Here is a 144,179-nt window from a genome sequence, read left to right on the forward strand (position 1 = left end):
ACGTCCATTGATGCAGTAATTTCAGTAGGTATTCTATTTTACTGAGATAATGACTTTTGTGTTTTTATTGGATGTAAGCCATAATCATCAACATTAACAGAAATAAACACTTGAAATAGATCACTGTTTGTAATGACTCTATAAATTTCACTTTTTGTATTGAAGAACTGAAATAAATGAAATTTTTGAGGATATTCTAATTTTGTGAGAAGCACCTGTATATAACTTACATGCATTAGCAAATTTATTCATTTTATTTTATAAATACAAAGTGCAATAATATTTATCATGACAATGTTAAAAATACAAACCCAATAAGCAAAGAATACATGTTTATGTGAGAAAGTCTCATCTTTAAAGGGAACCTGTCATGTCGGATAACACTCTTTACCTGTAGGGTTAATCTGCAGGTAAATAGCCTTATAAAGGTTCCCTGACACATTATTGAAAGTGCAGATCCCGGGAGTAGATGAACTTTATTCCTCGCAAGGGCCACTAGGTTTCATACGCACAGGCATGCCAGCCTGGCTACAGTCACCACTCACAACAGTGTGAGCCGTGACTGCAAGCACAACCTAACTATTTGACTGACAACTGGCTGTTCAGTGCATCAGTGAAGAGCTAACTGTCAGTTAAAGTGCCTAGACGTGCTTATAGCGCCTGCTCACAGTTCTATGAGTGGTGACTGTAGCAGCCCCAGCATGCCTATATGACTGAAAGCTGGTGGCTCCTTGGAGGAATAAAGTTGATTTTCTCCAAAGAGCCGCACTTCCAATAAATCAGCAGGGCATCTTTCTAAGTCTATTTACCTACATAATAATGAGTGGGTGCAACCCAAATATCTGAAGACCTTGCAGTGTTTCATTGGATTTGCCAACTACTATCATATATTTCTTGAAAATGTTCCCAAGATTGTCAAACCACTTACTGACTTCAAGTGAGGGCTGCTGAGCAGTAAGGGGGCTGCATTAAAGTGTGGGGCTGCAGAGAAGTGTATAGCTAAACATCCTATCCTACTAATATTATAAATGCGAAAGTTTGTGAGTATGTATGTTTGTTACTCTTTCACGAAAAAACTACTGGACGGATTTGCATGAAACTTTACAGTAATATAGATTATACATCGGAATAACATATAGGCTACAATTTGTAATGATTTTATGTAATTTTGGTCGTAATATAACGATACATGTCAATTAAGTAGGAAAAAAATCTGGCCTCTGAGAGCTCTCTTATATACACACATACACAGGTGATATTTAAATGGCTGATTTACAGCAGTCAGAAGAGATTGATAATACAATAATTTGCCCATAGTGGATCATTGTATAGTGAGGTCACAGTTGCCGCCTGTCCACAGTCAGAATACAGGGGTGATCATATACCGGGGCCAGGTACATGTGTGGCACAGGGGGTTCACACACGACCCCCAGAGACTGACATTTCCTTGAAACTTTGGCAGCTGTCAGTCATGAGCTCACCCTGATACATTACACTCTGGAAACAGCTGAAGGGAGAAGGATAATTTATGACATTTTCTCAGACTTAAAAAAAAAAAAAAAAAAAAAAAAACCACAGAAAACAGCCCATATGTCAGGAACAGGTTACTAGGGAACTACACGTCCCAGAACGGCCTGCACACGCCCACAGCCCGGGGGGAGTGTGAGGCTTCCTCCTGCACGTTGCCCGGGGGCACCGGGCCGTCATTGTCCTCACACAGGGGGTCCCCGCCGCCATTGTCCCTCCACATAACACCCTATAATAAAACATGCGCTCACCTGCGCCAGCTGCTGCAGCCGGGAAAGTTCCGAGTGCCTCACCTGGGCGGAGGGGAAGTGACTCACACACGGGGAGGGGCAGTAACCTGAGCGCGGCTCCATGGACGATGCACACACTCCAGCCTGACAGCACCGGCAGCAGCGCTACACAAATGGCGTCCTCCCCTCCTGTGTGCAGCAAAGCCCTGTGTGTGTGCAGTGCAGCATGTCACCCACAGCACCAGCAGGCTGCTCTCAGCTCCCACAGAGCACTGGGAATGGTTGCTATGGGTAACCGCGCCACAGCTGCTCCTCATAGACCAGTCATATACAACTGATATCGTCTGTACAGCGATCGTAATATAACTAATTAGATTGTTTTAGTATTTTGTTTGAACTTTATTAAGTACCTATTTTGTAATTAGTACTTATAAAAATGCCGCGAAAGCGTAAGTCTAACATTTCGCAAAGCTCTAACAAAGCCCGAGCTATGAAAATAATTAGACGTGATGAAACGTCTCAACAAGCCGAGCAACGAAGGCCTGAGCAGGCGGTGCGTTGTGCGGCACATAGAGCTGCAGAGACTCCAGAACAATCCCAAGCCCGACGTGAACGGAATGCGGAGTTTTTGGCATCTCAACGAGCTGCTGAAACTCAAGAACAGTCCCAAGCCCGACGTGAACAGCATGCGGAGTATCTGGCGTCTCAACGGGCTGCTGAAACTCCAGAACAGTCCCAAGCCCGACGTGAACAGCATGCGGAGTATCTGGCGTCTCAACGGGCTGCTGAAACTCAAGAACAGTCCCAAGCCCGACGTGAACAGCATGCGGAGTATCTGGCGTCTCAACGGGCTGCTGAAACTCCAGAACAGTCCCAAGCCCGACGTGAACAGCATGCGGAGTATCTGGCATCTCAACGGGCTGCTGAAACTCCAGAACAGTCCCAAGCTCGACGTCAGCAGCAAGCGACTTACATGGCGTCCCAAAGAGCCACTGAAACTTATGAAATGGCCGAATCTCGCAGACGCACTGTTGCTGAAAGGGCAGCACAGCGACATCAAACATTTACAAGAAATACATGGATATTGTTTAATAAAGCTGCATTTGAGTATGACGAGACTCTTGATTATGAAACTCACAAGCTTATAAAAATAGAAGCAATGACCATAGATTGCAAATATTGCGGAGCTCTTAAGTGGAAAGAGGAAGCAGCTGGTATGTGTTGTTTGGGCGGGAAAGTAGCTCTTCCTTATATAGACGAGCCAGTTCAACCTTTAAAAGAGCTTTTCTCTAATGAAACTGATGAATCTCGCCTTTTTCTAAATAATATAAGAAAATACAACATGTGCTTTCATATGACGTCTTTTGGAGCAGATCAAATTGTCTCAATGCCAGGGTTTTGCCCGACCTTTACAATACAAGGTCAAGTATACCACCGTATCGGTTCTTTAATTCCTACGTCCATTTCGCAACCACAATTTTTACAAGTTTATTTCATAGGTGACGAAGAAGAACAAATCAACAGGCGTACTGAGTGCGTGCAAAGTGTAGATAGAAACATAGTTAAAAAATTATGAGTACTTCACGACCACAACATTTTGGTGCATGAATTTAAAACGGCTAGAGACAGAATGATCAATGACGATCATTTCAAAGTAGTGATTCACCCAGACCGTGTACCACGTGGTCAACATGAGAGATGATTCAATGACCTACTACAAATGAAATAGCTGCTGTAATAGTTAGTAGCGAACAAACTATGTCTCGGGACATCGTTGTGCAGCCGCGCGATGGCATGCTCACTAGGGTTCCCGATACACATAGATTCTATGACGCTCTCGAGTACCCAATAATTTTTTGGAAAGGACAAGAGGGGTACAGCATTGATATTCCTCAGATAAATCCAATTACCAAACAAGCAATGCCAAGCAAAAAGGTGTCCTGCAAAGATTTTTATGCCTTTCACTTGATGGTCCGTCGCAGCGATTTTAATTTGATGCTTAAGTGTAGGCTCCTACTTCATCAGTTTCTGGTCGACATGTATGTAAAGATGGAAAGTGAGCGCTTAAGGTTCATTTCTTTAAATAAAAAAAAACTGCGCGCAGAAAATTATATTCACTTGCAAGATGCAATAAGAAATGATGCGGATTTGGATCCAAATAACTTAGGTCAGATGGTGATTCTCCCGTCATCATTTGTAAATAGCCCGAGATACCTACACGAATACACACAAGATGCGTTCACATACGTACGTAATTATGGGAGGCCTGATTTATTTATTACAATGACTTGCAACCCCGCTTGGCCAGAAATCACCAAAGAGCTTATGGCTAGTCAAAATTCAACTGACAGACATGACTTAACAGCTCGAGTATTTAGAATAAAAGTACAGAAGTTGATAGCTCTACTTACAAAAGGTAACATATTTGGTGATATGCAATTCTTCATGTACTCGATCGAGTGGCAAAAGCGAGGTTTGCATCCGAACCAAAATTGCATCCGAACCAAATTGACAAAATCCAAACCCAGAAACCGATCAAAAGCTCTATGATACAGTGACAAAGAATATGATTCACGGGCCATGTGGTACATTCAATTCTTCATCGCCATGCATGAAGGAAGGAAAATGTACCAAAAAATATCCGAGGAAGCTTTTAAAAGATACTCAAACCAATGACAAAGGTTATCCTTTGTACAGACGCAGAGCACCAGAGAATGGTGGATGCACGACGATTATAAAAACCCGTAGAGGAACACAGGAAATATTGGTGGACAATAGCTGGGTGGTCCCATATTCTCCACTCTTATCAAAAATTTTTAATTCTCATTTAAATGTAGAGTTCTGTAATACGATACAGGCGATAAAATATATTTGTAAATATATTAATAAGGGTAGCGACCAGGCTATTTTTAACATCCGCCAGCAAGGGAATGTTAACATTGACCCAAGAGATGAGGTGCAGACCTTTAGAACCGGCCGATATGTTAGTAGTAACGAAGCAGCGTGGCGGATCTTAGGTCTGCCTCTGCACGAGAGACACCCAACCGTCACTCATCTCGCGATTCATTTACCCAATGGCGAGAGGGTTTACTTTACGGAAAATTATTTTAGAGAGAGATTAGAAGCACCACCTAAAACTACACTAACTGCATTTTTCCTGTTGTGCCAAAGTGATACGTTTGCAAAAACATTACTTTACATTGACGTGCCTCGCTACTATACTTGGAATGTGGCACGGAAGCAGTGGAAACGTCGTTTACAAGGAACACCTGTCGATGGCTGGCCAGGTGTGAAGGCAGGAGACGCTCTAGGTCGCATTTACACAGTGCACGTTAGCAATTTTGAATGTTATTGCTTGCGTATGCTGCTGAATGTAATAAGGGGTCCAACCAACTTCTCGGATTTAAAAACATTTGAAGGTCAAGAACTTGCAACTTTTCAGCAGGTGTGTGAGAAGATGGGGTTGTTGGTAGATGATAACTACTGGGATACCACCTTAGAAGAGGCCGTGCTATGTCGCTCCCCGGCGCAAATAAGAGAGCTGTTTGCCATATTGATATGCACTTGCGGTTTATCCAATCCTCTACAACTCTGGCACAAGTATAAAACTGCGTTATCAGAAGATATCATGCACAGATTTGAAAGAATGGATCACGTTAACGATGATCTCTGTTTCAATGAGGCATTGGGGCTTATCGAGGACAAAATATTAATAATTTCTGGAAAGAAATTGTCCGATTTTGGTCTACCCTCACCGCGGCGTAGAGGAGAGCTGTCGAACGAGTTGATAAAAGAGCTAAGCTATGATACCAAAAAGTTAGACACTCACGTTTGCGAAACTGAGCCACGTTTGCTACCTGATCAAAGAGAGATTTACCACAAAATAGTAGGACGAGTTGAGAATGGTGAAGGCAGACTTTTTTTCCTTGATGCCCCGGGTGGTACAGGAAAAACTTTCTTGCTTTATTTACTTTTAGCAAAAATTCGTAGAGGTCATAAAGTTGCATTAGCTGTGGCTTCCTCTGGAATTGCTGCAGCATTGCTAAGCGGTGGACGGACGGCACATTCAGTCTTTAAATTACCTCTTAATCTGGTGAACGAAGAAACCCCATCGTGTAATATCAGCAAGAGCAGCGCCCGTGGCCTCCTGTTGCAACAGTGCAAACTAATCGTGTGGGACGAGTGCACAATGTCAAACAAATGCGCCATCGAAGCTCTTGATCGTTGTCTACAAGACTTACAGAGTAAACAAACAATAATGGGTGGTGTGGTTGTTTTATTGGCTGGGGACTTTAGGCAAACTTTGCCTGTCATCGAGCGAGGCACTGCAGCAGACGAAATTAACGCATGTCTGAAATCCTCATATTTATGGACCAAAGTTGAAAAGCTGCACCTCACCTCCAACATGCATGTCCAGTTATTCAGTGATCTAGAGTCGGGCGCGTACGCTGAGAAACTGCTCGAGATCGGTGAAGGTCGAATCTAAACTGACGAAGAAGGTATGGTTCTATTCACTAACCAATTTTGTCATGTTGTGGATTCGGAAGATGCACTTATTGCTCAAGTTTTTCCAAATTTGCAACAAAACATCCACGATGAAAATTGGCTATGTGAAAGAACTATACTAGCACCAAGAAATGAAACAGTTGCGAAAATCAATAAAATTATCTTGGACCAAGTAACCAGCAATGCAACAACCTACAACTCCATCGACACAGTTGGGGAGGGTGCAGCTTTGCTGGGAGAAAAATGGTCCAATGGGTAAAAGTGGTTTTAAACTAGGATCTGGAGGGGGAGTGTAGTTGTGCAAATAAAGAAATAAATGGAGTAGACAGAGAGAGTGGGACAATAGGGGGTCAAGGGAAATCTCGGAGGGGCTGATATGTGCAAGGAAAGTAGGGAGGTGAATAGGAGTATTAAATGTGCTAATAGTATTAAATGTCTGCTGGAAAATGCAAGAAGTCTTGCAAATAAAATTATTGAATTGGAGGCTCTTATGTCAGCGATGGATTACAATGTGGTTGGCATTACGGAAACCTGGCTAGACCAAAGCCATAACCACCAACAAAACACAAACACCCAGAATAAATTCCTTTAATTGAAATAAAGACACAATTCTTTATTGTTCTAAATTAAACTATACTTACCGTCACGCCCATTCCAGCTGAAGCCAACGATCTCCTGCAATAAAATTAAAATAATAAACCAACATCATCCTTACCTTTCCATGGTTCCCACGACGGCTTCAGCTCTGCTACATCGAGCTTCAAACATCTGCCCCAGCTGTCTGCTTAACCTCCGCTAGAGACTAAAATTATGGGGAACCCCACGCCAATTTTTTTTTTTAATCAATCCTTTATTTTAACACTAAATGACAAGTACAGTAACCAACACTGTCACTGTACTTCTTATATATGTGACTGACATGTTTCTATCTATCTAATCTATGTGTGAAGCTCTATTCTTTCTGTTCTAAATTTTCGGGTACCTCTGCTGAATTGCCGGCCGGCTTTTTTAAAGAGACGGTGCATGAAAACACTATTATTTTTTTTAATAAATCCTTTACACTAAATGACAAGTGCAGTAACCCACACTGTCACTGTACTTCATATATATGTGACTAACATGTTTCTATCTATCTAATCAATGTATGATTCTCTATTCTTTCTGTTCTAAATTGTTGGGTACCGGTGTATGCCGCTGCTGAATTGCCGGCTTTTCATGTTTCACTGTGAGCACTGTTCCCATCGATTTGGGCAATCACTGTAATGCCACAACCACCATGGCTGTGGCATTACAGTGAGTGGCAGACAATCCCTGCATGATTGGTGCTCTAAATAGCGCCAGACATGCAGGACACGCTTTTGGTGCACGAACAGTTATCGAACATAACCTCGAACAGCCGAATTTTTTGCAAATCGTTCTGGTTCTTCGAACAACTCGAACACCGCCCGAAACAGCTCGAATTTGAGATTGGCGAACAGTTCTAGTTGAACACCGCTCATCTCTACTCCTGGCTTTTGACCTCAGACTCCTGACTTATCCACCTCATGATGTGTCCACAAGTAGTGAATAGTATCACATTACAACTGGCCATACATATGTCTTTTTTTGCCATTATGGATTCTGTTCACACGCTCTGAAAGGTGGGGAATCTGATGCACATGATTCAGGATCTGACTAAGGCATGTCAGAGTCTTGAATCCTCGCAATATCAGTTGCAGGGTCATATAATTAGTTTGATGAAAACTTCCTATTGCCCTGCACTTATGCCAGTGGCTGTGACATATACGTATAGTTGGTCTCTTCCGAACTGGTAATGTCCCTTCCTGATAAATTTTCTGGATAGAAAAAACAATTTAGGGTGTTCAGGGAGAGCTGTAGGCTCTGTGACCTCGGTCTTCAGGGGATTAGTTCCAGCGGATGGGAATAATCATGTCTCTACTGCCAGGAGGTCCTCAGATGTGGGTATATTTTTTTTGTCCCCACAAGCCCCAGAATGGTGTTCTGTTGACACATTTTTTGATGCATTAGGTTTGATCTAGGATATCGCAGATAGGATCCAGGTTGCTGAGGCAAAGGTCATGAACCTGGCACAGGTGGGCCAAATTGCTGAGAACTACTGCACTGAGTTCTGGCAGTGGTCCACTGAAGTACTATTGAATGATGCAGTTCTCAGGTGCCAATTTTGCAAAGGTCTTTCCGAGACTCTTAAGGATGGTTTAGTTCTTCACGATTCTCCCTGTTCTCAGGTGGAGGCCATGACCCAGGGCATAGGAAGGACCTCATAATCCATGAGAGATGTGGTGAGCAGCAGGGTGCCAATTATACACCTCTGGAGCAGGTCTATTTACCAGAGGTGGAGCCATTAGAGGTGGTAGTTGCCAGTTTTCAAGCTGCGGAGAAAAGACATAGACAAGGTCTTGAAAGCTGTCTACACGGTGGTCTCGTAGGACATTTTTTAAAGGACTATTCAACTCGCCCTTAAGTGAACAAGATGTCGGGAAAACGCCGAAGTGGGGTGATAGTCGAGGAAGTCATCCAGGCTTCAATGTACATTTTTTCCTGTGATAAAGTACTGTTTAATACGTTTCTGTCCTTCCAGAACCAGGTATTGCCAGCAATGGCTTTCATAGACTGCAGTTCTGCAAATTAGGATTATGGACAGTTAGTTTGGAAAAACCCAATCAAATATTTTCTATTGACAAAACACCGCTACTTCAGAACTTTACTAAACGGGTAACGGTGAAATTCATGCTTCAAGTGGGATCACTTCACTCTGAATCCATCTCCTGTTCTGTCTTGGATAATTTACTTCCTGATTTTTCCATGGCTGCTAATTCAGAATCCTGCTGTTGATTGGTGTCAAAAGGAGATTGTTAAGTGGAGCTTCAATTGTTATAAGAAATGTTTCAGTTCTGGGCAAATATGTTCCGCTAGTCTGGAGGGTCTGCCGGGGTACCTGAAAAACTTCATAGATGTGTTTTCGAAATTACATTACCTCCCCATTGTCCTAATGATTGTGCTATTGATCTTGTCCCTGGTGCCAAATTACCTAAAGCTCGCCTTTTCAATTTGTCTGAGCCTAAACATACCGCCATGAAATATTACGGAAACAAAAGTTTATGGAACGCTCATATCTGTTCAGGGGGCACGAAACTTCTGAGCGGGCCCCTAACCAGGTAACCCTGATTACAGCTATGGTGGCACATCTTTATAGTGGATGTAGGAGAACCTCAGCAGATGACCGCACTGTTACTGAAAATAATCTCTATACAAAGACCAGCTCTGATATTACCACCGTACAGTGACATATATTGATAGAGACCAGTCCTGCAGAACATATAAGAGATCACAGCACAGTTATATATAGTAACTTACAGGTGACTTTCTTTCTGATTAAATTGTTCACTTTTCCCGTCTTTTCCATCTGGCCCAGACTGACACAACTCCTCGATCCAGGACTCAGAATCTCAGGTCTGCAGAGATCACAACGAAGACACATTTGACTCCTTACATTTCAGGCACTGTCGTCATCTATTCCCAATCTGCACAAACTCCTCATCCTGCTGATACCCCAATACTGAGCCTCTGTTGCTGTATGTGTCCCTATTACTGCACCTGCTGTGTGCCCTCTAGATGGTAAAACAAACCTCTAAAATATAATAATGCCGTGTGCAAGTGTCCTAGAAAACAGTGCCCACATTGTGCCCCCTAGAAAGTAATAATGCCCTCTGTGTGCCTCTTTGACAGTCACAATAACCTGAGTTCCCCTATAATGATAAGTGCCCACTTAAGATTTAATAATGTCCTGAGTCCCCCCATGTACAGCTCCCCTCTACACAGTATGATGCTCTCCTATACATAGTATAAAGCCCCCTCACTGTATAGTACCCCCCCACAGTAAACTGACCCCTTAGTAGCACACTGTACAAAGACCCCAAATAATCTCCCACACTGTATGATGGCACCCACACTGTGCAAAGACCCCACATTATCTCCCACACTGTATGATGGCCCCCACACTGTGCAAAGACCCCACATTATCTCCCACACCGTATAGATAGCCTACATATAGTATAATGCATCAGATAGTCCTCAATATAGTATAATGCACTCCCCATAGTCCTTCATATAGTATATTACACCCCCATAGGCAGAGTCTGTAGTAAAATGCACCCCCCCAGGCAGAGTTTTTAGTATAATGCTCCCCCTCCCCATAGGCAGAGTCTTTAGTATAATGCATCCCCCCCTACCACATAGGCTGAGTCTTTAGTATAATGCTTCCTCCCTCCAAATAGGCAGAGACTTTAGTATAATGCCTCCCCCCTCCCAATAGGCAGAGTCTTTAGTATAATGCTTCCCCCCTCCCCATAGGCAGAATCTGTAGTATAATGCTTCCACCACTACCCCATAGGCAGAGTCTTTAGTATAATGTTTCCCCCTCCCCATAGGGAGAGTCTTTAGTATAAAGCTACCTCCTCCCCATAGGTGGAGTCTTTAGCATAATGCTTTCCCCCCTCCCCATAGGCAGAGTCTTTAGTAAAATGCTTCCCCACCTCCCCATAGGCAGAGTCTTTAGTATAATGCTCCCTCCTCCCCATAGGCAAAGTCTTTAGTGCGATGCTCCCCCCCCTCCCTATAGGCAGAGTCTTTAGTATAATGCCTCCCCCCTCCCAATAGGCAGAGTCTTTAGTATAATGCTTCCCCCCTCCCCATAGGCAGAATCTGTAGTATAATGCTTCCACCACTACCCCATAGGCAGAGTCTTTAGTATAATGTTTCCCCCTCCCCATAGGGAGAGTCTTTAGTATAAAGCTACCTCCTCCCCATAGGCGGAGTCTTTAGTATAATGCTTTCCCCCCTCCTCATAGGCAGAGTCTTTAGTATAATGCTTCCCCCTTCCCCATGGGCAGAGACTTTAGTATAATATTTTCCCCCTACCCCATAGGCAGAGTCTTCAGTATAATGCTTCCCCCCCCCAGATAGGCAGAGTCTTTAGTATAATGCTGCAGCCTCCCCATAGGCAAAGTCTTTAATATAATGCTCTCCCCCCTCCCCATAGGCAGAGTCTTTAGTGTGATGCTCTCCCCCCCTCCCTATAGGCAGAGTCTTTAGTATAATACTTCCCCCCTCTCCATAGGCAGAGTCTGTAGTATAATGCTTCCACCCCTACCCCATAGGCAGACTCTTTAGTATAATGCTCCCCCCTCCCCATAGGCAGAGTCTTTAGTATAATGTTCCCCCCTCCCTATAGGCAAAGTCTTTAGTATAATGCTCCCCCCCTCCCCATAGGCAGAGTCTTTAGTATAATGCTCTCCTCCCCCTCCCCATAGACAGAGTCTTTAGTATAATGTTCCCCCCTCCCTATAGGCAAAGTCTTTAGTATAATGCTCCCCCCCTCCCCATAGGCAGAGTCTTTAGTATAATGCTCTCCTCCCCCTCCCCATAGACAGAGTCTTTAGTATAATGCTCTCCCCCCTCCCCATAAACAGAGTCTTTAGTATAATGCTCTCTTCCCCATCCCCATAGGCAAAGTCTTTAGTGTGATGCTCCCCCCCCTCCCTATAGGCAGAGTCTTTAGTATAATGCCTCCCCCCTCCCAATAGGCAGAGTCTTTAGTATAATGCTTCCCCCTTCTCCATAGGCAGAATCTGTAGTATAATGCTTCCACCCCTACCCCATAGGCAGATTCTTTAGTATAATGTTTCCCCCTCCCCATAGGCAGAGTCTTTAGTATAAAGCTCCCTCCTCCCCATAGGCGGAGTCTTTAGTATAATGCTTTCCCCCCTCCTCATAGGCAGAGTCTTTAGTATAATGCTTCCCCCCTTCCCCATGGGCAGAGTCTTTAGTATAATGTTTTCCCCCTACCCCATAGGCAGAGTCTTCAGTATAATACTTCCCCCCCAGATAGGCAGAGTCTTTAGTATAATGCTCCCTCCTCCCCATAGGCAAAGTCTTTAATATAATGCTCTCCCCCCTCCCCATAGGCAGAGTCTTTAGTGTGATGCCCCCCCCTCCCTATAGGCAGAGACTTTAGTATAATGCTTCCCCCCCTCCCCATAGGCAGAGTCTGTAGTATAATGCTTTCACCCCGACCCCATAGGCAGACTGTTTAGTATAATGCTCCCCCTTCCTCATAGGCAGAGTCTTTAGTATAATGCTCCCCCCTCCCTATAGGCAGAGTCTTTAGTATAATGCTCCCCCCTCCCCATAGGCAGAGTCTTTAGTATAATGCTCTCCACCCCCTCCCCATAGACAGAGTCTTTAGTATAATGCTCTCCCCCCTCCCCATAAACAGAGTCTTTAGTATAGTGCTCCCCCTCCCCATAAGCAGAGTCTTTAGTATAATGCTCTCCCCCCTCCCCATAGGCAGAGGCTGTAATATAATGCTGCCCGCCCGGCAAAAAAGAAATAAACACAGTACTCACCTCTCCTCCTGGTTCCCTCGCTGCTCCGAGTGCCCGGCCCACACACATCTTCAGCACAGCGGGCCGGGCACCAAGTGATGACGTCAGAGACTTCCGTCACAAACAGGGGACTGATGGCAGAGAGAGCGTCGTGCTCCCACTGTCATCAGTAAACTTGCGGTGGTGACGGACGGGCCTGACGCTGGCACCAGGGACCCCCCTCCTGCTCAAGGGCCCCAGAGCGGCCACCAGGCAGTGCAGGGACAGAGTCTCCCTGCTCTGCCCAAAGACAGTTACACTGGCGTGGCTCCAGGTGGGCCCCCTTTGCCCCCCCCAGCAGCTTTGCCACTGATTAGAGGCAAACACAATGAAAAGTGGCAACAATTGACCCACAGTAGAAATTTTATAATGGCACAGCAGCAGTCAGGCATGGGCCATGCATGAGACAGGGTTTGGGCCAGCATTTACAGCTTTGAATTTCATTTCAAATTAAGACGAGATGGGTGAGGGATCGGAGTAGGCCTGCTGTGCTGGGAGCGCTGATACCTCATGCAACAGTTCAAACTGTTTTGATGCTCAGTCACACTCAGGTGGCACAAATATCAGCTTCATAAACTACTATTATTCGAAAAATTTAAGGATAGTAACACAGGTAGTTGACTGATCAATTGACCCATAGTAGAAATTTTATAATGGCACAGCAGCAGTCAGACATGGGTCATGCATGAGGTATCAGGGTCTGGGTCAATATTTACAGCTTTGAATTTCAGTTCAAATTAAAAGGTGGATGAGGGACCGGTGTAGGCCTGCTGTGCTGGAAGCCCTGATACCTCATGCAACAGCTAAAATTGCTTTCCTGCTCCGCCACACTTAGATAGTAGAAAAATTAACACAACTGAGACCGAGATCTGCCTGATGTGCTGATAGAGGGTGGAGTAGGGTAAACACAACAAACTGCTGGACTGTGAATGGGGTAAACTGTTTGGGTAAGAAAACAGGGAAAGACCAATGGAAAGGACACCATTGTAGGCATTTATTACAGGCCACCTGGGCAAAATGAAAATATGGATGAACTCTTTATGCATCAGATGGCCAAATTATCAAAAAAAAAATGACGTAGTGATCATGGGAAATTTCAACTATCAAGACATTTGTTGGGAATCTCTCTCAGGCAAAAGTAACAGGTCCAGCAAATACTTTTCCTCTCTTGCTGACAACTTTATCTTCCAAAAGGTAGAAGAGAGAACTAGAGGATTCAAAAATATCTTAACAAACTAGAACTGTAGGCAGCAACTAACAAAATGGTTTTTAACAAGGAGAAATGCAAAACCCTACATCTAGGCACAAAAAATGAAAAAAGCATATGCAGAATGGGGGGAATAGGGCTAAGCAACAGCACATGTGAAAAAGACTTGGGTATACTAATACATCACAGACTGAACACGAGTCAACTGTGTGATGCAGCTGCAAAAAAGTCAAAAACAATTCTGGGTTGCATTAACAGAAGCATACAATCTAGATCACGTGAAGTAATTATCCCCCTTTACTCCTCTTTGGTCTGGACTCATCTGGAATACTGTGTCCAGTTCTGGGCATCATGTCTTAAAAAAGGTATGAATAAATTGGAACAAATTCAGAGTAGAGCGACCAGGATGGTGACCGGTCTGAAAACAATGTCCTACGAGGAATGGTTAGAGGATTTGGGAATGTTTGGCTTACAAAAGAGACTGAGAGGAGACTTAATAGCTGTTTACAAATATCTCAAGGGCTGTCACACTGTAGAGGGATCAGCTTTATTTTCATTTGTACAAAGAAAGACTAGAAGCAATGGGATAAAACTGAATGTGGAAGATACAGATTAGATATTACAAAAAACTTTTTGACAGTGAGGGTGATTACTGAGTGGAACAGGCTGCCATGAGAAGGGGTGAGTTCTCCTTCAATGGAAGTCTTCAAACAGAGACTGGACAGACATCTGTCTGAGATGGTTTAGTGAATCCTGTATTGAGCAGGGGGTTGGACCAGATGACCCTGGAGATATTCTAATATTCTATTATTCTATGATTCTACTAATAGAGGATGTGGCTTGGCTACCATGGCTTCAAGAAGCACAGGGAAAAAGGGTAGAAGGATAGCTTGAGCCTTGCTAATTGTGGACACGAGGGTCAGTGGGCGCTCTTGTCCTCTGGCCTGGCTGTCTTTAGAAAGACCGCATGGACCAGGGCTCATCCCACTAAATGCCCATACTCCTTTCCCGAGGGCAGAATACTACTCAAACAACACAGGGTGAGGGTAACACAGTGGGGTGATTTTTATTGGATCACCAACACGCAATAACATAGTATTGTCCCAGCAAGTACATAAGATGGTGCAAATGACAGAGTCTCACCCTTCCTCTTGCTCGCCAGGAATTAGAACATCTGAGACTTTGGGGCTTTCAAGGTCAACTACCCCAACCAGTAGCACCCCGCTTTTGGCAAGCACCCACAGTGAGGAAGTAGCAGCAAGCTTAGGAAGCTGACAGAGTCCATTGAGGTATGTGGCCAGGTGACCTGATTGTCCCAACCTGGGTTCTACAAACATCTTCATGGTTCAGTGATGGGCAGTGGATCAAGTCTTTGTTCCTCTGGTTGGAGCTATGATGCCTTGGCTGCTGTCCTCTAGAGTCACCCTGTAGAAAAAGAAAGGTCCCTTTTTATACCCACAGCTGTCCTTCAGGCCATTATTCACAGGTTTGGAGGGAGGTGGGAGGAGGTAATCTCTCGATAGGCGATGTGGGGCCATTACATTATAGGGAAGGCTATGTGGGGGCCATTATATTATATGCAATGCGGGGGCCCATTACATTATATGGAAGGCAATATGGGGCCAATTATCTTATATAGTCCTGCTCATCATTATATTATATTGAAGGCAAAATGGGGGCCCATTACATGATATGGAAGGGTATGTGGGGCCCATTATATTTTATGCAATGCGGGCACCTATTACATTATATGGAAGGCAATATGGGGCCAATTATCTTATACAGTCCTGCTCATCATTATTGGCACCCATGAAGTTAAGTATATAATGTGGAATATTTCTTGAAAAAAATGAATCAAGTGAAACTGTTTTTTGTATAGAGCACTAGTGTTAAATACAAAAGAGCAAATGATAAACAATAATTTAAAACAAAAAACAATAGGAGGGAAAAATAGAAAAACATAAAGCGTGCTGTGTCACTGGTATTACCACCCTTTACATTCATTTAGTATGGAAACACATTTTGATTCGCCTGTGGTAAATCACAAAAGAGATTCACCTATGATTAATTGTCAGTGCCCATGTGGCATGAATTAGCCAATAAATGATGACTTCAGTGTTTTAAAAAGCCACATGGTAGGCCCTGTTTCTTTGTCACAATGGTGAAGAAAAAGTAGCTGTCTGAGGAGATCAGAACTGCTATTATTAGCAAACACAAGACTTACAAAGAGTATAAGGCCATCTCCAAAGACCTTGGTATCCCAGTTTCAACAGTGCGCAATGTGCGAATGGTGGAAAAAACACCACGTCAAACATCCAAAGACCTGAAGGCCATCCTGCAACAGTCTGGAGTCATGGTTTTAACACGTATCATGCACACTAAACCAAGCAGAGCTTTATGGGCAAAGGCCAAAGAAGAAACCATTGCTGAAGAAGAGGCATAAAAAGGAACAACTGATCTTTGCCAAAGAGTACCCTGACAAGCCGCAATCGTTTTGGGAAAATGTTCTGTGGACAGATGAAACAAAAATAGAGCTTTTTGGCAATGCAAAGCAACAGTTTGTATGGTGAAGGATCCATAATGCTGTGGGGTTGCTTTGCTGCGACTGGTAATGGAGACCTTGACCTTATCACAGGAATCATGAAATCAGAGAATTATCAATATTTTATTTTAGAGCGGAATGTCCTACCCAGTGTAATAAAACTTGGTTTGAGTTGAATATCATGGGTCCTCCAGCAAGACAATGACCCAAATCACACATCCAAGAGTACATAGGAATGGTTGAGAAGGAAAAAAATGTCCTGTTTTAAAATGGCCAGAAATGAGTCCTGACCTCAATCCCATTGAAAATCTTTGGGGTGAGCTGAAATCTGCCATTGGGAAAAAGAACCCTGCAAACATTCAAGAGCTTGTACCAACTGCAAAGGAAGAGTGGGAGAGTGGGAGAAAATTCCAGCTGAAATGTGCAAGAAGCTTATAGATGGCTACAAGAAACATTTGGAGGCTGTCAGCAATGCCAAAGGGTCTGCAACCAAGTATTAATTAGAGGGTGCCTTTATTGCTGCACATGCTGTTCATTCTGTTTTGTCTTTGAAATTACAACATGGAAGTTGAAAAACAATGTTTTAATGTTGTATTACTTTGGACCACTAGTTAAAAAATCCTGAGCATATAACTTTGGTACATCTACATTTATTTCTGAAGATATTGCATAGTCTATGAAAAAAATGTATTGGTGCCACTAATGGTGAGCAGCACTGTACAGAAGACAATGTGGGGCCCATTATATTATATGGAAGGTGATGTGGGGCCCATTATACTATTCGGTAATCTGTGTGTGGGCCATTATGCTGTTTGGAGGGCTAAGTGGGGGGCATTATACTGTTTGGAGGGCTATGTGGGGGCCATTATACTGTTTGAAAGGCTAGTGGGGGCCATTATACAGTGTAAAGGTTTGCTTGGGGTTCATCATACTTTCACATCATATTGTGTAGAAGTCTGTGTTGGGGTCACAGTTGGGGCATCATACTGTGCTGGTGTCACCATACTTTGCATATACAGTAGGTTCATCATACTGTGTATCTGCATGGTGATATGTAGGAATTTACTGTGTGGCTATCATACTGTGTTTGTGGGCCACTTTTATTGGCATCATACTTTATGGGGGCAATTAAAGGGGAATCTAGGATTTCAATAGGAGGAAAATATTACCGATAGTGTGTGTTGTACAACTGCAATAGTGAAAGAGATTAGTAAAGTAGTCTCAGATTGAGGCCACATTCACACATTGAGTATTTCATCAGTATTTTACCTCAGTATTTGTAAGCCAAAACCAGACGTGTGTGAAAAATGATGAAGTGGTGACGTGTTTCTATTATACTTTTCCTCTGATTGTTCCACTCCTGGTTTTGGCTTACAAATACTGATGTAAAATACTGACCAAATGCTTCTCAAAAATTGTTGGTAAATAGTCATTGTTTCAGTATTTTCTATAACAGATAAAGTAATGGTTTATTTGTTTTTTAGAAGCTCATTTAGGGTATGTGCACACGATGCAGAAATGAAGCAGAAAATTTCTGCATCATTTCTGCATCTCCCTGGCAGAAAAAACGCATGCAGATTGTGCATGCGTTTTTCCTGCAGAATACATGCGGATCCACATGCAGATTCACATGCGTCTCCGCATGCAGATTGACAAGCGCTTTCCAGGCGATGTTAGCATCACCTGGAAAGTGCTTGACAACTAGGTCACACTATATAAATCCATGCAAACAGCATGGATTTATACAGTGTGAACCGAGAGAGTGTATATACTTACCTCCGATGGCCCGCGCTGTCCTGCTCACTCCGTTCTCCCGGCTGCCGGCAACTTTGAATTGAAAGACCTGCCGACGTCAGCGTCACGTGACCCGTCACATGACTCTGACGTCACCGCAGGTCCTACAACTCACTGCAAGTGCCGGGAACCAAGCGGGAGCGCTGCGCGGGCCGACAGATGGTAAGTATATATATATTTTTTATTTTATTCTTCTTTTTACAGCTTTTTTAATGGTACCTGGGTGTGGATGAGACTCTCCTCTCCTCCACACCCGGGTACCATCCGCACATTAGAACGCACCAATTACGCAAGTACAAATGCTGTCTTGCGGAATTGGCGCGTTCTAATGCAAGTCAATGGCGGCGAAATCGCCGCGTTTCCGCAAAATTAATTGACATGCTGCGGATTTTTGACCGCAGCGTTAACGCTGCGGAAAAATCCGCGTCATGGGCACAGCACATGCGGATTTCCATTGGGGAACATTGCTGCCCTTCTACCATGCGTTTTTCATGCGTTTCCGCGGCGTTTACGCAACTGCAAAAACGCCGCGGAAACGCATGAAATACGCATCGTGTGAACACAGCCTTACAGGTGATATTCCATTTGGCTACATTTCCTGTTGCCACCTTTTAGAAGAAATAGCTACATTAGGAAAATATACATATTTACCACACTTTAACCCCTTCTTGACATCTGCCATACATGTATGGCACATGGCATGTCAGAAGCGGGTGTATGGAGCAAGCCCACCCCATATCCGGCAGCTGATGGCTGTATATTACAGTCAGGACCTACTGCTAACAATCACGGGTGGAGCAGTGCTCCACCCATAATTGTTAACTTGTTAAATGCTGCTGTCAATCTCTGGCAGCAGCATTTAACATGAGCCAGCATGCGTGCGCGTCATTCTCTTCACCCGCGACGTGATCACGGGTTGCCAAGGGGTTCTCATGACAGCCCAGGGTCAGTTGAAAACCCATGTTCCTTCCATTACCAAGCTCCTTTGAAACCCTGCCTGTGGCTGGGCTTCAAAGAAAGCTGTGATTTCTGCTATATGCAGCGATATGAAAAATGTGAAAAAAAAATTTAAAAATCTAAAAGTTCAAATCACCCCACTTTTCCCCCATTGAAAATAAAGATATTAAAAAATACGCATATTTGGTATCATCACATTCAGAAAAGTCAGATCTATCAAAATATAAAAACAATTAATTCGATCAGTAAACACTGTAAATGTATAAAATTCAAGAACGCCAAAAATTACGCAATTCCACAGAAAAAAGGCTGTAACAAGCAATCAAAAAGTTACATCTATCCCAAAATGGTGCTAATAAAAACATTGTCTCATCCAGCAAAAAATAAGCCATCAAATAGCTCCATCAGACAAAAAATAAAAATGTTACGGGTCTTGGAAAATGTTGACACAACTCAAAACATTTTTGTTTTGCAAGCTTCAGATATTTTTTTCACCACTAAAATAATAAAAAAGATGTTTTGGTATGTTGAGTGTTGCCATAATCATATCAAAGAGGTGAATCATATTGCATGGTCATTTTTACCACAAAATGTACATCGTAAAAACAATTCCCAAAAAACAGTGCCAGAATTTCGTTTTTTTCACAATTTAACCGCACTTTGATTTTTTTCCCATTTTAATCTAGACTATGCGGTAAAATTAATGGTATCAGTCAAAAGTACAAATCGTTCTGCAAAAAACAAGCTCTCAGATGACAATGTAGACAGAAAAATAAAAGAGTTATGGCTCTGGGAAGGAGAGGAAAAAACGGAAATGCAAAAAATGGACATAGGCCGCAACGTGAAGAGGTTAACTTTGCAGATAATTTCTATTTCATTAATTTAAAGCCAATTCTGCTTTTTGGTACTTACTAATTGCATTTGTTATTAATGTAAGAAATTAATAAAATCTTGAATGTTTTTATGTTCTGGCTTTTTCAGTCATAAATTATCAACTAAAATGTTATATCTAGTAGCTCAAATATAAGGTAATATTCAAATAGGCAACATATTCACAAATTAATGATTATACAAGTCTATTAAAAAATAATACTCAAAAATAGCTTGTTACCGTAGTTTTGTTTTCAAAGTAAGAATGACAAAAACTGCATTGAATATTAATTTAGTGGACATGTAGAAAGGAAACATTTATTCTGCTTAATTACAAAATACATTTTTCAGTGCCAGAAAAAGACCTTTACTAGATACAAATAGAATTTAGCATAGCAAAATCTATAATTGTGCTTATTTCAGTGTATTTTTCAAACCATCAGTCTAACACAGATATACTGCTGATATATAGACAGTGATTTAATTTTACCATATTTTCTTCTAAAAGAATAAATACTCTTTACTGTAAGAAAGGATATTATTTTAGCATTGTATATTATTGTAAGGCTTTTAACATGTTTAAGTTATTGATCTTAAATTAAATGTCATATATTTAGTTATTTGGAATATATTCAGTGTTTAATAATTGTTAAAACATTTTCCCAATCATTGCATGAAATAGTTTTGTTTGACTATATTTAATGTTAAAGTTTAATGCTCTGATTATTTAAAAGGAATTTAAAAAGTATTTATAGCAACCAGGTTTTCAAAATGTGCAATTTGGTTTCTGCAATATTGATGTTCTTCAACCTGTGCCCCTTCAACTTTTGCAGCACTGCGACTTCTATCATTTCAGTTTAGGCCATCTCCACATGTCAGTGTTTGCAGTACGTGTGGCATCCGTTTTTTTCACGATACCTATTATAACTTATGTTGCTGTGCACATGTCCGTTTCCTTACACGGACAGTGTGTCCATTTAATCCACATGGAGACATGTCTGTTTTTTTACCAGCAGTGTCGGATGACAAGAGCCAATACAAGTCTCTGGGTCTGTGTAAAACACATACAGCACATGGATCGCAACCATGTGCCATCCGTGTACTGTTAGTGTTTAACATTCCAAAGTGTAGAAGAAGCTTTGCAATTTCATTCTTTCTTTTACCATACTGGAAAAACACAGTTGGCACACAGGTGACTCACTGATAATACACTGATCCAAAACACTGATGACACCAGTACTGCTTTTTCCTGTATGGGTTTTAAACAGACGAGTGAAGGTGCCCTTAGGCTATGTTTTGGTTAGTTTCTATCAAAGGATACCTGATTAAAACAACTGATGAAAACTAATACACACTAACTCATGAGAGTTCTTCAGTTTTTTTAATTCAGCTATCTTTCAGATGTTCATCAATAACGATACTGTGAGAAAAAAACAAAGTAACCAACTAAAACAATAAGAGTTAAACATGACAGGCAAATTAACATAAATATTGTCCATATTCACATCTAGAGAGAACTAAAGAAAAAAATCAGTGAATTAATGCAAGTGTAAACAGCTAGGATTTAACCCCTTAACAACTTACAATGTACAATGTTCATCATAAGTCGTCTCTCTCCCTTTGATTGCCAAACCCGCATCTTTTCTGGCAGATAATGGCTGAAGTATATCGGCCGGGATCCGGCCACTCAGGGTTAACAATTCCACACAGTCCAGGTTAGTACAAAACACAAGCTCCTCTCTCTCAGGAGCTAGGTTCTCTATACACTGAACAATGCCTGAGTCAAAAGGCTGGCTATTTATAGCCCAGACGACACCCTAAGGTAAAGATATGAAAAACAACCCCCCGCCCACTCTATGGTTGTTCTCAACAAAGAATGCCCTTTTAAATATAGCTGATTAACCCTCTCTGCACCTACCACATTTCACAGACTTCCACATTTCACATCACTGAAGCTAATAGCCTCAGTGAAACATATCTCCCCTCCAGTATTCTGCCGGTGACTTTGTCACAATATATATATATATATATATATATATATATATATATATATATATATATATATATATATATATATATGTATATATATTAAAAAAGGAAAAAAAAAACATTTGCAGAATTGCACTTTTTTTACTACTTTGCCACCCTTTGAATTTATTCCCCGCTTTCCAGTAGATTATATGAGAAAATAAATTGTGTCATTAAAAATTACAACTCGTCCTGCAAAAATCAAGCCCTACCATGGCTAAATCTGTGAAAGAATAGAAAAGTTATGGCTCTTGGAATAAGGAGAGGAACAAAAACAAAAATGAAAAAAATTGAAAATCGCTCAGAGCTTAAGGGGTTAAAATAAGATATAGCATCCACCTACACTTAAAATCAGTGCACTACCTAGATTTTAATTTCAAAATTTAACTCCTTAACCCCCCCAGCCTGTTTTCACCTTCCTGAACAGGCCAAATTTTACAATTCTGCCAGTGTGACACTATGTGGTAATAACTCTTAAACGTATCCCAGTGATTCTAAGGTTGTTTTTTTTTCATGATACATTGTACTTTATGATAGTGGTAAATTTTGGCCTTTATTTTTTTTGCTTTTTTTTTGTGAAAATATCACAATTTTTGCAAAATTTTTTAAATTTCTCAATTTTCAAACTTTTAATTTGAATGCCCTTAAACTAAGTGGTAATATCACACAAAATAGTTAAAAAAGAACATTTACCACAAGTCTACTTTACATCAGCATCATTTTTGAAAAATAATTTTTATTTTTAAGAAGTTAGAAGTGTTAAAAGCTGATCATCAATTTCTTTTTTTTCCAACAAAATTTACAAAACCAATTTTTGTAGGAAATCAGTAACATTAAAATAAACAAATCACCAGGACCTGATGGCATACACCCACGGGTACTAAGGGAACTAAGTAATGTGATAGACAGACCCTTATATCTTATATTTAAGGACTCTGTTGAGACTGGGTCTGTGCCACTTGATTGGCGACAGGCGAATGTAGTGCCAATATTCAAAAAGGGAGCGAAAAGTGACGCCGGAAACTATCGGCCGGTGAGTCTGACGTCCGTTGTGGGCAAAATTTTTGAAAGCTTCATTAAAGAGGCAATTACGGAGCATCTTGATGCTAATAATCTTTTAATCCCGAACCAACATGGATTCATGAGGAATCGCTCCTGCCAAACAAACCTGATTGACTTCTACGAGGAGGTTAGCTCTCGAGTAGATCAGGGGGAACCAGTGGATGTCGTGCATCTCGACTTCTCAAAAGCGTTCGATAGCGTGCCACATAATAGGTTGGCATACAAAATGAGAATGATGGGGCTGGGGGAAAATGTCTGCAAGTGGGTAGCTAACTGGCTAAGGGATAGAAGGCAGAGGGTGGTTATAAATGGAATATACTCAGATTGGGTAAGCGTCACTAGTGGGGTACCACAGGGGTCTGTACTAGGCCCAATGTTATTTAATATCTTTATTAACGACATAGTCAACGGGATAAATAGTAAAATATCAATATTTGCAGATGACACAAAGTTATGTAAAACAATTAATACAAAAGAGGACAGTGCAGACCTACAGAGGGATTTGGATAAGCTGGGTAGGTGGAGCATTAAATGGCAAATGAGGTTTAATGAGGAGAAATGTAAGGTCATACATATGGGAAGGAAAAATGGAAGTCACCAGTACTCACTGAATGGGAAATCATTGGGGAATTCAGAGATGGAGAAGGACTTGGGCATCTTGATTGATAGCAAACTAAATTGGAGTGCCCAAAGTCAGGCGGCTGCTGTAAGGGCAAACAGGGTAATGGGATGTATCAGAAGAGGTATAGCTGCAAAGGATGAGAACATTGTTCTTCCACTGTACAAAGCACTGGTCAGACCACACTTGGAATACTGTGCTCAGTTATGGGCCCCACTATATAGAAAGGATATAAATGAGCTTGAAAAGGTACAAAGGAGGGCAACAAAATTAATAAAGGGAATGGAGGGACTGCAATACCCAGAGAGGTTGGCAAAACTACGACTATTCAGCCTGGAAAAGAGAAGGTTGAGGGGGGACATAATAAATGTGTACAAATATGTTAGGGGACAGTATAGAGACCTTGGCCGGGATTTGTTCAAAAGGAGGGATATTACGGTAACAAGAGGGCATTCACTAAGACTGGAAGAGAAAAGGTTTCAGCACCAGCATAGGAAGGGGTTCTTTACGGTAAGAGCAGTGAGAATATGGAATTCACTGAGTGAGGAGACGGTAATGTCGGATTCACTAAACCAGTTCAAGCGGGGACTGGATGCATTTCTAGATACCAGGCAGATTTCTGCATATACTTAAAAATAAAATAAAATAGTAGGTTGATACAGGGATTTATTCTGACTGCTGGTTTCAGAGTCGGGAGGGAATTTTTCCTCAGGTGAAGATTGGCTAAATCATTTGGGGTTTTTGCCCTCCTCTGGATCAACTTTAGCAATTACAGAACTAACAGGTCGAACTTGATGGACGCAAGTCTTTATTCGGCTTTACTAACTATGTATATGTATACATTTGAAGTGAATTTGAGTGGCCTATATGACAGAAAATACCCTAAAGTGACACCATTTTAAAAACTGCACCTCTCAAAGTGCTTAAAATCACATTCAAAAAGTATATTAACCCTTCAGGTGCTTCACAGGAATTAAATCAATGTGAAAGGAAAAAAATGAAAGTTTAACTTGTCCCCTAAAAATGTTGATATAGCCCCAAATTTAGCACTTTCACAAGGGTAACAGGAGAAAACAAACCATAAAATTTGGTGTGCAATTTCTCCTGAGTATGCCGATACCCCATACGTGGTGGAAAACTACTATTTGGGTGCACGGCAGGACTTGGAAGGGAAGGAGCACCGTTTGACTTTTAGATCGCAAGTAGATAGCGGACACAATGTCCCTACTGACCCTAATGTGCCTAAACAGTAGAAATCCCCCAAAAGTGACCTCATTTTGGAAACTGCACCCATCAGGGAACTTATCTAGAGGTGTGGTGAGCACTTTAAACCCACAGGTTCTTCACAGAATTTTATAATGTTGATCAATGAAAGTAAAAAAATAAATTTTTCCTGAAAAAATGTTGGTCTTGCCCCAAATTTTTCATTTTCACAACGGTAACATTAGAAAATGGAGCATATAAGTTGCTTTGAAACTTCTCCTGAGTAAATGGATATGTGGTGGAAAACTACTGTTTGGACGCATTGCAGGGCTCGGAAGGGAAGGAGCGCCAAGTGGATTCTGGAGCTCAATTTTGACATACCAAAACAACAGAAATGCCCCCAAGTGACCGCATTTTGGAAAATACACCTCTTGTGGAATTCCTCTAGGGGTATAGTGAGTATTTTTAACCTTCGGGCGATTTACAGAATTGTATTACATTCGGTTGAGTAAATGGAAAATTACCATTTTTCCACTAAAATGTTGCTTTGGTTCTAAGTTTTTTAGTTTCAAAAAGGGATAATAGGAGTAAATTAATGTACAACTTGATATTCAATTCCTACTGAGTACGTTAATACCCCATATGAGGCAGAGCGCAAAACTCAGAAGGGAAGAAGCGCTATATTAGAGTTTTTCTGAAATAGTTTAACCCCTTTACAACCCAAGGTGGTTTGCACGTTAATGACCAGGCCAATTTTTACAATTGAGACCACTGTCACTTTATGAGGTAATTACTTTGGAACGCTTCAACGGATCCCCCTGATTCTGAGAATGTTTTTTCGTGACATATTGTACTTCATGATTGTGGTAAAATTTCTTTGATATCACTTGAGTTTATTTGTGAAAAAAATGGAAATTTGGAGAATTCGTTTTAAATTTTGCAATTAAAATTAAATCAGAGAGATATGTCACACAAAATAGTTAATAAATAACATTTCCCACATGTCTACTTTACATCAGCACAATTTTGGAACCAAATTTTTTTTTTATTGGGGAGCTATAAGGGTTAAAAGTTGACCAGCGATTTCTCATTTTTCCAACAAAATTTACAAAACCATTTTTTAGGGACCACATCATATTTAAAGTCACTTTGAGGGGTCTTTATGACAGAAAATACCTAAAAGTGACACCATTCTAAAAACTGCACCCCTCAAGGTGCTCAAAACCACATTCAAGAACTTTATTAACCCTTCAGGTGCTTCACAGGAATTTTTGGAATGTGGAAGAAAAAAATTAACATTTAACTTTTTTCACAAAAATGTTATTTTAGAGCCAATTTTTTTATTTTCGCAGGGGTAACAGGAAAAAATGGACCGCAAAATTTGTTGATCAATTTCTCCTGAGTAAGCAGATACCCCATATGTGGGGGAAAACCACTGTTTGGGCTCACGGCAGGGTTCGGAAGGGAAGGAGCGCCATTTGACTTTTTGAATGTAAAATTTGCTTGAATAATTAGCGGATGCCATGTTGCATTTGGGGAGCCCCTGATGTGCCTAAACAGTGGAAACCCCCCACAAGTGACACCATTTTGGAAACTAGACCCCTCAGGAAACTTATCTAGATGTGTGGTGAGTGTTAGAACTCTCCTGTTAGTTTTTTTTTAGTTTGCTGGTCACATGACCATTTTTGCCTATTTAATCCGGCTCTGCCCTCCTGGCCTTGCTGGACTTCATTGTATTTACTACTCTTGAGCTAGCTTGGTGCTCTGTTGCCATTCTCTGTTAGTTTTGCTAGGTCTTCTGACCTCTATGCTTTTTGTTGTGTGTTTTCTTTGACTGCTACTATTTCTGCTAGGAGGTGTCCAACTTATCCCAGTCCCTAGTTCTTGTAGGGATCCCTCCCTCACATCTATAGGTCTTCGTACAGACTAGCCGAAGACTTTAGCGGGTCTGATCGCAGGATCAGGTTCCCAGTTACATCGTAGGGATCTAGTTTAGTTCTATTGTAGGGACAGATCTCCTGTCTTTCCTTAGTCCCTGTAGCAGATCATAACAGTAAGTCCAGCCCTAAAAGAAAAAAAAAAATAAAAAATTTTCTCTAAGGAAAGACCTCCAGTTTTCCATCATGGTCTCGGTTCAAGATTTGGCTCAACGCTTGCAGGGACTCTCTCTGGAGGTGGCCAAGCTCCAACAACACGTGAGTAGCTGTTCTGGAGCACATTTTGTGGAACCAAAGGTACGTCTGCCTGATTTATTTTTTGGCGAACAACAAGATTTTTTTTCTTTTAAAAATGCTTGTTTATTGTATTTTCGTTTGAGACCCGGATCCTCTGGTGATGAATCACAGCGCATAGGGTTCATAATGTCACTTTTGCGCAAAGATCCTCAGGGATGGGCCTTCTCTCTCCAACCTAGTGATCCGTGCTTTAGATCAGTGGATAGTTTTTTTTCTGCTTTGGGTTTGTTGTACGATGATCCTGATCGTGTCTCATCTGCTGAGTCTGAATTGAGACGTTTGAGGCAGGGATCAGGTAATGTGGAAAAATACTGTTCTCACTTCCGTCGGTGGTCTGCCCAGGTGGGGTGGAATGATTCAGCTTTGAAAAGCTTGTTTCTTGCAGGGCTAGGTGAAAGGGTTAAGGATTTACTGATTGCTTATCCCACACCTGGAAACTTGCAGGAGGCAATGCAATTAGCTATACGGGTGGACAGGAGACTGCGTGCTAGGGTTAATGAGAGCAAATCCTCTGCTATTTCAGCTCCGAGTCCTGAGAGGGTCTGTGCTGACAATGGAGAGCCGATGGAGATTGGGGCGATGGCACCCCGCTCTCAGGAAAAAGACCGCAGGCTTTCTGAAGGCTTGTGCTTCTATTGCGGAAATTCTGGTCATTTTATTAAGAACTGTGTGCTTCGCATGAAGAAAGAAAAAAAAATGGTCAGTCATGCACGTATTGCCTGTTTAAATTCTAAGGGAGTATTCCTATCTGCTACTACTGCTGCTCAGGATGAATTAATTGAATTTCGGGTTTTTGAGGATTGTGGTTCTACTCTGAATGTGATTGATGGGGGATTCTTGGAAAAACTTAGATTAGAACCTAAAACTTTGTCATCCCCTATTGCTGTGGTTTCTGTTGATGGCTCTCTCATAAAGTCTGTGAATTTCCCCTCACTATTAATGGTATTCATCAAGAGAATTTGGATATGGTGGTATTGGATAATTTGCCTTCTCCAGTAATATTGGGGTTACCCTGGTTAAAATTGCACAATCCTGTACTGGATTGGTCTACCAATGAAATTAAGTCATGGAGCCCTAAGTGTTATGACAAGTGTTGTAACGGACGTATTGCTGCGGTGGAAAAAGGGGAATTACCTGTACCTATTCAGGATTTTTGGAGAGTTTTTTCTGAGGAGGAGTCACAAATTTTGCCTCCCCATAGAGACTATGATTGCACCATTGAATTTGTCCCTGGAGCGACTCTTCCTAAAAGTCGTTTATTTAATCTTACTATTCCTGAGAGAAAGGCTTTGGAGGAATACATACAGACAAGCTTGGCTGCCGGTCACATTAGGCCTTCCAAGTCTCCTGTGGCTGTTGGATTTTTTTTTGTAAAAAAAAAAAGATGGCGGTTTACGTCCTTGTCTGGACTTTCGTGAGATTAATAAAATTACTGTACGCAATCCTTACCCACTGCCATTGATTCCTGATTTATTTAACCAGTTAGTGGGGGCCAAGTGGTTCTCTAAAATTGATCTCCGGGGGGCATACAATTTGTTGCGCATGAAGGAGGGTGATGAATGGAAGACTGCTTTTAACAATCCTGTGGGTCATTTTGAGAATCTAGTGATGCCTTTTGGTCTTACCAATGCTCCAGCATTCTTTTCAGAATCTTATTAATGACATCGTTAGACCTTTAATCGGCAAAAATGTGGTTGTGTATTTGGATGACATTCTGATTTATTCGCCTGATCTGGAGTCTCATTGGCGGAGCGTACGTGAGGTATTACAGTTATTAATGGACAATTCGCTTTTTGCTAAGCTGGAGAAATGTGAGTTCGCTGTACAGAGAATTAGTTTTTTGGGCTACATTATCTCCAGTGAAGGTTTTGAGATGGACCCGGTTAAAGTTCAAGCTGTGCAGGAATGGCCTAGGCCTATTGGTTTGAAATCGATACAGAGGTTTTTGGGTTTCGCCAATTATTACAGAAAATTCATAAAAAAAAATTTCTATTATTGTCAAACCGCTGACCGATCTCACCAGGAAAGGTGCTAATGCGGTTCAGTGGACTTCTGAGGCCATTGAAGCTTTTGTGTTTCTAAAGGAGAGGTTCACCTCTGCTCCCATCCTTATGCAGCCTGATGTGACTAAGCCGTTTTTGGTTGAGGTTGATGCTTCTTCGGTGGGGGTCGGTGCGGTGTTGTCTCAGGAAAACAAGGATGGAGTACATCCCTGTGCCTTTTTTTCAAAAAAATTTTCTGAGACTGAACTTAATTACGATATTGGTAAACGGGAATTGCTGGCGATTAAACTCGCATTTGAACACTGGCGTCTCCTCTTGGAAGGTGCTGAATTTCCCATTCAGGTTTTCACTGATCATAAAAATCTGATCTATCTTGATGCTGCCAAGCGCTTGAATGCCCGTCAGGCTAGGTGGGCACTTTTTTTCTCGCGGTTTAATTTTTCCGTTATTTACATCCCGGGTACCAAGAATGTTAAAGCGGATGCTTTGTCTCGCAGCTTTTCTCCCATGGTCGGTGTTGAGGAGGAAGAGGAGAGCATTTTACAAGAAGGTGTTGTGATTGCTGCTTTGGACTCCGTTTTGGAGGATGAGATTCTTAAAGCTCAGGAGAATGCCCCATCTAACACTCCCCATGGGAGGTTGTTTGTGCCTAGGACCTTTAGGAGAGATTTGTTTGTTGATTGTCATGAGTCTCGGTTGGCAGGTCATCCAGGAATTTCTGAGACCAAGAGACTTGTGGGTCGCAGGTTTTGGTGGCCTGGATGGCAGAAGGAAGTCATTAAGTGGGTGCGTCAATGTACTGTGTGTGCTAGATCCAAGTCTTCGCATGCTCCTGCTGCGGGGCTGCTTTGCCCTCTGGAGGTTCCTAGTGCACCTTGGACACATCTGGCTATGGACTTTATTACTGACCTTCCCCCCTCTGAAGGTTTCACGGTCATCTGGGTGGTCGTGGACCATTTTAGCAAGATGTGTCACTTGGTTCCCTTCATCAAACTGCCTTGCGTTAAGACACTCGCTAAGGCCTTTGTCAAGGAAATTGTCAGACTACATGGTGTTCCTACTGACATTGTTTCTGATAGGGGACCTCAGTTCGTGGCTCGTTTTTGGCGTGCCTTTTGTGACAGGTTGGGAGTTCATTTGTCGTTTTCATCCGGATATCATCCTGAGTCTAATGGCCAGACAGAAAGGAAGAACCAGGATGTTGAGCAGTTCTTGCGTTGTTTTGTGGCAGACAATCAAGAGGGGTGGTCTGAGTTTCTGCCACTTGCTGAATTTGCTCTTAACAACCATACATCCTCTTCTGCTGGGTGTTCGCCTTTTTTTTGTTGTTCTGGGAGACATCCGTCTTTTGGGTCATTCTCCAAATTGGTTTCGGCTGTGCCTGAGGAGGAGAGTTTTTCCGGTGATTTGGAGAGAGTTTGGACGGATGTGCGTGGTAATCTTCAGGAGGCTAACAAAAAATCTAAGAGGTACTTTGATAGGAAACGGCAAGAGGTTTTGTTTGCTGTTGGTGACATGGTTTGGTTGTCCTCTAAGAATCTGCGATTGAGGATTCCTTCTAAAAAATTGGGTCCCAAGTTCGTAGGGCCCTTTAAGGTGCTTCAGATAGTTAACCAATCTGCTGTTAGGTTGGAGGCTCCTACGTCCTGGAAGATTAACCCGGTGTTTCATGTTTCTCTGTTGAAAAAAGCTGATGTGTCGGATGGTGACGCCTCTGCCACTGTTCCTCCGGTGGTGGAGGACAGGGAATATGAAATTTCCCGCATCCTAAATTCTAGACGGTATAGAGGGAGTTTGCAGTATCTCGTTGCTTGGAAGGGTTTCGGACCTGAGGATAACTCATGGGTGAGGGCGGATGATGTTTCTGCTTCCAGACTTGTCAGAGCTTTTCGCAGGAGGATTCCTGGTAAGCCTGGGCCTAGGGGATCCGGAGGATCCTCTTAGAAGAGGGGGTACTGTTAGACCTCTCCTGTTAGGTTTTTTTTAGTTTGCTGGTCACATGACCATTTTTGCCTATTCAATCCGGCTCCGCCCTCCTGGCCTTGCTGGACTTCATTGTATTTACTACTCTTGAGCTAGCTTGGTGCTCTGTTGCCGTTCTCTGTTAGTTTTGCTAGGTCTTCTGACCTCAATGCTTTTTGTTGTTTGTTTGTCTTTGACTGCTACTATTTCTGCTAGGAGGTGTCCAACTTATCCCAGTCCCTAGTTCTTGTAGGGATCCCTCCCTCACATCTATAAGTCTTCGTACAGACTAGCCGAGGACTTTAGCGGGTCTGATCGCAGGATCAGGTTCCCCGTTACATCGCAGGGATCTAGTTTAGTTCTATTGTAGGGAGAAATCTCCTGTCTTTCCTTAGTCCCTGTAGCAGATCATAACAGTGAGCACCTTGAACCCCCAGGTGCTTCACAGAAGTTTATAACATTGAGCCATAAAATAAAAATTTTTACATTTTTCCCCAAAAAATGTATTTCAGCCCCCACTTTTGCATTTTCATAAGGGTAACAGAAGAAATTGCATGATGCAGTTTGTTGTGCAATTTCTCCTGAGTTAGCAGATACCCCATATGTGGGGGAAAACCACTGTTTGGGCGCGTGGCAGGGTTCGGTAGGGAAGGAGCGCCATTTGACTTTTTGAATGTAAAATTAGCTTGAATAATTAGCGGATGTGCCCCTGATGTGCCTAAACAGTGGAAACCCCCAACAAGTGACACCATTTTGGAAACTAGACCCCTCAGGGAACTTATCTAGATGTGTGGTGAGCACCTTGAACCCCCAAGTCCTTTACAGAAGTTTATAACATGGAGCCGTGAAAATAAAAAAATCAAACTTTTTCCACAAAAATGATGTTTTAGCCCCAATTTTTTTATTTTCACAAGGGTAAGAGGAGAAAATGGACCCCAAAAACGTTTGTGCAATTTCTCCTGAGTACGCCAATACTCCATATGTGGGAAAAATACAGTGTTTGGGCGCACGGCAGAGTTCAGAAGGGAAGGATCACTGTGTGACTTTTTGAACGCAAAATCGTCTGGAATCGAGAGCGGACGCCATGTCGCGTTTGGAGAGCCGCTGATGTTCCTAAATAGTTGATACCCCCCACAAGTGACCCCATTTTTGGAAACTACACCCCTCAAGGATTTTATCATGGGGTATAGTGAACATTTTAAACCCAGAGGTACAACACAGAATTTGATGACATTAGGTCATCATATTGAATAAGTTGTCATTACTCTTGAGCGCAAGTGCTCGCTACTTGAGTTTGCATTGGGTACTCAGGTATGCACCATGTATCATGGGTGCTCAAGTGAAACGCTCGAGTCCCCGCCTGCCTTATTCACAGTTATTAGACACCCCCAAAAAAACATGCGGGGTTCGCTCGTGCATGGCAGGCAATCCCCGTGAGGTTTGTTTGGCCGCGAAGCATATGGGGCGGAGACTTGAGCACCCGCGATACTCAGTGCATACCCGAGCACCCGATGCAAACTCAAGTAGCAAGCACTTGCGCTCAACACTAGTTGCCATATCGTCATCCTTTTTTTTTTTTTTTGAAAAAAAACCCAACCCCAACCCTAACATTAGAACAACCCCAACCCCAGCCCTAGCGTTTGTTTTTTACGCCGTTCCTAGTGCGATATAAGTGATTAGATGACTTTATACTTTGGGTCGGTGCGATTACAGCGATACCAGAATCATATCGGGTTTTTATGATTGACAGCTGTCACACACTAAATGACACATATTTTGTAAAATCTAGTTTTTGCATCGCCATATTTTGAGAGCTATAATTTTTCCATATTTTGGCCTACAGAGTCATATGATGGCTTGTTTTTTGCAGGATGAGTTGACGTTTTTATTGGTGCCATTTTCAGGCACATGACATTTTTTGATCGCTTTCTATTCCAGCTTTTGGGAGGCAGAATAAACAAAAACCAACAATTCAGGAATTGTTTTTTTTAATTATTTTTTTATTCTACTCCGTGTGTGGTAAAATTGATATGGTAGCTTTATTCTTCGGGTCAGTACGTTTACAGCGGTACCACATTTATATCGTTTTTCTATGTTTTGGCGCTTTTACACAATGAAAGCTATTTTATAGAAAAAATTATTTTTTTGCATCGCTTTATTCTGAGAGCTATAACTTTTTGATTTTTCCGGATGATGGAGCTGTATGGCAGCTTGTTTTTTGCGGGACAAGATGACGTTTTCAGCGGTACCATTTTTATTTATATTCGTGTTTTTGATCTGGTGTTATTCTATTTTTTGTTTGGCGGTATGATGATAAAGCATTGTTTTTTGGTTCATTTTTTAATAATTTTTTTTACCGTGTTTTCTTGATGGGTATATTATATTTTTATTTTTTGTGGATTATTTTTTTTATTTTTTTTATATATTTTTACAATTTTTTTTTTTTTTTTCACTTTCTGAGAGTTTTTTTTACTTTTTTACTTTGTCCCACTATGGGACTTTCACTTTTTTTATTCTGATCGCCTGCATAGCATAGGGATGGAGCACCATCCTTGTGCTATGCAGGCAGTCAGCGCTGCACAGTGATAAGATTGTTTGGTCATGCACTGCGCATGACCAAACAATCTTCCTGCAGTCTGGTGACCCGGATGTTGTCATGACGACATCGGATCGTCATGGCAAGACCTGGGAAGCCGTGGCAGACAGCGCTGGAGGCCGGAAGAGGAGGTGAGTATACCGATCACCTCCCCTTAGCCACCGCAATGCTGCAATCGACTTCGATCACAGCATTGCGGGGGTTAATGTGCCGCGCTCCCTGCACATAGTACCGGGTGTCAGCTGTGACAATCAGCTGACACCCGGCGGCGATCGTGCCCACACAGCCTGTGTGCGCGTGCGATCACGATGACGTACTAATACGGGTCAGGCTCTTAAAGCCCAGGGCACAGATGCGTATTAGTACGTCATGGGCTTTAAAGGGGTTAAGGGTGCCATGTCACATTGAGCCCCTGAGGTGCCAGAACAGCAGAAACCACCCATAAGTGACCATACTTTACAAACCACACCTCTCAATAAATTCATCTAGGGGTGTAGTGATCATATTGACACCATGGGTGTGTCACAGAATTTTATACCATTGGGCAGTAAAGAAAAAAAAATTACATTTCTACTACAAAAATGTTGTCTTAGCCCCAGATTTAACATTTTCACACAGGGATATTGGTAAAAATGGCACAAAAAATTGTCATACAATTTCTGCAGAACATGGAAATACCCCATATTTGGCAGTACAGTACTGCTTAGCCACACAGCAAGACTCGGAAAGGATGGTGTCATGGGAATATTGTAACAGGGAGGGGCCAGAAGATCACGGCATCTGGTTTCATGAACCGCTACACTCATTAGAACTGCTTCACCATCTTATTAAACGGTAAAGGGTTTTTTTCCTTGCTGGCAGGGCAAGGGTTAATCAGTTCAGTTGATCTCCTGAAGCTTTCCAACCTGGATTGTATTAGCTGTTCAGTGTTGGTGGTTCCCCTTTGCTATATATGCTAACCACTTGCATTTGGGAATTGTGAGAGATAGTTCTTCTGCCTGGTTAGGTGTTGGAGGTGAAGTTTGTGTTTGGAGAGTTGTTCAGGAGATTGTTGCATGGAGTTTGTTTGTGTGTTCATCCTCATCCTCTCCTATTTGGTTTCACCTTTCTATACGTTCCCTGTGTTCCACTCTGTTGTTTGGTGAGTTTATTTTATATGATTGTTGTTTTCATTTATCCCTGTCCATCTGCCCTTGTTTGTCTGGTTAGTGTTATTCTATACATTTTGGCCACACACCTCCCTGGGTGGGGGAGGGAACAGATAAGGGTTGATATAGTAAGGCACATGACCCAAGCGTCTCCACCTTCAGGAGTAATCTGGGGGACAGAGATAGACTATGGTGCCCCCAGTTCGAGGGATTAGGTAGATGCCCACATTCCTAGAATACGTTGCGGACTCCATATACATAATTGCCAGAAGAGCAGAATTTCTCTCAAGTGACCCTATTTTGTAAGTTATACAAATTTGGGAATTTACCTACAGGTATAGTGATAATTCAATTCCATGAGTATTTTCCAGAAACAAGCAGCAGTGGATGTTGCTGAATGAAAATTACAAATCTGCTATCGTATTGACAGTATATTCTAGTGCACAGTATTTTGTTGTACCCAGTACATTGTAGTGCCTCTACATTATGCCCAGTTCATGCTTCAGGAGACATGAAACACGTAAATTATCACTACAGAAATGCCAAGCATGCAGACACTAAATATTGTTTAGGCACACTGGGGGGAGCCATTTGTTTTTTCCAGAGCTTCTGTACTACCAGTAACATGGAAGCCCACTATATTTCCATTACCTGATGACGGATATGAGTAGGGACTTGCTTTTTTACTGGATTGAGTTAAAGCTTTTATTGGAAACATTTTACATAACATTTTGGATCACATTTATCCTGCGCTGTACGCTGAGCACTTAAATTGGGGTTTCCATTTAAATCTCCAAATGGCGTGATTCGGGTGAAACCCCCAACAGAGCTATTCTCTATAATGAGACAGCAGAGTTACTCTGGATTCTATCTGGCCTCTGTTCAGCGCTATCCTTCTTTTCAGAGGTGGACAAAACTGTGGCAGACCGCACTTTTATGCACGCCTAAAAAGACAGAAACCACCAGATCATAGACCGGACAGAGTCCATAGTCTCTCCATCTGCTGCATTAAAGGAATCTTCCATTGGGGGTTCCATCTGAATCACGTATTTCAGAGATTTACATGGAAAACCCGGAGTAAGCACTCAGCATAGTGTGCAGGATACATGTTATCCAAAATGGTATGTAAAACTGCGATTTTTGGGAGGCAGAATGAACAAATCAATAGTAGGTAAAGAATTGTTTTTATTAATTTTTTAGGCTGCTCCTTTGCAATTACAGTGATATCAGATTTATACTGTTGTGTGTTGTTTGGCTGCTGTCACACACTAAAAGACGCCTTTTTTGAAAACACAAGTTTTTGCATCGCCATATTTGAGAGCTATAATTTTTCTATATTTCTGCCCCCTATTTTTTGCAGAACGCGATGATGCTTTTATTACTACCATTTTTGATCGCATAACATTTTTTTGTCGCTTTCCATTCTGATTTTGGCAGACAGAATGAACAAAAAACAGTAATTAAATATATATATATATCTTTTTTTTTTTTATGCCGTGCTGCATATTGTAAAATTGTAAAAAGGCAGCTTTATTCTTTGGGTCAGTAATATTAAAGCCATAACACATTTATATAATTTTTTTTATGTTTCACCGCTTTTACCCAATAAAAACTATTTTATAGAAAAAATATATATTTTTGCATCGCTGCATTCTGAGAGATATAGCTTTTTATCTCTCCACTGATGGAGCTGTCTGGCAGCTTGATTTTTGGTGGGACAAGTTTGTAACAATACTATTTTTATTTACATTCTTTTTGATCACTTTTTGCTCCATTTTTTGTTTGAAAAAAGTTTCTTCCAGTGTTTACTGAAGGGGTTAACTAGTGCAACAGTTTTATAGGTTGGGTTATTCCGAAAAACATCACAGTAAAAGATAATGCCTTACCAACACCAGGCCAGATTAACAATGCACTGCAGGATGCATAAAACCTCCTTGATAAAGGCGGGGGTAGCACATGTGCAGGATACTGATGCAGACGGCCACTCACTAACCTACCAATTAATGGAGGGGGTGGCTGTGTTGTATTATACATGCACACCGATGGAGTTTGCTTAGGGTGCCAGTCACACAGATATGTGTGATGCACAGTGTCTGGCTTGCAGCCTATTGATGACGCCCATACTATTAGATCAGGCGGGTTGCCCAGCACTATATACGTGCACCCCCACAGAACAGATGCCTCAAATCACCCAGCCAACACTTAAGAGGCCTGGCCGCATCCTGCATAAAAATGTTTTTTGAAATGATGTCCAATGTTAACCATTTTTAATGTTTAGCGTTAGGACTCGCAAGTCTGAGGACCCTTCATGTTGGGTTGCGAGCTTGAGTATTTTGGCCAAAATATCGACCGATACCTCATGTGGTGCATTTATCTTATACACTATTTTTCATCTTTTTTGCACATTTTTATGCAGGATGCGGCCAGGCCTCTTTAGTATTGGCTGGGTGATTTGGGGCGTCTGTCCTCTTGGGGTGTACATATAGAGTGCTGGGCAACCTGCATGATCTAATAGTATGGGCGTCATCAATAGGCTGCAAGCCAGACACTGTGCATCACACATATCTGTGTGACTGGCGCCCTAAGCAAACTCCATCTGTGTGCATGTATAATACTACACAGCCACCCCCTCCATGAATTGGTAGGTTAGAGAGTGGCTGTCTGCATCAGCATGCTGCAGATGTGCTGCCCCCGCCTTTATCATGGAGGTTTGCTGCATCCTGCAGTGCATTGTTAATATGACCTGGTGTTGGTAAGGCTGCATCTTTAACTGTGATGTTTTTTGAAATGATGTCCAAAGTTAACCATTTTTAATGTTGGGTCATTCCAGACACGGCGTTACCAAATATGTGTACTTTTATATATTTAAACAGGTGCTTCTCACAAAATTACAATATCATCAAAAAGTTCATTTATTTCAGTTCTTCAATCCAAAAATTGAAACTTATATATTATATAGAGTAATTACAAACAGAGTGATCTATTTCAAGTGCGTATTTCTGTTAATGTTGATGATTATGGCTTACAGCCAATGAAAACACAAAAGACATTATCTCAGTAAATTAGAATAATTAACCAAACACGCCTGCAAAGGCTTCCTACGCATTTAAAAATGTCCCTTAGTCTGTTTCAGTAGGTGTTATGATCTGCAACAAGAACTAAGGAAAGATAGGGGAAAGCTGTCCCTACAATAAGACTAAGCTGAATCCCTACGATGTAGCGGGCTGCCTGTTCCTAGTGAACAGACCTGCCTTTGTCCTCGGCTAGTCTGAGCGAAGACCTATAGAATTAAGGGAGGGGTCCCTAAAAGAACTAAGGACTGGGACAAAAATGGGACAAGTCCTCAACAGAAATTGTTGTAGAACACAAAAGACAAACTGACAAAAAGTACTAGAGGTCTCAAAGGACCAAGCAAACTGACAGAGAAAGGCACCGAAGCACCAGGCTAGCGAAACAGTCTAACAACACTGAAATCCAGCAAAGCCAGATGGGCGGAGCTTGAATATATAGGCAGATGGTCACGTGACCGCAAAACACAGGATAGAAAAAACTAACAGGAGGGTTCTAACAGTACACCCTCTTTTATGAGGATGCTCCGGATCCTCCAGGCCCAGGCCTATCCAGGAATCTCCTGTGGAAAGTTTTAACAAGCCTAGGAGCAGAGACATAATCTGTCCTTACCCAGGAGTTGTCTTCGGGACCGAAACCCTTCCAGGAGACAAGATACTGTAATCTCCCTCTATGCCATCTAGAATTCAAGATACGCAAAATTTCATATTCGCCGTCTTCCACCACAGGAGGAACTGTGACAGTGACGTCGCTATCAGATACATCAGCCTTTTTCAACAAGGAAACATGAAACACAGGATTAATCTTCCAGGAAGTAGGGACATCCAACCTAACAGCAGACTGGTTAACAACCTGAAGCACTTTAAATGGACCCACAAACTTAAGACCCAGTTTTTTAGAGGGAATCCTCAACGGCAGGTTCTTCAAGGACAACCAAACCATGTCACCCACAGTAAACAAAACCTCTTTACGTTTCCTGTCAAAATACTTCTTGGACTTTTTGTTAGCCTCTTGAAGGCTACAACGTACATTAGTCCAAACTCTCTGCAAATCACCGAAAAAATTCTCCTCCTCCAGCACCACCGACCCCAATTTGGAAAACGAACCAAAAGACGGATGTCTCCCAGTACAACAAAAAAAAGGAGAGAACACCCAGCAGAGGAGGATGTATGATTGTTAAGAGCAAATTCTGCGAGAGGCAGAAACTCCGACCACACCTCTTGATTGTCCTCCACAAAACAACGCAAAAACTGTTCAACATCCTGGTTCTTTCTTTCAGTCTGTCCGTTAGACTCAGGATGATAACTAGAGTTGAGCCACCCCCGTAGTGTTCGAGTTCGGTTCGGTTCGTCAAACACCCGTGTGTTCGCCGAACTGTTCGTCGAACTGTTCGTCGAACACCTTCGAACACCGTTAAAACCAATGGCAGGCAAACAAAAACACATAGAAACACATAGAAAACACCTTCAAAGGTGTCCAAAAGCTGACAAACTGCTCAGAAGACACAACTAACACATGGAAAAGTGACAAGTACATATAGTCATGCGAAAAGAAAAGAGCTGGAGGAGTAAAAGGAGGGGGAGACACAGATATAGGCATGTCATGCCCTTCTAAAATCCAAAAAGTGAGAAGCCGACACGGCCAGTCCGCTCCTGCCCGTGCCACCTCTGTGTCACCGGGTTTGTGCCAGAGCCGCGGTGAACCCTGACGGCCAGCCCCCCTCTCCCAATACTGGTGCCTGTCCGCTGGTGGGTCGAGCGAGCCCCCCTGTGGTGGAGGCAGCTCTAAGCTTTTTAATTTAAATTATCACTCTAATTTGAATGAATACGCTTTAAATCCATTTACAAGGATCTATTGGAGGGCAAGTCTCATGCCAGCAGCTGCGTAATTCCAGCTCCAGTAGCGTCCACTAAAGCTGCTGCAGTTAAAATGCTTTTATAAGGATCGAACTCGGCTGTCCACCGCAAGGCATCCTACTGCCAGTCCCAGCCCCTATGCCTTGGGGTGCCTCCTGATGCTCTTCACTGAGTATCCCGTGGTCCCGAAGCATTTCCTTTGAAAAAATTAAGTGTCCAAACTACAGGTGGTGTAGCTTGCTTAACAGCCGGGATAATCCGCTGACTAGCAGACACTGCTACTAGGCACAAAGTATTTCCTGGGCTAGATGCAGTTAAAAATTTGTAATTAGATATTCTCGTTGGATGCTGAGAAAGAGTCTCCTGGCACGCCATATATGATTCTCTTAAAAAGCTTGGGGTAGGGGTCTAGGGGACTCTTTCATAGCCAAAATCACGGCCCTGTATCGCAATACGTCACCTAGGCTGAAGATAAATGGAGCTGTAGCACCCTGAGGGCTCGGTTGCTACAGAGGTATTGCACCTCACCCAGAGGTGTGATATCTCACTCTCAGGTAAGGATGGAGTGTGGATCAGGACCCGACACTTGCATGCATTACACCACATTGCCGTGGGGCAGGGCGACCAATATGCCCCTGACATGGGCACGACAGTCCCTGTCCCTGGCTGGAGTGGGGGGAGGGAACACTGAGGAAGGGGAACCCTGTAGTGCAGGAGCAGGGAGGAAGCAGTTCCTGGGTGCATTGAGAAGGGAGTATAAAAGGTGGGCACCATCTTAGTTCAGTGCAGAGAAGTCTGAGCAGAAGTGACAGGGAGCAGGGGCTCTGCATGAGCTCTGCTCCGGAGTCGGGCCTAGTAACAGAGGCCCAGGCCTGGAAGAGGGAGAAGGAAGGAAGAGGAGCGGAGAAGGCTCCAGGAGCGAGGAACGAAGGGATCCCAGGGGTGCAGACGGGCGAGTCGCTACCGCACGACCGAATCCACCTGCGTGGAGGGGTCAGGCCAAAGGGGGAGACCGGTCCCCGAAACTAGTGGAGGCAGGAAACAACCCTCAGCTAGAAACCGGAGGCTGTGACATTTTATGTGGCGCAGCCCCTCGCTACACCCGCTAGGAAGGCACCACATAGGGTCAGGGAAACTGGCGCCAAGTTTACCAAGAGGAGGCCCGAGGCAGCCGTACAGAAGGGTTGGTAAGAAAGGCCAGACAAAGGACACACAAAGGGGGTCCTGTGAAGCGCTCCAAAGTTATCTGGGAGTTGTCTGAGCCCCTCACCTGGTGAGCACAGTACGAAGTGAGCAGCCATTACCTGCAGAAGTGGTCTGGATATTAAGAACTGTGAGTAAAGGCCATGTACTGCGTCACTGACTCCGTGTCGTTACTGCTGCTGCCCTGCACCATCACCCCCATCCTCCGCATACACTGCCCTGAGGCTATACTCCTCCCGTGGGGAGTTATGCTACGCTCTGCTGCACCCACAACACCAGCCTCAGCAGTCTGCCCTGCAGCTGCGGTTCACTCTGACCGCAATCCATGGGTGGCGTAGTCGGACATTTAAACATCAAAACCACATAAATAGTTCCGCCACTGGTTTGACCACCCTGAGCCACGGAACCGGGTCACCGCCACGAAGACTACAACCACCAGCATCCACCAAAAAGGGTCCGGCTCCGGGTGTCCCAAGGCCCAGGGGGTGCGTCAGAACATTTTCATCACCTTTCACAATCACCAATGGGACAAGGCAGGGATGTCCTCTGTCCCCTCTCTTATACATCCTAGTGACGGAGCACCTGCTCTCATCAATTCGCCATAACCCCAATATTAGGTGGATTGAGGTGGGAGGCACCGAGTACAAGTGCTCTCTATTTGCTGATGATGTCCTAGTATATATCACTCAATCACATATATCCATCCATGCTGTTATGGCTGAAATAGATCACTTTGTTACATGGTCAAATTTTAAAATCAATGCAGCGAAGTCTGAGGCCCTCGATGTCTCCCTCCCCAAATCCATACAGAATTCCATCCAGTCCAACTTTCCCTTTGCCTGGCCCTCACAGGTTATCAAATACTTAGGAATTCCTATTCATAGAGACCTCTCCCATCTATGTTATCTGAATTTTGGGCCCTTTATTGAACAACTCCATACAGACCACGGTTGGCAAGTTAGAACTGTAAGATTCACTACGTGAACCACTGGTGTTTTGTGGAAAAGCACATGTACACTGTGTTCCAAATTATTATGCAAAATGTGTTTAGGAGTGATAAGGGAAGAATTTGTTTGTCAGTTAAACTCATTGATGGTGATGTGTGTCAGGGCTCTTTATATCACTGTAAGCAATTGCAGACACCTGTGCTAATTAGTTTGGCAGGTGTGTCCATTGAAAGGCAAGACTACTTAAGAAGGCTGTCCCACATTATTAAGCAGCCTACATTTTCTGCCAAAATGGGAAAGAAAAAGGATGTGTCGGCTGCTGAGAAGCAACAAATTGTGGAGTGTTTAGGTCAAGGCATGACTACAATCAACATTGTGCGATGATCAGGATGAAGTGTCTTGGCAATCAACAAGTATGTAGCTGATTCACAGTACACACGTGTGCGGGCTGATAAGGACAAATTGAGGACTCTTTCCTACAGGCAATTACGTCGGGTTAAAAGAGCAGCGGCAAAAAAGCCTTGTCATAGCAGCAGACAAGTTTTTGAAGCTGCTGGTGCCTCCAACGTCCCCCGAATAACAAGATGCAGGGTCCTTCAGAGGTTTGCAGCTGTGCATACGCCATCCTGTCGACCTCCTCTATCCACATCACACAAGTAGAAACGGCTCCAGCGGGCCAAACATTACATGAAGACTGATTTCAAAACTGTTTTGTTCACGGATGAGTGCCGTGCAACGCTCGATGGTCCAGATGGATGGAGTGGAGGATGGCTGGTTGATGGACACCCCACGTAAACACGGCTACAACGCCAACAAGGAGGAGGTGGAGTAATGTTTTGGGCTGGAATCATGGGGAGAGAGATTGTCGGCCCCTTTAGGATCCCTGAAGGGGTAAAGATGTACTCCATAATGTATGTGGAGTTTCTCAAACAGCACTTCCTGCCATGGTTCAAGAAGAAGAACCGTGTATTCCACCGCAAGATCATTTTTATGCATGATAATGCACCATCTCATGCTGCACATAAAACATCTGCATCTCTGGCTGATATGGGCATAAAAGGGGACAAACTTATGGTGTGACCCCCATGCTCCCCTGAACTCTACCCCATTCAGAACCTCTGGAGCATCATCAAAAGGAGTGTCTATGATGGCGGGAGGCAGTTCACATCTAAGCAACAGCTCTGGGAGGGTATTCTGTCCTCATGCAAAACAACTGAAGCAGAAACCATCCAAAACCTGACAAATTCAATGGACGAGAGAGTTCAGAAGCTCCTTTCGAACAAGGGGTCCTATGTGAAAATGTAACATCACCTAGAATAAAGTTTTGAGTTGAAAACTGTTTGATTTCAGTTTCTAATAACCTGCTAATGCTTATAATTTAAAAAATGACCATTTTTTTGGTCTTTATTAAAATGAAAAGGTTGATCGAAAAGTTTGGGGGATCTAAGAGTGTGGCAACCCAGTAGTCAGGATTACTTCGAATTCTGACAATATGAGGGTCATGTTGCAGGTAGTGCAGTAAGAAGGCACTTATGTGTCTTGCGCGTCTCGGAGCCCCAAAATTATTTTCAGGGCTAGATTCAGCTAAAAATTATTATTAATTTTAAATCTGGTGGAGCTTAGTATAGATGGCCTAATAGAATCAGTGCTGCACACTGCTACAAAGCCCAAATTATTTTCCAGTCAAGGTACAGATAAACATGATTAGTAATTTTAAATCTGGTGGAGCTTAGTATAGATGGCCTAATAGAATCAGTACTGCACACTGCTACAAAGCCCAAATTATTTTCCAGCCAAGATACAGATAAACATGATTAGTAATTTTAAATCTGGTGGAGCTTATTATAGATGGCCTAATAGAATCAGTGCTGCACATTGCTACAAAGCCCAAATTATTTTCCAGCCAAGATACAGATAAACATGATTAGTAATTTGAAAGCTTAAAACTGTTGGTGAGGTGATTTTAACCAATCATCAAGCTTTTACTCTCCCCAGGATGACACAGGGGTAGAAAAGTCGTTTCGGATCCATGATTTGTTCATCTTTATGAACGTGAGTCTGTCTACATTATCAGTGGAGAGCCGCGTGCGCTTATCTGTCAGCACACCACCAGCAGCGCTGAACACACGTTCAGACAGAACGCTGGCTGCGGGGCATGACAAGATCTCCAAGGCATAAGTGGCTAGCTCCGGCCATTTATGCAGATTGGAAGCCCAAAAAGAGCAAGGGTCCAGTGACACAGTCATGGCTTCAATGTTTACTTGGAGATACTCCTGTACCATCGTCTCTAGGCGTTGACTATGTGTCAGACTTCTTGTCTCCTGTGGCCTTGCAAAGGATGGGCTAAAAAAGTGGTGAAATGATTCCACAAAATTGATGTTACCAGCAGATCCTGTGGTTCTGTTATGGTTTGAGTGCTGAACACTCGACGGTCCCACGGTTGGCAAGTTGGAACTGTGAGATTCACTACGTGCACCACTGGTGTTTTGTGGAAAAGCACATGTAAGATTCTGCAACAGTCTCTGCTGATACTCCTGCATGCGTGCATCCCTTTCTATGGCAGGAATAATTTCTGCAAATTTACTTTTGTACCGGGGATCTAACAGTGTGGCAACCCAGTAGTCAGGATTATTTCTAATTCTCACAATTCGAGGGTCATGTTGCCGGTAGTGCAGCAAGAAGGCACTCATGTGTGTTGCGCATCCAGGAGCACCAAGTCCCTGTTATGTTGGTGGCGAGGTAACAATCATGCTTCCTTCCTCTGTCCTCTCCCCCCAACCTCGCACAACAGAAATGTGATCAAGGTCTCCCTCATCTGATGAGTCTTCCATCAGTTCGTCCTCCACTTCTTCCTGGGCTCCTGCACCTTCCTCACTAGTTTGGCTGCTACCATGCGCCCTGGTAAAACCATCTCCCCCACCCTCACATGCCTGCCGCCTTGGTGCTGCCGACCGTCTGGACCTTGCAGATGTTAGCCCTTCAGCATACAACTCCTCCTCCTCTACTTCCTCCACCTCCTCTTGTGCCACCACCTGACTCCGAATTCTGTTTAACATGTGCTCCAGCATGTAAATCATCGGAATAGTCATGCTGATAATGGCATCGTCAGCACTAAACATCTTCGTCGCCATTTCAAAACTGTGCAGAAGGGTGCATAGGTCCCTGATCTGAGACCACTCCTCCAGCGTGATTTGCCCCACCTCCGGATCTCGTTGGCCCAGGCTATACGTCAGAACGTATTGCACCAGGGCTTGTCGGTGCTGCCACAGTCGCTGCAACATGTGCAGAGTTGAATTCCACCGGGTAGGCACATCGCATTTTAGCCGGTGAAGTGGCAGGCCCAACGACTTCTGTAGAGATGTAAGTCGCTGAGCTGCGGGATGCGAACGGCGGAAGTGAGCACACAGCGACCGTGCCCTCTGCAGAAGGCCATCTAGTCTGGGATAGTGGGCTAAAAATTGCTGGACAACCAGGTTCAACACGTGAGACATACAAGGCACGTGTGTGACATTGCCCCGGCGAAGGGCCGCACCCAGGTTTGCAGCATTGTCGCACACGACCTTCCCTGGTTTCAGGTCCAGTGGAGACAACCATTCATGAAATTGGTTCACCAGAGCTGACCACAACTCCTCAGCTGCGTGACTCACATTTCCCAGACATTTCAAAGTAAAAACCGCCTGATGACGTTAAGCCCTACTGCCAGCATAGTAAGGAGGTGTGCAGGATCCCTTCTGCGCAGTTAGAAAGCTTGTGGCATGACCAGACAGGCTTTGGGTGCAGGTGGAAGACCGAGAGGAGGTTGAGGAGGCAGAAGCAGTGGAGGAACTTTGACATAAAGAGGATTGACGCACAACTCGTGGGGACGGCAAGACTTGGACAGCAGCCCCTTGTCCTGCTGTCACCATAGTTACCCAGTGCCCAGTCAGCGACATGTAACACCCCTGTCCATGCCTACTCGTCCAAGTGTCTGTGGTGAAATGCACCCTGTCACACACAGAGTTTCTCAAAGAAGCGGTGATGTTGTGTGCGACATGCTGGGGAGCGCAGGCACACCTTTCTTTGAGAAGTAGTGCCGACTGGGCATCTGGTACTGGGGCACTGCGACGGACATAAGGTCTCGAAAATCCTCTGTGTCCACCAGGCGGAAAGGCAGCATTTCTGTAGCCAAGAGCTTGCAGATGGTGAAATTCAACCTCTTAGCTTTCTCATGGCTAGGAGGAAATGGTCTTTTACTTGTCCACATCTGAGGGACCGAGGGCTGGCTATTGTGCTTAGACGGGGTTGATAAGGGTGTCCCCGGCAAACTGCCGGTCTGTGAGGAAGATGCAGGCGGACATGTTAGGTTGCCTTGATCCAAAGGTGGTGCTATCGATGTCGGACAGCGCTCAACACCAGCTGGTGTTACCACCTCCAAAGAAAATGATGACCTGCCAATCACGCTGGCTGTTGCGGGTAAAGAGGTGGCAGTTCTGCGCCCCAAAACAGGTGTGACTGCTGTCCCCACAGTCACAGAGGATCAAGAGGCCGCGGATGCACAAGATATGGCAGACGGTGGTTGGCCCGGCCGGCTAGGCCGCATTGTAGCACACTGAGCTTCCCACTGCAACTTATGCTTCATGTCCATGTGCCGGTTCATGCATGAAGTACTCAAACTATGTATTTTTTGGCCTCTACTTAGCTTTTGCTGACAAATGTTACAGATAACACGAGTTGGGTCATCTTTATCGATCTGAAAAAATGCCCAGGCTATGCAAGGCTTAGCACCCATGCGACCTGAAGAGCCACCACGACTTGTGGTGAGAGGCAGAGTTGTGTTTGAGGATGCAGTTGTTGACGTGCTTCCAGTACTACGTCTCTGTCCAGGAAGGCGCAACCTGACCTCGTCGTCACTAGCATCTTCCTCCACCTCCTCTGCTGACCTCATCTCTTGGCTGACTGTGGGTTGACAGTAAGTGGGATCTCCAACCTCATCATCATCACCCTGTGCGTTATCACACCCGTCGTCCTCAGAGCCAACCTGTTCCTGTCCTGACAAAAAACTAAAGTTGTCACTCCAATCAGGTATTTGAGTCTCATCATCGTCTTCCTCATTGTCTCCACCAACAGGAGTTACAGTTTGGGAATGAGGGTCTACATTATGGTCAGAACCTTCTGCGTCTGGTCCTGGATCCGATTCATAAAGATTCTGGGCATCAGTGCAGATCATTTCCTCGTCTGGATTCACAGAAGCGCTGGAGTCGACCTCTGATTCCCAGGCTATAGTATGAGTAAACAGCTCTGCAGACTCAACCATCTGTTCTACCTCATACTCAGACGTGCAGCTGGAGATTTGGGAGCTGTGAGGAAGCAAGTGCGATTGGGGTGACACCTTTGAGGACTGGAGTATTTGTGATGTTGAAGTTGATGTGGAGGAGAGACCACTTAAAGGAGCACTTGATATCCGTTGAAGCACCTGCTGTTTTTGTGCCTCATCTGGAATTTGTAGCGATTGGCGTGGCCGTAAGAAAGGGATCTTATCACATTGTCCGCTAAAAGATGTAGACATTTTAGTTTGGCTGGAAGATGGTCTTTCTTCTGCAGATGTTACTGTTGCTTTAACACCTACCCCACGGACACAACCTTTTTTCCCCTTCCCAACACGCCTATTCCCCTTTCCACCAGCAGCAGGCCTTTTTCCACTCATTTTGGTGGTTAACTAATTCACAACTCTGGAGTTGTTTGCACAAAAAAACAACGGATTGGAACCGAGCAGAGCTGAGTAGCCAAACTGTGGTATTAGGCAAAAACTATTGGCTGGGTTAGATGCAGAAAAAAATCTGTAAAGTGCTGCGGAATATGTTGGCGCTATAAAAATAAACTATTATTATTATTATTATTAAGTCCAAATATTTTTTCAGAGGTAGATGCAGTAAAAAATTATATTCAGTTTGCAACCTGGTGGAGGTCTGTATAGATGGATTAATAGAACAAGTCCCACACACAGCTAGAAGCCCAATATTTTTTCAGAGGTAGATGCAGAAAAAAAATATATTCAGTTTGCAACCTGATGGAGGTCAGTATAGATGGACTAATAGAGAAAGTCCCACACACTGCTGGAAGGCCAAATATTTTTTCAGAGGTAGATGCAGAAAAAAATTATATTCAGTTTGCAACCTGATGGAGGTCAGTATAGATGGACTAATAGAACAAGTCCCACACACAGCTAGAAGCCCAAATATTTTTTCAGAGGTAGATGCCGAAAAAAATTATATTCAGTTTGCAACCTGATGGAGGTCAGTATAGATGGACTAATAGAACAAGTCCCACACACAGCTAGAAGCCCAAATATTTTTTCAGATGAGGATGCAGAAAAAAATTATATTCAGTTTGCAACCTGATGGAGGTCTGTATAGATGGATTAATAGAACAAGTCCCACACACAGCTAGAAGCCCAATATTTTTTCAGAGGTAGATGCAGAAAAAAAATATATTCAGTTTGCAACCTGATGGAGGTCAGTATAGATGGACTAATAGAGAAAGTCCCACACACTGCTAGAAGGCCAAATATTTTTTCAGAGCTAGATGCAGACAAAAAATTATTTTTAATTTGCAACCTGATGGAGGGCAGTATAGATGGACTAATAGAGAAAGTCCCACACACTGCTAGAAGGCCAAATATTTTTTCAGAGCTGGATGCAGATAAAAATTATTTTTAATTTGCAACCTGATGGAGGTCAGTATAGATGGACTAATAGAGAAAGTCCCACACACTGCTAGAAGGCCAAATATTTTTTCAGAGCTAGATGCAGAAAAAAATTATATTCAGTTTGCAACCTGATGGAGGTCAGTATAGATGGACTAATAGAACAAGTCCCACACACAGCTAGAAGCCCAAATATTTTTTCAGAGGTAGATGCAGATAAAAATTATTTTTAATTTGCAACTTGATGGAGGTCAGTATAGATGGACTAATAGAGAAAGTCCCACACACTGCTAGAAGGCCAAATATTTTTTCAGAGCTAGATGCAGACAAAAAATTATTTTTAATTTGCAACCTGATGGAGGTCAATTTAGATGGACTAATAGAACAAGTCCCACACACAGCTAGAAGCCCAAATATTTTTTCAGAGGTAGATGCAGAAAAAAATTAAATTCAGTTGGCAACCTGATGGAGGTCTGTATAGATAGATAAATAGAACAAGTCCCCCACACAGCTAGAAGCCCAATATTTTTTCAGAGGTAGATGCAGAAAAAATATATATTCAGTTTGCAACCTGATGGAGGTCAGTATAGATGGACTAATAGAGAAAGTCCCACACACTGCTAGAAGGCCAAATATTTTTTCAGAGCTAGATGCAAACAAAAAATTATTTTTAATTTGCAACCTGATGGAGGTCAGTATAGATGGACTAATAGAGAAAGTCCCACACACTGCTGGAAGGCCAAATATTTTTTCAGAGGTAGATGCAGAAAAAAATTATATTCAGTTTGCAACCTGATGGAGGTCAGTATAGATGGACTAATAGAACAAGTCCCACACACAGCTAGAAGCCCAAATATTTTTTCAGAGGTAGATGCAGACAAAAATTATTTTTAATTTGCAACCTGATGGAGGTCAGTATAGATGGACTAATAGAGAAAGTCCCACACACTGCTAGAAGGCCAAATATTTTTTCAGAGCTAGATGCAGACAAAAAATTATTTTCAGTTTGCAACCTGATGGAGGTCAGTATAGATGGACTAATAGAACAAGTCCCACACACAGCTAGAATCCCAAATATTTTTTCAGAGGAGGATGCAGAAAAAAATTATATTCAGTTTGCAACCTGATGGAGGTCTGTATAGATGGATTAATAGAACAAGTCCCACACACAGCTAGAAGCCCAATATTTTTTCAGAGGTAGATGCAGAAAAAAAATATATTCAGTTTGCAACCTGATGGAGGTCAGTATAGATGGACTAATAGAGAAAGTCCCACACACTGCTAGAAGGCCAAATATTTTTTCAGAGCTAGATGCAGACAAAAAATTATTTTTAATTTGCAACCTGATGGAGGTCAGTATAGATGGACTAATAGAGAAAGTCCCACACACTGCTAGAAGGCCAAATATTTTTTCAGAGCTGGATGCAGAAAAAAATTATATTCAGTTTGCAACCTGATGGAGGTCTGTATAGATGGATTAATAGAACAAGTCCCACACACAGCTAGAAGCCCAATATTTTTTCAGAGGTAGATGCAGAAAAAAAATATATTCAGTTTGCAACCTGATGGAGGTCTGTATAGATGGATTAATAGAACAAGTCCCACACACAGCTAGAAGCCGAATATTTTTTCAGAGGTAGATGCAGAAAAAAAATATATTCAGTTTGCAACCTGATGGAGGTCAGTATAGATGGACTAATAGAGAAAGTCCCACACACTGCTAGAAGGCCAAATATTTTTTCAGAGCTATATGCAGACAAAAAATTATTTTTCATTTGCAACCTGATGGAGGTCAGTATAGATGGACTAATAGAGAAAGTCCCACACACAGCTAGAAGCCCAAATATTTTTTCAGAGGTAGATGCAGAAAAAAATTATATTCAGTTTGCAACCTGATGGAGGTCAGTATAGATGGACTAATAGAACAAGTCCCACACACAGCTAGAAGCCCAAATATTTTTTCAGAGGAGCATGCAGAAAAAAATTATATTCAGTTTGAAACCTGATGGAGGTCTGTATAGATGGATTAATAGAACAAGTCCCACACACAGCTGGAAGCCCAATATTTTTTCAGAGGTAGATGCAGAAAAAAAATATATTCAGTTTGCAACCTGATGGAGGTCAGTATAGATGGACTAATAGAGAAAGTCCCACACACTGCTAGAAGGCCAAATATTTTTTCAGAGCTAGATGCAGACAAAAAATAATTTTTAATTTGCAACCTGATGGAGGTCCGTATAAATGGACTAATAGAGAAAGTCCCACACACTGCTAGAAGGCCAAATATTTTTTCAGAGCTGGATGCAGATAAAAATTATTTTTAATTTGCAACCTGATGGAGGTCAGTATAGATGGACTAATATAGAAAGTCCCACACACTGCTAGAAGGCCAAATATTTTTTCAGAGCTATATGCAGACAAAAAAATATTTTTCATTTGCAACCTGATGGAGGTCAGTATAGATGGACTAATAGAGAAAGTCCCACACACAGCTAGAAGCCCAAATATTTTTTCAGAGCTAGATGCAGAAAAAAATTATATTCAGTTTGCAACCTGATGGAGGTCAGTATAGATGGACTAATAGAACAAGTCCCACACACAGCTAGAAGCCCAAATATTTTTTCAGAGGTAGATGCAGTAAAAAATTATATTCAGTTTGCAACCTGGTGGAGGTCTGTATAGATGGATTAATAGAACAAGTCCCACACACAGCTAGAAGCCCAGTATTTTTTCAGAGGTAGATGCAGAAAAAAAATATATTCAGTTTGCAACCTGATGGAGGTCAGTATAGATGGACTAATAGAGAAAGTCCCACACACTGCTAGAAGGCCAAATATTTTTTCAGAGGTAGATGCAGAAAAAAATTATATTCAGTTTGCAACCTGATGGAGGTCAGTATAGATGGACTAATAGAACAAGTCCCACACACAGCTAGAAGCCCAAATATTTTTTCAGAGGAGGATGCAGAAAAAAATTATATTCAGTTTGAAACCTGATGGAGGTGTGTATAGATGGATTAATAGAACAAGTCCCACACACAGCTAGAAGCCCAATATTTTTTCAGAGGTAGATGCAGAAAAAAAATATATTCAGTTTGCAACCTGATGGAGGTCAGTTTAGATGGACTAATAGAGAAAGTCCCACACACTGCTAGAAGGCCAAATATTTTTTCAGAGCTAGATGCAGACAAAAAATAATTTTTAATTTGCAACCTGATGGAGGTCCGTATAGATGGAGTAATAGAGAAAGTCCCACACACTGCTAGAAGGCCAAATATTTTTTCAGAGCTGGATGCAGATAAAAATTATTTTTAATTTGCAACCTGATGGAGGTCAGTATAGATGGACTAATAGAGAAAGTCCCACACACTGCTAGAAGGCCAAATATTTTTTCAGAGCTAGATGCAGACAAAAAATTATTTTTAATTTGCAACCTGATGGAGGTCAGTATAGATGGACTAATAGAGAAAGTCCCACACACAGCTAGAAGCCCAAATATTTTTTCAGAGGTAGATGCAGTAAAAAATTATATTCAGTTTGCAACCTGGTGGAGGTCTGCATAGATGGATTAATAGAACAAGTCCCACACACAGCTAGAAGCCCAATATTTTTTCAGAGGTAGATGCAGAAAAAAAATATATTCAGTTTGCAACCTGATGGAGGTCAGTATAGATGGACTAATAGAGAAAGTCCCACACACTGCTGGAAGGCCAAATATTTTTTCAGAGGTAGATGCAGAAAAAAATTATATTCAGTTTGCAACCTGATGGAGGTCAGTATAGATGGACTAAAGAACAAGTCCCACACACAGCTAGAAGCCCAAATATTTTTTCAGAGGTAGATGCAGATAAAAATTATTTTTAATTTGCAACCTGATGGAGGTCAGTATAGATGGACTAATAGAGAAAGTCCCACACACTGCTAGAAGGCCAAATATTTTTTCAGAGCTAGATGCAGACAAAAAATTATTTTCAGTTTGCAACCTGATGGAGGTCAGTATAGATGGACTAATAGAACAAGTCCCACACACAGCTAGAAGCCCAAATATTTTTTCAGAGGAGGATGCAGAAAAAAATTATATTCAGTTTGCAACCTGATGGAGGTCTGTATAGATGGATTAATAGAACAAGTCCCACACACAGCTAGAAGCCCAATATTTTTTTCAGAGGTAGATGCAGAAAAAAAATATATTCAGTTTGCAACCTGATGGAGGTCAGTATAGATGGACTAATAGAGAAAGTCCCACACACTGCTAGAAGGCCAAATATTTTTTCAGAGCTAGATGCAGACAAAAAATTATTTTTAATTTGCAACCTGATGGAGGTCAGTATAGATGTACTAATAGAGAAAGTCCCACACACTGCTAGAAGGCCAAATATTTTTTCAGAGCTGGATGCAGATAAAAATTATTTTTAATTTGCAACCTGATGGAGGTCAGTATAGATGGACTAATAGAGCAAGTCCCACACACTGCTAGAAGGCCAAATATTTTTTCAGAGCTAGATGCAGAAAAAAATTATATTCAGTTTGCAACCTGATGGAGGTCAGTATAGATGGACTAATAGAACAAGTCCCACACACAGCTAGAAGCTCAAATATTTTTTCAGAGGTAGATGCAGATAAAAATTATTTTTAATTTGCAACTTGATGGAGGTCAGTATAGATGGACTAATAGAGAAAGTCCCACACACTGCTAGAAGGCCAAATATTTTTTCAGAGCTAGATGCAGACAAAAAATTATTTTTAATTTGCAACCTGATGGAGGTCAATTTAGATGGACTAATAGAGAAAGTCCCACACACAGCTAGAAGCCCAAATATTTTTTCAGAGCTAGATGCAGAAAAAAATTATATTCAGTTTGCAACCTGATGGAGGTCAGTATAGATGGACTAATAGAACAAGTCCCACACACAGCTAGAAGCCCAAATATTTTTTCAGAGGTAGATGCAGAAAAAAATTTAATTCAGTTGGCAACCTGATGGAGGTCTGTATAGATGGATTAATAGAACAAGTCCCACACACAGCTAGAAGCCCAATATTTTTTCAGAGGTAGATGCAGAAAAAATATATATTCAGTTTGCAACCTGATGGAGGTCAGTATAGATGGACTAATAGAGAAAGTCCCACACACTGCTAGAAGGCCAAATATTTTTTCAGAGCTAGATGCAGAAAAAAATTATATTCAGTTTGCAACCTGATGGAGGTCAGTATAGATGGACTAATAGAACAAGGCCCACACACAGCTAGAAGCCCAAATATTTTTTCAGAGGTAGATGCAGATAAAAATTGTTTTTAATTTGCAACCTGATGGAGGTCAGTATAGATGGACTAATAGAGAAAGTCCCACACACTGCTAGAAGGCCAAATATTTTTTCAGAGCTAGATGCAGACAAAAAATTATTTTCAGTTTGCAACCTGATGGAGGTCAGTATAGATGGACTAATAGAACAAGTCCCACACACAGCTAGAAGCTCAAATATTTTTTTAGAGTTAGATGCAGAAAAAAATTATATTCAGTTTGCAACCTGATGGAGGTCTGTATAGATGGATTAATAGAACAAGTTCCACACACAGCTAGAAGCCCAATATTTTTTCAGAGGTAGATGCAGAAAAAAAATATATTCAGTTTGCAACCTGATGGAGGTCAGTATAGATGGACTAATAGAGAAAGTCCCACACACTGCTAGAAGGCCAAATATTTTTTCAGAGCTATATGCAGACAAAAAATTATTTTTCATTTGCAACCTGATGGAGGTCAGTATAGATGGACTAATAGAGAAAGTCCCACACACAGCTAGAAGCCCAAACATTTTTTCAGAGCTAGATGCAGAAAAAAATTATATTCAGTTTGCAACCTGATGGAGGTCAGTATAGATGGACTAATAGAACAAGTCCCACACACAGCTAGAAGCCCAAATATTTTTTCAGAGGTAGATGCAGTAAAAAATTATATTCAGTTTGCAACCTGGTGGAGGTCTGTATAGATGGATTAATAGAACAAGTCCCACACACAGCTAGAAGCCCAATATTTTTTCAGAGGTAGATGCAGAAAAAAAATATATTCAGTTTGCAACCTGATGGAGGTCAGTATAGATGGACTAATAGAGAAAGTCCCACACACTGCTAGAAGGCCAAATATTTTTTCAGAGCTAGATGCAGACAAAAAATAATTTTTAATTTGCAACCTGATGGAGGTCCGTATAGATGGACTAATAGAGAAAGTCCCACACACTGCTAGAAGGCCAAATATTTTTTCAGAGCTGGATGCAGATAAAAATTATTTTTAATTTGCAACCTGATGGAGGTCAGTATAGATGGACTAATAGAGAAAGTCCCACCCACTGCTAGAAGGCCAAATATTTTTTCAGAGCTAGATGCAGACAAAAAATTATTTTTAATTTGCAACCTGATGGAGGTCAATTTAGATGGACTAATAGAGAAAGTCCCACACACAGCTAGAAGCCCAAATATTTTTTCAGAGCTAGATGCAGAAAAAAATTATATTCAGTTTGCAACCTGATGGAGGTCAGTATAGATGGACTAATAGAACAAGTCCCACACACAGGTAGAAGCCCAAATATTTTTTCAGAGGTAGATGCAGAAAAATATTATATTCAGTTTGCAACCTGATGGAGGTCAGTATAGATGGATTAATAGAACAAGTCCCACACACAGCTAGAAGCCCAATATTTTTTTAGAGGTAGATGCAGAAAAAATATATATTCAGTTTGCAACCTGATGGAGGTCAGTATAGATGGACTAATAGAGAAAGTCCCACACACTGCTAGAAGGCCAAATATTTTTTCAGAGCTGGATGCAGATAAAAATTATTTTTAATTTGCAACCTGATGGAGGTCAGTATAGATGGACTAATAGAGAAAGTCCCACACACTGCTAGAAGGCCAAATATTTTTTCAGAGCTAGATGCAGAAAAAAATTATATTCAGTTTGCAACCTGATGGAGGTCAGTATAGATGGACTAATAGAACAAGTCCCACACACAGCTAGAAGCTCAAATATTTTTTCAGAGGTAGATGCAGATAAAAATTATTTTTAATTTGCAACTTGATGGAGGTCAGTATAGATGGACTAATAGAGAAAGTCCCACACACTGCTAGAAGGCCAAATATTTTTTCAGAGCTAGATGCAGACAAAAAATTATTTTTAATTTGCAACCTGATGGAGGTCAATTTAGATGGACTAATAGAGAAAGTCCCACACACAGCTAGAAGCCCAAATATTTTTTCAGAGCTAGATGCAGAAAAAAATTATATTCAGTTTGCAACCTGATGGAGGTCAGTATAGATGGACTAATAGAACAAGTCCCACACACAGCTAGAAGCCCAAATATTTTTTCAGAGGTAGATACAGAAAAAAATTTAATTCAGTTGGCAACCTGATGGAGGTCTGTATAGATGGATTAATAGACCAAGTCCCACACACAGCTAGAAGCCCAATATTTTTTCAGAGGTAGATGCAGAAAAAATATATATTCAGTTTGCAACCTGATGGAGGTCAGTATAGATGGACTAATAGGGAAAGTCCCACACACTGCTAGAAGGCCAAATATTTTTTCAGAGCTAGATGCAGAAAAAAATTATATTCAGTTTGCAACCTGATGGAGGTCAGTATAGATGGACTAATAGAACAAGGCCCACACACAGCTAGAAGCCCAAATATTTTTTCAGAGGTAGATGCAGATAAAAATTGTTTTTAATTTGCAACCTGATGGAGGTCAGTATAGATGGACTAATAGAGAAAGTCCCACACACTGCTAGAAGGCCAAATATTTTTTCAGAGCTAGATGCAGACAAAAAATTATTTTCAGTTTGCAACCTGATGGAGGTCAGTATAGATGGACTAATAGAACAAGTCCCACACACAGCTAGAAGCTCAAATATTTTTTCAGAGTTAGATGCAGAAAAAAATTATATTCAGTTTGCAACCTGATGGAGGTCTGTATAGATGGATTAATAGAACAAGTTCCACACACAGCTAGAAGCCCAATATTTTTTCAGAGGTAGATGCAGAAAAAAAATATATTCAGTTTGCAACCTGATGGAGGTCAGTATAGATGGACTAATAGAGAAAGTCCCACACACTGCTAGAAGGCCAAATATTTTTTCAGAGCTATATGCAGACAAAAAATTATTTTTCATTTGCAACCTGATGGAGGTCAGTATAGATGGACTAATAGAGAAAGTCCCACACACAGCTAGAAGCCCAAATATTTTTTCAGAGCTAGATGCAGAAAAAAATTATATTCAGTTTGCAACCTGATGGAGGTCAGTATAGATGGACTAATAGAACAAGTCCCACACACAGCTAGAAGCCCAAATATTTTTTCAGAGGTAGATGCAGTAAAAAATTATATTCAGTTTGCAACCTGGTGGAGGTCTGTATAGATGGATTAATAGAACAAGTCCCACACACAGCTAGAAGCCCAATATTTTTTCAGAGGTAGATGCAGAAAAAAAATATATTCAGTTTGCAACCTGATGGAGGTCAGTATAGATGGACTAATAGAGAAAGTCCCACACACTGCTAGAAGGCCAAATATTTTTTCACAGCTAGATGCAGACAAAAAATAATTTTTAATTTGCAACCTGATGGAGGTCCGTATAGATGGACTAATAGAGAAAGTCCCACACACTGCTAGAAGGCCAAATATTTTTTCAGAGCTGGATGCAGATAAAAATTATTTTTAATTTGCAACCTGATGGAGGTCAGTATAGATGGACTAATAGAGAAAGTCCCACACACTGCTAGAAGGCCAAATATTTTTTCAGAGCTAGATGCAGACAAAAAATTATTTTTAATTTGCAACCTGATGGAGGTCAATTTAGATGGACTAATAGAGAAAGTCCCACACACAGCTAGAAGCCCAAATATTTTTTCAGAGCTAGATGCAGAAAAAAATTATATTCAGTTTGCAACCTGATGGAGGTCAGTATAGATGGACTAATAGAACAAGTCCCACACACAGGTAGAAGCCCAAATATTTTTTCAGAGGTAGATGCAGAAAAAAATTATATTCAGTTTGCAACCTGATGGAGGTCAGTATAGATGCATTAATAGAACAAGTCCCACACACAGCTAGAAGCCCAATATTTTTTTAGAGGTAGATGCAGAAAAAATATATATTCAGTTTGCAACATGATGGAGGTCAGTATAGATGGACTAATAGAGAAAGTCCCACACACTGCTAGAAGGCCAAATATTTTTTCAGAGCTAGATGCAAACAAAAAATTATTTTTAATTTGTAACCTGATGGAGGTCAGTATAGATGGACTAATAGAGAAAGTCTCACGCACTGCTAGAAGGCCAAATACTTTTTCAGAGCTGGATGCAGATAAAAATTATTTTTAATTTGCAACCTGATGGAGGTCAGTATAGATGGACTAATAGAGAAAGTCCCACACACTGTTAGAAGGCCAAATATTTTTTCAGAGCTAGATGCAGAAAAAAATTATATTCAGTTTGCAACCTGATGGAGGTCAGTATAGATGGACTAATAGAACAAGTCCCACACACAGCTAGAAGCCCAAATTTTTTTCAGAGGTAGATGCAGATAAAAATTATTTTTAATTTGCAACCTGATGGAGGTCAGTATAGATGGACTAATAGAGAAAGTCCCACACACTGCTAGAAGGCCAAATATTTTTTCAGAGCTAGATGCAGACAAAAAATTATTTTCAGTTTGCAACCTGATGGAGGTCAGTATAGATGAACTAATAGAACAAGTCCCACACACAGCTAGAAGCCCAAATATTTTTTCAGAGGTAGATGCAGAAAAAAATTATATTCAGTTTGCAACCTGATGGAGGTCTGTATAGATGGATTAATAGAACAAGTCCCACACACAGCTAGAAGCCCAATATTTTTTCAGAGGTAGATGCAGAAAAAAATATATTCAGTTTGCAACCTGATGGAGGTCAGTATAGATGTACTGATAGAGAAAGCCCACACACTGCTAGAAGGCCAAATATTTTTTCAGAGCTAGATGCAGACAAAAAATTATTTTTCATTTGCAACCGGATGGAGGTCAGTATAGATGGACTAATAGAGAAAGTCCCACACACTGCTAGAAGGCCAAATATTTTTTCAGAGCTAGATGCAGATATAAATTATTTTGAATTTGCAACCTGATGGAGGTCAGTATAGATGGACTAATAGAGAAAGTCCCACACACTGCTAGAAGGCCAAATATTTTTTCAGAGCTAGATGCAGACAAAAAATTATTTTTAATTTGCAACCTGATGGAGGTCAGTATAGATGGACTAATAGAGAAAGTCCCACACACTGCTAGAAGGCCAAATAATTTTTCAGAGCTAGATGCAGATATAAATTATTTTTAATTTGCAACCTGATGGAGGTCAGTATAGATGGACTAATAGAGAAAGTCCCACACACTGCTAGAAGGCCAAATATTTTTTCAGAGCTAGATGCAGAAAAAAATTATATTCAGTTTGCAACCTGATGGAGGTCAGTATAGATGGACTAATAGAACAAGTCCCACACACATCTAGAAGGCCAAATATTTTTTCAGAGGTAGATGCAGATAAAAATTATTTTTAATTTGCAGCCTGATGGAGGTCAGTATAGATGGACTAATAGAGAAAGTCCCACACACTGCTAGAAGGCCAAATATTTTTTCAGAGCTAGATGCAGACAAAAAATTATTTTGAATTTGCAACCTGATGGAGGTCAGTATAGATGGACTAATAGAGAAAGTCCCACACACTGCTAGAAAGCCAAATATTTTTTCAGAGCTAGATGCAGACAAAAAATTATTTTTAATTTGCAACCTGATGGAGGTCAGTATAGATGGACTAATAGAGAAAGTCCCACACACTGCTAGAAGGCCAAATATTTTTTCAGAGATAGATGCAGAAAAAAATTATATTCAATTTGCAACCTGATGGAGGTCAGTATAGATGGACTAATAGAATGATGCTATGCCCAAAAGATTTTACTTCACTAGGTGCAGTAAAAAAATTGGTATTCTATACACAGGTGGTATATCTTGCAACACAGATAGGCTACTCCACTGACTAACACACTCTGCAATAGGACAAAAAGGATTAGCTTTGCTAGATTCAGCCAAATGCTGTGAAAAAAACTTGCACAGCACTGGCACAGACCTGCCTGGCAAAAACTGATAGGAACTGATGTAACCTAGTCCTGAAAAGGACTGCAATTACAATTAGTCTTTACTCCCACAATCTATCTATTTAAGAGCACAGACCTGCCTGATAAAAGTCATAGGAAATGCTGTAACCTAGTCCTTAAAAGGACTGCAATCACAACTATTCCCTACTCCCAAGCTATCTGTAGATTTGTGCGAAAATTGGCTTGAAATTAACAAGGTATAGCGCACACAGCAACAGCGATGCCGTCTAACACGCAGCTGCAGCAGTGAGAAAATGGTGGCGACGGGGAAAATGGCTTGGTCTTATAGGGCAAGGACATGTGACATACACTGCCAATGACACACGCCCTTGCTTGCGTGAAAAAAAGCACTTCGCTCCGTGTGTGCGCTGCTGATAGGCTGACAGATTGCACCTCCCCACTGTAAATGCGGGAAAGAGAAAAAAAATGGAGATCTTCATTATTCCTGCAGAGATCCATCCCCTGCCCCTCCCCCCACCCCGCTGTACACTCAAACTGCGTATTAACATTAATTTTCATCATTACTGAGAAAAAATCCAGTTATGATTTTGGTGCACGAACAGTTATCGAACATAACCTCGAACAGCCGAATTTTTCTCAAATCGTTCGTGTTCGTCAAACGGCTCGAACACCGCCCAAAACAGCTCGAATTTGAGATTGGCGAACAGTTCGAGTCGAACAACGCTCATCTCTAGTGGCAGGTCTGCGCCCCAAAACAGGTGTGACTGCTGTCCCCCCAGTCACAGAGGATGAAGAGGCCGCGGATGCACAAGATATGGCAGGCGGTGGTTGTCCCGGCCGGCTAGGCCGCATTGTAGCACAGTGAGCTTCCCACTGCAACTTATGCTTCATGTCCATGTGCCGGTTCATGCATGAAGTACTCAAATTATGTATTTTTTGGCCTCTACTTAGCTTTTGCTGACAAATGTTACAGATAACACGAGTTGGGTCATCTTTATCGATCTTAAAAAATGCCCAGGCTATGCAAGGCTTAGCACCCATGCGACCTGTAGAGCCACCACGACTTGTGGTGAGAGGCAGAGTTGTGTTTGAGGATGCAGTTGTTGACGTGCTTCCAGTACTACGTCTCTGTCCAGGAAGGCGCAACCTGACCTCGTCGTCACTAGCATCCTCCTCCACCTCCTCTGCTGACCTCATCTCTTGGCTGACTGTGGGTTGACAGTAAGTGGGATCTCCAACCTCATCATCATCACCCTGTGTGTTATCACACCCGTCGTCCTCAGAGCCAACCTGTTCCTGCCCTGACAAAAAACTAAAGTTGTCGCTCCAATCAGGTATTTGAGTCTCATCATCGTCTTCCTCATTGTCTCCACCAACAGGAGTTACAGTTTGGGAATGAGGGTCTACATTATGGTCAGAACCTTCTGCGTCTGGTCCTGGATCCGACTCATAAAGATTCTGGGCATCAGTGCAGATCATTTCCTCGTCTGGATTCACAGAAGCGCTGGAGTCGACCTCTGATTCCCAGGCTATAGTATGAGTAAACAGCTCTGCAGACTCAACCATCTGTTCTACCTCATACTCAGACGGGCAGCTGGAGATTTGGGAGCTGTGAGGAAGCAAGTGCGATTGGGGTGACACCTTTGAGGACTGGAGTATTTGTGATGTTGAAGTTGATGTGGAGGAGAGCCCACTTAAAGGAACACTTGATATCCGTTGAAGCACCTGCTGTTTTTGTGCCTCATCTGGAATTTGTAGCGATTGGCGTGGCCGTAAGAAAGGGATCTTATCACATTGTCCGCTAAAAGAAGTAGACATTTTAGTTTGGCTGGAAGATGGTCTTTCTTCTGCAGATGTTACTGTTGCTTTAACACCTACCCCACGGACACAATCTTTTTTCCCCTTCCCAACACGCCTATTCCCCTTTCCACCAGCAGCAGGCCTTTTTCCACTCATTTTGGTGGTTAACTAATTCACAACTCTGGAGTTGTTTGCACAAAAAAACAATGGATGGGAACCGAGCAGAGCTGAGTGGCCAAACTGTGGTATTAGGCCAAAACTATTGGCTGGGTTAGATGCAGAAAAAAATTATATTCAATTTGCAACCTGATGGAGGTCAGTATAGATGGACTAATAGAGAAAGTCCCACACACAGCTAGAAGCCCAAATATTTTTTCAGAGGTAGATGCAGAAAAAAAATATATTCTGTTTGCAACCTGATGGAGGTCAGTATAGATGGACTAATAGAGAAAGTCCCATACACTGCTAGAAGGCCAAATATTTTTTCAGAGCTAGATGCAGACAAAAATTATTTTTAATTTGCAACCTGATGGAGGTCAGTATAGATGGACTAATAGAGAAAGTCCCACACACTGCTAGAAGGCCAAATATTTTTTCAGAGCTAGATGCAGACAAAAAATTATTTTGCATTTGCAACGTGATGGAGGTCAGTATAGATGGACTAATAGAACAAGTCCCACACACTGCTAGAAGGCCAAATATTTTTTCGGAGCTAGATGCAGAAAAAAATTATATTCAGTTTGCAACCTGATGGAGGTCAGTATAGATGGACTAATAGAACAAGTCCCAAACACTGCTAGAAGCCCAAATATTTTTTCAGAGCTAGATGCAGAAAAAAATTATATTCAATTTGCAACCTGATTGAGGTCAGTATAGATGGACTAATAGAGAAAGTCCCACACACTGCTAGAAGGCCAAATATTTTTTCAGAGCTAGATGCAGACAAAAAATTATTTTTAATTTGCAACCTGATGGAGGTCAGTATAGGTGGACTAATAGAACAAGTCCCACACATTGCTAGAAGGCCAAATATTTTTTCAGAGCTAGATGCAGAAAAAAATAATCTTCAGTTTGCAACCTGATGGAGGTCAGTATAGATGGACTAATAGAACAAGTCCCACACACAGCTAGAAGCCCAAATATTTTTTCAGAGGTAGATGCAGAAAAAAATTATATTCAGTTTGCAACCTGATGGAGGTCAGTATAGATGGACTAATAGAACAAGTCCTACATACAGCTAGAAGGCCAAATATTTTTTCAGAGGTAGATGCAGAAAAAAAATATATTCAGTTTGCGACCTGATGGAGGTCAGTATAGATGGACTAATAGAGAAAGTCCCACACACTGCTAGAAGGCCAAATATTTTTTCAGTGCTAGATGCAGACAAAAAAATATTTTTAATTTGCAACCTGATGGAGGTCAGTATAGATGAACTAATAGAGAAAGTCCCACACACTGCTAGAAGGCCAAATATTTTTTCAGAGCTAGATGCAGACAAAAAATTATTTTGAATTTGCAACGTGATGGAGGTCAGTATAGATGGACTAATAGAACAAGTCCCACACACTGCTAGAAGGCCAAATATTTTTTCAGAGCTAGATGCAGAAAAAAAATATATTCAGTTTGCAACCTGATGGAGGTCAGTATAGATGGACTAATAGAACAAGTCCCACACACTGCTAGAAGCCCAAATATTTTTTCAGAGCTAGATGCAGAAAAAAAATATATTCAATTTGCAACCTGATGGAGGTCAGTATAGATGGACTAATAGAATGATGCTATGCCCAAAAGATTTTACTTCACTAGTTGCAGTAAAAAAATTGGTATTCTATGCACAGGTGGTATATCTTGCAACACAGATAGGCTACTCCACTGACTAACACACTCTGCAATAGGCCAAAAAGGATTAGCTTTGCTAGATTCAGCCAAATGCTGTGAAAAAAACTTGCACAGCACTGGCGCAGACCTGCCTGGCAAAAACTGATAGGAACTGATGTTACCTAGTCCTGAAAAGGACTGCAATTACAATTAGTCTTTACTCCCACAACCTATCTATTTAAGAGCACAGACCTGCCTGAAAAAAGTCGTAGGAAATGCTGTAACCTAGTCCTTAAAAGGACTGCAATCACAACTATTCCCTACTCCCAAGCTATCTGTAGATTTGTGCGAAAATTGGCTTGAAATTAACAAGGTATAGCGCACACAGCAACAGCGGTGCCGTCTAAGACGCAGCTGCAGCAGTGAGAAAATGGTGGCGACGGGGAAAATGGCTTGGTCTTATAGGGCAAGGACATGTGACATACACTGCCAATGACACGTGCCCTTGCTTGTGTGAAAAAAAGCACTTCGCTCCGTGTGTGCGCTGCTTATAGGCTGACAGATTGCACCTCCCCACTGTAAATGCTGGAAAGAGAAAAAAAAATGGAGATCTTCATTATTCCTGCAGAGATCCATCCCCTGCCCCTCCCCACGCCCCACTGTACACTCAAACTGCGTATTAACATTAATTTTCATCATTACTGAGAAAAAATCCAGTTATGATTTTGGTGCACGAACAGTTATCGAACATAACCTCGAACAGCCGAATTTTTCTCAAATCGTTCGTGTTCGCCGAACGGCTCGAACACCGCCCAAAACAGCTCGAATTTGAGATTGGCGAACAGTTTGAGTCGAACAACGCTCATCTCTAATGATAACCAGACGAAAATGACAAATGGACTCCCAACCTGTCACAAAAAGCACGCCAAAAGCGAGCCACAAACTGAGGTCCTCTATCAGAAACAATATCCGTAGGAACGCCATGGAGCTTGACAATCTCCTTAACAAACGCCTTAGCAAGTGTCTTGGCGCAGGGCAACTTAATGAATGAAACCAAATGACACATCTTACTAAAATGGTCCACGACCACCCAGATGACAGTAAAACCCATGGACACAGTAAGGTCAGTAATAAAATCCATAGTGAGATGCGTCCAAGGCGCACTAGGAACCTCCAGAGGGCAAAGCAACCCTGCAACAGGAGTATGTGAAGCCTTTGAACTAGCGCACACAGTACACTGACGCACCCACTTGATGACTTCCTTCTGCCATCCAGGCCACCAAAAAGTGCGACTGTTCAGTCTCTTAGTCTCCAAAATTCCTGGATGACCTGCCAAGAGAGACTCATGACACTCCACAAACAAATCTCTCCTAAAGGCTCTAGGCACGAACAACCTCCCATAGGGAGTGTTAGATGGAGCATCATCTTGAGCTTTCAGAATCCCATTCTCCAAAACGGAGTCCAAAACCGCCACCACAACTCCTTTCTGTAAAATGCTCTCCTCCTCCTCGGCACCGACCATAGGAGAGAAGCTGCGAGATAAAGCATCGGCTTTAACATTCTTAGTACTAGGGATATAGGTAACAGAAAAATGAAACCAAGAAAAAAAAAGTGCCCACCTAGCTTGACGAGCATTCAAGCGCTTGGCAGCATCCAGATAGATCAAATTCTTATGATCTGTGAAAACCTGAATAGGAAATCTAGCGCCTTCCAAAAACTGACGCCAATGTTCAAACGCGAATTTAATAGCCAGCAACTCCCAATTTCCAACATCATAATTCAGTTCGGTTTCCGAAAATTTTTTCAAAAAGAAGGCACAAGGATGTTCTCCACCCTTGTTCTCCTGAGACAAAACTGCTCCGACCCCCACCGATAAAGCATCGACCTTGACCAAAAAAGGCTTGGTCTCATCAGGATGCATAAGGATAGGAGCAGAACTGAACCTCTCTTTGAGATACTCAAACGCTTCAGTGGTCTCAGTAGTCCACTGGGCCGTATTCGCACCTTTCCTGGTGAGATCGGTTAGAGGTTTAACAATTACAGAAAAATTCTTAATAAAATTCCTGTAATAATTGGCAAAACCCAAAAATCTCTGTATAGATTTCAAACCAATAGGCCTTGGCCATTCCTGCACAGCCTGAACCTTCACAGGGTCCATCTCAAAGCCCTCGCTGGAGACAATGTAGCCCAAAAAACTAATTTTCTTCACAGTGAACTCACATTTCTCCAGTTTAGCAAAGAGTGAATTATCACCCATTAACTGCAAAACTTCACGTACACTCTGCCAATGGGACTCCAGATCTGGTGAATAAATCAAAATGTCATCCAAATACACAACTACATTCTTACCAATCAGAGGTCTCAGGATGTCATTAATAGGGTTCTGAAAAAAAGGAAGGTGCATTTGTAAGACTAAAAGTCATTACCAGATTCTTAAAATGACCTACCGGAGTGTTAAAAGCAGTTTTCCATTCGTCACCCTCCTTCACTCGTAACAAATTGTATGCCCCCCGGAGATCAATTTTTGAGAACCACTTGGCTCCCACTAACTGGTTAAACATGTCAGGAATTAACGGCAATGGGTAGGAATTGCGTACGGTAATCTTATTAATTTCACGAAAATCCAGACATGGACGTAAACCGCCGTCCTTTTTTTTAACAAAGAAGAATCCAACTGCCACAGGCGACTTAGAAGGTCTAATGTGACCAGCAGCCAGGCTAGTCTCTATGTACTCCTCCAAAGCCTTTCTTTCAGGGATAGTCAGATTAAACAAGCGACTTTTGGGAAGAGTAGCTCCAGGAACAAACTCAATGGCGCAATCATAATCCCTATGAGGAGGTAAAACTTGCGACTCCTCCTCCGAAAAAACCCTCCAAAAATCTTGAATAGGTACAGGTAGTTCCCCTTTTTCCACAGCCGCAATGCGACCATTACAACATTTATCATAGCACTTCGGATTCCAAGACTTAATCACATTAGTAGACCAGTCCAATAAAGGATTGGGAAGTTTTAACAAAGGCAATCCTAGAACAACTGGAGAGGGCAAATTATCCAAAACAACCAAGTCCAAAATTTCTTGGTGAACTCCATTGATAGTGGGGGAAAATGCAGCAGTCTGGTGAGTAATACATTTAAAAGGAGTGTTATCAATTGCAACCACAGAAATAGGTGATGACAAAGGTTTGGATTGCAATTTAAGGTTTTCCAAAAACCCTTTATCAATCACATTAAGTGTTGAACCACAATCCACAAATACCTGAAATTCAATCAAATCTCCCTGCAGAGTAGTACTCCCAGAAAGAAATACTCCTGCAGAGCGTAAACAAGCTAGACGGGCGTAACTGACCTTTTTTTTTTCTTTACTTAAACGACGCTCACAATACTTAATCAAATGATCAGCCTTACCACAATAAAGACATAAACCCTCGGCGAATCTCCGGTCTCTTTCCTGAGAGCAGAGTGACATTGCCCCCACCTCCACTGGTTCTCCGCTGTCAGAGCAGATTTTCTGGGAACTAGGACCTGACGTTACAGGAGTTTTTACATCATTCACCCTGGACCTCAGTCTCCTGTCCACACGAACAGCTAACTGCATAGCTTCCTGCAGAGTCTCAGGTGCAGGGAATGCAATTAGCAAATCCTTAACCCTTTCACTCAGACCAGCAAGAAATAAACATCTCAGCGCAGAATCATTCCATTTAACTTCTGAGGCCCATCTCCTGAAGTGTGTGCAATAATTTTCAACATCATCAGACCCCTGATTTAAACGTCTAAGTTCTAATTCAGCAGATTAGATTCGATCAGGATCGTCATATAATAGCCCCATAGCAGAAAAAAATTCTTCAAGAGAACTTAAACGTGGATCATTAGGCTGGAGAGAAAAGGCCCAACCCTGTGGTTCTCTTCGCAAAAGTGACCTAAAAAAAACCAATGCGCTGTGATTCATTCCCAAAGGATCTTGGTCTCAAATGAAAATATTACAAACAAGCATTTTTAAAGGAAAAAAAATCTTGCTGCTTACCATAAAAAACATAAGGCAGTCCTACCTTGGGTTCGACAAAATGCACTCCAGGACAGCTACTCACGTGTTGCTGAAGCTCGGCCACCTCCAGAGACAATCCCTGCAGGCGTTGAGCCAACTCCTGGACGGAAACCATACTGATCCCCGAATTTCTTTCCTTTTAGTTTTTTTTGGGGCTGGACTTACTGTTATGATCTGCAACAATAACTAAGGAAAGATAGGGGAAAGCTGTCCCTACAATAAGACTAAGCTGAATCCCTACGATGTAGCGGGCTGCCTGTTCCTAGTGAACAGACCCGCCTTTGTCCTCGGCTAGTCTGAGTGAAGACCTATAGAATTAAGGGAGGGGTCCCTAAAAGAACTAAGGACTGGGACAAAAATGGGACACCTCCTCAACAGAAATTGTTGTAGAACACAAAAGACAAACTGACAAGAAGTACTAGAGGTCCCAGAGGACCAAGCAAACTGACAGAGATAGGCACCGAAGCACAAGCCTAGCAAAACAGTCAAACAACACTGAAGTCCAGCAAAGCCAGAAGGGCGGAGCAGGAATTTATAGGCAGATGGTCACATGACAGCAAAACACAGGAAAGAAAAAACTAACAGGAGGGTTCTAACAGTAGGCTCCACAATCATGGGGAAGACTTCTGACTTGACAGTTGTCCAGAAGGCAGTCATTGACACACTCCACAAGGAGGGTAAGCCACAAAAGATCATTGCTAAAGAAGCTGGCTGTTCATAGAGTGCTGTATCCAAGCATATTAATGAAAAGTTGCGTGGAAGGAAAAAGTGTGGTAGGAAAAGGTGCACAAGCACCCGGGATAACCGCAGCCTTGAAAGGATTGTTAAAAAAAGGCCATTCAAAAATGTGTGGGTGATTCACAAGGACTTGACTGCTGCTGGAGTCATTGCTTCAAGAGCCACTACACACAGACGTATCCAGGACATGCGTTACAAGGGTCGAATTCCTTGTGTTAAGCTACTCATGATGAATAGACAACGCCAGAAGCGTCTTACTTGGGCCAAGGAGAAAAAGACCTGGACTGTTGCTCAGTGGTTCAAGGTGTGTTTTCAGATTAAAGTAAATTTTGCATTTCATTTGGAAATCAAGGTCCCAGAGTCTGGAGGAAGAGTGGAGAGGCACACAATCCAAGCTGCTTTACGTCTAGTGTGAAATTTCCACAATCAGTGATGATTTGGGGAGTCATGTCATCTGCTGGTGTACGTCCACTGCGTTTAATCAAGACCAAAGTCAGCGCAGCCATCTACCAGGAAATTTTAGTGCACTTCATGCTTCCCTCTGCCAACAACCTTTTTGGAGATGGAAATTTCATTCTCCAGCAGGACTTGGCACCTGTCCACACTGCCAAAAGTACCAATACCTGGTTTAAAAACAACAGAATCACTGTGCTTGATTGGCCAGCAAACTTGCCTGACCTTAGCCCCATAGAGAATCTATGGGGTATTGTCAAGAGGAAGATGAGAGGCACCAGACCCAACAATGCAGACGAGCTGAAGGCTGATATCAAAGCAACCTGGGCTTCCATAACACCTCAGCATGCCTCCATGCCATGCCACATTGATGCAGTAATTGATGCAAAAGGAGCCCCGATCAAGTATTGAGTGCATTTACTGAACACACATTTCAGCAGGCCAACATTTCGGATTTTAAAATAATTTTTCAAGGTGTTATTATAAAGTATTCTAATTTACTGAGATAATGACTTTTATGTTTTCATTGGCTGTAAGCCATAATCATCAACATTAAGGCTGCGTGCCCATGATGCATTTTTTAAGCGTTTCCGCAGCGGCAGTTCCATCGCGGAAACACTTAAAAAGTGCTTGGTATAAGGCCTGCATTGTTCCCCAATGATAATCTGCATGTGCTGTGCACATGCTGCGGAAATTTCCGCTGCGGATTATCATTGCGGAAAAATCTGCAGCACTACCATTAATCTTGCGTAATCATGCCATTTTCGCCGCCATTGACTTGCATTGAATCGCTTAATATCCGCATGACTACATGTGCACATGCGGAAATTCTGCGATTCAATGTGCGGATGGTATCCGGGTCTGGAGAAGAGGAAACTCTCCTCCAGACCTGGGTACCATAGTACCTGTAAAAAAAAAGAATTTAAAATAAAAAATACACATTATACTCACCTTCTGATGGCCCGCAGTCTTCTCTCCAGTGCGTCCTGGCTCCCCGGCGGCTCGCGATGGTGTAAAAGGACCTTCCATGATGTCATTTAGTCAAGTGACAGGTCACGCGACCGCTGACGTCGGCGGTCGCGTGACCTGTCACATGACTAAATGACGTCATGGAAGGTCCTGTAACACCAGCGCGAGCTGCCCAAGACACCGGACGCACCGGAGAAGGAGGCCGGGGGCCATCGGAAGGTATAATGTTTTTTTTTATTTTTTACCATTTTTATTCTTTTTTTAACTATTAACTTGGTCATACTATATAAATCCATGCCGGTTGCATGGATTTTTATAGTGTGACCAAGTTGTCAAGCACTTTTCGAAGTGATGCTAAAATCGCTTGGAAAAGCGCTTGACAACCCACATGCGAAATCGCATGTGCAAAATGCATGACATACGCTTGTCCCTGGCAGAAAAAACGCATGTACAATCCGCATGCGTTTTTTCTGCCAGGGAGATGCAGAAACGCTCAGGAAAAGTCCGGGGCATTTCTGCATCGTGGGCACATAGCCTAACAGAAATAAACACTTGAAATAGATCACTCTGTTTGTAATGACTCTATATAATATGAGTTTCACTTTTTGTATTGAAATTCTAATTTTGTAAGAAGCATCTGTATATACAGTCATATGAAAAAGTTTGGGCACCCCTATTAATCTTAAGCTTAATGTTTTATAAAAATTGGTGTTTTTGCAACAGCTATTTCAGTTTGATATATGTAATAACTGTTGGATACAGTAATGTTTCTGCCTTGAAATGAGGTTTATTGTACTAACAGAAAATGTGCAATCTGCATTCAAACAAAATTTGACAGGTGCATAAGTATGGGCACCTCACCAGAAAAGTGACATTAATATTTAGTAGATCCTCCTTTTGCAAAAATAACAGCCTCTAGTCGCTTCCTGTAGCTTTTAATGAGTTCCTGGATCCTGGATGAAGGTATTTTTGACCATTCCTCTTTACAAAACAATTCCAGTTCAGTTAAGTTTGATGGTCGCCGAGCATGGACAGCCTCTTCAAATGATCCCACAGATGTTCAATGATATTCAGGTCTGGGGACTGGGATGGCCATTCCAGAACATTGTAATTGTTCCTCTGCATGAATGCCTGAGTAGATTTGGAGCGGTGTTTTGGATCATTGTCTTGCTGAAAGATCCATCCACTGCGTAACTTCAACTTTATCACTGATTCTTGAACACTATTGCCAAGAATCTGCTGATACTGAGTGGAATCCATGCGTCCCTCAACTTTAACAAGATTCCCAGTGCCGGCATTGACCACACAGCCCCAAAGCATGATGGAACCTCCACCAAATTTTACTGTGGGTAGCAAGTGTTTTTCTTGGAATGCTGTGTTTTTTTGCCACCATGCATAACGCCTTTTTGTATGACCAAACAACTCAATCTTGGTTTCATCAGTCCACAGGACCTTCTTCCAAAAAGAAATAGGCTTCTTCAAATGTGCTTTTGCATACCTCAGCCGACTCTGTTTGTGCGTACTTGCAGAAACGGCTTCTTTCGCATCACTCTCCCATACAGCTTCTCCTTGTGCAAAGTGCGTTGTATAGTTGACCGATGCACAGTGACACCATCTGCAGCAAGTTGATGCTGCAGCTCTCTGGAGGTGGTCTGAGGATTGTCCTTGACTGATCTCACCATTCTTCTTCTCTGCCTTTCTGATGTTTTTCTTGTCCTGACACTTCTGGTCTTAACAAGAACTGTCCCTATGTTCTTCCATTTCCTTACTATGTTCCTCACAGTGGAAACTGACAGGTTAAATCTCTGAGACAGCTTTTTGTATCCTTCCCCTGAACAACTATGTTGAATAATCTTTGTTTTCAGATCATTTGACAGTTGTTTTGAGGAGCCCATGATGCCACTCTTCAGAGGAGATTCAAACAGGAGAACAACTTGCAAGTGGCCACTTTAAGTAGCTTTTCTCATGATTGCATACACCTGGCTATAAAGTTCAAAGCTCAATGAGGTTACAAAACCAAAAAAAGTGCTTTAGTAAGTCAGTAAAAAGTAGGCAGGAGTATTTAAAACAAGAAAATGATAAGGGTGCCCATACTTATGCACAGGTCAAATTTTGTTTGAATGCAGATTGCACATTTTCTGTTAGCACAATAAACCTCATTTCAAGGCAGAAACATTACTGTGTCCAACAGTTATTACATATATCAAACTGAAATAGCTGTTGCAAAAACACCAATTTTTATAAAACATTAAGCTTAAGATTAATAGGGGTGCCCAAACTTTTTCATATGACTGTATATACTGTACATAAAACACATATTTATTGGTATAATATATTTACATATATATATTTAATTATTTAGCGATTTTTATTTTTTAATATTTTTACAATTTTTCTTAACTTTTTTTTTATTTTTTGACTTAGTCCTTTCATGGGACTTTTACTTTTTTTACTCTGATCACTGGTATAATGTATTGCAATACACCACCATTGCTATTCATTATACCTGTCAATGCTGCACTATGGTCTAACAGACTTTCCATAGCTGGATGACCCAGAGGTCATAATGAAGACTTTGGGTTGCCATGACAACTATCGGACCCTCGCGATGACATTGCAGGGACGCTGATCGGATGAGAGAGGGAGCTCCCTCTACTTGCTTCCTAAATGTTGCAATCGATATCGATCACGGTATTTAGCCAGGCCCAGTTTGAGCACCACTACTGGCTGTCAGAGCTGGGTCTCAGCAATCATGTATGTCCAGCTCCCAGTAGCGATCGCATTGGTAAAGCTCCTGTGCCCACACGATCGCCATGCCATCCCCATACATCAATGGTCGAGAACCCCTTCTCTTCTATTAAGTATGAGTACATCATAAGTCGTGAAGGGGTTAAAACCAGATACTTTTAAATTCTTAAATATTCTTTTTTTTGGTGAGTTAACACAATTTCAACAAAATATGCACTAAGAACCTTACAATTGAAAGTGTAGTAAATATTTGAAAACTCTGTATTTGTGAACCTGCGCAGCATGTATCAGACACTTGATGTATTAACTCAGCCAGTTTGACTTTGAAAGCTGCTGTGTTTCAGAGAAAAACGTACTTTAAAAGCAGCTGAGGCCCTAGACCAAACATTTAGGCAAAGACCTGTCAATTCAGGGCAGAGGGCGGGGAGAAGATTCCAGGGACCTGCCTGTCCGACTAGTCTATAGCACGGTCTTGGGCCCCTGGCAGCTTTTAAAGTATGTTTTTCTCCGAAACACAGAAGAGTTTCAGAGTCAAACATACCTGGCTGAGTTAATACAGCCAGTGCCTGAAACATGTTGCCTACAGATTGGGCAACATGGATCAGCTGACAGGTTAACTTTAAGTTATAAACTTTACCATGATATCAATCTATTCTATACAGTCATGCTCCACTTAATAAAATGTATACATTTAGCTTATATTTTTTATTTTAACATGAGTGACAAATGGGCAACATATGGCATATATGTATCTATTTATACGGAAACATTTTCTACATATTTTTAGTGTTAAATGGTTAAAAATGAGAAAATCAATTCTAGACTAATTAAGTTCCTAAAAATTCAGATTCAAAAGAATCCAAAAGTTTGGGGAATTAGTTTGCTTAAGCCAAGCAAAACAAAGCCAGCCAGCTGCCATTTTGCTAGATTCTGAGGACTGGGAAGATGCTAAAAAAACACAAAAACTCTTATACACGCATCTCCTCAGCCATCCACATACCTGTCTCACCAATGCCTGTCATTTCTTAGTCCTCTGATTAGCTCCAGATCAATCTTCCCCTTCCTCAGAGTCTCAAACTTTCAAATGGCTTAATAAAAACATTTATTTTATTCCCTAATAGACAGAATAATATAATCAAGAAAGTCTTTAAAACTTAAATATTTTTTTATTTGGCCTGATGTTGTGTTGAAAAATGGCTTATGGGAGACTTTGGAGAAATGGCCATGCCACTGGTTCCACCAACAAATCAATATACTGCCGAGCTGTTTGTGTACCTAGCGTGAAGATTAGAGGGATCCGACTACTGTACATTATGGCACCCAACATTATTATTTCATTGTTACATTGATTTTGTGGTGGAACCAGTGGTACGAGCATTTCTCCAAAGTGTCCCAAGAGCTCTTTTTCAACACAACAAGGCAAGATTGCATTCTGCTGTTGCTACTTTGAGCAGCCTCATGTCCAAGTGCATTCAGCATGGCAGAACTTTTGACATAAACATTAATAACCTCACTGGTAGTATGCCAAGTCATGTAAGTTTGTGAATTTCTACATGTGATGCCCATACTAGATATTGAATAAATCGATGTTTTGAAAATCTTGTTTCCATTTTTTTATAGTTTTCATATCATAAACATGTCTGTTAATCCTGTGATTTCCATAACTCCATGACTTTTCCTTCTTATATTTACTTTTGTTGCTTTGGAAGCCAGTAAGAAGAACGATGTTATGTACTATAAGCACACAGCCATCATGCGCATTCCATTTTCCTCCATCCTGCAGTGAGATTAACTGATCTACTTTAGGACAGCTCAGTTAAACCTCAACCCGACAGGCTTCTCGGTAATACATCAGTATGATAGACTGAATGGGGTTGTTTGACTTATAAAATAATGTTTCCAAAGGCAGGAGATGTTATAAAATATTCATAGAAGCATAGACTACTCTGGTGCTCTCTACCTTGATAGGAAATGATGACATTTTTTCTTCAGATACCTGACTATAAAGGTCTCTAATCTTCTGCTGTGGTCAAAGATCTTGACATTATCCAAGACACAATAAATGACGTCCTGTTCTAGCCAATTTACAGTAGCAGCCCATCACAGACCTCAGGAATCAGGTTACTGAAAAACTTCCTTCCTACTTTCATCTTGCCATGGAATAATGTGCCTGTAGATGATCTCAATAAAACAACAGTGCATTATTATCGCATTTTTGGGGTCATAGAATGTACTTTTTTTCCTCCCAAATTTGGGAGGAAAATGGGGAGGGGCTTTATAATCCAAATGTAGCATACCACTGCAGTAGAGTGGGGTCACAGAAGGCAGGGTCGCTGCTGCAGGAGGCCGGCAGCAGCAGGAGTGGGGCGATGATGTGAACAAGTGCAAGGCTTCAGGCCCAGGTCTTTCATAAAAGCAGTGAGCAGAGTTCCCTCCATAGATTACGGTGGGCTTTGGGAAAATGGCCACCAGAGGTGGCGCATACGCAGATTGAGATCTCAAAAGACGAGATCTCGCCTTCCAAGATCTCATCTCCCAAGATCTAGTCTCCCGAGATCTTAATATGAGCATGCATCGCCTCCAGCTGCCATTTTCCCGAAGCCCACTGCAGGGAAATCAATGGGAAAGGGGACTTCACTGACCAGCGCCGACATCTTATGAGAGCCCAGGACTCGCAGCATCTCCCCACTCCGGCTGTCTCCGGCCTCCTGAAGCAGCGACCCTGCCTCCTATGATTTCACTGCACCGTATCCGCCCCCTGGTCAGCTAGCTTTGGATTATAAGACGCACCAACATTTTCCTCCCAAATTTGGAGGAAAAAAGTGCATCATATAATCTGAAAAATACGGTATATTGTTAATAGCAATGATAAAAGGTCCCCCCACATTGTCAATACTTAGTGCTGTTTATTAGTTAAAGATAACATCAAGTTTTGTACAGTGCTTTTTAAAGCACAGCACATTCTGTTCAGAACTGTTTGATGGAAGTTTTTCAGACTGACTTCTAAATAACTAAGAATTTTTTAAGTTACACCTTTTTTATTCCAGTTCATGTCAATTTTACTTTCAACAATTTGAAACCATTTTTTTTCTTGTACAGTTAGTATGAACATTTTTTGTCACTTTTATATGTATCTAGTGCACATTCATTTCGTCTATGGAAATAATTTTTCTTCAATTTAATTAGCTAAAGATATAAAGAAGGTTTCACCATTTTGTGACCGCAAGGTTTTCAAAGTTTTGTGCCTATGGTAGGCATTTCAATTTTAAGTGTACAAATAAAATCTAAATTACAAAATAAAAATTAGTATTATTACATTAAGGACTTGCCCATTTTGGAGCTTTAGAACAAAAGCAAATGTTTTCGTTTCTTCAGCATCACATTCTAGTAGCTATAGTATTTTCATTTTATATACCTCTCTATAGCTCTACAAGGGCTTGTTTTTATGATGATTCTGTGGCACCCCAGGGGTCTGGTTTCCACAGTAATGTAATGTTATGTCTGAGAGCAGGTGGGAGGTCCTTTGGTCAGGGATCCTGTGCATGCCACACCTCCTGCCCAGTCTTGGGAGGGGAAGAACTTCCCCTATATAAACCCGGGGCTGAAGCAGGGTTAGCAGTCAAGGAGAGTAGAGACAAGAAACAGCAGAAGCAATACTACTACGAGTCAGGGGCTGGCAGCTGCAGAGCTCGCCCTGACTGAGAAGCTTTCTTACCGGACCCGGCGTCCGAGGCTGTGGGGACTAACTCTTACCCAGCAGCAGAAGCCGACCGGCAGGGGATTTCAGGTCCTCAGGCCCAGAAACCCGAAGGCACGGTCACACGCGTGGGACCAGCACCGCCATCGTGGAGCGGAAGCCATTAGAAGGCCCCGAGTCACCGGCCATACGGGTGAGCACCACACGGTACACTCAGGGACGTGGGCTACTTATATCCGCTTCTAGCAAGGTAGCCAGAAGAGTACAGTCAGTTTGGGAGGCCTACAACTCCGCCTGGCCAGGGGAAATCCCATCTGCTCAAGGACTGACCAGGCCCCGTTCACTAGCAAGTACTCCGGGAGGGTCTATCGTTGTTACCAGTAAAGACCCTGAATTACACCGCACCGTCTCTGAGTGGTTCCTGCTACCCCCATCATCCACATCTGCTGCCCTGAGGCCATACCCCTCCCGTTGGGGGTTATACCATCTACGCTGCACCATCCATCCACCGGCCTCAGCGGACTGTCCTGCAGCGGCAGCTCCATAGCTGCATTCAACGGGTGGCGTAGTCGTCCTGCATCTACCGCTGTTACATCGCCGCTCAGTTTGACTCCCTGGGCACGGACCGGGTCACCGCCACGAGACTACAACCCTCAAGAGATCCGGCTCCGGGTAAGCTCCCGCGTGCGCAACGCAGCGCAACACAGGCCCAGGGGCGCGTCAACTTTGGCGTAGTCGGCAGGATTTCGTGCCCGCAACCACCGGGTACTGCGTGCCTGAAAAAGAGACTTTTCAAACTTACCTGTGGTGAAGATTCCCGCCATCCGGCGCCATCTTCAGCCTTCTTCCCGCCATCGGTGAAGTTTCCCGCCATCCGGCGCCATCTTCTGCCTTCTTCCCGCCATCCGTGGAGTTTTCCCGCCATTGGACGCCATCTTGAGGACGCCGCGCGGGAAGAAGAGGGGCGTGGACTCCGAAAGCGCGCGAGAACTGAAGCCCCGCCTCACGTCCGGACGTTGCGTAAGGTCCTGGAAGGAGCCCAGCAGACGCCGACGTCACAGGAGCGCGACGGAAGGTCCTCAACCCTGACGATCCACTGCGGAGCCGCGGCCTACGGAAGAGGATCATCGCAAGGTAGGCCACGGTCCACTAGGGGGGAGGAAGATGTCGGATACGGAGGAGAGCTTCACTGCCTCAACCCCCGCCAGCGCTACCGCTGCTGCAGTTATGCCCTTCACCATGCCCTATATCCCGGGAGCAGCTTGGCTACCCCAGTACTCAGGGGAGTCACATACCCTGCATGACTTTAGAGAAAAGCTGGAGTTCCTGCTGCGCGAGCGGTTCCACTGGGTAGGCATGAGGGGAACCATCGAGAAGTGGTGCAGAGACTGTGGCCCGTGCAACCTGAGAAGGAAGGACCGTGCCAGCCAGAAGACTCCCCTGCAGTCCATCGTCACCCGGCAACCGTTGGAACTGGTAGCCTTGGATCATGTAAAACTGACCCCAAGCAGAAGTGGCTACGTCTACGCGTTAACCATCGTGGATCATTACTCCCGGTTTCTGGTTGTCGTCCCCGTCAAGGACTTAACGGCTCAAACAGCAGCTAGAGCCTTCCAGCAGCACTTTTGCCGTCCACACGGGTACCCGGACCAAGTGCTGACGGACCAGGGACCTGCCTTTGAAGCGGAGGTCTTCCAGGAATTCTGCAATCTGTATGGCTGCCGGAAGATAAGGACGACACCCTACCATCCGCAAACTAATGGACTTTGTGAGAAAATGAACCAGGTGGTAATGGATCTTCTAAAAACGTTGCCCCTGGAAGAACGCAGTCTGTGGCCTGAGAAGTTGCCCGATCTGGTGGACCTATACAACCACATCCCGGTAGGTTCCACCAACTGTACCCCGGTCTACCTAATGAGGGCAAGACCTGGTAAGTTACCTGTTGACCTGGAAATGGGAGTCCTGACACCCGAGGACACTTCACCAGAAACAGACTGGAACACAGAGAGGCAGCAGCAGTACCGGAGAGTACAGGAGAGCGTGGAGCGAAGTCTCTGTCAGGATAGGGAAAGACAAGAGAAAACTTACAACCAGTATGCTCCCGCTGTTCCCCTGGTACCCGGAGAGCAGGTCTTGAAGAGGAAGAGACGGCTCCACAAGTTGGACGACCAATGGGAGAAGGACCCGTACACCGTACTGCCCTCAAGCCACGAGAACCCGAAGGTTTGTACCATCAGTAAAGACGGAGGGGAAACCACAGCCATTGTATCCCAGGACCACCTGAAGAAGTGTCCCGAACAACTGAGGAACCCTGAAGAGGAACAAGAAGACCATCGACCCGTAGAGGAAAGGGAAGATATGGTTAGTACTGTGCTCGGGGACTTCCCTCGGTCTTGGACTCAAGTCAATGGTGCAGTTGTGGTACCCGTACTCACCTTCCTCCAACCAGCATCCCAAGCACCTACGGAGCAACAGGTAGAGCTGGAAGAACAGCCGGTCCAGGAGGCAGAAGACTCCACACAAGCAGAACAGGAGGATCAACCCTCTGCTTATAGTGAGCCTGCCGTACCCCTAGTGAGACAAAGAGCCGGTAGACAGCTGCCCAGTTTACCCTTGACAGCTCCTACACCCTGTAGTTCAGGGCCAGACAGTCAGCTCCGTAGGTCCACTAGGGCCACTAGAGGCCAGTTACCCGCACGCTGGAGGATTTGAAGTGTATAAATTGTTTTATTTATGTTTATCTGTGTAATGTTGCTTGTGTATAATTTTGTGTTTCCAGTTATTTTTAGGAATCCTTGGTGGATTTACCGGGAATCCTTGTACATAGTTGGAGCGTAACCCAGGATGGACTAGAGACTGTTAAGGACTCGGGGTAGGACAGACCCCTACCTGGTTACGTCTCCCTGTTTTGGTGAAATGGACACCTTGCTTTCTTCAAAGACTGCACCCGGTTACGGACATGCCGTGACCACCTTTATGTGTTTCTTATTGTATTGTTATTGTTATATCTTGTTATGTTTTTCTAAAATGTGTTTAGTCCCGGAGTACTAAATTTTACTAGGGGGGAATGTGGCACCCCAGGGGTCTGGTTTCCACAGTAATGTAATGTTATGTCTGAGAGCAGGTGGGAGGTCCTTTGGTCAGGGATCCTGTGCATGCCACACCTCCTGCCCAGTCTTGGGAGGGGAAGAACTTCCCCTATATAAACCCGGGGCTGAAGCAGGGTTAGCAGTCAAGGAGAGTAGAGACAAGAAACAGCAGAAGCAATACTACTACGAGTCAGGGGCTGGCAGCTGCAGAGCTCGCCCTGACTGAGAAGCTTTCTTACCGGACCCGGCGTCCGAGGCTGTGGGGACTAACTCTTACCCAGCAGCAGAAGCCGACCGGCAGGGGATTTCAGGTCCTCAGGCCCAGAAACCCGAAGGCACGGTCACACGCGTGGGACCAGCACCGCCATCGTGGAGCGGAAGCCATTAGAAGGCCCCGAGTCACCGGCCATACGGGTGAGCACCACACGGTACACTCAGGGACGTGGGCTACTTATATCCGCTTCTAGCAAGGTAGCCAGAAGAGTACAGTCAGTTTGGGAGGCCTACAACTCCGCCTGGCCAGGGGAGATCCCATCTGCTCAAGGACTGACCAGGCCCCGTTCACTAGCAAGTACTCCGGGAGGGTCTATCGTTGTTACCAGTAAAGACCCTGAATTACACCGCACCGTCTCTGAGTGGTTCCTGCTACCCCCATCATCCACATCTGCTGCCCTGAGGCCATACCCCTCCCGTTGGGGGTTATACCATCTACGCTGCACCATCCATCCACCGGCCTCAGCGGACTGTCCTGCAGCGGCAGCTCCATAGCTGCATTCAACGGGTGGCGTAGTCGTCCTGCATCTACCGCTGTTACATCGCCGCTCAGTTTGACTCCCTGGGCACGGACCGGGTCACCGCCACGAGACTACAACCCTCAAGAGATCCGGCTCCGGGTAAGCTCCCGCGTGCGCAACGCAGCGCGACACAGGCCCAGGGGCGCGTCAATTCCACAGGCAACACCCCAGATGGAGACCCAACTTGGAGTCATCACATTTCAAAAAATTGTTTGTAACATCAGCAGCAGTAGTAACAGCAGGCAGAGAAGCAACGACAAAGGTGTTACAGACTACAATAATGTGAGATCAATGCAGAACACTAAAAACAACACCATCGCTTAGACTGCTCAGTCTGCGACTGGGGTTATAAAGTTATGGGCAATCCATAACTTGTTCAATTTGATGAAAGTTAGGTGGTCTACATTTTCAGGGGACAGCCAGATGCGCTTATCTGTCAGGACACCACCAGAAGCGCTGAAGACACGTTCTGAGAGATTGCTAGCTGATGGGCATGACAAAACCTCCAAGGCGTGGCAGGCGAGCTCAGGCCACTCTTCCATTTTTGAAGACCAAAATGTGAAAGTGTCAATACCCCCTCTGATGGCATTGTCATACGTGTTAGACTTGTTCTCTGTTCAGCTGGTGCACGGGCTGGTCTAAGAAATGTGTGAAACGTCTCACAGAAATTGCTTCTGCCACTTACACTGCTGCTGCTAATGTTTTTGCATTACCAACTTGACGTTCCCAGGGTTGGAAGTCTAGAACTGCGATGCACACTGTGTGCCTCACTGCTGTCTTGGGAAAAAAAACACTCTGAAGATTGTCTACATCGATCATGTTTTGATACTCCAGCATGGGCGCACCCCCCTCCAGTCGGGGAAGCACCTGGCAAAAATGTACTCTTGTACTGTGGATCTAACAGAGTGGAAACATAGTTACATAGTTACATAGTATATAAGGCCGAAAAAAGACAAGCGTCCATCCAGTTCAGCCTATTTCTTGTGCACTGCAGCTATTCCGCAGCTTTGATCCAGGGGAAGGCAACAAAAAACCATGCGGTATAGGCCAATTTACATCATTGAGGAAAAATTCACTTCCCGACACCAATCTGGCAGTCAGATTAAATCCCTGGATTAATTAACTATCACTAAGCATAAGATGTAATTTTATTGTTCTCAAGAAAGGCGTCCAGGCCTCTCTTGAACTCATTAAGTGAGTTGGACATCACCACTTCCTCTCCCAGAGAGTTCCAGAGTCTCACGGCTCTGACCGTAAAGAATCCCCTTCTAAGCTGGTGCAGGAACCTCCTTTCCTCCAGACGCATAGTGTGCCCCCTCGTCTTTGTCACCATCCTTGGTATAAACAGGTCATGGGAGAGATCTCTGTACTGCCCCCTGATGTATTTATACATGTTTATGAAGTCTCCCCTAAGCCTTCTCTTTTCCAACGTAAATAGGCCTAATTTTGACAACCTCTCTGGGTATTCTAGTCCCTCCATTCCCTTTATTACCTTAGTCACCCTCCTTTGTACCCTCTCTAGCTCCAATATGTCTTTCCTGAGCACCGGAGCCCAGAACTGTGCGCAATATTCTAAGTGCGGCCTTTCCAGCGCTTTATACAGAGGAAGAACAATGTTCTCATCATATGCCCCTATTCCTCTTCTGATGCATGCCATGACTCTATTTGCCTTCACAGCTGCTGCCTGACACTGGGCACTCCAATTTAATTTGCTATTTACCAAGACGCCCAGGTCCTTCTCCATGTCAGATTTCCCCAATGGTTTCCCATTTAATATGTATTGGTGACTGCTGTTTTTCTTTCCCATGTGCATGACCTTACATTTATCAGCATTGAACCCCATTTGCCATTTTTTGGCCCAACTCCCCAATTTATCTAAATCCTCCTGTAGCTGTGCCCTATCCTCATCTGTATTAACTACTTTACAAAGTTTAGTATCATCTGCAAATATTGCTATTTTACTCTGCAACCCTTCCACTAGATCATTAATAAATATATTAAATAATATAGGGCCCAAGACAGACCCTTGAGGCACCCGGCTAGTAACCCTGACACACCCTGAGCTTACTCCATTGATAACCACCCTCTGCTTTCTATCACTCAGCCAGCTATTTACCCACTTGCACACATTATCCCCCAGACCAAGCATTCTCATTTTATAAACCAACCTTTTGTGTGGCACGGTATCAAACGCTTTGGAGAAGTCAAGGTATACAACATCCACTGACTCTCCCCGGTCCAGCTGTGAGCTCACCTCCTCATAGAAGGCGATCAGGTTTGTTTGGCAGGAGCAATCCCTCATGAATCCATGTTGATATGGAGTTAGACAGTTATTATCATTAAGATATTCTACAATAGCATCTCTAAGAAATCCTTCAAACAATTTACCCACAACAGACGTTAAGCTTACTGGTCTATAGTTCTCAGGGTCACTTTTAGACCCCTTTTTGAATATTGGTACCACATTTGCTTGGTGCTAGTCTAGTGGGACAGTCCCTGTCCATAAAGAGTGCTTGAATATAAGATACAGCGGCCTGTCTATCACATTACTTAATTCTTTTAGTACCCGGGGGTGTATGCCATCTGGGCCTGGTGACTTGTCTATTTTGATATTATTTAGGCGTTTCTGAACTTCCTCCTGGGTTAGGTGGGTGATATTTAGTGGAGGGTTTACTTTATCACTCTGCATTTCCTCCGATAAATTGTTTTCTTTTGTGAAAACAGTGGAGAAGAAGCTATTGAGTAGGTTTGCTTTACCCTCATCGCCCTCTATGATTTTACCCAGGTTATTTTTCAATGGGCCAACTACATCAGTTTTAATCCTTTTACTGTTTATATAGTTAAATAACAGTTTGGGATTCGTTTTACTTTCCTTGGCAATTAGTCTCTCTGTCTCCTCTTTTGATATTCTTATTTGTTTCTTACAGATTTTGTTTTTTTCCCTAAAAGATATTAGCGCTTCCTCGCTGCCTTCTTGTTTAAGTTTACCAAAAGCCCTTTTTTTGTTTTTCATTGCCCTCTTGACTTCCTTATTTAGCCACATTGGCTTCCTCCTATTCCTAGCCCTTTTATTCTCATAAGGTATGTACCTTCTACAGTGACTATGTAGGACTGTTTTGAAAATTTCCCATTTTCTATCCGTGCTCCTATTACTAAAGATACTATCCCAGTCTATAAGGTGAAGGGCATCTCTTAGCTGATCAAACTTTGCCCTCCTGAAGTTCAGTGTTTTTGTGACTCCCTTGCTGGGCACCCTACTGAAGCACATGTGGAATTGTATAATGTTGTGGTCACTATTTCCCAGGTGCTCCCCGACCTGCACCTCAGTTATTTTGTCTGGCCTGTTAGTTAATATTAAGTCTAAAAGGACCGTCCCTCTAGTTGGTTCCTGCACAAGTTGTGACAAATAATTGTCTTTGATAATTGACAGAAACCTGTTTCCTTTCTGAGATCTACAGCTTTCGGTTTCCCAGTCTATATCGGGGTAGTTGAAGTCCCCCATAATAATCACTTCGTTATTTTTTGCTACTTCGTCTATTTGTCTCATTAATAGACTTTCCGTGGCTTCTGCTATATTTGGTGTTTATAACAGACTCCTATGATAATTTTATTAATGTTTTTTGCCCCATGTATCTCCATCCATAAGGACTCGACCTCCTCATTTCCCTCCCATACATCCTCCCGTATTGTAGGCTTTAGACACGTCTTTACATATAGACAGACTCCACCCCCTTTCCGACTTCTTCGATCCCTTCTAAACAGACTGTAACCCTGTAAGTTAACTGCCCAGTCATAGCTTTCATCTAACCATGTCTCGGTTATTCCCACTATGTCATAGTTACCTGTAGATATTTCTGCTTCCAGTTCATCCATCTTGTTTGTCAGGCTCCTGGCATTTGCTAGCATGCAGTTTACACGATTTTGTTTTGTTCCAATCTTCTCCCTGTGGATTGTATTAGAAATTTTCTTACCTCCCTTCCAAGTATCTTGTCTTGGACCTTCTTTGTCGCACTTCATATCTTTCATTAGTATGTTCTCTGGTTGCATGCTCGTGTCCGGCATTTTTCTTCCCATCCCCTCTTCTTCTAGTTTAACGCCCTCCTGATGAGTGTTGCGAGTCTCCTGGCGAATGTGTGTTTCCCGGGTTTGTTGAGGTGTAGTCCGTCTCTGGCAAGGAGTCCGTCATAGAGGTAATTCACACCGTGGTCCAGGAATCCAAATCCTTGTTGTCTGCACCATCGTCTCAGCCAGTTGTTCACATCAAGGATCCTGTTCCATCTCCTGACGCCATGCCTGTCTACTGGAAGGATAGAAGAAAAAACTACCTGCGCATCCAGTTCTTTTACTTTCTTTCCCAATGCTTCAAAGTCCTTGCAGATTGTCGGTAGGTCCTTCTTTGCCGTGTCATTGGTGCCAACATGTATCAGAAGAAATGGGTGGACATCCTTGGAACTGATGAGCTTCAGTATCCTATCGGTAACATCCTTGATCTTCGCCCCTGGGAGGCAGCATACTTCTCTTGCGGTTATGTCCGGTCTGCAGATAGCTGCTTCTGTTCCTCTCAGTAGTGAGTCTCCCACCACCACCACTCTTCTTCCCTTCTTGGCTGTCCTTTTTCTTGTCGCTTCTGGGTGTTTCTGGGTGCTCTTTTCTTTTTTGCTTGCTGGTAGTTCCTCATCCTTAGGTGTGCCATCTTCGTCCTCCACAAGTCCTTGGAATCTGTTTCTCAGTTGTGTGGTTGGTGGTGTCTCCATGGTCTTCTTGCTTCTTTTGGTCACTTGCCTCCACTTGTCTGCCTCTGGAGGTTCTCTGATGCTTCCTTTACTTTCCGTGACCAGTAGTGATGCTTCTGTTCTGTCCAGGAAGTCTTCATTTTCCTTGATGAGTTTTAATGTCGCAATTCTTTCTTCCAGTCCCCGCACCTTTTCTTCTTAAAGAGCCAGTAGTCTACACTTCTGGCAGGTGAAGTTGGTTTCAGCTTCTGGTCGATCTGTGAACATGTAGCACATGTTGCAGCTCACCTTGTAGGTTGTCACATCTGCCATGCTGCTCCTTGTCCCTGCTGACTTGATGTCTGTCTTCTTTCTTGTGATACCCTAGGATAAACAAATTAGGCGATGCTTTCCAAGCAGCTGATCCTGGCTGTACCCAACGATCTTCTAGCTGAAGGAGACTCTTCGCTTTTCCCAGAAGGCACCTGGAATATGCAAATTGTCCTCTTCAAGCTTCAATCCCTGGTTTGGCGATGCTTTCCAAGCAGCTGATCCCGGCTGTACCCAACGACCTTCTAGCTGAAGGAGACTCTTCGCTTTTCCCAGAAGGCACCTGGAATATGCAAATTGTCCTCTTCAAGCTTCAATCCCTGATTTGGCGGCAGCTGATCCCGGCTGTACCCAACGATCTTCTAGCTGAAGGAGACTCTTCGCTTTTCCCAGAAGGCACGTGGAATATGCAAATTATCCTCTTCAAGCTTCAATCCCTGGTTTGGCGGCAGCTGATCCTGGCTGTACCCAACGATCTTCTAGCTGAAGGAGACTCTTCGCTTTTCCCAGAAGGCACCTGGAATATGCAAATTGTCCTCTTCAAGCTTCAATCCCTGGTTTGGCAGCAGCTGATCCTGGCTGTACCCAACAATCTTCTAGCTGAAGGAGACTCTTCGCTTATCCCAGAAGACACCTGGAATATGCAAATTGTCCTCTTCAAGCTTCAATCTCTGGTTTGGCAGCAACTGATGCCGGCTGTACCCAACGATCTTCAAGCTGAAGGAGACTTTTCGCTTTTCCCAGAAGGCACCTGGAATATGCAAATTGTCCTCTTCAAGCTTCAATCCCTGGTTTGGCGGCAGCTGATCCCGGCTGTACCCAACGATCTTCTAGCTGAAGGAGACTCTTCACTTTTCCCAGAAGGCACCTGGAATATGCAAATTGTCCTCTTCAAGCTTCAATCCCTGGTAGTCTTCAAACCCAGTAGTCAGCACTATTTCTAAACCTAACAATACTGGTATCATGTTGCACATAGTGCAGCAAGAAGGTTCACATGCGTCGGACCCTTCCATGAGGTGCAAGCTTATGGTGTGCTGGTGGTGGGGTAACATTAAAGCTTGCTTCCTCCATCCCCTCCCACCAACCACGGACAACAGAGAGGGGATCATTATCCTGTACATGTCCTGACTGTGGCACGTCCATCACCTCTTCCTCCTTGTCTATTTGTTCATCGGCTTCTGCACCTTCAAAAACAGTTTGTCTGGTACCATGAGCCCCCCTCGATTGCTCTAATCCACCCTCCCATGGCACCCGCCTATGCGAAAACAGTCTGGAACTTAGAGATATTGCTATTCTTTCCGCATCCTCCTCGGCTTCCTCTTACTCCTCTGGGACCACTACCTCCTTCCGCAGACTATTCAAAGTGTGCTTCAGCATGTAGATGACCAGAATAGTGATGCTGAAGACGGCATCATCAGCGTTAACCATCTTAGTAGCCATTTTGAAACTGTGTTGAAGGGTGCAGAGGTACTTCATCTGTGCCCACTCCGAAAATGTGATTTGTACCACGTCCGTACTGTGTTGGTCCAGGCTATTCAAAATTACATGTGGTATGTGTGGTCCCCTCGTCGCTGCTGCCACAGTCGCTGCAATATGTGCATAGTGGAATTCCATTGTGTCGGCACATTGAATATCAACCGGTTAACCAGTAGGCCAAAAGACCTCTGTAGCAGTGCAAGTCGATGACCCACGGGGTGCGAACGATGGAAGTGAGCACACAGTGACCGTGATTTCTGCAGCAGTACATCCAGGCTGGGATAGTGGAGGAGAATTTTCTGTACCACCAGGTTAAGCACGTGAGCCATGCAAGGCACGTGTGTGAGGATGCCCCAGCATAGGGCCACCACCAGGTTCACACCGTTATCGCACACAGCCTTCCCTGGCTCCAGGTTCAGTGGAGACAGACATTGCTTAAACTCATACTAAAGGTGATTCATAGGAACGGTAGCAATACAATCCGTATATCTATATATAAAAATGTATTATGTCCAAATTAAGATATTAGCTACCCATTACTGGACTGTAAATGGCCAATCAACATAAACATATACAGAGACCACAACAAGAGGAAGAAGATGATCAAAAAGGGCAACAAGATGCTTTTAATCTCAATAAAATTCTCTTCATTAACAATAATTAACAGAAAAAATAGGGGAAAAAGTGCAAACGTGCAAGTGATTATGTAAACATGGGACGAACAGCAGTGGAGCTACAATTCATTAAGGTATGTATATTATAATATACATACATCTCTCTCATGCCATACAATCATGGCCACATAGATCTATCATCCCTATTCAATAATCAGTAATATTTCACAAGGTTATCCTAGCCACATAAGCACAAAGAATATATATATACTGTACATATATATATACTAGCTATTGAGCCAGTTCTACGCCCGGGTGGCGAGCATTTTTATTGGTATATGGTCTCCCATCCTGATATTTGTGCTGCCCCCATCCTGGTATTTGTGCTCCCCAATCCTGTTCACCCGTCTTGTTATGAGCTGCCCTCATCCTTATCCTGGTATGCATGGCACGCCTCATCCCTATCCTGGAATGCATGACACCACTCACCCCCAATCCTGGTACGCATGGCACCCCTCATCCCCAATCCTTGTACGCATTGCACCCCTCACCCTCAATCCTGGTACGCATGGCACCCCTCACCCCCAATCCTGGTATGCATGGCACCCCTCATCCCTATCCTGGTATGCATGGCACCCCTCACCCTCAATCCTGGTACGCATTGCACCCCTCACCCTCAATCCTGGTATGCATGGCACCCCTCACCTCCAATCCTGGTATGCATGGCACCTCTCACCACTAATCCTGGTATGCATGGCACCCCTCATCCCTATCCTGGAATGCATGGCACGCCTCATCCCTATCCTGGTAAGTATGGCACGCCTCATCCCTATCCTTGTATGCATGGTACCCCTCACCGCCAATCCTAGTATGCATGGCACCTCTCACAACTAATCCTGGTATGCATGGAACCACTCATCCCTATCCTGGTATGCATGGCACGCCTCATCCCTATCCTGGTATGCATGGCACCCCTCACCCCAAATCCTGTATGCATGGCACCCGTCACCCCCAATCCTGGTATGCATGGCACCCCTCAACCCCAATCCTGGTATGCGTGGCACCCCTAACCCCCAATTCTGGTACGCATGGCATTCCTCATCCCCAAACCTGGTACGCATTGCACCCCTCACCCTCAATCCTGGTACGCATGGCACCCCTCACCCCCAATCCTGGTATGCATGGCACCCCTCATCCCTATCCTGGTATGCATGGCACCCCTCACCCTCAATCCTGGTACGCATTGCACCCCTCACCCTCAATCCTGGTATGTATGGCACCCCTCACCCCCAATCCTGGTATGCATGGCACCCCTCATCCCTATCCTGGTATGCATGGCACCTCTCACCTCCAATCCTGGTATGCATGGCACCTCTCACCACTAATCCTGATATGCATGGCACCCCTCATCCCTATCCTGGTATGCATGGCACGCCTCATCCCTATCCTGGTAAGTATGGCACGCCTCATCACTATCCTTGTATGCATGGTACCCCTCACCGCCAATCCTGGTATGCATGGCACCTCTCACAACTAATCCTGGTATGCATGGCACCACTCATCCCTATCCTGGTATGCATGGCACGCCTCATCCCTATCCTGGTATGCATGGCACCCCTCACCCCCAATCCTGTATGCATGGCACCCGTCACCCCCAATCCTGGTATGCATGGCACCCCTCATCCCCAATCTTGGCATGCATGGCACCCTTCATCCCCAATCCTGGCATGCATGGTGCTCCTCATCCTGGTATGCATGGCTCCCTCGTCCCTCATCCTGGTATGCATGGTACCCCCCATCCCTATCCTGGTATACATAGTACCCCTCATCCCTATCCTGGTATGCATGGTACTCCTCATCCGAATCCTGTTATGCATGCCCCCCCCAGATCTCTATCCTGGGATGCATAGTACCCCTCAATCCTGGTATGCACGGTATCCCTCACCCCTCAATCCAGGTATGCATGGTAATCCTCACCCCTCAATGATGGTATGCATGGCACCCACTCTTCCCCCAATCCTGGTATGCATGGCACTCCTCATCCCCAAATCATGGTATGCATGGTACCCCTCATCTCCCAATCCTGGTATGCATGGTACCCCTCATCCTCCAATCATGGTATGCATGGTACCCCTCATCCCCCAATTCTGGTATGTATGGTACCCCTCATCCCGAAATCCTGGTATGCGTGGCCCCCTCATCCCCCAATTCTGGTATGCATGGTACCCCTCATCCCTCAATTCTGGTATGCATGGTCCCCTCACCCCCCAATCCTGGTATGCATGGTCCCCTCATCCCCCATTCCTGGTATGCACAGTCCCCTCATCCCTCAATCCTGGTATGTGTGGCCCCCTCATCCCTCAATCCTGGTATGTATGGTACCCTTCATCCCCCAATCCTGCTATGTGTGGCCCCCTCATCCCCCAATTCTGGTATGTGTGGCCCCCTCATCCCCTAATCCTGGTATGTGTGGTCCCCTCACCCCCCAATCCTGGTATGCATGGTACCCCTCATCCCCCAATATTGTTATGCATGGTACCGCACATCCCCCAATCCTTTTATGTGTGGTACACCTCATCCCCAATCCTGGTATGCATGGTCCCCTCACCCCAATCCTGATATGCATGGTCCCCTCATCCCCAATCCTGCTATGCATGGCACCCCTCACCCCCAATCCTGGTATGCATAGCCCCCTTCATCCACCAATCCTGGTATGTATGGTACCCCTCATTCCCCAATCCAGGTATGTATGGTACCCCTCATTCCCCAATCCTGGTATACGTGGCCCCCTCATCCCTCAATCCTGGTATGCATGGTCCCCTCACCTCCAATCCTGGTATTAATGGCCCCCTCATCCCCCAATCCTGGTATGCATGGTCCCCTTACACACCAATCCTCGTATGCATGGCCCCCCCAGATCCCTATCCTGGTATGCATGGTACCCCTCATCCCCAAATCCTGGTATGCATGGTACCCTTCATCTCCCAATCCTGCTATGCATGGTACCCCACATCCCCCAATCCTGGTATGCATGGTCCCCTCAACCCTCAATCCTGTTATGCATGGTATCCCTCATCCCCCAATCCTGGTATGCGTGGTACTCCTCATCCCCCTAGTCCTGGTATGCATGGTATCCTCTGCACACATACAAAAAAAATAAACACTTATACAGACCTTTCTTCCCTGTGCTCCAGCGCTGCTGTGTCCTCTTCTGCCGGAGGTCAGGGGAGGAGTGCGGCGCCGGAGCACCTCGCTGTCCGGCGCCATTTTGCTGACGACATACTGTAAATGTGTCTTCAGTAAAATGGCACCGGACAGCGCTATGCGCATGTGCCGATTCTGACACCTTGATTCCGCCCCCGTCTCTGGTGGCCAGAAGAGAGGCGCCGTGGCAATGCTCCTCTCGGCCAGGTAAGTATGTAAGTATGGTGCCAGAGATCGCGGTATGCGTTCAGTGTCTACGCATACCGCAATCTCAGGCGCCATACACTCCTCTTACCTGTAACGGCTCCAAGCGTTCTTCTGTCTGGAGCCAGACTGCGAATCGCGCATGCGCAGTCTATAGAGGCTTCAGACAGAGGGATGCATGCAGCATTATATTATAGAATTCCATCTTATCGCGTTATACATCAAACTATTTATTAATGTGAATGTTGATAATATAATTATCCACAAAATGCTAGTAACTATTGTCTTATACACAAAAGAAAAAGTAAATGACACAAAAAGGACGAGATATGAATCTCTTGCAACTGTACTTCAGGACTAGCATGTTCTCCATATATTCTTGTAAATTATTTTTTTCTCTCTAACAGTAATTGCACAAAATATGTTTTTTTCAAAGTAATCTTTTCCTACTTTTTGCTTCCAAGCCTCAAGATTGGATACGCATACTGCTGTCCATCACCCAGCCTTGGACAACAGGCTTCAAGACCGTAGTCACTAGTTCGGGCTACCTTGGAACCTACACAGAACCTCGTACAGGTAAACACATATTTTCTCACCTGTGCCACTCAGACCCGCTGCACTGTACCACAGGTATAACAAAATCCTTCTACTATTCGCCAACAGCAACAAGCAGCTTCAAGCACTGCGATCCACAATAGCTGTCCATCACCCAGAACCGGACAACAATCAAGACCGCAGACACCATCTAGTGCAGTCCTGCAACTTACACAGAACCCCCCTCCTTTACAGGTAAAAAAACTGCATTCCTTTATATGTGCCATTCAGACCCTATGCAAAGCGTTACAGGCTTAACTAATATTACTCTATTTCCATTAGTAGCACCTTCTAATCCCGCTGCCTAAATATCTACAAACGATCATCACCCCAAGCACAAGCCATCAACACCTGGAAATCTACCCAGATCGACAATAGGTAAATCACTTCCTTCACCAGTGAGAGCAGCCACTCCAAGTATACGGGGAACAATCCTGTCACTAAAACCCCCCCTTTCCCCTTCTCTTCCTTTTTACACCTAGGAAACATCTAGACTACTATCCTTCCAAAACTGGTATAGAAACCCACGAGGCTACAATTATAAGGAACCCACAGAAAGCCTCTACCCCAAAAGACCCACCATCTATCTGTATCTAATATTTTATCATTTTTTAACTTTCACTATGATTTAACGTCATTTTTATGTGAGATTTACTATTTAAAATAAAAACTTTTTATCATCCTCTCTTATTGTCCACATTTTGTCCCCAACAACCCTCCCCCTTCATGTACACGGCCTAAACCTTACCAGCGCAGGATATTTTAATTATTCCTACCTTTTAAACATTGGACTTCTCCAATACTGTCAACCTGTGGTGGTTGTCTATCCCTCGCAGCAGGTAACATCCAGGCCCACCAACCAGCGCCTACTCACATTTTTTATCTATTTTCATTTTATAATACCACAGCTGTAGGCAGCTCCAGTAGGCTCCACATCCTAACTATATTGAGAAATATGGGCGATCTATGGACAGACCGCCGGGATCGCATTCAAAACATCCATAGATTTTTTAACTTAACACACACTCATCCTACACTGCCACCGAGTGTGGAAGCCATTACAGAAGCCAAAAACTCTTTAAAAATTCTCGAACAGCTTCTGCTCAAAGAAATGAGAGACCTATGGGAAGTCACTACTTTAGAACGGTACCTAGCATTTGATATTGTACCAGCAGGCCTAACAGTCACAAAATCCCTGTCAGGGGACATAGGCGACGCAGCCACCCTCACAGAATGGGACGCTCTATTCAAATCCTTTTCCAAACAGGCAGTATCCTTTATTATCAACAAAAGAAAACAACAGCTACTGGCAAATAAGACACAAATCTCTCAACTATTTAGGGCCATAGACCCTCACAAAAACCACCCTGAAATAGCCTACCTGTCACACAGCATTAGGAATCATATATACGAAAAGGAAAAAGAAATCATTGAAAGAAAAAGACGAAAAATGGGCAGAGATGCCACACCAGAGAATGCAGTAGCACCAAGGGTACAAACCAGCACCACCTTCGTAACGTTGGACAAAGTGGTAGCAAGCCCTACACCAACAAGTCCCTCCAACTCGGAAGAGTGTTTCTCAATACACCTCACTCCGGAAGAATCATCTCAGAGATCCCAGAACAATAGCCCCCTTCAAAATAGGCAAAATACTAATTCAAACCCACCTAACCTCCCAAACCCCCCAAATCACCCAATCCCACCCCTGATGACTATTGAAGTCACACAACCTATAGCAACTCCCACCACTTTAAATAATAGATTTGACATTCTAGAAACTATTAATGAATCCCCATTCAACGAGGAAGACCAACCCGACACGGCCTCCAATAACACCCCCAAGAGACAAAGTCGTGATAGTAACCCCAGACACTCACAAGTACGCAAGAAAACCAGCTCCTCAAATTTTTTTCAGAGGGCACAAAAAACAAACGTAAGAGGGGATGTAGAGGACGGCAACTCTCCAAAAAGAAAAAGCAGACACAAAAGAGATAAACCAAAAAGCCGACACTATCTTCAATCTCAGTAAACATACCCTAAAACCAAACGAAATCAACCTTCTAACTAAAGGTCTTAAATATGCCTTCTCCACAGGATTCAATAAATTTCAAGCTTTCATTGGAGTCAAACAGTTTATGCGCAAATTAGCACTCAAAAAATACTACCTGAAACATCAGGACCGGGGGTACACAAATGAACTCAGAAACTCACTCGCTTTGAAATATGCCCACACCAACTTAAAAACCAAATCCAAATTCCATCCATTAAATGAATACTCATCTGCACTCGAAAGTTTCCAAAACAATGTCATCTCAGACATCCGTAAATTAAGCCACAAAAAATGTAACAAATTCCAACACAACCTTAACGCTTCTGAGAGGAAAGCAATAAACCTCTTACAGAAAAATCAGAACATAATTATCCGTCCAGCTGATAAAGGAGGGGGTATAGTTATTCTTGACCTAGAAAAATATCAATTAGAAACAAAGAGACTACTAAGTGACACAAGAACATACAAAACCATGAGGGAGGACCCCACAGATATGTACTTAAAAGAACTAAAAACACTAACTACCAAAGGACTAGATAAAGGCTTCCTTACGAAACAGGAGTTTGAATATATCACTATCTCCCACCCACGTCTTGCAACATTTTACTATCTACCAAAAATACATAAGTCACTCTCCCATCCTCCAGGCAGACCTATCATCTCAGGTATCCAATGCCTAACATCAAATCTATCCAGATTTGTGGATAAACACTTACAAGACCTAGTACCCCTTTTGCCGACATATTTAAAAGACAGTCAACATGTACTTCAGCTTTTACAAAAAATCAAATGGCATGACAATTTCATCCTAGGCACCCTGGGCATCTCCTCCTTATACACCGTGATTCAGCATAATGAGGGCTGCTACGCAGCCACACACTTTCTTTTGAAACAAAACAAACTACCTAAAGAACAAATAATGTTCATCAAGGAAGGTATGAAGTTCATACTCACGCACAACTATTTTAAACACGATAAACTTTTCTACACACAACAATGGGGCACAGCAATGGGTACGAGATTTGCACCAAGCTATACCAATTTATACGTTGGCAAATGGGAGGAGTCAGCTATCCACCCAGGCGGCACACTCAGACCTAATTTGGTATTTTGGCATAGATTTATTGACGACGTACTCTTTATCTGGTTTGGTGACCAAGAATCTCTAGACTCCTTTATCAGGGAGATTAATACCAATAATTTTACCTTGGATTTCACCTCCAACATAAGCCAGAAACAGGTAAACTTCTTAGATCTCAACATATATATCCAAGATCAAAAAATCCATACAAAAACGTATATGAAGCCAACGGACTCAAATAGCTTCATCTCTCTGGACAGCTGTCACCTCCCCAGCTGGCTGTTAAACATCCCACGTAGTCAATACATGTGATTATATAGAAATTGCTCCAACACTGGGGACTTCAACGAAGAAGCCATACAATTAACAAATAAATTTTTAGAAAAAGGTTACAATCCACAATTTTTACATAAAGTGAAAAATCAGATTCAAACTATACCCAGAGATAACCTCCTCAAGAACAGCACCACAAAAATTAATGCCACTGACCCTACAACACAACCAGATATCCCTATCATAACTCAATACAACTCCAATACACATTTATTAAGAAAAATAATTTCAAAACACTGGCATATCCTTCACGATGACAAAATAATAGGCGACCTTATTCCACCAAAGCCAAGATTCATCTATAGGAAAGCAAAAAACCTGGGGACCCTTATCGCACCAACAGTTCGCAATCCTCAAATCAATAATCAACCCACACTCATTAAAGAAACTGTTGGTTTTTTTCCCTGCAATAAATGCGCAGCATGCAAGAAGCTACACACTAAAAAACAAAAAATAATCACGGAAGACCAAATCACCTACAAAATCTCAGACTTCATTACCTGCAACACCGAAGGTGTCATCTACAGCCTCCGATGTCCATGCAACAAACTTTATATAGGTAGAACCAAACGCCCCCTACAGGTGCGCATAAACGAACATCTGCGCAATATTTCCAAAAAATTTGATGGACACCCTCTATCTATACATTACTCCGAAAAACATGGAGGTTCCATTAAGGGCACTACCATCACAGGCCTACAGAAGGTCCACAAACAATGGCGCAAAGGGGACTATCTAAAACAAATGTCCAGGGTAGAAAGTAAGTGGATATTCAACCTGGACACATTAAAACCAAAGGGACTCAATTTTGAGATTGAGTTATTTGCTTTCAGTGATGAATAATGCATTCATCCGAACTAAAGCATATTACCAAGCTGACCCCGCCCACACTAATTAATCATGGACAGCGCGCATATATAAGTGACCTACTTACAGCAGTAGACCATCCCTGAGGAAGAGAACTGTAGTTCTTGAAACGCGTTGGTCTTTTTGGTCCCTGTAAGCCACCGTACCGGTACGGGTCACGTGCGCGCTGTCACGTGCACTGACGTCACGCAGGTCCTACTGCATTGACACACGGCGCCTACTCCAGGTCCTTCCCGCCCTCCACAGACCGCTGACGGAGTACACCTAGCGCAAGGGAGAACAGCTGGTCACCGGCCGGGACCCTGTTTCACTCCCTGCACGACCCCTCTCTATGCCCCACTGCTCTTCTACCCCCCGCTGCCAGCTGTGACTCTGGGAGCACAGTGGGACGCTAACTAGTCCCTGCTAGCAGAACCATCCCTGACAGACAACTAAGAGTAAGTACTGAGCTCTGCTCCCACGGTGACATTCAGCATCTAAGACTGCACTCCAGTGTGCACATGCTGCACACACAATAGACTGCCCATCTCCCCTGAACGCAACTACCACCACGAATAAGCTCAAGAGGATTAAGCAGATCCTCAGTACCCTAACATAGAGCACAGATACTGCTTCTCCACTGCTACTAATACTACCAGTGAGCCCAAGGAACAAGCTGATTTTCAGTGCTCTAACCCAACAGGTAACATTTTAATCATTTTACCTGCACTATATATGTCCTCCTCCTCCCCCTACTAAATAGAATCCATAGATACACCTAAGTATACTAACATTTATCCTTCAAGCTTTTTTGGATACGCATACTGCTGTCCATCACCCAGCCTTGGACAACAGGCTTCAAGACTGTAGTCACTAGTTCAGGCTACCTTGGAACCTACACAGAACCTCGTACAGGTAAACACATATTTTCTCACCTGTGCCACTCAGACCCGCTGCACTGTACCACAGGTATAACAAAATCCTTCTACTATTCGCCAACAGCAGCAAGTAGCTTCAAGCACTGCGATCCACAATAGCTGTCCATCACCCAGAACCGGACAACAATCAAGACCGCAGACACCATCTAGTGCAGTCCTGCAACTTACACAGAACCCCCCTCCTTTACAGGTAAAAAAACTGCATTCCTTTATATGTGGCATTCAGACCCTATGTAAAGCGTTACAGGCTTAACTAATATTACTCTATTTCCATTAGTAGCACCTTCTAATCCCTCTGCCTAAATATCTACAAATGATCATCACCCCAAGCACAAGCCATCAACACCTGGAAATCTACCCAGATCGACAACAGGTAAATCACTTCCTTCACCAGTGAGAGCAGCCACTCCAAGTATACGGGGAACAAACCGGTCACTAAAACCCCCCCTTTCCCCTTCTCTTTTTTTCCTTTTTACACCTAGGAAACATCTAGACTACTATCCTTCCAAAACTGGTATAGAAACCCACGAGGCTACAATTATAAGGAACCTACAGAAAGCCTCTACCCCAAAAGACCCACCATCTATCTCTATCTAATATTTTATAATTTTTTAACCTTCACTATGATTTAACGTCATTTTTATGTGAGATTTACTATTTAAAATAAAATATTTTTTATCATCCTCTCTTATTGTCCACATTTTGTCCCCAACAACCCTCCCCCTTCATGTACACGGCCTAAACCTTACCAGCGCAGGATATTTTAATTATTCCTACCTTTTAAACATTGGACTTCTCCAATACTGTCAACCTGTGGTAGTTGTCTATCCCTCGTAGCAGGTAACATCCAGGCCCACCTACCAGCGCCTACACACATTTTTTATCAATTATCCACAATACTTCATATGCACATATGTGACATATACCGCTCCAACCATAATGTACTAATAATACTAATATAGACACACAACAATGCAACCACATTTGCCTACATTAATCATGATAGTTAAATTCAGAAATACATATATATATATATATATATATATATATATATATATATATATACATATATATATATATATATATATATATATATATATATATATATAAATATATCACCACCATAGGTGGGGATTAACATGGTAGAAATGAGCTATGGCCACAAATCCTTGATGCAGTACACATACAGGTGCATCTCACAAAATTACGATATCATCAAAAAGTTAATTTATTTCAGTACTTCAATACAAAAAGTAGAAACTCATATATTATATAGTCATTACAAACAGTGATATATTTCAAGTGTTTATTTCTGTTAATGTTGATGATTATGGCTTACAGCCAATGAAAACACAAAAGTCATTATCTCAGTAAATTAGAATACTTTATAACACCAGCTTGAAAGATAATTTAAAAATCCGAAATGTTGCCCTACTGAAATTTATGTTCAGTAAATGCACTCAATGATCGGTCGGGGCTCCTTCTGCATCAATTACTGCATCAATGCGGCTTGGCATGGAGGCGAGCAGCCTGTGGCACTGCTGAGGTGTTATGGAAGCCCAGGTTTCTTTGATAGCAGCCGTCAGCTCATCTGCATTGTTGGGTCTGGTGTCTCTCATCTTTCTCTTGACAATACCCCATTGATTCTCTCAGGCAAGCTCAGGCGAGTTTGCTGGCCAATCAAGTACAGTGATACTGTTGTTTTTAAACCAGGTATTGGTACTTTTGGCATTGTGGACAGGTGCCAAGTCCTACTGGAGAATCAAATTTCCATCTCCTAAAAGCTTGTCAGCAGAGGGAATCATGAAGTGCTCTAAAATTTCCTGGTAGATGGCTGCGCTGACTTTGGTCTTGATAAAACACAGTGGACCTAAACCTGCAGATGATATGGCTTCCCAAACCATCACTGATTGAGGAAACTTCACACTAGACCTCAAGCAGCTTGAATTGTGTGCCTCTCCACTCTTCCTCAAGACTCTTGGACCTCTATTTCCATGTGAAATGCAAAATTTACTTTGCATTTACTTAGTGTTTATGACTGCCTTCTGGACATCTGTCAAGTCAACAGTCTTCCCCATGATTGTGGAGCCTACTGAAACAGACTAAGGGACCTTTTTAAACGCTTAGGAAGCCTTTGCAGGTGTTTTTGTAAATTATTCAAATTTACTGAGATAATGACTTTTGTGTTTTCATTGGTTGTAAGCCATAATCATCAACATTAACAGAAATAAACACTTGAAAAAGATCACTCTGTTTGTAATGACTCTATATAATATATGAGTTTCACGTTTTGTATTGAAGAGCTGAAATAAATTTACTTTTTGGTGATATTCTAATTTAGTGAGATGCACCTGTATTTATATATATGAGGCTCCAGCATCCCTGAAGTAATCCAAAAAAACAGATGGTAAACTCCAGTAATTCCATTACACACATGATGTCATTGCTGGAACCCTAAATATAAATAGAAATAAAAAAATAAAAGTAAATACATTGTACAAACAACCATCGACACGTACGTAAGCAGATAAGCACTAATACTGCAGCTGTGGGTACAAAGCTAATGTTTTCATTTAATTCGCACTGGTGTAAAGTATTCAACGGGATTCCAGATTTGCCAATTTCTGGTGTAAGGTGCCCCAGCGAGGTAGTCGTGGGTGAGCTGTATCCCCCTCTCGCTCTGGCACCCTACAGACAATTCGTGTCCTCCCTCTGATGTGTGGCTGTGTATGTGGTGCTCTCCACTTACTTCAAACCATCCGATCACGGCTGTCTCCAGGCATTTCTCTTCTGGGACCAGGGCAGCAATAAATTCAGAGGACACGAGGTTCTTAACCAGAACTTGAACTTTACTTGGGGAAGAGGAATATGTACAATATTTACAGTCAGATATAATGGATAAGGCCCGACAGGTTATTATCTCTCTCACAGGCGCTGGCAACATCTTCAGCCCTGGTTCCCTCTTTAAGTGAAGCATCTCTGTGACTCTAATCTCTAGCCCAAGAGACTCTTCTGCAATACCAACAGTGACCTGGATCCGATCTCTCCCCCACGTCTTAGCCTGGAGTCCTATTTATCTTTCTCTGCTTCCTGCAGACTAGAAGTGCCCCGGGTCCTCACTACCTCTGATGAGTTTCTCCGGCCAGCTAACAGGACTCTTGCTCTTGCGTAGGGAGACTTGCACACTGGTGATCCCACTGTCTGAGGGTATGGAGCTCCCGTCTACCCTAGCAGCCACTATATAGTCATGTTGCCCGCACAGTTCACTGTCCTATCTCTTACTGAGCATCTTTTCCTGCCTCAGGAAACTAAGCAGGGATTTTCTTAAGGTGCCCACTCTCTGTGAGCTGTCATCACTCAGTATTAACCCATCACTGTCTGTAACACTGCTGGCAGACTCAACCTGATGTCTGCACCCAGGACAGTGGCATCTTGTGGCTGTTAACAGGTACTGCAGCCCACAAGGAATTATGCCAGGAACAAGCTCTATATCACTCAAGGCTTGATATGGTCAGTAAGTTCCTCCTTTACTCTGCTGACTGGACCACTGAAGCTAACCCCTTAGCTTGGCCTACCAACAGTTCAGAGAGGTCAGACTACAGGAACACTTCTTTCAACTATCTCAGTGCCAAGGGAAGGCTACGCCCTTCCCCACTGTTACACTGGCTTATTCTATAACCTCGAATATTGGTAGTAATAGAGTCAATGCCCCTAATTCTAAGGAGGGAACCGTCACAATTGTGATGTAATTTAAAGTGACATGGTAAGGTCTTAAGTGTGGATTTGTCCGTGCGGTCTAATGTGGCATTAATGCCACGCACATGCTCACGGATTCGCACCTTGAGTTGATGAGTGGTTAGGTCCACATATATGAGTCCACCTGGGCATGCAGCGAAGTAAATTACATTTTTAGTGGTACAAGTGATAGACTTCCCAATTCTGTAGGTTTTGTACCCAATAGAATTGAAAAATGCATCACTGCGATCCACATTGGGACATGCCACACATCGACCACACCGAAGACATCCACGCTTTCTGATTTGGCCATCCAAAAATGTGGCCACAGGTTCACCAATGTAATGGCTACGCACAAAGTGATCATGTAGATTTTTCGACCACCGGACAGTGATAGAGGGTCCATCAGATATGAATCTTGAGATAATGGGATCAGCTTTCAAAATATGCCAAGACTTGGTCAATGCCTCACTCAACCGGGAAAACTGTGAGTTAAAGTTAGTAATATATCTCACTTGTTCATTAGTTCTCCCATTACGTCCAGACACATATAGTAAACTATGTTGGGGCGGACGCGCTGTCAGTGGAGTCCCTTGTGCTCTCTCCCCTGCACACCAGGTATTGTATTATTGGTAAAACATGGTACTATTATGTTTCAAGTGTGAATGAGGTTCTACCATTGCAGGGTATAGGAGCTTATATGGCTATATTGTTAGCAAAGAGAATTTTATTGAAATTAAAAGCATTTTGTGACACTTTTTGATCATCTTCTTCCTCTTGTTGTGGTCTCTGTTATTGTTTAAACTCAGCCTGGAGAACTGTCCACAACTCTTGAGCTGTGTGATTTTGATCTCCAAGGCATATTAATTTAAACTTTGCCTGATTGCTGTGAGCCCTGGCTGCGCAGTATGGAGGTGGAGGGGATTCTCTCTGCACTGTTGGAAAGCATGTTTCATTAAAGCAGAGGTTGAGGGCACAGTTGGAGGCACTAGAGAAGGTGGAGTAGGCAGAAGCAGTGGAGTAAGTGTTAGATACAGAGGATTGTCCCGCAAGCCTTGGGAATTCCAAGACTTGTGGAGAAGCCATTTCCCTGCCTGTTCCCATAGTCACCAGAGTCACCTAGTGCCCAGTCAGAGAGATGTAACTCCTCTGGCCAAGCTTGCTTGTCCATGTGTTAGTGGTGAAATGCACCCTGGCAGACATTGATTTTTTCAAGGAACTTGTGATGTTGTCTGCGACATGCTGGTGTAGCACAGACACAGCTTTCTTAGAAAAGTAATGGCGACTGGGCAACAGGTACTGAGGGACTGCGACGGCCATCAGCTTTTGGAAACGGTATGTATCCACAAGGTGGAAAGGCACAATTTCCGTGCCCAGCAGATTGGAGATGGTGACATTCATGCTCTTAGCTTTGGCATGTGTAGGAGGAAAGAATGTTTTACGTGACCACAATTGAGGGACCAAGGGCTGGCTGCTGTGCTGAGACAGGGTGGAGTAGGGTGAACACAACAAACTGCTAGACTGTGAGTGAGGAGCAGATGGAGATGTAATGGTGGATTGAGAAAAATATGATGTGCTCGATAAAACAAACACAGCAAGCATGTCCACTTCCGTAACAGCTGGCGGGCTGTCACTCACCCCGACTGTAGTGGTTAGAAAAGGTTCTGCGGCAGTTGGCACAGTGACGAAGGAGGAAGAAGCAGCAGATTCAGTTAATGGGGTGGCCGATGGTTGGCGAGGCCGGCTAGTCCGCATTTTAGTGCAGTAAGATTCCCAGACTAACGCATGTTGATCACGCATGTTCCGATTCATGCATGTAGTAGTAAAATTATTGCAATTTTTGCCTCTACTGAGTTGTTTTTTACAGTTGGCAGTGGGTTGGGGCATCCTTTGCGGTCTCAAAAAAGGCCCAGGCTAGGAAACCCTTGCAGCCCCTGCGAACTGCAGACCCGCGACCTCTGCTGTCCACAGCCAGAGTTGTGGCTAAGGATGCAGTGCTTGTCGTGGTTGCATCACTCTGTGTCTGTACGACAAGATGCAACGTAACCTCCTCATCTTCCTCCTCCTCCACCTCCTCTGATTAGCTGCTCAGCTGCGTGCCTCTAGGTTCACACCAAGTGGGATCTACAACCTCATCGTCATCCTCTTTGTTCTCCCACTCCTCGCCCTGAGAGTAAACCTCCTCCTCTTCCTGCTCTGACAGCACAGTACAGTCCACGTGCATCTCGGGTATCGGAGTCTCATCAGAATCACCTCCACACCCCGTGGGATAACGACAGGTGATGAGGGTCTGGATTATGCTGAAACCCTACTTCGTCCAGACCCAGATCCAACTGAAAAATTTTTGGGCATTGGTGCAGATTCTTTCCTCCTCTTCAGTCTGTGAATCTTTGGAGCAGACCTCTGATGCCCATGGAATAGAATGTGTGAACAGCTCTGCAGACTCACCCATCTGCGGTTCCCCACAGTCGTTTGAGCGGTTAGAGACTTCTGACGTGGGAAGAAACAAGGGTAATTGGGTTGCCACCTCTGAGGACTGTGCTGTGGGTGATGTTAATGACGCGCCCCCTGGGCTGTAGGGTACCCAGTACCGGGCTGGTAAATGCTGGGGGATGATGTCACAATGGCAGTGACCCGGTCCGTGGCCCAGGGCGGTCATTCAATAGGGAATTAGATACAGGGGAATTATGTACAATGTTCGTGACGCCATCTGTGGTATGCAGCAAAGGGAGCCGCCGCTGTGGAGCAGGTCCTCTGGAGCTGATGTTACTTCAGCAGGGATGGTGTGGCTCTCCACAGGTAGAGCTTAGCTCCAGGAGCAGTGTGGCACTCCAGGGGTCCGGTTGCCACAGTGGCATTGCCTCCCTCACAAGAGGTGATGCCATGCCTGCAAGGAAGCAGGGGTCTCCTAATCAGGTTTTACTAAGCATGCAACACTTTCCTGGCTCCAGACCAGCAAGGGGAGTTCCTCCCCTTGGCAACTGGGATCTGGAGGTGGGGTTAGTTAGTCTTAGTGTGAAGAGTTGAAGTCAGGACATCGAAGAGAGAGGAGCTGGGGACTGGAGCTGCGTGGCAGCTCACTCCAGAAGGAACTAACACAGAAGAACCGGACACCGGAGTCCGAGCTGTGGGGCACTGAAGGCCCAGCAGTAGAAACCGGAGGGCAGGAGACTGCAGGTCTCCTGGCCCCATCAGACGCCCAGAGGCTCAGCAGCACAGAGGGCCCAGCACCGCCACGTGGGAGCGACGCACCAGCAAGGCCCGAGCTTCCTGCCATACGGGTGAGCACAGAAACGTTGAACTCAGGGACGAGGGCCATCTCACAGCTACAAGCCGCAGGGCCAAAGAGTTAAGTGGAAAGGGAAGGCCACCAACTTCACCTGGCAAGGAGGATTCTTTACTTGCTTCCAGGCTGCCCGGACTTCCACTTCTAGCCAGTACCCTAGTCCCGACTTGTCTAATCACCACCAGTAAAGATAAGAGGAAACCGCCATTAAGTTGTAGACTGATTATTGCTGCGCCATCAACCCCTGCACTACAACGCCCAGCATTACCCATAACATCTACATTGCCCTGAAGCTAAGCTCTACCTGTGGAGAGCCACACCATCCCTGCTGCAGTAACATCAGCGCCAGAGGACCTGCTCCGCAGCGGCGGCTCTCTTAGCCGCATACCACAGGTGTCGTCACAAACTTTATACAATCACTATAAATCCCCTATCAATAACCCCATTTTATTGACCGCCCTGGGTCACCGACCTGGTCACCGCCACTGTGAAATCCCCCACCATTTACCGGCCTGGCACCGGGTACCCCACGGCCCAGGGGGCACGTCAACTTGGCATCACGAACAGGATTCACGAAGCCCGGTATAACTGGGTCCTGTGTGCCATAGACTTTACTAAGCGGTGTTATCACTTGGTTTTCTGCCCGCTGAGAAAAAGAAAGAAGCCCCGATCTGGAACCGCCGGGTAAGAGATCCTTCCACCTGCAGAGCAGCATACTGGTACATCAGGTGACGCCCAGGACCTGGCTGAGATTCACTAGGGGGGAGGAAGATGCCCAACATGGAGGAGGGTTCAGCAGCAGGCGCGGCCGCTGCCACTGTAGTGCTGTTATCAATGCCGTACATACCGGGGGCGGCGTGGTTGCCCCAGTAATCAGGAGTGTCGCACACCCTGAAAGACTTTGAGGAGAGACAGTGCAGTTTGTTTAAAGTGTACCCCCTGTCGGAGGAGCAGAAAGTCAGCATCCTCATAGGCCAGCTAATCGGTGCAGCCCAGAGAGAAGTGAAGTCCTGGCCGGGCAGAGACAAAGGCACTGTAAAAGAAATACTGGCCCGATTGAAGGATTCCTTTGACACCCGCACTGCAGCAGAAATTAAAATGAAGTTTTACGGGTGCAAACAAAGAGTGCAGGACAGTGTACGGGACCATGCTCTACACCTGCAGGAGGGGCTGCGGGCCATCAAACAGGTAGACCCTGACAGTGTGCATGATGTGGACAGATTGCTAACTGAGCAGTTTATTGAGGAGCTCCTGTCCAGTGCTCACAGGACACAGCTGCACATTATGGCTCTGCAAAACCCTGATCTGGACTTTGCACAATTTTAAGACAGAGCCATCCGGATGCTGCGGTAATCAACACCAGGAGGAGCTGCATCCCACCGGTGCCCAGCTATCACCTACCACCAGGAGGTGGCATCCTTTTCCCCAGAACCTGTGGAGGCTGACACACAGACTCTGGACAATGAACCGTCTGCAGACCTGCGCCTTCAGGTACAGGAGCAGACCAAAAGTGTGGCTGCATTAACCAAAACAGTGCAGGCCATTCAAGTGTCCCCCAAGGAAAAGATCCAGCTGGCTTCCAGTCCAGATGACGTCCCATGGCGACGACAGAGAAGGATTCCACCAATCAGAGGGAGGAACAGCGATCGCTACGACCAGGATGGACAACCCATCTGCCGCCGTTGTCCAAAGGCGGGGCACTTTGCAAGATTCTGCGGTTTAAAACGAGCAAACCCTGGGGCAGAGGGCCATCCACCAGGAGTAAGATGACCAGGCCCACAAAGCTGGTGAGACAAATACGTGGGAGGACGACCGGTCCTACCCGTCGTGCTTGATGGCATCCCAATGAACGCGTTGCTAGACACTGGGTCCCAGGTGACCACGATGCCATATATCCTTTATAAACAATACTTGACTGATTCAGACATTACCCGCCGTCCAGTTGAACATCTTAGTATCTATGCCAGCAATGGTCAGCCCTTGCCTCAGGTGGGGTATAAAGAGGTGACCATAAAAGTTGGCAAAGTAGAATTGCCATCACAAGAAATGATTATTGTTGATATTGATCGCCGAGAAAGTCATCCCATGATAACCTTAGGCACTAATGTGATAGAAAATTTTCTTGGAGAAATTATTGTTTTGTTGCAACAGGTCGCAGAGACTGCCAGTTCCAGTCAGCAGTGAGTTCTGCAGAAGGAGATCAGAGCCCTGATGAAAAGACAACAGTGTCAGGATGAGTGATCCGTTCCCCATTGCAATGCCCCTTAGGAGTGAAATGTTGATATGGTGTCGAGCAGCAATTGGTCTCAGGGGTCAAGATTATCAGGCCCTGGTAGAACTCGTGTAGGCCCACCATCTTGACAGCCAGGGGGGTGGTCAATGTCCGCAAGGGGAGATTACTGATACGCATCCTGAATTGTGGGGAGAAAGAGGTCCATTTACCCCGGTATGCTACCCTTGCTAAGCTATTCACTGTCAGTAACAGCTCAATAAAGACAGTGGAACCCTTGCCTCCATCCAAACAGGCGGAGGATAATGGCTCCAAGGGACAGGTGGAGGATTGGTGTCAGAAGCTACAAGTGGGCACTGACTCCACCCCATTGCACCAAAAGCATGGAGTATATCGGGTGGTCCAAGAGTATGAGCGGGTCATCATCAAACACCCACTAGATTTTGGGCAGGTAAAAGGGGTCCAACATCATATCCCCACGGGAGATCATCCGCCCATTAAAGAGAGGTACGGGCCTGTACCCCCAGCTCACTATCAATGTGCCAAAGGAATGCTACAGGAGATGAAGGAGGCTGGGGAGATCAGAGATAGTTGTAGCCCCTGGGCAGCTCCATAAGTTCTCGTTAGAAAGAAGGATGGTATGATGAGGATTTGTGTTGATTACAGGCAGATTAACCGCATTACACATAAAGACGCCTACCCATTACCCAGGATTGAGGAGTCATTAGCTGCACTAAGATCTGTTTATTATTTCTCCACTTTGGATCTCACCAGTGGGTACTGGCAGGTTCCTGTGGCAGAGGCGGACAAAGAAAAGACCGGGTTTACAACACCAATGGGCCTCAGCGAGTTCAACTGCATGCCATTCGGGCTCTGTAATGCCCCAGGAACCTTCCAGCGGTTAATGGAGTGCTGCCTAGGACACAAGAACTTTGAAACTGTCCTGCTGTACCTGGACGACGTAATTGTCTACATGAAGACCACCTGGAGCACCTGGCCGAGGTGTTGAAAGCCCTATCTGGTTTTGGCCTGTAGGTAAAGCCGTCCAAGTGCCACCTGCTGAAGCCCAAGGTGCAGTACCTAGGTCATGTGGTAAGCGCCGAAGGTGTAGTGCCAGACCCTGAAAAAGTCACCGTAATCAAGGACTGGCCAAGACCCTCCAATATCAAGGAAGTGCGGCAGTTCCTCGGGCTGGTAGGCTACTACAGGAGATTTATCAAAGGTTTCACCAAGATAGCAGCACCCATGCAGGACCTCCTGGTTGGCAAGTCCAAGAATGCCAAGAACCCGAAACCTCCATTCAAATAGGGTAAACCAGAAGACGAATCTTTCACGAGACTGAAAATGGCTCTTACTGGAGACGAAGTCCTGGCCTACCCCGACTATGGCCAACCCTTTATACTTCATACAGATGCCAGCAACGTGGGATTGGGAGCGGTGCTGTCCCAGGTACAGCAAGGCAGAGAGAGAGTGATTGCCTACACCAGCAGGAAGCTCCGTCCCACGGAAAGGAACCCCGACAACTTCAGTTCCTTCAAGTTGGAGTTTCTCGCCATAGTCTGGGCTGTAACGGAGCGCTTCAAGCACTATCTCACCTCCTCCAAATTTACAGTCTTCACAGATAACAACCCGCTGATGCATCTGGAGACTGCGAAGCTTGGTGCCCTAGAACAATGATGGATGGCCCGACTGTCTAACTATGAGTTTACCATCAAGTATCGTGCGGGGCATAAAAATGCAAATGCTGATGCGCTGTCCAGGATGCCCAACTTGCCAGATGGGGGAGAAGACCCGGAAGAGCTGGAGGAGATAGAGCTACCCGCTTTCCATGATCACGGGGTGACTCAGTGCTCCCACTGTGTAAGGGACAGGTGCTCAGCCAACAGAGAGGCCACATTCAACCCATTGCCCCACCATGGATGGGCAGAAACGCAAGATAGCGACCCAACCATCCGCCTGGTAAAGGAGTTGCTGACACAAGCTGACTCACAGCCTGATCCAGATGCTCCACAGGAGACCCAACAGTTGTGGAAGTAGAAGGGCAAACTGTTCATCTACTAGGGAAAGCTGTGTCGAAGAAGTATCAACCCGCGGATACACGAACTGGACTGGCAGGTGGTGGTCCCGAGGCGGGATGCGCCAATGGTCTTAGAAGCGTACCACGATGGAGCAGGACACTTTGGGTGGAAGAAGTTGGAAGTCCTGCTACGTGAGCGATTCTACTGGGCTGGCATGAGGAAAGCAATCGAAAGATGGTGTCGAGAATGTGGTCCATGCAACCTGAGACGGAAAGATCGTGACAGCCAGAGGGCTCCCCTGCAGCCCATCATCACCAAACAGCCACTTGAACTGGAAGCCTTGAACCACGTGAAGCTAGCCCCAAGCCAGTCAGGCTATGTCTACGCTCTCACCACTACTCCCAATTCCTGGTAGTAGTACCAGTAAAAGACCAGATGGCTCAGACGGCAGCCAAAGCATGCCAACAGCACTTCTGTTGCCTGCACGGTTACCCTGAATGGGTGCTTACCGACCAAGGTCCAGCCTTTGAAGCAGAGGTGTTCCAGGAATCCTGTAACTTGTATTGCTGCAAGAAAATAAGGAAGACACCGTATCACCCCCAGACCAACGGGTTGCGTGAGAAGATGAACCAGGTGGTAATAGACCTGTTGAAGACGTTGCCCCTTGAAGAACATAGCCTGTGGCCAGAGAAGTTACCAGATTTGGTGGACCTATATAACCTGTAACATACCTGGCGGCGTCCTTGCATAGTGGTTCATCTCCCACTGTGCAAGAGCGCGCACTTGATCTCCAGTCTAGTCTGCTAGCCTGGCTTCCCTACATGCTGTCTGCTTGCCTCTGTTTTTGCTGCTTAAGGGCGGCGCCCGATCACTTCCTGCTTCTTGTAGCTGCTGCAGGCACACCCCTTGTGCGTCCTCAGCCTATTGCTGTCTGTCACCTGGTATTTAACCCAGCTCCTCCCTGGAATCCATGCCTGAGCATTGTGTTCTGTCAGTTGGCTTCAAGTCACTGATGTGCCAGGTCCTGTCTATGTTTCCTGCCTTGCGGTATCAGTTCCCGTGTCTGAACTGTGTCCTGTCTGAACTATCTTCTAGCCTGTTGTCTTCTGCCTCTCCTGGAGGCTGTATTTCCAGGCCAATGTGAACACGCTCCTAACCTGTTCTTTCCGCCTTCTAGGGGCCGCATACTTAGAACCGCTCCTGTATCTTGCTGCTGTGTCTGTTCTTCTCTGAATACTCTCCTAGCCTGTTACCTGTTTTTCTCTATGTCCGTACCTTCCCTTTTCCTGCAGAATCTGATCCCGTACCTAACTCCTGCTCGTTGTCTCTGTACTCCCGTTTGTGAGTTTAGAGTCCACTCGCTACTTCATTGCAAGTATCTTGTGAGTACCTTGTTCTGCCTCTCCCTTCCAGTCTGTTCTGTGTGAACAGAGCCCTGTCCCCTCTGCTCTGCCTTGCTCACCGCTCCGGCGGTTCTTGCCTGCTCTGCCTTGCTCACCGCTCCTGCGGTTTCCGCGCTGCTCTGCCTTGCTCACCGCTCTTGCGGTTTCCGCTCTGCTCTGCCTTGCTCACCGCTCCTGCGGTTTCCGCTCTGCTCTGCCTTGCTCACCGCTCCTGCGGTTTCTGCTCTGCTCTGCCTTGCTCACCGCTCCTGCGGTTTCCGTTCTGCTCTGACCCTTTGCTCGCTGCTCCGGCAGTCTCGCTCTGCTCTGACCCTTTGCTCGCTGCTCCGGCAGTCTCGCTCTGCTCTGACCCTTTGCTCGCTGCTCCTGCAGTCTCGCTCTGCTCTGACCCTTTGCTTGTTGCTCCAGCAGTCTCGCTCTGCTCTGACCCTTTGCTCGCTGCTCCGGCAGTCTCGCTCTGCTCTGACCCTTTGCTCGCTGCTCCGGTGGTCTCGCTCTGCTCTGACCCTTTGCTCGCTGCTCCGGCAGTCTCGCTCTGCTCTGACTCTTTGCTCGCTGCTCCGGCAGTCTCGCTCTGCTCTGACCCTTTGCTCACTGCTCCGGCAGTCTCGCTCTGCTCTCACCCTTTGCTCGCTGCTCCGGCAGTATCGCTCTGCTCTGACCCTTTTCTCGCTGCTCCAGCAGTCTCGCTCTGCTCTGACCCTTTGCTCGCTGCTCCAGCAGTCTCGCTCTGCTGTGTTTGTCCACCGCATCTGCGGTTCTGTTCCTGAGTCCCAGTCTGTACTGGGTCCTATCCACTCGGTGCTCCAACCTGTCGTACCTGCCAGTACCTCCCTGCCTGCATACCAGTCGTGCATACCATCATCCGCCAGTCTGCATACCAGCCGTGTCTGCCTATACCCAGCAGTCTGGGTGCCAGCCTAACCTGCCTGTTCCTGTATTCCCCTGTGTGGGTCAACAGCCATGTTTGGGGTCTGTCCTGGAGTAGCACCTGGTCCCTCTGCTCGGTTCCTCCTTGGTGCACTGGCGTCGTATGCCGTCATGCGACCCTGGTCGGATCGGGTGGATACTTAGTTACGCCCCTCCAGGCATTCACTCTCCGGCACGGTCCAGTGGAATCACTACATATACATGCACATGCCACTCAGCCCGGGCGTGTGCATTACAGCATGCTCAGGCCATGGTTCCCGTTGAGCCCCACGGCCTTCGCTCTCTGAGACGTTTTCCAGCGAATACGTGCATCTAGAATAAATTTATTTTTTTTGTGCTACAAGCTGAATTCCAGGCGAGTTACGCATCCGTCCAGATGGAGCTTTCTGCACCCGTTCCCGCGGAGCCGCCACAGTACTATGGGGATCCAAAACAAAGCCGTGCATTTGTATGGCAATGCCTGCTGCACTTCCGGTTCTATGCTCCTGATTTTCCTACCGACCGGATTAAAGTGGGATTTATTATGTCCTACCTGGCGGGTGATGCCTTGAAATGGATCACCCCCCTATGGGAAGCACATGATCCTATCGTCCTGGACCTACAGGCCTTCCTGGTGGCCTTTCTAATGGTCTTCGATGACCCTAACCCGAAGGCTCCTGCTGAAGCTTCACTTCCCAATATCCCGGAGCAGCCCCGATGGATATTGTGTGTGGGTAGCGCACTAGTCCTCCTGCCCGAAGAGACTACTGCCCACCCTGTATCCACACAGGATGACTACGCTCTCTGGAATACTTCTCCCAACCTCAAGAGGCAGTCCAGACGTGCTAGGCGTAGAGGCAAGCCGTCACGCCAGGGTCTGTCTTCCCAAAGACCTCCTGATCCCAACCTTGAGGTCCCTGCTGAAGCTTCATTTCCCTGTATCCCGGAGCAGCCCCGACGGGTAATGTGCGTGGGTAGCGCACACGTTCTCCTGCCCGAAGAGACTTCTGCCCACCTAGAATCCACACAGGAGGACTTCCTGCACCCGGTATCTGATGCTTCACCCACTTTAACCGGTGAGCCTGTCCAAGGGTACTCTGAAGCAGTGATTACCTCCGAGTCAGTGCATCTCTACTACCTGGCGGAGGACCCCCTGTTGCCTCCTGAATCCTCCGGGATACCACCTGATGACAAATGGAGAGAGACTTCCCTACACCCGGTACCCGATACTTCGTCCGCTCCATCCTGTGAGCCTGACAATGGGTACCTCAAAGCGGTAGTTAACCCTGAGTCTCTACACCCCTCCGACCAGGCGGAGGACCACCAGTTGTCTCCAGAACGCTTCGGGGTGCTACCTGGTAGCGAATGGACAGAGTCTTCCCTATACTCTGTACCTGATACATCGCCCGCTTCGTCCAGTGAGTCCGACCTAGTGTACTCTGAAGCAGAGGTTATCCCCGAGTCTCTACACCCCTCCGACCAGGCGGAGGACCTCCAGTTGTCTCCTGAACCCTTCGGGGTGCTACCTGATAGCGAATGGACAGAGACTCTCCTACACTCTGCACCTGATACCTCGGCCGCTTCGTCCAGTGAGTCCGACCTAATGTACTCCAAAGCAGAGGTTACCCCCGAGTCTCTACACCCCTCCGACCAGGCGGAGGACCTCCAGTTATCTCCAGAACCCTTCGGGGTGCCACCTGGTAGTGAATGGACAGAGACTTTCCTATACTCGTTACCTGATACCTCGCCCGCTTCGCCCAGTGAGTCCGACCTAGTGTACTCCGAGGCAGAGGTTACCCCCGAGTCTCTGCACTCTTCCGACCCAGCGGAGGACCCCCAGTTGTTTCCTGAATCCTCTGGGGTACCACCAGATATCAAAGAGACAGTGACTTTTCTACACCTTGTACCTGATACCTCGCCCATTTCATCCTGTGAGCTTGACAAGATGTACCCCGAAGCAGAGGTTACCCCCGAGTCTCTGCACCTCTCCAACCAGGCGGAGTCTCGCTCTGCTGCGTTTGTCCATCGCATCTGCAGTTCTGTTCCTGAGTCCCAGTCTGTACTGGGTCCTATCCACTCGGTGCTCCAACCTGTCGTACCTACCAGTACCTCCCTGCCTGCATACCAGTCGTGCTTACCAGCATCCGCCAGTCTGCATACCAGCCGTGTCTGGTGTATACTTAGTTATGCCCTCCAGGCATTCACTCTCTGGCACGGTCCAGTGGAATCACTACAAATACACGCACACGCCACTGAGCCCGGGCGTGTGCATTACATAACCACATCCCGGTGAACTCCACCAACTGTACACCCGCTTACCTGATGAGAGCAAGACCTGGTAAGCTACCCATTGACTTAGACATGGGAGTCTTGACACCACAGACAACATCACCAGATGCGGATTGGGATACCGAGCGGCAGCAACAATACAGCAAGGTGCAAGAGTGTGTTGAGAGAAGTTTGTCCCAGGCAAGACAGAAGCAAGAGAAGACTTACAATCAGCACGCACCTGCCGTTCCCTTATCACCTGGAGAACAGGTACTTAAGAGGAAGAGACGAGTCCATAAATTAGGTGACCAGTGGGAGGTTAAGCCATACACCGTCCTACCCTCGAATTACGACAACACCAAAGTGTGCCTCATCAGCAAAGATGGAGGGGAAACTTCAGCGGCATTCTCAAGAGATCACTTGAAGATATGTCCTGACCAGTTGAAACACACAGAAGAAGATCCAGACAGCCCTCGGCCCACAGAAAAAGTGGAGGAAAGGGTTCAGACAGTCCTCGGAGAATTTCCCCGGTCTTGGATGCTGGTGAACAAAGCGATTGTGGTATAAGTCTTGACCTTTCTCTAAGCGGCCTCACCGGAAGCTGCAGAAGTCCCCGAACAGCTGGAAGACCAGAGACAGAGGTTTCATCATCAGCAGACCAGGAGAATCGACCCTCTGCTAGCAGTGAATCTGTCGTACCCATGGTGAGCCAAAGAATTCATAGGAGATTACCCAGCCTACCGGTGTTACCTCAGACTACCTGTAGTGTAGTTCACACTGAACCCACCGCATCAGGGGTAGACACTAGGGACCAGGGTTGGACAGTGACAACTAACGTACTACGTAGATCGACCAGGAGTACAAAAGGTTAGCTCCCTGCTCGCTGGAGAAAATAAAGTATAAAGTATAAGAGAACGAAAGTGTATGTTGTTTATAGTTGTACCCGTTAAATAGTCTTGGAAAAGTATATTTGTTGAATTTATGGACAATTGGACCACACGACTAGGTGTGGTCAGGACAATGTTGGATATAGTTACTAATTGCCCTTGAAAATAAACCACAGGCGTGGCTGAAGACCAGGCCCACCGAAAGAGTGCCCTGAAGCCACGCCCAAAGTGGGTTGATGCGGTTCCCACCAGCCAAATTACAGTTACCAGGATTGTGGCGTAAGGACTAAGTGCTGCAGTGACTGCTTTCAATTTTTGAATTTTGTAAACTGTTTGTAATGTGAATTGTCATTGTTAATTGTTAGTTTTAAGAGGTATCCTCAGTCCGGGAGTACTGAAGTTAACTAGGGGGGAATGTGGCACCCCTGGGGTTCAGTTGCCACAGTGGCATTGCCTCCCTCTCAAGACGTGATGCCATGCCTGGAAGCAAGCAGGGGTCCCCTAATCAGGTTTTACTAAGCATGCAACACTTTCCTGGCTCCAGACCAGCATGGGGAGTTCCTCCCCTTGGCAACTGGGATCTGGAGGCAAGGTTAGTTAGTCTAAGTGTGAAGAGTTGAAGTCAGGACGTCGAAGAGAGAGGAGCTGGGGACTGGAGCTGCGTGGCAGCTCACCCCAGAAGGAACCAACACAGAAGAATTGGACACCGGAGTCCGAGGCTGTGGGGCACTGAAGGCCCAGCAGCAGAAACCGGAGGGCAGGAGACTGCAGGTCTCCTGGCCCCATCAGACACCCGGAGGCTAAGCAGCACAGAGGGCCCAGCACCGCTACGTGGGAGCGATGCACCAGTAAGGCCCGAGCTGCCTGCCATACGGGTGAGCACAGAAACGTTGCACTCAGGGACGAGGGCCACCGCACAGCTACAAGCCGCAGGGCCGAAGAGTTTAGTGGAAATTGAAGGCCTCCAACCTCACCTGGCAAGGAGGAGTCTTTACTTGCTTCCAGGCTGCCCGGACTTCCACTTCTAGCCAGTACCCTAGTCCCGGCTTGTCTAATAACCATCAGTAAAGATAAGAGGAAACCGCCATTGAGTTGTAGACTGATTATTGCTGCGCCATCAACCCCTGCACTACAACGCCCAGCATAACCCATAACATCTACGCTGCCCTGAAGCTAAGCTCTACCTGTGGAGAGCCACACCATCCCTGCTGTGGTAACATCAGCTCCAGAGGACCTGCTCCGCAGCGGCGGCTCTCTTAGCCGCATACCACAGGTGGCGTCACGAACTTTATACAATCACTATAAATCCCCTATCAATAACCCCTTTTTATTGACCACCCTGGGTCACGGACCGGGTCACCGCCACTGTGACATCCCCCAGCATTTACCGGCCCGGCACCTGGTACCCCACGGCCCAGGGGGCGCGTCAGGAGCGTCTCTATGCTGTTACACTGATAAAATGGAGCCAAAACTACATGTCCATTCTTTATATTGAGAAGGACATGTGAATTTGGCAGCCCTTGTGTCTGGACATTGTGGATAGTTTCTGCGCCCTGATTGGCTGCCAGAATCTCCACACATTAAGTTAATAAAAAAAATAAAAAATTACAGTCCGCCACTCTTCTGCTGACCTCTCCCCACCGCCTCCCCCCATCAAACACATCCCACCCTCGCTCATTATGCAGCACCACAATCCTAGCCAAAGTCCTAACAAAAGCATTAGCGGAAATTCCATAATTTACCGAAATTTTGGCCAATTTTGAGGAAAATGCTCAGGGATCCGAACACAAATCCGAATGTGCAATGTTTGTGCCGACTTTGAGATTGGCAAACGTTTTCACTCATCTTTATTAGACACCGGCAACACATGCAGTGATTGTCTGTTTGTCAGACAATCCCTGCATGTCTCACAGTACTCAAACAGCCGTGAACCATGCAGCTCCGGGGACTTTGCTGAGCACGCCGAAAATACTGAGGACTCGACCCCTTATCCAAGCATATACACGCAACACTACTCGTAACATAATACAGTGTACACTGCAGAGGAATGGCATGCATTTGTATCGTCCTGGAAGTAAACCTCTTTTAAAGCCATGCACAAAAAAGTAGACCTACAATTTGCCAAGGCCCATGCTGAAAATATATTTAAACTACTGGGACTCTTTACTCTGGAGTTATGAGACCAAAGTAAATTTTATTGGATCTGATGGCTTCAAAACTGTACGGCATCGCAAAGTTAAGGAGTATAAAGAAAAATGCATGGTACCTACAGTGAAACATGGTGGTGGTAGTGTCTTCATGTAGGGCTACATGAGTTCTGCTGGTGTTATCATTGATGGTATCATAAATTCACAAATCTACTGATCTATATTGAACAAAAAGATGCCACTATCACTGCATGCCCTTCGTAGAGGTGCACATTTCCAACATCACAATGATCCAAAACACAATTCTAAGGCCACTGTTGCATTTCTGAAGAAGAACAGGGGGAAAATTATTCAGTGGCAAAGTATGTCTACTGATGTGAACTAGTGATGAGCGAGCATGCTCGCTACTGCTCGGTGCTCGCCCAGGCAACTCACTGCTCGAGATGCTCGGCACTCGCCGAGTATTTCCGGGGTTGCTCGGTGGGAGCTCAGGTCCCCTCTCTGCATTTTTGGTGCTCTTTAGAGCACCAATCAACATGCAGGGATTGCCTGCCACTCACTGTAATGCCGCAGCCTTGTTGGTTGTGGCATTACAGTGATTGGCTGGCCGCACAATGTCATCAGGTCTATATCAGACCTGGCGCCGCTGTGCTCGATACAGTCACTCCGCAATCAGGCAGAGTAGGGAGAGGTGCTGCTGCGTCAGGGAGAGATTTGCTTGTGTATTAGGTAGTGTAGGGAGAAAAACCGTATATTACCCATATCCATCTTAACAAACAGTCCTTTTGAGGACTAACTAATCCATCTGCAGAAATATCAGGCAGGCAGTGTATATAGGCAGGTAGGCAGGGAATATAGCAGACTGCAGTGCATATAGCACAAGAGGCTCCATTCCAATTCTGCCTTCTGCTGCTGTTAGATATTTCTATACAAAGGCCCAGGTCTCAGGGGCCAGGATTACTTTTTTTTGGATCTTAATCCTCATTATTTGCTTAAAAAGCTATCCAGAGAACAACGTTTTTCTGCGCCATTTGCTTGTTGGCACTGCAGAATACAGCCAGGTCCTTTCCATATTTCAGCGCTAGAAATCTAGCTATTTAACACTGTATTTTCTCCATCAAAAGGATCACATATATGTTGTCAGAAAATACTGCCATTTCTGGCCTCCATTAAAAATTTCTTTCAGTGTGTCAGTGAAGCAATTCACACCAGTTTGCTGTTCAAACTACTTACCTACAGGCCAGGTATTTAAAACTCTGTTTTCTCCGTCACACGAATCACATATAAGTTGTCAGAAAATACTGCCATTTCTGGCCTCCATTAAAAAAATTTCAGTGTGTCAGTGAAGCAATTCACACCAGTTTGCTGTTCAAACTAGTTACCTACAGGGCAAGTATTTAAAACTCTGTTTTCTCCGTCACACAGATCACATATATGTTCGCTCCAAACTCAGTCATTTGTAGTGAGCGTGGAAGATACTGTCCTCCATTTAAAATGGGCAAGGCACGTGGTAAGGGACGGGGAATTGGACGTGATGGTGATGGTGCATGCAGAGGCTGAGGACAAGGCCGTGGGCAAGCTGAAACTGTGCCACAACAAACACCCACATCTTCTCGCCTGACCTTCCTGTCCCAATTCCTAGGGGCCGCAGAACACCACTATTGAACCCAGAGCAGTGTCAAAAGGTTGTTTGTTGTTGGTTGGATAGCGGATAATGCTTCCAGTCACTTAGCCACCACCCTGTCTCAGTAGACGTGAGTCTGGACCGCATATTCCTCACCCTGATCCTCCTTCCTCCCACCATGCCGAGGGCCGGGAGACAACTGATCCCACACTTGGACACTCTGAAGAGCTGTTCACTTTTCCATTTATAGATTCGGGCCTCTCGCCCAGTCCACTTGAAGCGAGGCAAGAGTAGATTGCGTGTAGCGATGCCCAAATATTTGAGCAGCCACGGTCACACGAAGGCGACAGTGGGAAAGTGTCACAAGAGGTGGATGATGATGATACCCAATTACCAGAAAGTCAGGAGGAGGACCAGGGTGCGGAAGTGGAAGACGAGGTGGTGGATGATATAAAAAGTGGCAGGAGGACATGCAGAGTGAGGACAGCAGCACATAGGGGGAGGGAGGCAGAGCACCCCAACAGGCAAGAAGAAGCAGTGTGGTGGCCGCAGACAGAAGGCTGGCAACCGTTCACCGTAACACCACCACGAAGGAAGTTGCCAGTACAATTGCTATGTCTTCCCGAGTCTGATTGTTTTTTAAAGACTCTGCCGATAACCCCAAAAAGGCCATTTGCACCACCTGCCAGGCCAGCATCATCAGGTGTGGCAAAACGACCAGGCTGACTACCACCAACATGATCAGGCACATGGCAGCAAAGCACCCGACTTTGTGGGCCAAACCCCAGGGTCCAGGAACAGTGTCTGCAGGTGGCACCATTGCTTCTTCTGCTGTTGTGCATGCAACTAATCACCTGTCCATGGTGCATGCGAACATGCCTCCTGCTCTGCACCTGTCATTGCTCACTCTCAAGTAGCAGCATCAGGAAGCATGTCCATGTCCTTGTCCCAGTGCAGCTTTCAGTTGTCCATACCCCAGTCCTTGGAACACAAGTGCAAATAAGCAGCCTATGCCCCACAGGCCACACTACTAAATTCTCACATTTCACAACTGCTTGCGCTCGAAATGTTGCCTTTTAGGCTTGTGGAGACGGAAGCATTCCTCAACCTGATGGCGGCGGCCATCCCTCGGTACTCGGACCCGAGCCGCCACTATTTCTTCCGGTGTGACGTCCCCGCATTACACAAGCACGTGTCCCAAAACATTAGCCGTGCCCTGAACAACGCAGTTACCGGGAAAGTCCACCTAACCACGGACACGTGGACAAATGCTTGTGGGCAGGGACAGTACATATCGCTGACGGCACACTGGGCTAACTTAGTGGAAGCCGGGACCCAGTCGGACCTTGGGACGGAACACGTCCTTCCGACGCCAAGGATTGTGGGCCCTAGGTCAATCAGGATTGCCCCCACGGTCTACAGCTCCTTCACCTCATCCTCCTCAGCCTCCTCCTCCTCTTCAGCCTCCGTCTCCGAAATGACCACATCAGTCACAAGCTGGAAGCACTGCAGCACTGCCTCGGCCAAGCGGCAACAGGCTGTGCTGAAGCTAATATGCTTAGGTGACAAACTACACAATGCTGAAGAGTTGTGGACAGCTCTGAAAAAGTAGGCAGATCTGTGGCTCACACCGCTGAACCTATAGCCAGGCATGGTCGTGTGTGATAATGGCCGGAGCCTGGTGGCGGCTCTGAGGCATGGTGAGCTCATACACATGCCATGTCTGGCCCATGTGCTTAACCTCATGGTTCAGCGGTTTCTCAAATCCTACCCGGAGCTGCCGGATCTGCTTGTTAAAGTACACCGCCTGTGTGCCCATTTTAGAAAGTCAGCTACAGCTTCCGCCGCCAATGCCGTGTTTCAGCAGCGTTTGCTGCTTCCTGCTCACATACTGGTGTGTGATGTCCCCATGCGTTGGAACTCTACACTGCAGATGTTGGGAAGGATTTATGAGCAGAAGAGGGCAGTTGTTGAGTACCAGCATTAATATAGCCGTCGGCATTCAGTTCAGACTCCACACATAAGACCTCAGGAGTGGACATAGATGTCAGACATGTGTACCATCCTCCAAAACTTTGAGGACTCCAACAAGATGGTGAGCTGCGATGACGCCATATTTAGAGTCACCATCCCGCTTCTCTGTCTTCTGAAATGCTCTCTGTTCACAATCAAAGAGGATGCATTGCAGGCAGAGCACGGTGAGATGGAGCAAGGAACCATGCAGGGTGATTACACACAGCCCAGCCTCATCTCATCCCATCATGGATTCGGTCACAATGAGGAAGAGGAGGAGGAGTAGGAAGAACAGGAGCTAGTTTCATGCACTATCGACGGTACTACCTGCACAGTTGTCATACCATCTGTTCAGCGTGGATGGCCAGAGGACAGAGAGGAGAAGGAGGAGAGCATGGTCAGTCATCCTCTTGGTGAGAACACGGAAGTCTTTTCTGTTAGTAGTCTGGCACGCATGGCTGAGTGTATGTTACGCTGCCTTTCCAATGACCCTCGTGTTCTTAAAATTTTGGGTGACAGTCATTACTGGTTGGTGACACTTCTAGACCCACTCAACAAGGAGAACTTTATATCTCTTATTCCTGAGGCGGACAGGTCTACAAAAATGGGGCTGTACCAGAAGGCCCTTGTTGCGGAACTATTAAAAAAATTCCCATCTTAAAACGCTGGCAGCAGAGGGCACACTTCGTTGGACAACCAAAGAGTACACGCTAGAGAGACACAATTTCAATCCAGCAGAGGCAGGGGAACACTGTCATAGTTCTGGGAGAGTTTTCTCAGACCCTCCCATCGCACAGGCCCTGAGGCGCGTGGTACTCTCACAAGGAGTACAAAGTTTTGGAAGACGCTGAGGGAGTACCTTGCCGACCTCACCAACATCTTCCTTCATTCCTCTGTGCTTTATAATTATTGGGTATCCAAGCTGGATACATGAAATGAACTGGCTCTCTATGCCTTGGAGGTCCTTGCCTGCCCTGCCGCCAGCGTTTAATCAGAGCGGGTTTTTAGTGCCGCTGGTGGAATTATAACTGATAAGCGCATCCGCCTGTTAACTGAAAATGCTGACAGACTGACTCTTATAAAAATGAACAAGGGCTGGATTGGGCCAGACTTTTCAACAAGAACGAATGATAGCAGCGTAACATGAACGCAAATCCAGTGTCTTTTCTTGAGAGGTGTATTCCCAAGCACCTTTTCACAACCACACATGGGTATACGCTTCCTTATTATGGCTCTTTGCTCTTGTCCTCCTCCTTCTCCTCATCCTCCACCACCATATCACCAGGGTGACCGTGGTCCGTGATGCAACACCCACATCATTTTTTTAAAGGGTGTTTATGATGCTGGTAAAAATTTTCTTTTTATACAGTATGTTCATGTATACCCCCCCAGGGGTAAATATTTGTCAGCCCATGCACTTAGTGCATGGGCATTACAAGAATGGGAGACCTGCTCCTTTCTAAAGGGAACATTTTTTAATGAGGCCCTCCTCCATGTCTCTTCCAAGGGGCATTGAAGTGCCTCCAAATTTTTGGCTGCCCTTGCATTCACTGCATAGGCCAAAACTATGAGAGACTCTCTCCTTTCTAATGGGAATTTGTCGTTACTGTGGCCCTGCTCAATGTCTCTTGAAATTGTTAGTGGGGTTTTTCCTAAATTTGGTCAACCGTTGGACTCACTGCATACCCTATAACTGTATAGCAGATTCTCTCCTTTCTAATGGGAATTTGTCGTTACTGTGGCCCTACTCTATGTGTCTTTAAATTCTTAGTGGGGCTTTTCCTAAAATTGTTCAGCCGTTGGACTCACTGCATACCCTATAACTGTTTAGCAGACTCTCTCCTTTCTAATAGGAATTTGTTGTTACTATGGCCCTGCTCTATGTGTCTTTAAATTCTTAGTGGGGTTTTTCCTAAAATTGTTCAGTCGTTAGACTCACTGCATACCATATAACTGTATAGCAAACTCTCTCCTTTCTTATGGGACATTGTCGTTAATGTGGCCCTGCTCTATGTGTCTTTAAATTCTTAGTGGGGCTTTTCCTAAAATTGTTCAGTCGTTGGACTCACTGCATACCCAATAACTGTTTAGCAGACTCTCTCATTTCTAATGGGAATTTGTTGTTACTGTGGCCGTGCTCTATGTGTCTTTAAATTCTTAGTGGTGCTTTTCCTATAATAGTTCAGCCATTGGACTCACTGCATACCCTATAACTGTATAGCAGACCCTCTCCTTTCTTATGGGACCATGTCATACTTGTTCCTGTGACCCTGCTCTATGTGTCTTTAAATTTTTAGTGGGGTTTTTCCTAAAATTGGTCAGCCGTTGGACTCACTGCATACCTTATAACTGTAATGCAGACTCTTTCCTTTCTAATGGGAATTTGTCGTTACTGTGGCCCTGCTCTATGAGTCTTTAAATTCTTAGTGTGCTTTTTCCCAAATTTTGGCAGCCCTTTCAGTCACAGCATGGGCATTACCACTATAGGAGACCCGCTCCTTTATAATGGGAACATTTTTTTTATTGGGACCCTCCTCTATGTCTCTTCAAAGGGGTATTGGGTTGGGTCCAAATTTTTGGCAGCCCTTGCAGTCACTGGATACGCAATAACAGTATAGGAGACCCACTTGTTAATAATGGGAACAACAAAGCATAACCGGCTGATGGCTCTCTAACAATAGCGAGGGCTGACTGCAGGCCTTTTAAGAATAGTAAGGGCCGTCTGATGGCTCTATGAAAATTGGCTTTATGACTTTCAGAGTCCCTCCATCATAAATAAAACAGGATGTGTCTAATTATGTGTCACACACCACATTGCCAGATAAGGTTGTAAAATGTTAAAATGACATTTCCCGGTGAATATATTTGTCTTAAAAAACAACGTACAAAAACAAAACAATAGGATCTTACCTCAATGTAATCACATTGTTCAGCTCCTGCACCTCCTCCTCCATCTCCAAAATGACCACATCAGTCACAAGCTGACAGCACTGCAGCAATGCCTTGGCCAAGCGGCAACAGACTGTGCTGAAGATAAGATGCTTAATGCTTAATTGACAAACCGCCCAGCGCTGCAGAGTTGTTGAAAGCTGTAACACAGCAGCCTGATCTGTGGCTCTCACCGCTGAACATACAGCCATGCATGGTCGTGTGTGACAATGGGCGGAACCTGGTGACGGAGAAATGACACCCAGAATAGATACGCTTTCCCTCTATGCCAGTCCTTCCACTGAGCTAAATACAACTCTGAGCAAAAAAAGCTGTGGACTGGCTCCGTACCATCCCTGGCCACATTCACCTGTCCACGTGTTTGTGGGTAGGCTGACCTTCCCAGTTAGTGCAATGGGGAGGGCACGGGTAATCTTGTGGGACCCGTGCTTGTGGAAGGCGGAGACGATACCGAGAGAAATAGTGGCGGCTGGGGCCCAATTATGGATACCCGGCCACTGCCGGCATGAGGTTATGAATAGCTTCCGCCTCCATGAGCCCAAAAGGCCACATTTCAAGTGAAAGCTGCTTTAGAGGACTTCCTGGGAGAAATGACAGCTGGGTAGATATGTTTTCCCAAGTCCTTTCACCAAGCTAAAGAGTATGGCTGTGGTGAAATATAAGTCAGCAAAAATAGTTGTGGACTGGCTCAGTACCGTCCCTGGCCACATTCACCTGTCCACATGTTTTTGGTTAGGTGGTCCTTCCCAGTAAGTGCACTGGGAAAGGCAAGGGTAATGTTGTGGGACCTGTGCTTGTGGAAGGCGGAGACGACACCGGGAGAAACAGTGGTGGCTGGGAACCGAGTATGGACACCCGGCAACCGCCATCATGAGGTTGTGAACAGCTTCCGCCTCCACGAGCCTAAAAGGCCATATTTCAAGTGCAAGCAGCTGCCCATAAATCTGGCAGTTTAGTGCTGCAGCCTGTGGGTGGGTGGCTGTCTGGCTGTGTACTTGCGCTTGCATTCCAAGGAATGGGGTAGGGACAACTGAACGCTGCACTGGAGCAAGGACGTGGACGGTGATTGTTGCAAGTCTACAATGACAGGTGCATGGCGGGAGGCATCTTCACATGCGCCAAGGATCACTTATGATGGGCACACTTTTAGGCAGTGACCTGGGAGTCAGAAATGCTTCCAGAGGTCTTCCCCATGCTGTTCCCATGTTTTTTTTGAGCACTGTATGCATGTGTCTGATGATGTGTCACACACCACATGGCCAGATAAGGTTGTAAAATGTTAAAATGACATTTCCCAGTGAATGCATATGTCTTTGTTGAAAGCAATGCAAAAGTGCAAAAACGCATCAAAAATGCTACGTGTGAACATAGCCCAAGGTGTGGAGGGGTATTTTTGGTTTTGGTTATTTATTTTGCCTTATATAAAAGTCATTACCCTGGAAAGATGTTCCTCAATATATTTCCCAGGAAAATCCATTTTGGTTTTGTTTTTGTATGTTTGATTTTGAGTCCGTAAAAGTGGCGTAATACTCTGGCAACGTTGCTGACAGCAGTGATCTGGGAGTCAGAGATGCATCCAGGTGTCTTCCCCATGCTGTTCCCATGTCATTTGAGCACTGTTCCCTTCGATTTGGGCAATTTTTAGGCCCCCTTCAGACCCCCGGGGGGAGCCGCCTGAAAAGTGCTCGAGTTTTCCCTAGACTTACATTGAGTTCGTTGCTCGGGTCGAGCACCCGAGTATTCCAATTTGCTCGACCCGAGCAACAAGTACCCGAGCATTTTAGTGCTCGCTCATCACTAATGTGAACCAAATCAAACACCTATGGGTAATTCTGAGGAGACAAGTTGAGCAACATTCTCCATCCAGCAGCCAAGCTCTGAAAGAAGTTGTTCGTGAAGAATGGAAAAATATAGATGTTGAAATAAGTCACCTACTTATTCAATACATGCCAAGTAGACTTGGTACTGTTTTTAAAAATCTTGGAGGGCACACAAAATACTAGATGTAGTTGTGTTTTCATGTGGAGAGTATTTATTTTTGCATCAAATAACTTGAATAAAACTGAAGATTTTGTAATGAAAGTTATATTATTAACCTTACTTTCATGTTATGGGTTAGAAAAATGTACTATGAAACTGTTTTCTCAAAATGTAGCAAATGGTTCTTGTGTTCAGTGAGATAATGATTAAAACATTACCTTCCAAGGAGGGGGTACGCATTTACGCTGAGCATTATATGTGAATGTATACTATAAATATATATATATATAGATAAATTTAATAAAAATTTATAGACTATATATCCATATATATCTATATATCTATATTTTAGAATATATATACAGTATATATATATATATATATATATATATAGGCTGGGAGTATTATAAAAAAGTATATGCAATATCTGTACAACTGCTCATAAAATAAAGTTATCCACAGAAGGAATAAAAGTGAAACAAAGGTCAGTAATTTCAAATTCCACCTCACTGGTTTCATATGTTTGAAGGATAGCCTTTGCTGTAAAGGTCATATCATGGGCAGTAAGCAATTGAATCCTCTTTGTTCATTCACATAGTATGTCATATGTAAGCAGGAAACTTCTTGAAGATGTAAGTACCGTATTTTTTGGACTATAAGATGGCCTTTTTTCTTCCAAAATTTTTTAGGAAAGTGGGGGGTGAGTCTTATAGTCCGAATACAATATTACTGTATGGCCGTGCATGGTGGGTGTGGGGAAGCGGCAGCGGGGGATCAGCGGGGCACAGGAGGCAGCAGCCGCCTTCTGCAGCCTACGTTGTGTCCCCTACTAAAGAAAATGAATATTCCCTGCTCCCCATGCCCATGGGCATGGAGAGTAGTGAATATTCATTTTCCTTAATAGCGGGCGCACTGTACCGCAGTGCGGCTCCTGCTGCCGTTCTGCGGTCTGTGAGCCCGCTATCAAAGCTCATGAATATTCCCTACAACCCACTCCCTCGGGATATTCCCTACAACCCACTCCCATTCCCGTAGTGAATATCAATGGTCCTTAACAGCAGGCACACTGACCGCAGAGCGGCAGTAGGAGCCGCGCTGCGGTACAGTGCGCCGACTATTGAAGAGACTGAATGGTCACTGCTCCCCACAAACAGAGTCCCAGCATGGGGAGCAGTGACTATTCCGGCACAGCACTTCACTGTGTGACAGCACATGGCAGGGACTCCATGCGCGCCCTGCCATGTGCGACTCACACAGTGAGAGTCTTGGCAGCAGAGCGGGACAGAACTGGAGGAGAGAGGAGGTGAGTATGATTGTTTATTTTTTTTGTGGGCAGCATGATGGGGGCTCAAGGGGTGCCATACATACCAGGATGGGTGATCAGGGAGTGCCATACATACCAGGATGGGTGATCAAGGGGTGCCATGCATACCAGGATGGGGGATCAAGGGGTGCCATACATACCAGGATGGGTGATCAAGGGGTGCCATGCATACCAGGATGGGGGATCAAGGGGTGCCATGAATACCAGGATGGGGGATCAAGGGGTGCCATGAATACTAGGATGGGGGATCAAGAGGTGCCATGTATACCAGGATGGGGGATCAAGGGGTGCCATGCATACCAGGATGGGGGATCAAGGGGTGCTATGAATACCAGGATGGGGGATCAAGGGGTGCCATGAATACTAGGATGGGGTCAGGGGGTGCCATTCATACCAGGATGGGGGATCAAGGGGTGCTATGAATACCAGGAAGGGGGATCAAGGGGTGCCATGAATACTAGGATGGGGTCAGGGGGTGCCATTCATACGAGGATGGGGGATCAAGGGGTGCCATTAATACCAGGATGGTGGATCAAGGGGTGCCATGAATACTAGGATGGGGGATCAAGAGGTGCCATGCATACCAGGATGGGTGATCAAGGGGTGCCATGCATATCAGGATGGGGGATCAAGGGGTGCCATACATACCAGGATGGGTGATCAAGGGGTGCCACGTATATATCAGGATGGGGGATCAAGGGGTGCCATACATACCAGGATGGGTGATCAAGGGGTGCTATGCATACCAGGATGGGGGATCAAGGGGTGCCACGCATACCAGGATGGGGCATCAGGGGGTGCTGTGAATACCAGGATGGGGGATCAAGAGGTGCCATGAATACCCGGATGGGGAATCAAGGGGTGCCATGCATACCAGGATGGGGGATCAACGGGTGCCATGAATACTAGGATGGGGATCAGGGGGTGCCATGCATACCAGGATGGGGGATCAAGGGGTGCCATGAATACCAGGATGGGGGATCAAGGGGTGCCATGCATACCAGGATTAGGGGTCAAGGGGTGCCATGAATACTAGGATGGGGATCAGGGGGTGCCATACATACCAGAATGGGAGATCAAAGGGGTGCCATGAATACCAGGATGGGGGATCAAGGGGTGCCATGAATACCAGGAGGGGGATCAAGGGGTGCCATGCAGACCATGATGGGGGATCAAAGGGTGCCATGCATACAAGGATGGGGGATCAAAGGGTGCCATGCATACCAGGATGGGGATGAGGGCCACATATACCAGGATGGAATGGGGGCCACATATACCAGGAAGGAGGGGCCATACATACCAGGATGGAGGATATTAACTGAATTGGGGGACATTATCCCGATACTAGTCAGCAGCAGACCCCCTCCCCCATAACAGGGCATCATGACCACATTTTTTGCTTAAATGTTTTTTTCCTATTTTCCTCCTCTAAAACCTAGGTGCGTCTTATGGTCCGGTGCGTCTTATAGTCCGAAAAATATGGTAGTTTGCATGAAAGGAGACACATAAATGGCTTTATTGATATATTCTTTCGTATCTCTTTAAATTAAGCAGTAAATTAAACATTTTCATTCAGAAATATATATTGGCCATTGATAAACATTTCATAATTATCTGTAGAGTTACCAAAATAGTTTTCACTAAATTGTGAAAGGGCTTAAAGTGAAGGTCCACTTACACTTAATAACAAGGTTTTTGTCTCGTGAATGAATTTGGGTGTTCTATATAGAATCAATGGTCCCAATTTCAGAGGTGAAATCAGAATTTCTGTATCACGTAAGGTTTTTGAGATATGACGTGAAACGTAACATTTAATGCTAATATGTTATAGCAACTACTTGAAAATTTTTCTGTCACAGCAAATTTTCAATTTTTCCACCTAACTCGTTTGAAAAATGTTATTGCAGTGTAAATATGTAATATACATGTATATAGTACAAATTCAATAAAGAAATCTTATCTGGACATGTAACAGACATGCCCAGACCTGTCTATAATTGTGGCGTGTTGCCATAGACACGACATCATTATATATGCGGCGTCAGCTGTAGCCGGTCGAATTTCGAGTTAATGAACATTACCGTTTCCTTGATCAATCCTCATTGCAATTGCTTGATAGATATATATATAGATATAGTATTTTGTAATAAATCAACTCTGAAATGTATCGTCAGTGTCGCAATAGCCGTGATACTTTCTGTTACATTTGCGGTGAGTACACTCTGAAAAGTCCGAGAAGAAACTTAAGTCCATTCATCAAGAAAGCATATGAACTATATGTTGGTTGTGCAATTGAGGACCAAGATAAGTCCTGGGCACCTCATATATGCTGCACTTCTTCCTCTGCCAATCTAAGACTCTGGATAACGGGATCGCGATCTTCAATGCAGTTTGCTGTCCCAATGATATGGAAGGAGCAGAGGAATCGCGTTAGTAATTGTTACTTCTGTATTACAAATGTGTCTGGGCTTTCAGCAAAGGCTAAGAAATTCATAGACTATCCTAACATTCCATCAGCCATGCGACCAGTACCTCATGATGATAGTCTCCCAGTTCCAAAGCCACCTGAAGTATGGATGCTCGACGAAGATGGCGACAAAGCAACAATAGAGGTGTTGGCAGAAAAGGAGACTTCTCCTGATCCAGACTTCGAACCATCAACATCCAGTAAGACACATTTTCTATGTCAAGCTGTTCTGAATGACCTGGCAAGGGATTTGAACTTATCAAAGAGCCAGGCAGAATTATTGGGGTCAAAGCTGCAAGGATGGAATCTGTTGTCATGAGGGCCGAAAATTTCTGTATTTGTAGTCGCGAAGAAGATCTTACAAAATTCTTCAGTCAATTTGATGATTTAGCTTTTTTCCATGACAGCACGGGTTTGCAGGGCCGGCGTTAGGGGCAGGCAGACTAGACATCTGCCTAAGGCCCCCACTCTCCCAGGGACCCCTTGCCCACTGTCACTCGGCCGCTATGGGACCCATGAGTCAGGGGGACCCCCGATTTCAGAACTGCGCCCCCCGCATCGTGTATTCAACTGTATCGACATCATAGATGCCAATACAGTTGATAGTAATGATGGAGGAGAGAGAGTCATGTGAGGTTCTCGCTCCCATCATTCCCCCTCTGCCTCTGATGCAGCGTCATGACGTCATCGCGTGCAACGCTGTGAAGGGCAGTGGAGCTACTGCAGCGCGATGCAGATACCGGAGCTGCGGGGGAACGAGGAGGAGAGGTAAGTATTATATTTATTTTTTTAACTCACTGAGGCCATAATACTGGAAGACTGGGGGCTACATTTTATTCTATATAACTGCTGCATTATACTCTATATGGGGGCTGCATTATACCTGCATTATACCCTAAATGGCTGCATTATACCCTAAATGGCTGCATTATACCTGCATTGTACCCTAAATGGCTGCATTATGCAGCCATTACTGTATGGGAGCTGTATTATACTCTATATGGCTGCATTATATTGTTTGGGGGCTGCATTATACTCTATGGGTGCTTCATTATATTCTATATGGCTGCATTATACTGTATGGGAGCGCTACATTATACTCTATGGGGCTGCATTATACAGTATTGGGACTGCATTATACTCTATGAGGGATGCATTATACTGCATTGAAGACTATGGGGAGTGCATTATACTGTATCTAGGACTATGGGTATGCAATATACTATGGGGAGTGCATTTTGCAATATGGAGGACTATGGAATGCATTATACTATATTGAGGACTAGGGTGGTACATTATACAACATGGAGGACTTTGTGTAGTGCATTATACTATATGGAAGACTATGGGGAGTGCATTATACTATCTGGAGGACCATATGATATGCATTATACAATATGCAGGACTATGGGATGCATTATACTGTGTTGAGGACTATTGGGTGTGCATTATGCTAAACTAGCAAAATGGTGCCTATTCATCAAGTGATTGGATTGTTTATGCTGGAACAAAACTCATTTCTGGTGAAAACTGCAGATGTGCTGCTGATAACATGATATGTATGGGGACAGATTGATCTATTAGTGATTGTTCTGTCCCCATAATTCTTCCTCAGCCAGTGTAAAGAAGCTGGAAAACAAGCGCCAAACAATTTCAATACTGTCGATCACGGTCGTTTAACGGCCTGAATTCGACATGTAAATACAAGCGAAATGTTTCTGTGTGATGATGCAATATGTGAGCATTTGGGGTCCCACTTTAAACTTTTGCCTAGGGCCCCTCTTTGTCTAAAACCGGTCCTGTGGATTTATTTAATGCTCTAGGATGTGAACATGACCCAACAGAATGGCGACTGTTTATTGACTCGTCCATCAGAAGTCAGAAGGCAGTTTTATTACACAATGGCAATGTATATCCTTCTATACCAGTTGGATATGCTGTTCATGTGAAAGAGACTTATGAAAACATGCAGTTACTGTTGAACCACATTCATTACTTCAATTACAACTAGAATATATGCAGAGATTTGAAGGTAGTGGCAATTCTCCTTGGAATGCAGCTTGGTTATAGTACTGGTACTTTATCTGTGAATGGGATAGTCGTGTGAGAGATCAACACTTTGTCAGAAAAGACTGGCCACTACATGCAAAACTGGTTGCTGGGCAAAAAAATATAAAACATGATGCGCTTGTAGATCCGTCAAAGATATTTCTTCCTCTTCTACACATCAAACTCAGGCTACTGAAGAACTTTGTTAAGGGGCTGAACAAGCAAGCCAAGGTATTTTGTTACTTGCGATAGAAGTTTCCACGCATCAGTGATGCAAAGATTAGAGAGGGGATTTTTTTCGGCCCACAGATTAGAGAGATAATGAAAGACAATCACTTTGATGGCCTTCTCCAAGGCACTAAAAAGTTTCATGATTTGCCTTGAAAAATGTGATTTCTAACTACTTTTCAATAGAAGAGCGCTGAAATATGTCCAACTGGTGGAAAATATGCTCTCTGCGTTCAAATCGATGAATTGTAACATGTCATTGAAATACATTTTCGGCATTCACACTTAGACTTTTTCCCTAACAATCTTGGCTCTGTTAGCAATGATCATGGTGAAAGGTTTAATCTGGACATTGCAAAGATGGAGAAACAATACCAGGGCAAGTGGAGTTCTTCGATGCTGTCTGACTACTGTTGGCATCCGATTCAGGATTCGCCAATAAGCAAAAATCGGCAGCAAAACATTTTTAACTCTTCATATTTACTGCTGATATGGTTTACAGCTCAATATGCTGTCTTTATCATTATGACTTTAATTAAGTCATACTGTTATTATATATATATGTATGGCTCAAGGGGTAGTGATGTGCAAAATGTTTCATTTGCTGTATCTTAAAAACCCTACGTGATAGATATTGTTGGCTTACATATTCTTGTTCAGCATTGTGAAATCTATATGAATTACCCAAAACTACTGAAGAGACAAAAAACTTATAAAAAAATGTTATACAGGGTTATCTAAACATTAAGCATTGCTCTTAAAAAGAAGCAACTTTGCAAAAAACCTTAATTAAAATTCTCCTAAAGTTTTGTATCTACGGCCTTGGCTGAAACTTATAAATTTACATAAATTTTGCTTTTCAAAATGTTAACTGTTTCTGTGGTTTTAGATGTTTTCGTCAGATGTTTCTATGGTTACTAAAGTAAAATAATAAGCATTTTAAATTTCATAAATATTTAAAATATTAAACTTTAACTGACAAATGCATCAAGTTTATGCAAAGACTTAACATTTATAGTGTTGACAACTATTTTTCAAGACTTCTGCAATTCGCCTTGGCATGCTGGATATTACCTTCTGGGCCAAATCTTGACTGACAGAAACTCATTATTGCCTAATCAGTACCTGGAGATTATCACAATTTCTGTGTTCTAGTTTATCCTTCCGCTTTATGAGGATTGACCACAGGTTCTAATTGGGATAAATATTTAGGGAGTCTCCTAGTCATTGATCCTAATTTTTAATGTTTTAATCACCAAGCTACTTCGTTATCACTTTTACCTTGTGAGTATTAACCCCTCAGTGTTATTTTTGTTACTAAAACAAAATCCTGAGCGTCACAGAAAGAGAGTTTCCTGCATTGCAAGATCCATTCCACAATGGTAGACCTCGCCAAAAAGACTCCTACAGTATATATCTGTAACATACCTGGCGGCGTCCTTGCATAGTGGTCCATCTCCCACTGTGCAAGAGCGCGCACTTGATCTCCAGTCCAGTCTGCTAGCCTGGCTTCCCTCCATGCTGTTTGCTTGCCTCTGTTTTTGCTGCTGAATGGCGGCGCCCGATCACTTCCTGTTTCTTGTACCTGCTGCAGACACACCCCTTGTGCGTCCTCAGCCTATTGCTGTCTGTCACCTGGTATTTAACCCAGCTCCTCCCAAGAAACCCTGCCTGAGCATTCTGTTTCATTCAGTGTACTCTTTCACTCTGAATGTGCCAGGTCCCCTTCTGTGTTTGCTTGCCTGCCCTTCCTGGAGGCTGTATTTCCAGGCCTGTCTGAACACACTCATTGCCTGTTCGTTCCGCCTTCTAGGGGCCGCATACCTAGACCCGCTCCTGTATCTTGTCTGTCCTGTCTGAACACGCTCCTAGCCTGTTCCTTCTGCCTTCTAGGGGCTGCATACCTAGACCCACTCCTGTATCTTGCTACTGTGTCTGTTCTTGTCTGTATACTCTTCTAGCCTGTTTCCTGTGTTTCTCTATGTCCGTACCTTTCCTTTTTCTGCAGAGTCTGAACTCGTACCTAACTCCTGCTCGTTGTCACTGTACTTCTGTTTGTGAGTTAGTGGTCCACTCGCTACTTCACTGTAAATACCCTGTGGGTATCCGGTTCTGCCTTTCCCTTCCTGCCTGTTCCGTGTGTACAGAGCCCTGTCCCCCCTGCTCTGCCTTGCTCACCGCTCCAGCGGTTCTAGCCTGCTCTGCCTTGCTCTCCGCTCCGGCGGTTCTAGCCTGCTCTGCCTTGCTCACCACTCCGGCGGTTCTAGCCTGCTCTGCCTTTGCTCACCGCTCCGGCGGTTCTGGCCTGCTCTGACCCTTTGCTCACTGCTCCGGCAGTCTTGCTCCGCTCTGACCCTTTGCTCACTGCTCCGGCAGTCTCGCTCCGCTCTGACCCATTGCTCACTGCTCCCGCAGTCTCGCTCCGCTCTGACCCTTTGCTCACTGCTCCGGCAGTCTCGCTCCGCTCTGACCCTTTGCTCACTGCTCCGGCAGTCTCGCTCCGCTCTGACCCTTTGCTCACTGCTCCGGCAGTCTCGCTCTGCTCTGACCCTTTGCTCACTGCTCTAGCCGTCTCGCTCTGCTCTGACTACTCTTGCTCACCGCCCCAGGCGGCCTCGTCCTGCTCTACTCTTGCTCACCGCTCCAGGCGGCCTCATCCTGCTCTACTCTTGCTCACCACTCTAGGCGGTCTCGTCTTGCCCTGCTCTCGCTCACCACTCTGGGCGGCCTTACTCTGCTGTGTTTGTCCGCCACATCTATGGTTCTGTTCCTGAGTCCTAGTGTGCACTGGGTCCTATCCCGCCTGTGTTCCTACCTGCTAGTGCCTCCCTGTCTGCACTCTAGCCATGCTTGCCTGTGCCCCCCTGCCTGCATACCCGCCTGCCTCCATACCAGTCGTGCCTGCCTATACCCACCTGTCTGTGTGCCAGCCTAACCTGTATGTTCCTGTATTCCCCTGTGTGGGTCAACAGCCGTGTCCGGGGTTTGTCCTGGAGTAGCACCTGGTCCCTCTGCTCGGTTCCTCCTTGGTGCACTGGCGTCATATGCCGTCGTGCGACCCTGGTTGGATCGGGTGAATACCTAGTTACGCCCCTCCAGGCATTCACTCTCCGGCACGGTCCAGTGTAATCACACGCACACGCCGCTGAGTCCGGGCGTGTGCATTACAGCATGCTCAGGCCATGGTTCCCATTGAGCCCCACGGCCTTCGCTCTCTGAGACGTTTTCCAGTGAATACGTGCATTAAAAATAAATCAAAAAAATATAAATATATTTTTTTCTTTTTTCTTTAGCTGAGTTCCAGGCGAATTACGCACCCGTCCAGATGGATCTTTCTGCACTCGTTCCTCCGGATCCGCCACGGTACTATGGGGATCCAAGACAGAGTCGTGCATTTGTGGAGCAATGCATGCTACACTTCAAGTTCTACCCTCTTTGTTTTCCCACCGATCGGGCTAAGGTGGGATTCATGATGTCTTACCTAGCGGGTGATGCCTTGAAATGGATCACCCCCCTATGGGACGCTCAGGATCCTATCGTCCTGGACATAATGGACATAATGGCCTTCCTGGTGGCCTTTCTAATGGATTATCCTAACCCGGAGGCTCCTGCTGAAGCTTCACTTCCCAATATCCCGGAGCAGCCCTGATGGGTAATGTGTGTGGGTAGCGCACTAGTCCTCCTGCCCGAAGAGACTACTGCCCATCCAGAATCCACACAGGATGACTACACTCTTCGGAATACCTCTCCCAACCTCAAGAGCCAGTCCAGACGTGCTAGGCATAGAGGCAAGCCGTCACGCCTGGGTCTGTCCTCCCAAAGACCTCCTGATCCCAACCTTGAAGTCCCTGCTGAAGCTTCATTTCCCTGTATCCTGGAGCAGCCCCTACGAGCAATATGCGTGGGTAGCGCACCTGTTCTCCTGCTCGAAGAGACTTCAGCCCACCTAGAATCCTCCGGGATACCACCTGATGACAAATTGAGAGAGAATTCCCTATATCCGGTACCCTATACTTCGTCCGCTCCGTCCTGTGAGCCTGACAATGGGTACCTCAAATCAGTAGTTAACCCCGAGTCTCTACACCCCTCCAACCAGGCGGAGGACCTCCCGTTGTCTCCTGAACCCTTCGGGGTGCTACCGGGTAGCAAATGGACAGAGTCTTCCCTATACTCTGTACCTGATACCTCGCCCGCTTCGTCCAGTGTGTCCGACCTAGTGTACTCCAAAGCAGAGGTTATCCCCGAGTCTCTACACCCCTCCGACCAGGCGGAGGACCTCCAGTTGTCTCCTGAACCCTTCGGGGTGCTACCTGATAGCGAATGGACAGAGACTCTCCTATACTCGGTACCTGATACCTCGCCCGCTTCTTCCAGTGAGTCCGACCTAGTGTACTCCAAAGCAGAGGTTATCCCTGAGTCTCTACACCCCTCCGACCAGGCGGAGGACCTCCAGTTGTCTCCTGAACCCTTCGGGGTGCTACCTGATAGCGAATGGACAGAGACTCTCCTATACTCGGTACCTGATACCTCGCCCGCTTCTTCCAGTGAGTCCGACCTAGTGTACTCCAAAGCAGAGGTTACCCCCCGAGTCTCTGCACTCTTCCGACCCAGCGGAGGACCCCCAGTTGTTTCCTGAATCCTCCGGGATACCACCTGATAACAAAGAGACAGTGACTTTTCTAACCTTGTACCTGATACCTCGCCCATTTCATCCTGTGAGCTTGACAAGATGTACCCTGAAGCAGAGGTTACCCCCGAGTCTCTGCACCCCTCCAACCCGGCGGAGGGCTTCCAGTTGTCTCCTGAACCCTCTGGGGTGCAACCTGATAATAAGTGCAGGGAGACTTCCTTGTGTGCTGTTCCTGGTACTCCACCCGTTTCGTCTGTTGCTGAGGATGGCTGGATAGGAGGTAGCATCCTAGCTACCAAGAGGAGACCAGCTTTTCCAGTGGACAGTGGAAATGATTTCCTTGAAGTGAAGGATTGGCCCTCGAATTCCCTGCGGAACATTCTGGTAGGCCTGAAGAAGAGGGGGCGTAAGGGGGGGGTGGGTACTGTAACATACCTGGCGGCGTCCTTGCATAGTGGTCCATCCCCCACTGTGCTAGAGCGCGCACTTGATCTCCAGTCCAGTCTGCTAGCCTGGCTTCCCTCCATGCTGTCTGCTTGCCTCTGTTTTTGCTGCTTAAGGGTGGCGCCTGATCACTTCCTGTTTCTTGCACCTGCTGCAGACACACCCCTTGTGTGTCCTCAGCCTATTGCTGTCTGTCACCTGGTATTTAACCCAGCACCTCCCAAGAAACCCTGCCTGAGCATTGTGTTTCATTCAGTGTGCTCTTTCACTCTGAATGTGCCAGGTTAGTGGTCCACTCGGTACTTCATTGTAAGTACCCTGTGGGTATCTGGTTCTGCCTTTCCCTTCCTGCCTGTTCCGTGTGTACAGAGCCCTGTCCCCCCTGCTCTGCCTTGCTGACCGCTCCGGCGGTTCTAGCCTGCTCTGTCTTGCTCTCCGCTCCGGCGGTTCCAGCCTGCTCTGCCTTGCTTACCGCTCCGGAGGTTCTAGCCTGCTCTGCCTTGCTCACCGCTCCGGCAGTTCTAGCCTGCTCTGCCTTGCTCACCGCTCCAGCGGTTCTAGCCTGCTCTGCCTTTGCTCACCGCTCCGGCGATTCTGGCCTGCTCTGACCCTTTTCTCACTGCTCCGGCAGTCTTGCTCTGCTCTGACCCTTTGCTCACTGCTCCGGCAGTCTCGCTCCGCTCTGACCCTTTGCTCACTGCTCCGGCAGTCTCGCTCTGCTCTGAACCTTTGCTCACTGCTCCGGCAGTCTCGCTCCGCTCTGACCCTTTGCTCACTGCTCCTGCAGTCTCGCTCCGCTCTGACCCTTTGCTCACTGCTCCGGCAGTCTCGCTCTGCTCTGACCCTTTGCTCACTGCTCCAGCAGTGTTGCTCCGCTCTGACCCTTTGCTCACTGCTCCTGCAGTCTCGCTCCGCTCTGACCGTTTGCTCACTGCTCCGGCTGTCTCGCTCTGCTCTGACTACTCTTGCTCACTGCTCCGGCAGTCTCGCTCCGCTCTGACCCTTTGCTCACTGCTCCGGCTGTCTCGCTCTGCTCTGACTACTCTTGCTCACTGCTCCGGCAGTCTCGCTCCGCTCTGACCCTTTGCTTACTGCTCCGGCATTCTCGCTCCGCTCTGACCCTTTGCTCACTGCTCTGGCCGTCTCACTCTGCTCTGACTACACTTGCTCACCGCCCCAGGTGGCCTCATCCTTCTCTACTCTTGCTCACCGCTCCAGGTGGCCTCGTCCTGCTCTACTCTTGCTCACCGCTCTAGGCGGTCTCGTCTTGCCCTGCTCTCGCTCACCACTCTGGGCGGCCTTACTCTGCTGTGTTTGTCCGCCACATCTGTGGTTCTGTTCCTGAGTCCCAGTGTGTACTGGGTCCTATCCCGCCTGTGTTCCTACCTGCTAGTGCCTCCCTGTCTGCACTCTAGCCGTGCTTGCCTGTACCCCCCTGCCTGCATACCCACCTGCCTGCATACCAGTCGTGCCTGCCTATACCCACCAGTCTGTGTGCCAGCCTAACCTGTCTGTTCCTGTATTCCGTTGTGTGGGTCAACAGCTGTGTCCGGGGTCTGTCCTGGAGTAGCACCTGGTCCCTCTGCTCGGTTCCTCCTTGGTGCACTGGAATTGTGTGCCGTCGTGCCTCCATGGTCAGATCGGGTGAATATCTAGTTACGCCCCTCCAGGCATTCACTCGCCGGCACGGTCCAGTGGAATCACACGCACATGCCGCTCAGCCCGGGCGTGTGGATTACAATATCCTTAAGCATGTTAAAACTTTTTTTTTTCTTTAACAGAGCCCCAAATATTTTTTTTTTTCACAAAGATTATTGATAATGCCACATGAATTTTACACTATGTATATTGCAGGAATACACAATAGTAGTTGACTATGTATTGCTGCTCTTGCTCAACTAGAAATATACTGTACAACTGAAAATGCTACAACAAAACACACAGTGACTCCGCCTGCATCATTATAATCACTGGCGGACGGTGTTATGTGAAAATTTCCTTGCTCAACATCAGACTAGTTTCCCTGATCAATGTATCCATAACAGTGTAGACTCATAATAAAAACACTGAGAGACCGTTAATGTATAGCAGCATGGCAACGGTTCTGAACCAAAACTGTCAGTCAAGGAGTTCCCGCAACCCAGGACTTAAGTATTTAAGGAGACCTGTCAGTTTTGTGCTGATGAAAACACAATATGAGAATATCTCTTTAAAATAGGAGCTTATTTATTTCAGGCTTGAATACATCTTATACAGATCCTGTTAAACCCAGTAAAGCAGTGTTTTCCAAACTCCAGTCCTCAAGGTGCACCAACAGCTTATGTTTTCAGGATTTACTTAATACTGCGTAAGTGACAATTTCATCACCTATTCATTACCAAGGAAATCCTTGTAAATACTTTTATGTCCAAAAATGACAAAAGTATTCTAGGAGTGATACCTTTATTGGCTAACCAGAAAATATATATGCAAGCTTTCAGAGGACAGAGGTTCCTTCTTCAGATGATATTACAAATGAATTCATAAGACACAAGGCACAAAATTTAAGAGATGTTACAATAAGACATTTGTTCATGAGGTGAAGGGGGTGATGCCTCCTACTGATAAGTCAAGGAGATCAAATGAGTTTTTTTTTGTTGCAAGTGGAGATGCCTTGGGAATGTTTAATTATCTACAGGTGTGAATTGTGTCCATGTAGTGAGTCATAAATCCAGGTGTTAGGTTGAGTCCTGTTGATAAGGAATTGAATAGCCTTATTAATTTGAATTCACAGATTTTTCTCTCCCTGCTGTCCTTGAGGTGACCTTTCAGTATTAAGACTTTTAGATATGACATACAGTGTCGTGGACCTGAGAAATGTTTTCCCACAGGCGTGTCCAATTCATTCTTAGTTGTATGTCAGTGAAAATTTATTCTGGTTTGCAGTTTTTGCATAGTTTCCCCAATATAGACTCCCTCTGGGCACTTTGTACATTGTATCATGTACACCACATTTGAGGATGTACATGAAAATAAGTCCATGATTTTGTAGTCCGGATTGGTGTTTGGTATACGGAATGTATTTTATGGTAATATGTGGGTACAAGTTTTGCATTTTTTGTTTTTACATGGGAATGTGCCTGTCAATGATGGTGATGAGAGGACACTTCTGAAAAGGAGATTCCTTAAGTTAGGGAGCTGTTTGTAGGAGAGAAGTGGTAGTTCTGGGAATATTTCTTTCAGCTTGTGGTCTCTGTGGAATATGGGTTGGAGATCAGCACCAATTTTCCTCAAGATGTTCATGTGTTGGTTGTATGTGACTACAAGAGGTACCCTGTTGTTGTCCTCCCTTTGTAATTCAGGAGGCTAATTCTTGGGATACTTGTAGCTCTGTGGATCTGTTCATATGTTACCAGTGGATGGTATCCTTGTTATAGGAATGTATTCCTCAGTGATAGCAGCTGCAGTTTTCTGTCCTTACAGTCTGAACAGATTCGAAAGTACCTTAGCGCTTGACTGTAGATGATGGATTTTTTGTGTGTCTTGGATGAAAGCTGTTCCATCTAAGATATGCCGGGCGTCCTGTGGGCTTATTATAAATTAATGTTTGTATGGTGTTTTCTTTGATGTATATGGTCGTGTCCAGAAAATGTATTTGGGATTTTGAGAAGTTGAGGGTGGTTGATGGTTGGGTGGAACTTGTTGAAGTTATCATGGAAGGTCAGCAGATCATCTTTTGAGCCTGTGTAGATTATTAGCAGATCATCTATGTAGCAGAAGTATGCTAGAGGTTTAATAGAGCTAGATGACAAAAACTCCTCCTCTAGTTTAGCCATAAATAGGTTAGCATATTGTGGGGATATTTTGCTTCCCATGGCGCTGCCCATACATTGTTGGTATAAACTATTCCTAAAGGAGAAATAATTGTGGTGGAGCACAAACCTGATGAATTGCAGAGTTGGTTCTGTGGCCAGATTGTTTTTTGTAGGAAATGTTTGCATGCTGCAATCCCATTCTCATGAGGAATGTTGGAGTAGAGAGACTCTACATCCATGGTGGCTAGTATTGTGTCTTCCAGAAGTGGGCCCATTGTGTCTTGGCTGGGTGTGCATCTCCCCAAGTGTTTCAGAATGTTTTCCACCCAGCCTGAGATATTTTCCATTAAACCCATTGATTATATGTGTTAGTTCCTCTGTGTATTTTTTGGTGGGATCTTCCTGAAGTGGAGTGTAGTATTTTATATCCAAGTGTTGTCTGTGTACTTCCTGGATGTAATCTGACATGTTCAGAATGACTACAGCACCTCCTTTGTCTGCTGGTTTGATGATAATATTGTTGACAGATTACTTGTCAGATTACATCCAGGAAGCACACAGACAACTCTTGGATATAAAATACTACATTTCAGGAACATCCCGCCAAAAAATACACAGAGGAACTAACACATATCATCAATGGGTTTGATTCTACCTCATCCTAACTACTGGAACTCATACAAGACAATCCCCAAACAGGTACCTTCTACATATTACCTAAAATACGTAAAGAAGGTAATCCTGGGAGGCCAATCATTTCTGGCATTGGGACACTAACGGAAAATATCTCAGGCTGGGTGGAGAGCACAAAATACAAAACATTTAAATATTATGCAAACATTAGTCAACAGCTTAACCTCTGTGCTATACAGACTGGCACTTAAGCAATCTGTATTTACTGTTTTTTTTCTTTAGATATGCCTGCTGGCGTGCCTGTCTAAACTGGCTGCCTATTACCGTTTTACACCCTAAGAATTGGTTTAATTATATGCATGTAATGTACAGGCTAGCCTGCGGTACAACACTGAGGTTTTACATTGTTACAAATATTTTCTCTATTTCCCTAACCAAATTTCCCTCTCCCTTCCCGTAGTGTTTACAGAGGAACAGTCCATCCTCAACTGTATCGAAAATACCCAAACCAAACTATGGTGATGGCAGTTTACCCTTAAATGTAGTCGTACACAGTTGAATAACTGTCCAGTACTAAAATGCTGTGCAGAAGCTTTCTCCTGTAACAAAATGGAGTTCAAGTATGGTCCAAAGTCCGTTGTGTGCCATGTCGGCACCTCAAAGTGGATTGGGATTTTCTTAGTTATTAAACCAGCATAAACCGTGGCAGCAAATCCAAAAGTTCTGGACACTGGTATTAGCAACAAACATTGTGTGAAGCAGCTAATGTACCAAACTAATTAACTAACTAACTACAGGCTATATCCTAGCCTTGAATATTTTGGCGCCAAAATGTTATGTTATGCATGAACAGTTACTGCAGGGCTCTTTTAAAAGGTGATCGGTACCACTGATGCTCTTAGCTTAATTTCTCAACATCTCTTCACTGTAGGTCCCGGCCTTTATCATCTCTGGACAGCGTTTCTGACAGGAATCCCCTCAAACTTGGACAGGTTCCAGTCATGAGAAGCTCAGCTCCAGCATGCCGTTTCCCTGGTGTCAATGGGGTGTTCTCACAAGCAGATGCTGCTGAATTCCCTTCCAGTGCATTCTCTTCTATTCAGGACATATTCCAGACTACCCCCAAGATGGCCGCTTCACTTATTCCTGTCATGTACTTTTCAATTGTCCACTAGGAATTCCCCTGAGTACATTAACTAAGCCCCTCCCACACTGGAACTAGACCAATCACCAACTCTCCTTTGGTTGGTGGGCAAATTTCACCGTTACTAACCTCAAACAGCAAGCACTGAACTCCCTATCATTAATACATTAACTGTTTATTCTCCTTATATAATCATGTAATGAAAAATGCATTTTAAATCATTCACAGAGTTAAAACCTTACATCAAAATATATATACAGTCTTTCAACAAGTACTGGTGTGGATACAAATTTACACCATCATATCTCTCTGGTGAACCGACACACATCTCAGACCAGGGCAGCAGTTGTTGGCCATAAACTCTCTATTGTGCTGCTCCTGCCACAGCTACTTTTACAGCCTCGCCAGCCACACACCTCCTGGCTATCCACTGTGTTTCATAATGCATGACTATACTGTCACTTCTGGGGCTGCCATTGTCAGCTGTAAACTGCCAAGAATCGTCTTGCCTTCCATGTCTTAACCTTCTACTTTGCTGCTATTGCAGAAGCCACTGTACAACCATGGCAGCCACACATATCCTATCTGCTCACTCTGTTTCATAGTGCTGACTGTACTACTCATGCTGGGAATAGTACTCTTATGCTTGTGTTCTCTCAAGAAAAAGCTCTGAATAAAAGGCTATTTTTTTAATTAGCTTGACTACTACAAGCCAGTACTTCTTCACGTTCCAAACAATGTCACTGTATTGTCTCCAGAAATAAGAAGATAATTTTTCGATATATTGATAAAAAGACTTTGTAATTCCACAGTAATTTTGTGATTAGCAACCCAGTTGTGAACCACAAAAGGGTTAATTTATTTCACTTCTGGCTGAGAGGCAATTATTTCTTCACATTTAACATAGTACAATACTATATCTTGTTTTTGGATGGCTTATAGCAAAGGAATTGGTGTTTCATTTAGCAAAGTGCAAAGCTCTTTTTACCCCTCAAAGAGGAATAATTGTTACACCTAACAGTTAAAAAATGCCATGAATTCTATTGCTTGCATATCCTGTCAATAAACAACATCTGCTTCTCCAGAAGGGATAATTTTTAGATCATAATTACAATTTAGGTAGCCTAAAATGTCTGATACTGCAGTGTGTTCTAAAATAAGTTGTTGGTTACCTCTGGTTGCCATATATTATCCCCTAGCCAGATAGGTGGAAGTCATTTGAACAATAAAGAAGTTGTACACTACTTTATATTACCCAACCCAATGTATCACCCCGGGGCCCCTAAGACTTTTTGTAAATACCTTATGTTGCTGATAATGCCTGTGATCGGTGCTATCAGTGGCTACTCACAGGCATTACGTCACTCACAGGCATTATGTGACCACGCGCTGATGTCACAACAAGCACTGGGGTCCCCGTAGTGGCTGCTGGGTTGTGGGCGTGGTTACCCCGCGTCACACTCAGCATCCACCGCGCTCTTTCCCAATGAATGGGGTGTGATGCAGGCGGTAACCCCGTCCACAGCCTGGCATCACCTGGAACGTGGAAGACAAAGACCCCCGGCTGCTGCCAGCACTTGTCGTGACATCAGCGGTTGTCAGAGCCGACTGCAGCCAGGGCTCACGTGATGCTTGTGAGCGGCCAGTGATAGCGCCGCTCACAGGCATTATCTACAACATAAGGTATTTACAAAAAGTCTTAGGGGCCCCAGGGGGATACATTGGGGGGTAGTATAAAGTAGTGTACAACACCTTTAAAAATTATGTTTTGTATTACAGAGCTCAAAACATGTTCAGTTTAATTCAAGTGGAATTCAGTGTTCTACGCGTATTTTCTAGGCAATTATAGGCTTTTTATTTATGTGATTTGTGCAAATTTATTCACCCCAAATCTAGTTTTGGGAGAAATTTAATGAAATTGGTGAATGTCAAACACTGGACTTGAGGAACACTGGCTTGAAACAAAGGCATAAACCACTCTAACGACATATTGCCAATAATTATTTTTCTTAGTATATGTGTATCAATCATCTATATTTCTTAATAATCATTCTTTGTTTGCTTTGATAGAAATCAGCTTTCCATGCACTGGCTTCATAAATAGTTTGTGACAGACCTGAATTTATACATATAAGTCAAATTGAGAATGCAAAGTTGCAGGATTAGTAAGAGTAGCAATATAAATCAATGATAGTGTAGAGTAGATGTTCTCCAGACCTCTAGCAAATACTGTAGGAAAACTCACATCTCTACCTTAATGGAACTTATGCAAAAAACAGCCTAGCAGAAATATTTTAAGGAGTTTGCATCACCCATTGATGTTCATATGTATTATTTGATTTTAAAACTTCATACTTTTGCAGTGTTTGCCTTCTAAAGTCTTTGAGCTGGGCAATCAGTTTCTGTCTGAAGAATGAGTTAGCCTAGAATCTACCAGTGAACTCGTTTGTACAGGAGAGATTGTAATTCATTTATCTCTCTTTTTCTTAAAAAAGTATTTGGTAATGAGAACAAATTTGAAAGTAAGCCTAATAAAAGTTCTTTATAGATCTAATATGGATCGTATAGTGGTCAGACATTGTAAAAAAATTCTTTTCATTATGTTATGTCAATATAATCTAACTTTATTGTCATTTCATGCTAACAGTCAAAATCTGCAGAATCATAAAAGTCCACTGTATGAAATCCCTGACATAGAAACAGTCTGTAAGGAATTTGGATAGATGTCTTTACAGATGTTGCATTTAAGAAACTGTCATCTGGCACATGCTGTCATCTGTAAAATATAGTCTCATGGTGCACTTAGCAAAAGTCAATGAAACTCCCTGCCCATGAAAAGTCTGGCACCAATATTGTTATAATACAGCAAAGACTGCTTTGACTGTACTTGTGTATTATATACTGTATGTACAGCACATCTACTATATAATCGGCTTATCCCGTCTGTCTGTCCGTCTGTCCAGGAAATCCGGTGTCGCTGATTGGTCCGGCCGCGGCCAATCAGCAACGCGGGATTTCAGAACAAGATGGCCCGGCCGCGACCAATCAGCGATTTTGGCGCCAAATTTAAACACCCTCTCCGGTCCTCACTAACACGGTTCGCTGATTGGTCGCGGCCGCGAATTGGCATCGGATTTGAAACACGCAGGCCACCGTCGGGAGATCTGCAGTGACGCAGCCGGGAGATGACCGGTGCTAGCCGGTCATCTCCCGGCTACTCGCAGCAGAAGTACCCCGACCGGCAGCTTCACTCCGCGGTCCTCCCTTCACACTTGCCGTCAGGAGATCAGCGGCAATGCAGCCGGGAGATGACCGGCGGTAGCCGGTCATCTCCCGGCTGCTCGCAGCGGAAGTACCCGCACAGGCAGCGCCGCTCCCCGACCAATCAGAAATTTTGGCACCAAATTTAAACGCGCTCTCCGGCCAATTGGCGCCGGATTTAAAATAAGTATGCCACCGTCGGGAGATAGCAGGGCAGACTCTGCCCATGTGGTCATGTGACTCACCAACTGCCCATGACGCACTGAACATGTTTTGTCAGTCACAGTGTGTGATGTACTTCTGTCACGTTTAATGAATACGTTCTGTCAATCACAGTGCGACATAGATCAGTCACGTTTACTAAACACGGTCAGTCAGAGTGTGATGTACTTCTGTCACGTTCAG

This window comes from Phyllobates terribilis, unplaced genomic scaffold (assembly GCF_046119375.1).
Source record: "Phyllobates terribilis strain yellow unplaced genomic scaffold, ASM4611937v1 Scaffold_3__8_contigs__length_932513732, whole genome shotgun sequence".
Lineage (NCBI taxonomy): Eukaryota > Metazoa > Chordata > Amphibia > Anura > Dendrobatidae > Phyllobates > Phyllobates terribilis.